Below are 144,179 nucleotides of genomic sequence, written 5' to 3' on the forward strand. Positions count from 1 at the left end.
CTGAGTGGCTCAGACGGCTGAGGCGCTAGCCTTCTGTCCCCAACTTGGCAAATTCGAGCCTAGCTCAGTCCGGTGGTATTTGAAGGTGCTCAAATACGTCAGCCTCGTGTCGGTAGATTTACTGGCACGTAAAAGAACTCCTGCGGGACAAAATTCTGGCACCTCGGCGTCTCCGAAAACTGTAAAAGTAGTTAGGGGACGCAAATCAAATAACATTATTATTATTATTATTATTATTATTATTATTATTATTATTATTATTATTATTAAAAGAGGAAAGAAGGATCACAGGTGCAATAGAAAAAATAGAAAACATCAAGGTACGCATTAGACTCTTAGTTTAATATTCATAACTTTTCAGAATATTAAATAACAATAAATACATAGTTCTCCAACAGTTTAATTTTTCTCGTACGTATATTTAACACGAATAACTTTTTCATTTAATACAGCATAACATTATCTTGTTCCCACTGATATTTTGGATTGCCCTGCAAAAAGTTCACTTCTAATACTGGCTCAAGCATTACAGCAAACATTTTCTCCATTCGAGCTAAAGATTGCACCCTCAGATTATCATAGTCATGGGCACCTTTCACCAGCAATGTGACGTGAAATGTAACATAAAATCCACAAAATTAACAAAGAAGTTTATATTCAATACGGGAGCCAGTTACAACCATGATACCGAAACTAGGTAAGCAGAACGAGTAAGTAATGGTCACTTATTGTAAGCGTATGTATTTTCAGTTTGGCCGCTCTCCTTGTGAACAGCAGACATGGATCTACGAAGTACGATATGGTGATGATAGATGAGATGTGATGCTTCTGGAATTCTAAATGGGCCAGCTGGTGGCTGTGATGTAGTGATTCTCATTCTCCGGTCATCATCTCCATGAACTCTGGAAGCAGAAATAAAGAGATTTCAATGTTATGTTCTACTAAATCACATAAACGGTCATACAAACAGCTCCTTTACAGTTTGAATTTCTATCAGTAAAGTAGATGAGTAATTAAAGACAAACGAAGACATCTGAAATGCATAGAACTTCTACCATTACCAAGCGAGTTGGCCCTGCGGTTAAGGTCTCGTACCTGAGAGCTTGCATTCAGCAGATAGTGGGTTCGAACCTCACTTTTGATAGGCTTAAAGATGGTTTTCAGTGGTTTCCCATTTTCACATAAGGGAAATGCCGGGGCTGAACCTTAATTAAGGCCGCGGCCACTCCCTCCCCACTCCCAGCCCTTTCCTATCCCTTGTCGCCGTAAGACCTATCTGTGTAGGTGTGACGTAAAGCAAAATTGTAATAAAAAACAACCACCATCATAAATTTTGTTATTTTTACCGTATAGTCGTTATTTCATCATCATCATCATTGCATCATCTGTTTAACGTTCAGGGTTGGCTTTCCCCCAGACTCAGCGATGGACCCCACTTTTACCGCCTCAAAGTTAGTGTCCTGGAGCGTAAGACATTTGGTCGTCGAGGAGGATCAATGCCTCGCCCAGGCGGCCTCACCTGCTATCCCAGGGCCTCTCAAACGCCCAAAATCTTACGCGTGCAAATCGAGGCGCAGCGACTCCGTGCACTGTCCATCGGTCCTACTCGGCTCAACCCGGCTTGACTCGGATGGTGTAGTATCGTGAGAGCGACGAAGCGTTTGGTGATAGACGACTTGTTTATCAGTGAATGGATAAGCGCGAGACAACATTATAATCGAGCAACCTGTTTCGAAAAAATAAAAAAAGATTTCGAAAGTCCATTTCAGTCGAACTGGGAACTTCGGTATTTTTGTCAGTCGTGGCGATAAAGCCACATGCTTAATCCGTGGGACAATAATTATGTGATAAGTTAATCAGAAAGATCTATTTTCCAATACAAAGGCTTTTCTCAAATTCTACAAGAATTTGTCGAAGGAAGATTTCCCTAAGCTGCATCAAGAAGCAGCTAAGATTTGTTTTTACGTTTGGTTCCACATGCATATGTGAAAGGTTTTTTTCCTGTTTTGACTTTTACGAAAACTGTATTGCGTGTGAGTAGGCCTATTTCTGATTACAGTTCAAAGAAGGCTCTCAGAATTGCTGTCAGCCGGTCCCTTGTTCCAGGCATAACTGGTATCATTGCAAAGATAAATGAAAAGAAGAGCTACAAAAGATAAATTGTTCGCTCAAACCAAATTGAAAGAAAAGTGTTTTAACACCGGTAACATTGTCCCATACAACAGTGTCACCTCTCACCGCACATAAACATTTCGCAGTGAGATGAGAATCAGCGGGGAAGGTGGAGAAGGCGAAGACAGGCCGAACGGGTGAGACAGGTGTAGCGAAATTGGAGTGGGGGTGTGCACTCTGGTCAACGTAGTGAAGTCACCTCCTGCACCTTGCGCCGTGCAGTGCACGGGCGCATGCACCCTGAGAGGACCTGTAGCTATCCTGAACAGGGGTCTTGTAGGTAATGGGAAGATCAGAGGGGATAGACAATGAAGAGGGAAGGAAGCGGCCGTGACCATTCCGGCATTTGCCTACAGAAGAAGTGGGAAACACGTAAAACAACTTCGAGTATAGCTGATGTGAGAATAGAACCGCCCTCTGCTCAGTTGACCTCCAGAGGCTGAGTGGACCCCGTTTCAGTCCTAGAACCACTTTTTAAATTTCGTGGCAGACCCGGGTATTGAAATCGGGCATCCGGGGATGGCAGCTAATCACACTAACCACTACATCTCAGAGTTGGTATAGTCATTATGCTCGTTATTAAACTTAGCAAGTTGACAGACGCTCAACTGTTGTGCTTAATGCTCTGGTACGGAATCTTAGCACAATAGGTTGGCAATAGTATTTATGTTTTGCTTCGTTCCTTTCTTAGCTATCGGACTACTCGTTTGGGTGTGTGCTTGCTCTCTCTCTCTCTCTCTCTCTCTCTCTCAGTATGCTATATCTTGTCTATCTCATCTCCTTTTTTATTGGCTTTACGTCGCACCGACACAGATAGGTGTTATGGCGACTATTGGACAGGAAGTGCCTAGGAATGGGAAGGAAGCGGTCGTGGCCTTAATTAAGGTATAGTCCCAGCATTTGTCTTGTGTGAAAATCGGAAACAACAGGAAATCATCTTCAGGGCTGCCGACAGTAGGGCTCGAAACCACTATATCCCGGATGCAAGCTCACAGCTGCGCGCCCCTAAACGTCTTTTGCTTTCACTGAGATGGATAGTGTTCTGTGTATTGCGGTGTTCAGGCTGCTTTGTACATGTGACAGATTTGTTTTCTATTAGGCCTGACGTTTGAATGGGTTTCTCATCTGTACCTTCTGAAAGTTTCTCCCTATTTCTAATGATACTGATGTTTTACTACCGTAGATATTTTGAAACTCTTGAGAATAGAGTCTAGTCAGGAGAGATATTAGTGGCTGCCCGGCCGATGCGGTATAGGCGTGGGTTCGATTCCCCATCAGGAAGTCATAAAACTTATGAAACGAGATTTCCAGTTCCGAAAGTGCACATGGCCCTGAGGTACACTCATCCTACACTAAAATGAGTACCAGGTTAATTCTCGGGGGTAAAGTTGGTCGGGCGTAAAGCTCTAAAGCTAACTCTACGCCACCAAATAAAATATTATATGTCTGCATGGCACAAGTAAATGGTTTTATCAGCTCCTGTTACTCTATAATTATCATCTTAACTACGTGCGATGTCAGATCTGTAGAATTCAGCTTAGTGGCGGATTAATTGATTAGAATTCAGGTGATTCCGGCCCTGAAAAGGAGAAGTTTGTCAACCTGAGACAAATGTTTGGTGCATCCCCTCGTTCAAATCTCACCTCCACCAAAGTTTGCAGTTCGCGTAGGAACGCGGCTGTGGAGTCTTCATGATAGAAATCACGGCATGTAACTCAGGTCCAACAAAAGGAATTCGTTCCTACGGCGCGTTACGGGGTTCTCACAGCCTATTGGCATGGCCATCCATGGTTCCTTCCTTCATTCTCCGCGACTATATTGAGCGCTTGAATAAAATAATGCCACAGTGTTGCAATAAATACATTGAAGCATACATGATATGTTTCAGTACGGACATGACTTTGCTTCTGCTTTGCAGGAGAGATATAATCTGCAGAGTGAAAGAAAGTTATAAAGAACCCTAGTAAAGGTCATCCGGCAGTTTGTAATAACTGGAGGTATTGTCTCAAGGAAAATGATTTCCAGTACGTTCCTGAATTGCACTATGAATTCTACTGAGTCTAAACTCCAGAGGAACAAGCTCGTTGTAGAGCTCATTGTAAGTGAGCAAAATCTTAGGAATATTCTATGAAGTATACACCGAGTGGACCGGCCGCGCTACGGCTACGGAGCAAAGATCTGCGTTCAGGAGACGCATGGTTTCGAAATCCACCGTCAGCTGTTCTGAGACTGGTTTTCTGAAGTTTCCTATTTCCACTTCCAGGCAAATGCCGAGATAGTTCCTATTCATAGGCCATAATGGATTCCTTCTACCTCCTCCACATTCGTCATAATTCGATTCAACATCATTAGCTCCTCAACAGTGGTTGGCGTCAGGATGGGCATCCAACCCCGTATCAGGGAATGGGACTATGGAGTGGATTTATATTCTATGAATTATGCTCATCCCGGTGAAAAATCTGTTATTTCTGCTTTTTCTTCATTTTTTCGAAATGATTGCAGTAACCTACTGAGGTCAGTGCCCTCTGCACTTTGACACTAACAAAAGTCACTCCGTCACAATACTGAAAAAAATTGCCTAATTTTACTTCCAAATTATTCAGGAAGTCCGCCTCTGTGGTGTAGTGGTTAGCGTCATTAGCTGCCATCCCCAGAGGCCCGGGTTCGATTACTATCTCTGCCACGAAATTGGAAAGTGGTACGTGGGCTGAAACGGAGTCCACTAAGCCTCGGATGGTCACTGAGCAGAGGTGGATTCGATTCCACACATCAGCCATCCTCGAAGTGGTTTTCCGTGGTTTCCCACTTCTCCTCCAGTCAAATGTGGGGATTGTACCTAACTTAGGGCCACGGCCGCTTCCTTCCCTCTTCCTTGCCTGTCCCTTCCAATCTTCCCATCCCTCCATAAGGCCCCTGTTCAGCATAACAGGTCAGGCCGCCTTGGCGAGGTAATGGTCCTCCTCCCCAGTTCATCCCCGACCCAATGTCTCGCTCTCCAGGACACTGTCCTTGAGGTGGTAGAGGTGGGATCCTCCACTGAGTCCGAAGGAAAAACCGACCCTGGAAGGTAAACAGATTACAAAAGAAAGAAAGAAAGAATTATTCAAGAATACAAAACAATGACCGGTAAGAACCAGATAAGTTCATAATAATGTTATTTGCTTTACGTTCCACTGACTACTTTTACGGTTTTCGGAGACGCCGAGGTACCTGAATTTAGTCCTGCAGGAGTACTTTCACATGCCAGTAAATCTACCGACAGGAGGGTGACGTATTTGAGCACCTTCAAATACTAACGGACGGAGCCAGGGTCGAACCTGCCAAGTTGGGGTCAGAAGACCAGCGCCTTAACCGTCTGAGCCACTCAGCCCGGCCAGATAAGTTCAATCATCTTGTTACTATTCTGAATATTGTTAATAAACGTGGCTTCAACCAGATAACTTGGGTGCAGTACATTTTCTGTTGTTATTGTGGACATACTAACTTATAAATGAATTATTGGTAGTGAACTTAAACAGCTGCCGTTGTTAAAGAGAACTATTAAATCTTACTAGCTAACAATACACAAATGCGATTTATACCACTGGTTTTGACTGGTCCACATCAGTAAATAATGCCTTGTCAATATAGGATAAGTCACTTTCGTTCAACATCCGAAGCAAATACTTCATTAATATTTTGAATTAAACAAAATCAAACCAAAACCATTATTTAAAACGCTCTTTCATACAACGCAGAATGATTTGATAACATTTGGTGAATCGCTGATTTCGTATTATTTGAAAGGTATAAAATGGCAGGGAGGGATTCAGTTAGGTGGAAATGTAGTAAGCAGTCTGGCCTATGCTGACGACTTGGTCTTAATGGCAGATTGTGCCGAAAGCTTGCAGTCTAATATCTTGGAACTTGAAAATAGGTGCAATGAGTATGGTATGAAAATTAGCCTTTCAAAGACTAAATTGATGTCAGTAGGTAAGAAATTAAACATAATTGAATGTCAGATTGGTGATACAAAGCTGGAACAGGTCGATAATTTCAAGTATTTAGGTTGTGTGTTCTCCCAGGATGGTAATATAGTTAGTGAATTGAATCAAGGTGTAGTAAAGCTAATGCAGTGAGCTCACAGTTGCGATCAGCAGTATTCTGTAAGAAGGAAGTCAGCTCCCAGACGAAACTATCTTTACATCGGTCTGTTTTCAGACCAACTTTGCTTTACGGGAGCGAAAGCTGGGTGGACTCAAGATATCTTATGAATGTTAGAAGTAACAGACATGATAGTAGCGAGAATGATTGTTGGTACAAACAGGTGGGAACAATGGAAGCAGGGTACTCGGAATGACGAGACAAAGGCTCATTTAGGAATGAACTCGATGAATGAAGCTGTACCCATAAACCGGCTTCGGTGGTGGGGTCATGTGAGGCGAATGGAGGAGGATAGTTACCTAGGAGAATAATGGACTCTGCTATGGAGGGTAAGAGAAGTAAAGGTAGACCAAGACGGCGATGGTTAGACTCATTTTCTAACGATTTAAGATGTATAGAACTAAATGAGGCCACAGCACTAGTTGCAAATAGAGGATTGTGGCGACGTTTAGTAAATTCACAGAGACTGAACGCTGAAAGGCATAACAGTCTATAATGATAATGTATGTATGTATGTAAAAATAAAAAATGCTTTCCCTGAGAACTTTAATTTTTTTACTTATCTTTTTATTCCATAGGATGAATTAATTATGGGTATAAATGTAAGTGGAGCACTGGTCAGTAAGTTGACCAGGCCGTACTAGCAGGTACTGCATCTTCACTAAACGAATGCCTGTGTGACAGCGAATTATAAACGCAGATTCAATAATACGTTTATAAAACATGCTCAGCTCTGTGTAATCACTTCACGAAAACTACCCTTCAAATTTCCATCCACTGTAGTGTCTGTTAATTACTATTTGTTATTTATATTCCTTAGCGGCTTTATAGTAGAGGGTAAAGTGTCTGCCTCTTACGCAGGGGACCCAGATTTGATTCCTATCTTGTTCATGAATTTTGGATTAGAGACTAAACGTGATTAACTCAGCCTTGTGAGAAAAATCGCCGAGTTGTCTCATGTGAAAGGTGAAAGCGTAGTCAAACACCTGAGGAAGTCGTCACGCAGGGCCCGTGATATTCTACTGTCGGCAGGCCGTCTGGCTAGGCAGCAGTGGTATTGGAAGGATACGTCCCTTAATGGGCAGTTTATACAATAAGTTAAAATGTACATAATCTTAAATTTCTTGTACTCACGTTAACAGGGTTAATTTAATTATTGAACACTCTTACCGTCGAAGTCGACGGTCCCTGAGCCATCAGTGTCGATCTCGGCGATGATGCCATCCAGGTCGTCGGGTCCCAGTTTATCATCGAGAGCTGCCAGAATCTCCCGCAGTGTTGCAGTAGTGATGTAGCCGTTACCTGGCAACAGAATCAGATTAGTCTGACGCTCCACACTGATATACCAATATTCCAACAGAATTAATGCGGCGTATAATAACAATGATTCTGCAGTTACAGCCAGCCTGTGTCTGATCATGTTCGAGAATCATCTTCCCGTAATGTGTGCTACACAGGAGATGAACAAAGAAAGATGAACACTAGATCAGGAAGGAAAAAGAAAATTCCCTCAATTGTCTCTCCTAATTATCTTTAGTCAGTAAGTGAAATTCAACAAGTATAATTCTAACAAGCCTGTATATGGCTACAGTAAAACTTGCTCAAAGCGGAATCGCAAGGGGCCAAAAAAAAATCCCAATTAGACGAGTTTCCGCATTACACAAAACACCGGGGTTTTTTGCCTTAAAACAGTAAACAGTAATTTGAAATATTGCTTATATCTTACCTACATCTGCCTAAACATGACGTGCTGTTATCCATATTGATGTAGGCTACGTAGTACTGCAGTAAACTGATTTGTTAATTATTATAGCATTAAGAATGGCCGACCCCGTGGTGCAGGAGTAGCGTGCCTGCCTCTTACTCGGAGGCCCCGGGTTCGATTCCGGCCACGACAGCGCTTTTTACCTGGATTTGAGGGCTGGTTCGAGGTCCACTCAGCCTTCGTGATTAGAATTGAGGAGCTATCTGACGGTGAGATAGTGGTCGCAGTCTAGAAAGCCAAGAATAACGGCCGAGAGGACTCGACGTGCTGCCCACACGACACCTCGTAATCTGCAGGTCTTCGAGTTGAGCAGCGGTCGCTTAGTAAGCCCTTCAGGGTGTATTGCCGTGGGGGCGGGGTTTTACTGCATACAGAATGATACACAGTATATTATTTTGGCACTATCACAACACTATATTACACTATTTTAGAACACTGGATATACGCTCCTTAAACTTACTTCCATCATAAAACTCTATACAGTACTCCACAACAAGCCTCCGTGGCTCAGATGGCAGCGCGTCGGCCTCTCACCGCTGGATACCGTGGTTCAAATCCCGGTCACTCCATGTGAGATTTGTGCTGGACAAAGCGGAGGCGGGACAGGTTTTTCTCCGGGTACTCCGGTTTTCCCTGTCATCTTTCATTCCAGCAACAATCTCCATTCTCATTTCATGGCATCTATCACTCATTAATGTAAATCACTTTGGGAGTGGCGACCCCATCGTAATAACAGCCTATAGCTGATTCATTCATTACATCCCTGACCCGGTCAAAGACTGGAAAACAGGTTGTAGGTTTTCATTTTCAGTACTCCACAACACCAATCTTTCACAGATCAAACAAAGAAACTTGTTTCCTCTTCTTTCTAGTCGTGTCTTTCTGAATACAGTCCTGAGTTGAGTACATAAGTTCAAGAAGAGTGGAAGAGTTAGATATAATAGCAAATTGCTTTCGTCACAAAATCTCTCTGGGCCTGTTCGTGGGTTCGAATCTTGTTTCGATCTTCATTTTCTTGTTCGTCTTCTTGTACTTCCCTATTCTCACTCTCGGCCTTTCTTGCTGCTAGAAGGGCTGTAGCTGACGCGAAAATGTGGTGTGTCGTAAGTTCTTGCTTGACAGAAGCTGGATATTGCAGATGCGTTTTCAAGCACGTCATTCGCTCCACCCCCCGTAATTTCACTCTCTCCAAATATGTGCGTCAGTTTGTCCAAACAATGACGTTGATCAGGCCATCACCAGAAATGCACAAATATTGTACGTAGGACTACATCAGCTCCTAACATTTTCGGGATTGTACAAGTAGATTTTAAATGATCCTTTCATTTTTTGTTTCCATTTCCGCGTTGAGGGAATTCCGAATTATACAAACGTAAGAACATTATAACACCGTAAGCTTCGCCGGGACCGAGAAAATATTCCGTAGTGGACAGGTTTCCGCTTTATTAAAGTTCCGCTTTGAGCATGATTTACTGTATTTCGCACTACATGGCATTATTTAGAAACAAGGATGATACACAGACTTTTAATATCTAAACTGAAATGTGCACAAAAATTTCCTTAAATATATATAGGTACACCCATATATTGAATTCATTGCCGATATATCGCTAGTTCTCCGTAAGGCTACTTAACTGCTTAAACATTTTCAGGTAGGAAGGTAATATAATCTTTCTTTCTTTCCTAATCTGTTTACCCTCCAGAGTTGGTTTATCCCTCGGACTCAGCGAGGGATCCCACCTCTACCGCCTCAAGGGCAATGTCCCGAAGCGTGAGACGTGGGGTCGAAGGATACAACTGGGGAGGATGAACAGTACCTCGCCCAGGCGGCCTAGGGGCCTTGTGTGGGGATGGGAATATTGTAAGGGATAGGGAAGGAAGAGGCCGTGGCCTTAATTTAGGTACCATCCCGGCATTTGCCTGGAGGAGAAGTGGGAAACCACGGAAAACCACTTCCAGGATTGAGGTGGGAATCCAACCCGCCTCTACTCATTTGACCTCCCGAGGCTGAGTGGATCCCGTTCCAGCCCTCGTACCACTTTTCAAATTTCGTGGCAGAGCCGGGAATTGAACCCGGGCCACCGGGAGTGGCAGCTAATCACGCTTACCACTGCACCACAGAGGCGGACAGGAAGGTAACATAATAATAAATTAGATTGCAATATTTCTGGTCCCAATTGAACTCCTTTTCATATAAGAAGTTAAAGGAAAATTAACCGGAATAATCGGGAATTATTTTGTGTTTCTGATATAATTTGAATTCGAAAGGTCTAATGCACCTTTGCGTGAAATTTCGGATGAATTTTATTTTTTCGTGTTGTTTTGGGCATTTGAATCTGCACGTTGAACACTTCATTGCATCCACTGTGCTAGTTGTACTTTGTTTTACACATTTTCTCACATATAGTTTTTCTCAAATACAATGTACTCTTCCTCTGAAATAATTTGCTCTATTAACTTGGAATTCTTCCTGAATGTATTTTAAACTCAAAAATTTATTGACAGGTTGGGCACCAATCTTTTTTTTTTTTTTTTTTTTTTTTTTTTTTTTTTTTTTTTTTTTTTTTTTTCTGTGGGCCGACACTTCACTTTTACTCTGTACAAGCGGACATCCGTGTCCGCCGTGACCTAGCGAGAAATCCAAAATGTAGTCCAAATGTGGCACTCAATGAAAAATGAATGTAAGTCAAAAAATGATAGATTCTGACTGTTAAAGCAACTTACAAGACAATACATGCAAAGGCCCACGATAGTGGGTTTTCTGGTTGGCTTGAAAAGGTGCACTGTTTTTAGTGAAGTGATAAAATATTTATAACAAATTATTAACAGCAACGTACGATGTTAAACACACTATTTATGCACACCGTTTGAAAGAATTGCTTGTTTAAGTTATATTACAATGTCTGCTTATATTGACTGGTACCTTAATTTTTTATTACCTTTTTAGTAAACATTAGCACTTCTGATTGATATCTGGACCCCCTTAAGGTTAAAAAAACTCACTTAAACTTCACTATACCCGATCAATTGAAGACTTGACATGGAAAATGATGTAAGTGCTAAATTTGTCAAAAATCAGATTTTGCATGGACAACAATCTATGTATCATAGCCAATAGCCTGGGAAGAGATGGAAGTGCCGCGTACCTGCTTTGTAGTTCGTACTGATGCCGTAAGATGGCATCGGATGGAACTCTACGATTATTGGCATGGAGAAGGATGCAAATGTCATGTCGTGTTAGTTGAAGCAACGCTGTTGAACGTTCTTGTGTTACATTCTCTATTTACCTTAATCACCGTGACATTTTCTGTGGCCTTGTGCAGAGTGTCAAATAACACGTATCTGGTGGTTAGAGGATATTATTATTATTATTCCAATGAACTGAAATTTCTGGTCTCCGGACATTCTTATACACCTTGTGATCGGGACTTTGGCGTTATTGAGAAACGAAAACGGGTTTGCAAGGCAATGGTAGCTGAATAAATTCAGAATGTAGTGAGTACAGCACAACTTCAACATCAATTTTGGAAAAATCTGGTTTCTTATATTCTCCAGTGCAGCTGATATATTTATAAACACAACATCATTGCAGATCAGTAACAAATCGTGGATCAAAGTAACAGTGACAGATTTACCAAAAATTATAACAAAGAAATCTTTCAGTGAAATGGAAGAATGGGAGGACCATGCTGTCTTCAAGAAGGAGAAATATGCAGAATTCAGGAACACAGAGGCCTCCAGAAATTATACATAGGTAATAACCGAAAGTGATGGCTAGAAAAAAGACTTACTGGTGATGCTGGATAACATGAATGCACAATATCATCACTTCTCCAAGGAAATCCGTTCTTCCTAATTTTGTATTGTTCAGGGTGATAATTATTCTTCTTATGTTTAATACAGATTATTGATAGTATTATTAGTGATACTAGTTCTAAACACAAAACAAGACTGATTGTGCATGAAAAATACACAAATAAAGCATTTTGAGATCTGAATTACGTTTTTCCTTTCTCCTGAAAATTTACTTTTTAGCGTTTACATCCTTTTCCGTGTCAAGTCTTCAATTCTGAAATTCTTATCGTACCAGACAAAAATAAATGTTAGGTAATTAGACCGAATTTTTATTTTTGTTCATGATTTCTTCTCAATAGAATTTTGATAATCTCGTAGTATATCCGTTATTATTATTATTATTATTATTATTATTATTATTATTATTATTATTATTATTATTATTCATAAGGAAGAGTTTCACTAGAGAAAGATACAGGCTACTAAAATCCTAAGAGAAGGGAGACTAGAATGTTTCTGTTTTAGATGGTAAAACACATTAGATGTCCTATTTTACACAGATTTTTTTAAACATAAATGCCATTCAGCTGCTTGCTTATACAGCCTGGTAAAAGCATTTCCGCGCCTTGCTCTTAGGAGGTGCGATTTGCAAAATAATACTTGAACACTAGAAAACAAGAAACTTTCACTCACAATCGAACTTGGAGCTGCACGTTATTCAGTTTGAATTACAGTCAGTCAGAGGAAAGCACTGATTATATCCCTTCAGGTAAATGCGAGTACAATTAAAACAATTATTAGCGTCATCCCTTATCGCCAATTTTTTCATTATAGTACTATTTTATGAAGATTTGATGATAATGAAGGTGATAAAGACAGCTATAAACTATATATCGTGAATTCTCCTGCTGAATAATTTCAAGCTATTGTAGCTAATTTAAATACTGTCAAAATGTTTACAGTCAAATAACCCAACAGGGACCACAATGCTGAAATAGTCTGAGATAATCTAGTCTTGTAAGATGCCTTAAAATACAGAATCAATCAGTCATTGACACGCATTTATTGCTGCCTCCTACAGTAGGTGACAGATTCCCTATCAGTAGTTTTCCTAATACAGTAAATCGAAGAACTTGCAAATTTAGCGAATGTTTCCCTTGATGAACTATTTCAGTCCCTAATTCCTTTTCCTGTAAATGAATATTTGCCCAATTTATCCTCTTTAATGATTCTCTATCTTCGTAATATGATATTTACTACCTTTAAAAGTGGGTTCGATTCCCCGTCGGGAAGTCAAAAATGTTAAGAAAAAATGTCCACTTCCGGGGGAGCACTGAGGTTCACTCAGCCTACACCAAAAATGAGTATCAGGTTAATTCCTGCGGCCAAATGTGGCCGGGCATAGGGCTATTCTACCGTACTTAGTGCCGGGGTTACGGATAATGGAAGCCTTTACTTTCCACCCTTCCAGGATTCTTCACGGCCAGTGCGGAAATGATTTTGCTTTCCTTTGCTACGTTTAAAAACACTCCTCAAACTTATTCGTCTACTAATATCATTCCAAGCCATTTCCCCATTGACAGCTCAGAACATACCGCTTAGTCGAGCAGCTCCTCTCCTTACTCGCAAATCTTCCCAGCCAAAGTATACAACATTGTAACACTACTCTTTTGTAGGAAATCGCCGAAAACAAATCGACCTGCTTTCCTTCCGATCTTTTCCGGTTTTCGTTTCAAGTAATCCTGGTGTGGGTCCCATACACACGAACCACACTCTAAATGGGCTCTTACATTCATACTGGAACCCTTAGATACACTCCTTTTTCAAACCTTGATTATAATCTGAACTCATATCACTGTCAACATAACACAACTGGTAGGTCCATCGTACCTCAATGGTAAAGCATTGGACGTGAAATATGAAGTTATTTTCCTACCAGTGTCCGATTGCCTATTTTGTTCTGTACTTAATATTTCTTTGGTATGAATCACATGTACTCGATACGACCAGAACTATCACATTTAGTGATTAAATTTAAATTCATCCTCAATTCCGATGTGTAGTTGTGAGTGACCTCAGAGAATATTGTATAAATTAGTCACCTTCTCGGTCATATAAACGGAAAGCTTCTTTCAGCTCCTCCTGCATGGCCTCGGCATCTTCCTCTTCCAGGAAGTGCGCTGCGATGTGGCAGAAACCGTCGAAGTTTACTTTTCCCGTACCTGCAACAGGAAGTAAAGTACGTCAACATTAAAATATACAAAATATTACATCAATATTGTACTAAAACGTATTTATCTGTATGTTGCATGGCATAAGTAAGATGAAATCAAGCTCATACAATACAAGTACTGGAAATCAGCTTTGGTTTTCGTACTGCACATCACTTCATGCTAGTTCTGTTTGGAAACTAAGAAAATATCTGGGAATGATTTTAGTAAACTGACCATTTCCATGTATTCCGAAGATTCATTTGGTTTAAGGTTCCTGCATGTAACTGTAAAAGATATTGTAGTTTTCAGTGTTATAGAACAGTCAGAAGTAATAGTGGGTTTTGGTGGTGAAGAATAAAAGGTAATAAATGTGTCCAGCCATAAAGCTGAGGTCTTTCCATTCCTTCGTATAACACTGAAACATATAGAATGAAAGCCGTAGACTGTGCAAGGAATATCACATTTGAAATGTGGGAATATAGAAAAAGTTTTTTTTTTATTTTCTTGGTGTATAGGTAAATACATAATCAGTTCTTCGTAAACTAAAGGGCCAAAACTGACCAGGATCTCTGTGGTACCATAGAATTCTCCGATTTTATGGACACATAATGAAAGGATCTGATGACAATCTTGAAAACCTGGTTCTTTTTTTACGGAAATATGGAAGGGAAAATATCTAAACGCTGGCTATACATGTCAAGGAATTGATAAGTTTGACGTTAGAGCAGTTTAGTTATTGTTAATACTGAAAGATAGAGAAGATCAGAACAATCGTATTGGACACAGATGTTTCGCAAAGCCGTAAGTGATGAAAGAATATCACGTAAAGAGGTTATAGGTTAGGGAACTATTTTCAAGAAAGGACTTGTAACATACTATAAATTATAAGCTACGGTAATGCAGAAAGGAAAATCAACAGATATGGCCAAACGACAGAAAAAATATCCTGACAAAGACCCAAGAGAGAGGATGAACGAGGAATACGTAAATTGCTCTTCAATATAGGTAGTATCGTGTGGCCATACTTCAACGGTACTCTCGCTTGAGAAGTGCAAGTGCACTGTAAACGAGAAGAGTCACCGGCAACCATCGGGACATCAGGTAACTTTGAGGGCAGCAGCAGTGGTCGCAGTATTACTTTTAACAGAAGGCATATGGGGTGATTTATTTATTTTTTGCTATTTGCTTTACGTCTCACCGACACGAATAGGTCTTATGGCGACGATGGGATAGGAAACACCTAGGAACGGGAAGGAAGCGGCCGTGGCCTTAATTAAGGTACAGCCCCAGCATTTGCCTGATGTGAAAATGGGAAACCATGGAAAACCATCTTCAGGGCTGCCGACAGTGAGATTCGAACCCACTGTCTCCTGGATGTGAGCTCACGGCTGCGCGCCCGTAACCACACGGCCAACTCGTCCGGTAGGGATGAATTTTGGTCCTGGACTAGTGGCTGAGGAGAGATGCAGAAGATCAAAAAAATGTTTTGGAGAGGCTTGTTAGACTAAACAAATGAGAAAACTCATGAAAGAGCGCGTGCAAAGTAAGGCATGGGAAATTCTATGCATAATTCTGGAAAAATAGAAATACTGAATGCCAAAGCAGGTATTAGAGAAAGATTTAACATACGTATAGTGGCAAGAGGATTTGGTTAACAGAAAGCAAGAATGAAATGCATTTTAATATAAGCTGTTACGAGAATAAAAATAAATGTTTAAATGACTCAGGAAATAAAGTGTTGGGTGTAATGGAAAAGATCAAATGAATATAAACAGTGCAGAAACGGGCAATGATGACTTGCACAGTCCAGGGAGAATGAAGGGGTACAGAACTATAACATTAGTGTCAGCTCTGATGGCAAATAATGTTATAAAGAATGCAAATAATTTAAAATAGTAAAATAAATCAATGAAAAGAGACTATCACTAAGCAGATAGCCATACATGTCTATTCAGTAAAGGCTAGGAATGTAGTTGAAATGAATATGACATGTCATATTCTGATAAGTTATTTCTTAATAAGAATTGTGTCAGAGATATTCACTTACCCTCGGCGTCCGTCTCATCGATGAGTGCTTGGAGTTCTCCGTCATCAAACAGCTGGCCCATGGTGTTAAGAATCGTACTGATTTTCAGTGTCTCAATGAACCCTGACTTGGATGTGTCGAACATTTGGAATGCCTTGCGCATGACTGAAAGAAAAGCAAACAAACACAGTTACAATAGCAATTTAAAGGGATACAGGGCTTCCCTGATAATGTTGAAAAATTCTAATGATAATCATCCATACATTAACACGTAATGTTTCCAATATGTACTCATACCACGTAGGTTACAAATATATACTGTAGCACTCATCACGTAAGGCTACACACTAAAACGCAAATATCGCTCATATATGGCTCATCATTGCTGCCAACTTGACTAGTTACATATTCAAATCACGAGACATAACCATCAACAAACTAATATGAATGTAAGTATCAATAACGGAGGGTCCCATACCCAAGATGAATCAAGACATCCGGTTTTCAAGCTTAATGAGGAATTAAGGAAATACACACACTCTCTCTCACCCTCACTCTGTTTCATATATCTCTACCTTTATTTTGATATACGCATTACTAATATCGTTTTCTTCAGTGTTTGTCTTGTGTAAATACGAGGGGCGTTCAACATATAAAACAACACATTTTATGTCTCGGTCTATTTCGGTTTAAAAAATTTGAATTTTGTTTGGTACATTTTTGAATAAACTCGCTTCGTCTCGTAGAGTTTCATTAATTTCCGAGAAGTGGCAGCACTATAACTATCCTTCAAAATGACGTCTCTAATGGAGGTGTGTCCCAAACATAGATCAGTTATTGAGTTTCTTTTGGTGGAAAATCAGGGCATCATAGATATTCATAGGTTATTGCAGAATGTTTACGGAGACCTGGCAGTGGACAAAAGCACGGTGGGCCTTCTCCACGACAAATCAAGGAGTCACACAAGTCTGCACTCCCGACAGGAGCTCACAAAACTTCAGGGGACTTTTCTTCCTCATCCACCCTACAGCCCGGATCTCGCGCGTTCTGACTTCCATCTGTTTGGCCCAATGAAGGATGCACTCCGCGGGAAGCACTACGTGGATGAAGAGCAAGTTATCGATGCAGCACGACGTTGGCTCCAACATCGACTAGTTGAGTGGTACCATGCAGGCATACAGGCCCTCACATTACGGTGGCGTAAGGCCGTATCATTGAACGGAGATTATGTTGAAAAATAGGCTATTGTAGCAAAAGGAGTGGGGAATAACATGGTGTATTGGAATCCTCAATAAAACCAATCTGCTTTTATAAAAAAAAGGGGCTTAATTTTGTATTGAACTCCCTTCGTAATTCAGCTTCCTTCTTGGAAATTGCTATTATTTGTCGTACTGAATAGAAACCACGCTGTAATAATACACACAAGCAAACATATTGCATGTACATATGCCGTAAGTCAATAAGATTTTTTTAAACTAAGTCTGCAAACTGTACCAAGGTCCTGACAAGGTTAGGTTAAGTTAGGTTGATAACGAAATTTCCTTCCATTTGAACTGAACTGATCTTTGTAGAGGAGGTGATGTTGCTTTCCTTTCCGGAGGAGTTCTTGCAGATGATTCTTAGTCATCCTAATCGAATTCTGTAAGTATTGAACGAAATAAGACTGTAATTAATAAAATGCTGCGTTCATCACTTCAGACCAACTACGTAATTAAATGTATTATTTGAACATGCCACAATTCTACTTACCTTGTATTAGCCAAACAGATTTACAATTCCACAGAAAAAGAAAATATACTTTAATTACACCCGCAAATGTAACACTAGTGATTTTAACAATACGACAATGGCACTACGTAACTCTCGCAAATCACGAAATAAACCATGACTTACAGTAACTGTAAGACGTCGTATCGTCAAGTAGGGTCCCTAAACTGTATGGTTAGCGACACTGAATCGCGCCCAACATTTAGAAGATAACTAAAAATAACTACCTACAGCATTAACAGGGAAGAAAGTGTAAGGTTGTAACCTTAGTGTATAGGAGTATAATAGCGGAAAGCAGGATTGAAAATTTGTGACAGCGACTGTGACTTACTCTGCTGGCTCGAAGTGCACACTAAAAACCGGAAATCAACAGCTGTGAAGTAATACAATGTCAAGTGTGAATAATATTTATGTCAATGAAAAATAGCTGGAAGCGGCAGTATTTGCACTATATATGGTTGTAATATTACAGACAGCAAAGTGCGTCAAAGTCTTTTTACAGATTTCCAAAAAATTAAGAAATGTATGTATAAGTGTAAAAATGTAATGATGTGGAGTTAATGAAGTCCTTAATGAGTGAATATGTTAATGTATGTGTGTCAACTGTTATTTCTTGTTGGTCCATAAATACTTTACAGAAAAATATCAAATGTTCACAATACATCTCAACAGTAAAAAAGAAAGATTTTATTTACTTATTATACCTTTCTAGGTGGTGGAGTAGGGGTCTTAGCCCTCCCTTACACTGTAATGTAACATCATTGGGAGCAGAGCTTAAGAGTATATAGTAAATAATAATCCACACAAGAATACATTACACTTTTCTATCTCACAGTCATTCCCTCATCCAGTCATACAAATTATTCAGCTGCAGTCATTAGGCAGTCTCGGCAAGCAGTCTTGAATTTAAGTAATGAGGTGGTATTTCTGACACTATTAATAATAATCGTATTGCCTCAGCTACCGTGTGCAGACATTTCAATTTGACGCCATCTGGCTGTCTGCTCGTCAATGTCGACGTTCCGTTTTACTCTACGCCACCACTAGATGGCAGACCGAATAAACCGAAACTCTCTTGGGCATCTATGGCTGAGATTTAATGAATTTTGTCGGGTAAACACCAAATGTGTCACCAGAGATCTTTTACATGCCGACATCGTACGACATGGAGTGTCGAATTGGACTTTTTTCCGACCTTCAAAAATCCGACTACCTCTGCCGGGTTTGAACCCGCTATCTTGGGAACCGGAGGCCGACACTCTACCAACTGATCCACAGAGGCAGCTATTTCTGACACTGACAGGCAGGGAATTCTAAAGTCTGGAACCCGTCGCAATAAAATAATTTTTATACATAGAGGATCGGTGAACAGGACTAGAAAATTAGGAACCAGAGCGGGTATCACTGCTGTGAAAGAGGACAAATACTTAATCTGGGATGAAATGTATAGTGGTCTGCCTTCAGAGAGCAGTCGGTTTATCTGTATCAGTATGTGATACGTTCGTCGTTTATCAGGTTTTAGCCATGAAATAGTGTGATAGTATGGGGTGACATGTGCATCATAACTCAGACTGTAAATCTAAGGCAACAATTAACTGCTCGTTTAAGTTTCGAAGTCAGCTCTTTTGTTGCGTCTACAAGAATAACATCACAGTAGTCGAGGATGGGAAACACTAGTGTGTGTATGAGTTTGAAATACGTCAAATTACAAAAAAGAAAGAAAAAAAAACATATGTGATTTCATGTTAATGTTATAATATTTATATAATTATAGTATGTACATAGTTTCCACTGTACAGACCTAACATCTATTTACAAAAAATAAATAGAATGAATGTATGTCTAATACGATTGCATAGTGTAAACTGTCACAGTAGTTTTTCATGTCTAAACTTTAATTTGCAGAAAATAACATATATAAAGGAGGCTACGCTATTTTTCAATGTATATATTTGCACTTTTCATGCCTTTTCTGAAAATTGTAAGTGGTTTGATCTACTTAGTTGAACGTAGACTTAAAATGGATGTCACTTGTCATGCATTATCACGCAATTGATAAAATGTTATAATCCCAGATTAAATATTTTTTACTTGAAAACCTATTCCATAATTGATCCAAAACTTAAAAGCAATGTATTTTGGTACAAGCAAAATGTCAATATCTCTGGCTTCAGTTATTATGTCATAGCAGCCAGCAGGAGCAGACGGCAGCAGCAGTAAGTGGTTATAATCTCGAGCAGCTATATAACGTTAGTAGCGCTGTCTCGTCGGAAAGCTATGCATTTTCGAAAGCGTTTGCGCTATTATCTTTGTAACCTACTTACTCATAATTCCTACCGGAATACTCCACGTATAAAAGCACAAACCTTTTACAAGATTTAAATTAAAGAACGTGTATTCTGAAGTACCATCATAAAAGTATTTAAATCTATTTAAATCTTTGTACTGGTATTCATTCCTTGCATTATTAGTAGTGTGTTATAAGAAAAAAATTTAACGATAAATGTGTATCACCAATGGAACGAGCCACATTACACTAACAGCTGAACTGCGTCCATTGCGTTTTAATAATAATAATAATAATAATCATCATCATCATCATCATCATCTGTTTACCCTCCAGGTTCGGCTTTTCCCTCGGACTTAGCGAGGGATCCCACCTCTACCGCCTCAAGGGCAGTGTCCTGGAGCTTCAGACTCTTGGTCGGGGGATACAACTGGGGAGTATGACCAGTACCTCGCCCAGGCGGCCTCACCTGCTATGGTGAACAGGGGCCTTGTAGGGGGATGGGAAGATTGGAAGGGATAGGCAAGGATGAGGGAAGGAAGCGGCCGTGGCCTTAAGTTAGGTACCATCCCGGCATTCGCCTGGAGGTGAAGTGGGAAACCACGGAAAACCACTTCGAGGATGGCTGAGGTGGGAATCGAACCCACCTCTACTCAGTTGACCTCCCGAGGCTGAGTGGACCCCGTTCCAGCCCTCGTACCACTTTTCGAATTTCGTGGCAGAGCCGGGAATCGAACCCGGGCCTCCGGGGGTGGCAGCTAATCACGCTAACCACTACACCACAGAGGCGGACATAATAATAATAATAATAATAATAATAATAATAATAATAATAATAATAATAATAGCTTTACGTCCCACTAACTACTCTGTTACGGTTTTCGGAGACGCCGAGGTGCCGCAATTTAGTCCCGCAGGAGCTCTACCGACACGAGGCTGACGTATTTGAGAACCTTCGAATACCAGCGGACTGAGCCAGGATCGAACCTGCCAAGTTAGGGTCAGAAGGCCAGCGCCTCAACAGTTTGAGCCAGTTATTCCGGCATTGAGTTTTTCCAATTAACGGAAGTGATGACTGAAATTTTGGACTTCTACAATTTAACACTTTTCAAAACTAAATTTCAAGCACAAGCACATAAAATTTGGAGTTGATTAGTTGGTTGCATGGAAAATGCTCCTTGGAGTACAGCTTTCATTTTTGGTGCTATAATTTGACTGACTTGTCAAAATTACTCATACATTTAAGAACAAATCCGGATTTTGCAGTCAGGCATAAACTACTGGAAATATTTATTTCATTATTCACTCAATAGGCAAAAATCTAGTTTCCTGCTATTTCAGGAGTAAAAGATATTAACTTAACATTCAACTGCTAATAAAAGGCAGAACTACTTGTAATGCCTGTACATATTCAAACATTCTCTGAAATTTTCAAGTGAATCCGATAAGAAAGCTGTCGCAAAGAGCATGGCAAAGAGCTGAGAAAGTTTTAAGGTAGATAAAAGCAGTTGAAGGTTTTAAGAAACATGCGTGCTTTATAACTCCCCTAGGCTGGTAATTACTCCTCGCATGTCTTTTCTGTACAAAGCCTCCGCGGCTCAGGCGGCAGCGCGCCGGCCTCTCACAACTGGATACCGTGGTTCAAATCCCGGTCACTCCATGTGAGATTTGTGCTGGACAAAGCGGACGAAGGACAGGTTTTTCTCCGGGTACTTCCGGTTTTACCTGTCATCTTCATTCCAGCAACACTCTCCATTAACATTTGATTTCATCTTTCAGTCGTTTATCATTTACTCAGGAGAGTGCGACAGGCTTCGGCAGCCGGCACATTGCCTATCCTCTCCGCTAGATGGGGCTTCATTCATTCCATTCCTGACCCGGTCAGATGACCGGAAATAGGCTGTGGGTTTTCATTTTTCATGTCTTTTTCCTCTTTCTCACAGCGTAGGCCTACTACAAGGTAAATATATTCCAGCGGGATTGTGTAAATGGTAGTCCGAAAGAACTTTGAAGATGATTATGGTGACAGCGTGAATGAAAGGGGCGTGGGCTTACGCCGAACCGCTACCTTTTAAATTGGGCATTTAGATCTTCAGAAATGGCGTTAGGGAAAAATAAGGGGATTTGAGAGAGGAAAAATTGAGTAAATTTCCAAGGTTAAAATTGCAAATACAATTTTTTGATCAAATGGTAAAAATGGTCAAAGGGTAAAAATATAGATTATGTACTTTAACATTTTGTATTACTTAAAGATTTTTTTTGTTCCTAAGCACATGATATCAGTACCTTTGTACCACGTGGGCCCTACCTTAATTATTTTCACTAATCCAGACAGCGACTCCCAGATAATCCAAAATAATTATACACACTCGACGAAACGTGAGGGTGTTTAATCGCTAAAATGTCGACATTTACGGAATCGTCGAAGGATTATATTAAACATTTTTCAGGCTATATTAAAATACAGTACTGAAAGCTTTTAAACTTAAATTGGCCAGCACAAATACTACTGTATCTTCATACATTAAGACTCAATCTCAATATCTCCTTTTACAAACCAATTATTTTTCTCCGTCAAACTTCTAAGTCCATTGCTATTTTATTTACATTTGTCTCTTTATCCCGTCTTATTTACACAGTCACTTTGTTTTTCCCCTCTTCCTCTCACCCCATGTTTTAGCTCGTAAAATAACACAGCACGCAACTTGAAAACTTTCTCACACAGCGAATCATTTACAAATTGCAAATCCAAGCCACGTAAAGTTTAACAAAAAGAAATTCGAGCAGGTACTGAGTGTCATTCAATCTTTACAATTCAGTCTTCAGTGCAAAAACCGTCCTTTTACAATGATTGCCAAAAGCGCAGTGAGTGATGAGTAACTGACGCGAGCTCTTCTATCTTCAAAAGCTGCTACCTAGAGATACAGTAGGTAGGAATTTTCCTGTACAAGTCACTTGTCACCAGGAACGTTTTTATGTATTATAGTATGCTTTTACAATTTGCTTTACGTCGCACCGAAACATAGGTCTTAGGCGACGATGGGATAGGAATGGCCTGAGAGTGGGAAGGAAACGGTCGTGGCTGGTGTAAAAATGGAAAACCACAGAAAACATATTCAGGGCTGAAGACAGTGGGGTTCGAAACCACTATCTCCCGGATTCGAATGTATTTGTAGCTGGAACTATCACCTATTGCCAACAGCGCCATAACTTATGGAGCTTCCTTTGTTGATCATCCATGTATCCTTACCCCCCCCCCTTTATTTCTCAAAAATTTCCCTCAACGATTCCTCGGGGCTTGATGTTAAAAATTAATTTGGACTATCAGGAAACTATTGAGGCCATAAAAATTACAGGCCATCAACACTCAAAAATAAAGTTCCATCTCACTGATCAAATGCTTTCGCTTATAAACATATGTTATGCTTCTGAGCCTCAATTTCGAGCATTTACCCCACGCCTCCCTTCTCCCACCAGCTCGGACTTCCAAAAGTTTCAAGTTTCCCGACTTCTTTTAGGGATCGTTGGGATGGTACCAAGTTGTTAAGTATTTATTTGGTAGCGGCTTTACGTCGCACCGACATAGATATATCTTATGGTGACAATGGGATAGGAAAGGGCTAGGAGTTGGAAGAAAACCGCCGTGGCCTTAATTAAGGTACAGCCCCACTGCCTGGTATGAAAATGAGAAACCTCGGAAAACCATCTTCAGGGCTGCCGACAGTGTGATTCAAACCCACCATCTCCCGGATGCAAGCTCACAGATTCGCGCTTCTAACCACACGGCCAACTCGCCCGGTTTTATTCTAGGGGAGCCTGGAATAGCCTTACTAATTAATGTTTTATTATGATTATTAATTATTTATTATTTATTAATTATTTATTCATATTCCTTATCTTTTTACAGTTAGTTAGGGTTGGCACTATGTGTTGAATGAGCCTAGTTTGACGGCCGGATGCCTTTCCTTACGTCAATCCCAACGGTAGGCAAATATTACTGTTCTGTAGTGGTTTATAGTGTGATCTGTTGTGAGTAAAATAAGGATATGTATTAAGATGAATACAAACACCCAGTACCCGAGTTAGAAGAATTAACTAGATGTTGTTAAAATCTCCGACTTGGCCGGGAATTGAACCCGGAACCCACTGAACCGAAGAACAACACGCTGACTATTAATCCAAGGAGCCGGACTCTATTACTACATATACCTTTATACATCGCTACACTTAGACCTCCATTTATAATAATTGTACCGGGGTACACCTTCTCCTTCCGGTTGAACTGCACGCCTTCTATAAGGCCATCTGTGCTGTGAATCCTAAACTATACATCTGAAGATACTTGGACCTTTAATCTTTAGATGTCTCTACTATCGGCCTTTTATGTGCTCCCTCTGGCAGGAGGACGGACTATACATTTTTAAGGGAATTTTCAATTTCCAATGTTGGTAAACCTTAAGTGTTTGTAGAGCACTTCTACGGCTTCCTTCTTCCTTAAGTTATTAACCAATCGGTTATCGGTGTATATTTCTCTAGCCAATTAAAATTGGTGGTGTGTACAGGTATTCTGCCTAGCTCAAGAGAGTTCTGGAACCTTCCCCTCTGAGATGCTATAAAAGCATTGCGCTTTAGGGCCGTATTGTCATCTTCATCGCTCCGGTCTAGTGTGTGTACGGCGTTATAGGAGTCAGGGGCAGCTTTGCCGTCGTCGGAAGGCCCAACAACTCAAGGTAATGGCAGACATATCTTAACATCTAATAGCTCCAGGCAGTTAACTTGAGGGGAAGGTTTCAAACGTCTTTCTTAATGTAAAATTCTAAAGTTTAAATGTAAATTTTCGGCAAGTCTGAGGACTTTATTCAGATGCCTGAGGGGAAACATGTAATTTAGGGAAAAAGAGCGTTCACCGTCTGATAATTCCCATTCATTTTTGATATGGGGTGACTAAGATTTTCTAAACCTCTGAATTCTTCACTCTACATTGGTACTTAATACTTCGCATCTAGTCACCCCTTGTAGTATAAGCTTAGCCTCCGCAATTTCGGGCCATAAGCCCATTTAGGATTTTAAAGTGTCTTTCAAAAGTGCAAGTGTAAGTGTTTCGCCTTCTAGCATACTTTTTTCATGGCCGATCATCTTAAACCCTTCATTTTGTACATTAAGGCTATATAGAATAGGCACTCATTGCCCCTGTATAAATTATCAATATTTATAGACGAGTGTGTAACAGACTGTCGGGTAGAAATGACAGTAAACGTGTTATCTGAAGTTTGTCAAGTATGATGGTGTAAGAAACTGGTGCCTCTAAGAGGCTGGATTGTATTAACTTTTGAAGCTCAGACTACTAGACGATGTAAGTGAGTGGAGCAAATATGCTCTTGTAAAACAGTGTACCTTCAGAGCTATTTTGCTTATCCCTTGTAAATTTTCTCTCTTGTACCTGATTTTTTACTTTAAGTCATTTGTTAATGTGTGAGTTGACGAGCTCATCTTATATTATTGTTATTCATCCAAATTTTCTAACTACCAAATTTGAAAATCAAGGAAAAAAGAAAAGAACTAAAGTTTCATAATTTAGTGTTTTAACTTGTGCTCTGATCATTTTACTGTCCACCCATTCACCCCAGCTCCTCCTTACACCTCTGTCCACAGAAACCCCGGTATAATAATAATAATAATAATAATAATAATAATAATAATAATAATAATAATAATAATAATAATAATAATAATCATAATAATAATAATAATAATAATAATAACAATGATAATGCGTCGACCTATGTAGTGGTTAGCGTGGTTAGCTGCCACCCACGGAAGTCCGAGTTCGATTCCCGGCTCTGCCACGAAATTTGAAAAGTGGTACCAGGGCTGGAACGGGGTCCACTCAGCCCCGTGACGTCAATTGAGTAGAGGGGGTGTTTAATTCCCATCTCAGCCATCTTCGAAGTCGTTTTCCGTGGTTCCCACTTCTCCTCCAGGCAAATGCCAGGATGGTACCTAACTTAAGGCCACGGCCGGTTCCTTCCCTCATCCTTGTCTATCCCTTCCAATCTCCCCGGCCCCAACACAAGGTCCACGTTCAGCATAGCGGGTGCGACCACCTGGTTGAGGTACTGGTCCTCCTTCCCAGTTGTATCCCCGACCCAAAGTCTCGCGCTCCAGGACACTGCTCCCTCGCTGAATCCAAGGGAAAATCCAACCCTGGAGGATTAAACAGATTAAGGAATAAATAAATAATAATAATGTTGTTGTTTTTACGTCCCATTAGCTACTCTTTGACGGTTTACGTGGTACCGGAATTTTGCCCCACATGAGTTATTTTATGTGCCAGTAAATCCATCGACACGAGGCTGAACGTATTTGAACAGCACCTTAAAATAACAGCGGACTGAGCCAGGATCGAACCTGCCAAGTTACGGTCAGCGCCTTAACCGTTTGAGCCACTCAGCTCAGCAATAAGTATATATTTGCAGCTTATTTCACATCTCATATAAGCAATCTTGAGATAAAACTTTCAAGAGACCCTGTGAAAATCAGTTTCTCCCGTAGCAAAACAAGTTTCTAGCTTACGAAATCAACAAGAATTGTGAACGTTCTCTGACATTACGTGAATAAAATTCTCGCGGAACACGAGTCAGAATTATTCTCCTTCCACAAGAATGCCTGAGAGCACTTTGAACTAAAATCCCTAACTCATCTTTGTTCTTTCTAAACAATATTTCTGTTCATAAGAAATGTTACAAGTTTTGTTTGTGTTGCAATCGGCTGGTTCGCAGAGAAACTTTTTTGATTTGGCACTTTAAAGCTGCCTTCATCTTCTGAAAGGAGTTATTCCGCGTGACAGCTCCACAACAGACGGGCGATCTAATCTACGACAAGATATTAGATACTTTGAACGAGCTTCCGGAAGAAGAGTACGGGCCTTGATCGACGAGTGGATAGAGGGTATTAGTGGTAGAATACTGTAAAGTCCATTGGCCTATGTGCTCTGGCTATTTACAACATTATTATTATTATTATTATTATTATTATTATTATTATTATTATTATTATTATTAGTAGTAGTAGTAGTAGTAGTAGTAGTAGTATTTTTTCGTTATGTCCATTCAAACGCGCTTTTGAACTTGTTCCTTGGCCTGATGGTTTTCACCTTCTATCCTCCCCAAAACTCTTATTATTATTATTATTATTATTATTATTATTATTATTATTATTATTATTATTATTATTATTATTATTATTATTATTATTATTATTATTATTATTATTATTATTATTATTATTATTATTATTATTTTATCAGGACCATCATGGGGCGTGATTAACTCACTGGCTCAGCTGATGAGTTCCCATCCGGAAAGCTAAGGTTCAAATCCCGGTCGATACTGGGTCGAGATTTTCATCTCAAGAATCACATGATGTCAGGAACGGCCTTAAAACCCCAGCCGAAAACCAAACCGAGGTCGGGTGACTCTAGAGACCCCAGAAATAAGTGGTACAAGCTGAAGAAGGAAATTGAAACCATTATCAGGATAATCATCTGGAAGGTGTGACATATCTATTGACACATGTGTGTGTTAAGGCATCATATGTCGTAATATTATGTGGACCAGGAGGTAGAGTGTCAGCTTAAGATTTCAAACTTGCGGGGTTCAAACCCCGCAAAGATAGTCGGAATTTTGAAAGGCGGAAGTATCCATTCGGTACTCCGTGTCGTAAGGGGTCTGTGACACACTTGGTTCTCACCCAACAAAGTTAATTAAAATTCAAGCACAGATCACCCAACACAGCCATCTAGCAGAGTAAACCAAAAGGTAGAATCCATAGGATGGTGGTCTGAATGTCGTTAAATTATAAAGTCAACTACACTATAGACGAGGCCATACGGTTAATAATTTATTTACTTCTTGACTGTAAATGTTATTCTTTGTTCGGTCCTAAGTTATCATGTGTGGTAGCCTTCTCCAATACCGGAAATTTTAAAAAACACTTAATTTTGAGGGTTGTAAGTAAATTAGTGGCAATATTGATAGAACGCAATATTTAACGAACTAACAAGTACGATTTTATTGGATTACATTCCTTCAGTTTAGTCACCCACAAATCTATTACCTTTTGCAAATGTCGGGAAGCGGCTGGGGAGCGTTGGCTTGGCGTTCTTTGCGCGTAGTGTAGATGCCACGTCAGGAAATCGGCGGTCCCGGAGGGGTTCTTTCAACTTCGGAAACAGGTCCAAGTCACGAGGGCTCATGTCCGGTGAGTACGAAGGGTGTTCCAAGACCTCCCAAAGCCACCGTTGCAATAAGAGCTTGACATTGCTTGCGACATGACAACGTGCGTCTTCACGGAACAAGATGTTTGCACTGCAGAAGATGTCGCTCCAGAAATTGGCAATAGTAGTCACTGCTGGCGGTTTGTCCCTCGGGCACAGCATGCTGTAGTCATATGCCACAATCAGCATAAGCTTCACCCCACTAGGTTCCTATCGACATTTCTGTGGGCGTGGCGGAGCTGAGTGACGCTTTAATTCAAGCTCGTAGGCTCGTGTCCACGTCCCATCAACGATGGGCTGAAACACGACTTCTTCATTGCGGTATCCGTCCAGGTGGATGCCAGCCAATGCTACCGGTGCCGTTTCTGTACGTCGGTGAGTTGATTTAAAACCTAGCGAGACGAAATTGTCCTCATGTTAAGACCTTTCGTCGGTATGTGCCACATCGTATGATGACTGAGACCAACCTGTACGAATCATTCCGAGACAGTCCATCGGTGGTCTACGGAAACGAGGCTATTCACGATGTCAATCTGATGTTGATGAATGGACGGCCATCCTATGGGGTGCAAATGCGCAGTCTCAATCCAAACCACATGAAACGCCTTGACCGATCGTACAACCGTCCTATACGGTAATGCATTCTCGCCACAGGCTTCACGTAATCGTCGATTACATTCTGATGTTCTTTTGCCACGGGCAACCTCGATTTTAATCCACGAACCCTGTGATCACCTTTTGAAAACACGCTTTAGAGCGGTGAATAGACACTTCACTTCAACACCACACAGCAACGCCACTCCAACTGCACACTACACATCGACAACTGCGCCACCTGACCGCTCCCATATCCTGTTTGAGCATGCCCGATCTCCTGAGAGTGTCTGGACTACGTTACCACTACTTTATTTACAGCCCTCGTAGCTGATTTTTTTCTTTAAAACTCTAGAAATCTAATAAACAAATGCATCGTTCTTCTCCTCACGACTGAAGAGGTTGGCAAGTTTATGTGCCTCCAGTCTGAAGATAGTACATTCCGCGCTGTGGAAAGAAATAGAAATAGATGAATTATTGTATCTGTTTCTTTAAGAATAATAATGGTACACACTTCACTTTGTGGAATTCAGTGATATAGTTCTGGCTGGCGACCACGTGTGCGAAGTCTATTCACAGAGTGACTGAGTCAGCAAATATGTGCCGCCTACATAACGAAGATATGAGGACAGGGGAAATCCGGTCTCAGCTATATAAAGACGAAGAGCTGCAATTAGATCAGCCCAAGAAGTTTGGCTAGTAGTTCTTAAGAATGAGAATATTAAAGTCAAGCTGCATTACCGAACTAAATTAGCGGAAGGGAGTACATTAGTGAGATAATAAGGAGGCGAGGTGTTATTTGTTGCAAAGAATATTATTATAATAACACTGCCAACTTAGAAAAAATTGGAATATTAGTTACGCAAACGGCGAGTTCTTAAGAATATGTGAAGAAATATTATCTTTTGAAGTATCAGTTAAATATCAAATAAGTCGAATTAGACGTGTTCTTGTTCGAAGTGCAGTAATCTGCAAGAGTATCCAGGATCGGCGGTGTATGGAAGGGGGGGGGGGGTAAGGTGGGGGGTTTTAATTACAAATTGATGACAGAACACAATGAAGATGAATTCGCACGTGCAAGTCTTGTCATTATAAGGACACTAAAGGTAAGGGTGTATTCTGCCCGAAGGTAGGTTTGAACCTCCGCAGAGGTGTGCCTGAGCCGGAGTTTACGTACGGTAGAGTGGCCAGTTCCTTTCCGCTCCTCCATTGCCTTAACCCTCACCAACAGCGCGTGGCAACCCATCCAAATCTTGACAACGCCCGATGTTGCTTAACTTCGGAGATCTCACGGGATCCAGTGTCTCAACACGGCTACGGCCGTTGGCATAAGGACACTGATATATGTTAATTATGTTGATATTCAGATTGAAGTACACTAACAACTCCTACATTAAAATACAAACCAGAACAATACAATTAAGATCAACAATTTTACAGCGAATTGTATGTTCAGTTTACAATCTAAAATCCAACTTTCGAGGCTTCTTAGAAAACAGATTCAACAGATCTGTTGGTTCTGCAATTATTCCTCTGAATGTTTATTTAGTTTATTGTCAGTTTATGCTTAATTTCTTTTTGTAAAATTTGAATGTGGTGGGGGGGTGTTCTAACCCCCAGTAATTTCTCCCTTGGCTACGCCCTGTCAAAAAGGATACTTTCTATCAACTCACTCCTACAGTAGTTCCACTGAGTAAACTATGTCGTAATCGATATCTACTCGGTTCGTTTAAACACTCTAAACCACGAGCACGAGGGAGCTGGTTACGTGTTTCAGTCCACGTAGCTGTGAGCTTGCATTCCGGAGATGGAGCAGTCGTTAAGATGAATTACCGTGGCTTTCTATTTTCACGTGAGAAAAATGGTGGAGTCACACCTTAATTGAGACCATTCCTGCATCCTTTCCTGTCCTAGGCTTTTCCTACGTCATCATCGCTAAGAGACCTATGTGAATCGGTACGACGTTAAAACACTTACAAGAAAAAATCTAAACCAGCAAAAACCAACGGCAACGCGATGGACGAACCAATCCCCAAAATGCCTTATTTAGTGCTGGCATTCCTACGTTAAACCGTACCTTAGTGATTATTGTAGAGAATGATTTGCAATTCTCTCCTATCCCCTTCTGACGAGGTCACGGTTTTAAGGACTGAATTAGAGTCGTAGGATTTATTTATTTTATTTATTTATTTATTTATTTATTTATTTATTTATTTATTTATTTATTTATTTATTTATTTATTTATTTATTTATTTATTTATTTATTTATTTATTTATTTATTTATTTATTTATTCGTTTAATAGTTGAGAAATGAGGTTCTATAGTCCTCTCTTACACTTAACCACATGACAAATATGTAATAAGAAAAGGAAGGAAAAAAGCAATGTTTAGGATACAGGAGGACTGACCTAAATATGATACAAATATATTATAGAAGAATAACAATAATAAGAACTGATAGCTATAAATCTACCACACTAGCTTAATTTGATAATATTCTACCATAAATCATCAGCCAGAAACACTCAACAACTAATCTCGACATTCAGCCCTAAATGTCAATCTACTTTTTTTTTTTTTTTTTTTTTTTTTGTTATTTGCTTTACGTCGCGCCGACACAGATAGGTCTTATGGCGACGATGAGGCAGGAAGGGGCTAGGAGTGGGAAGGAAGCGGCCGTGGCCTTAATTAAGGTACAGCCCCAGCATTTGCCTGGTGTGAAAATGGGAAACCATGGAAAACCATCTTCAGGGCTGCCGACAGTGGGGCTCGAACCCACGATCTCCCGAATACTGGATACTGTCAATCTACTTAAAGCCTGTGAAATCAGCTGGGACTGACTTCCAAATAGCAGACTTGGTTGCAAATAAAGGAGAGATTAATGGAAATATACTATTAAAATAGTATGAAGTTCTTTCTATTAATCATCAATTCCGTCAAATATCGTCCAAGAGTCTGCTGTCACAGCAATTGAATCCATTTACCCCCTCGCTCCCATTATACTGAATTTTCACTAAATTCATATCCACGTATTCATTCTTCTGCTATTAACATTTCTTTAACGTGCTCACGAAGGCGCTAGCTTTCAACTCACGCTCACCCACAATCACGTGATCAGAGTCGTTCAAGTCAGTAATGAGAGATTGTCTTTAAAGAGAACGGAGTTCCTCTTGCGGTATCAATAGGTCTCTGATGACTCTCTGTCAGGGAACAATATTGTGAAGGCTTCAGCATAAATTCCTCCATTGCTTGCACTGTTCTGCACGAGTACCCGGGTTGGAAATCAGGAGGCGATATGCAACGATATGAAAGGAAATTGGCGTGGTAATAAAAGTAAGTAAAATTCCGGATTTGATTGGTGCTGAAAATCACTTTGAATATCGACGATGATTAGAATTTCAACCCACCTGTATTCAAATGTCCTCTCGAGGCTGAATTAACGTAGTTTCGGCCCTCGCGCCAAATGTTAAATATTAGATGGACAGAATCAGGAATCAGGAAGTCAGTGCCTTCGAAACCAAAGTCTCAATATGTACTCCAGAACTCTGAGGCATTGTTATTATTATTAGTAGTAGTAGTAGCGAATTCTCCCAATATTGGAAGAAGTTCAGCAAATAACTCAATCAGTCTTCTGTGTTGTCTTGTTGTACCAATAGGCTTGCATTCTTTCCGAGAAGGCTTGTTTTCATTCTTCAGATCACTTTGGTCTGTACTGCTTTTGTTGTGGTTGCTCTGATGTAGCTTCTCAATTGTTTCTTAAGACGTCTCTTTCTAGAATGTCTGTCGAACTTACGTTTGCATTTTTTTGGTCCTTTCGAACTTCGTTAAGCCAGAGTCTTGAGTTCTGAAGTGAGGTTGCATAATCCTTTCTGTCAATCGATTTTCTGGTAATCGAGTGAGATGAGCGACGAATTTCATTCGTCTTTTTCTAATGTCAGTTTCGATATTTGAGAACTTTTCTGATGTTTTGATTGTTTGTAACCTGTAACCGTCTTGGGTGTATCTTGATCCTAAGATTTCCTAATGATCTTCCTCTCCTATTTTTTATTTCTTCAAGTTCTTGTTTTCTGTTGAGTGCCAGTATTTCACTTTCGTAAAGGACTGTTGATCTTATGACTGTGTTATAATGCCGAATTTTTGTATGTCTTGCAAGGATTTTTTGTTGTAGATATTTTGCACTAACCCTAATGCTTTTTAATTTTTCGGAGACGGGTTTGTTGTGAGATCTTTTCAAGGCTTGTCGGTTCGATAAATTCTCCGAGGTATTTAAAGTAAGGGACCCTGTCAATTGTACCATATTTAGTTCTCAGGCTCTTAATATCTGTCTTTGAACATAAGAATTTAGTTTTCTCGAACGATATCTGTATTCTCACCTTTTCTGCACTTTCTTTAGGTATCTCGAGCTGTTTAACGTCAGTCTCCTCATCCTCTGTTAGTATCACCAGATCATCTGAAAAAGTGAGATATGGCATGTGGAGGTTACCTTTGGGAAAGCCCAGTCGGACTGGCTCCCAAAACTCACATTTCTTGAATTCTTTCTCCCATTCTTCCATAACCTTGTCTAAGACGACGTTGAACAGAATAGGAGAGAATCCATCACCTAGTCCCACGGCTGTTTGAATGCTGAACGATTCTGAGATTCCACCCCTCACCACCACCCCCCATACACTTTTGATTTCGTGCCAGTCATGGTTTGTTTTTTGAGTTCTCGTGTTTTGGGATCTAGTCCCCTCTCTTCTAGAATTTGGAACAGTGAGGGCCTGTCGATGGAATCTCAAACCTTTTTAAAATCTACAAATGTGCACACGAGGCGATTTTGTCCAAGAGCTCGCATTTTGTGCATGGTGTTGACGTTAAAAATGTGTTCAGGGCATGACCTATTTGGTCTGAATCCTGCTTGATATTCAGCTAATTTGAGTTCTAATTATTTTTTTGTCCTATGCAAGAGACATGCTGATAAAATTTTGTAGGTGACAGATACAAGTGAGATCCCTTTGTAATTATTTTCAACCGATTTTTCACCTTTTTCATGTAGTGGATGGATTATAGCAACCTTCCAGTCATCCGGGAGCTTTTCAGCTTGCTAAATGTTTTGAATTATTTGTGTAATTTATTTGAGTGAATTTGGGCTTACATTTTTCAATAGTTCAGCTACAATTCTGTCCTCCCCTGATACTTTATAGTTTTTTCGTTTCTTGATGTTTGAATAAATGTCTTCTTGTGTTAGTGGTGACGAATTTTCTAGTGTGATTTCTGGCTGTATTTTCTGGAAAATCTCTGTAGGTTTTGGGCAATCTAAAATCTGTGAAAAATACGTGACTAGTTCCTGGAAGTTTTCTTTATTCCTTAAGGCCAGTTTACATCTTGTTTCCGAAAGCAAATTTTCTGTGGAGAAAAACAATTTAATTTGGTTCGCAAAGGTCTTGTAAAAATATGTGTGTGTTGTAATTTTTAAAATCGTCTTCAATTGACTTCAGTTAATCGTTGACATATTTCCGTTTTTTTGCGTTCAATTATTATTATTATTATTATTATTATTATTATTATCACATTCCCAGTGTGGGAGATTGACTTCTTCTTCAGAATAGCAGTACACAATTCCTCTGGACTTCCTGCAATCATGCCCGTGGCAAATTTCTAAGGATGGTATCATTTCACAGACTGTGTATAGAGGGATGTGCCTTCTGGCAGTCAAGAACATCGTGTTTGTTGGTATTCCCGATACTACTTTCCCCTTGCGTCCTGCGAACAGTTTATCTGTCGATTACCTATGATCAACTGAAGGTGAGTTTTCGTCCCTGGAATAGTGGCTTAACCCTCAATTTATTTTGTTAAGTAGTACCAGGACGGTCCGCCTCTGCGGTGTAGTAGTTAGCGTAATTAGCTGCCACCCCCGGACGCTTGGGTTCGATTCCCGGTTCTGCCACGAAATTTGAAAAGTGGTACGAGGAATGGAACGGGGTCAACTTAGCCTCGGGAGGTCAACTGAGTAGAGGTGGGTTCGATTCCCACCTCAGCTATCCTCGAAGTGGTTTTCCGTGGTTTCCCACTTCTCCTCCAGGCAAATGCCGGGATGGTACCTAACTTATGGCCACGGCCGCTCTTCCTTGCATGTCCCTTCCAATCTTCCTGTCCCTCCACAAGGCTCCTGTTCAGCATAGCAGGTGAGGCCGGCTGGGCGAGGTACTGGTCACTCTCCCCAGTTGTATCCCCGAGCAAGAGTCTGAAGCTTCAGGACACTGCGAGAGGTGGGATCTCTCGCTGAGTCCGAGGAAAAAACCGACCCTGGAGTGTAAAGAGATAAAGAAGAAGAAGTAGCAGGTCGGGTGAAACGGAATGGGCTCATAGAGCATATCATTATTTTTAGTATATAATTTTTCTGGGAGCGTAACTAAACTCTATTTCGACTGGGTCATCTAATGAATCCCCAAATAGTTTGACTGTTATCAACATGTCCGCCATGACATATTCGACCGGTGGTACACACGTGTCGCTCATCTAAGGTTCAATATTGTGCGAGTAGTGAAAGTGAAAACCTACAACCTGTTTTCCAGTCTTTGACCGGGTCAGGGATGTAGAGAATGAATCAGATATAGGCTGTTATTACGATGGGGTCGCCACTCCCAAAGTGATTTATATTAATGAGTGATAGATGCTATGAAATGAGTATGGAGAGTGTTGCTGGAATGAAAGATGACAGGGAAAACCGGAGTACCCGGAGAAAAACCTGTCCCGCCTCCGCTTTGTCCAGCACAAATCTCACATGGAGTGACCGGGATTTGAACCACGGTATCCAGCGGTGAGAGGCCGACGCGCTGCCGTCTGAGCCACGGAGGCTTCTTGTGCGAGTAGTGTCAAGGAATATTCTCTCTATCTAGATGATGTATGTGGTGCGGGTCAGTATTTCTCCCAAATATTATAACAAAGGTTTTCGCAGCGGTAACGACGATTCACCCCCGGTAGACACGCTTTCATACAGATTCATAACTCTCTCAGCCTTCTCAGTAGCTTTAGCGGGTAATTCAGTTCTTATACAGTTCCAGAAGAAATCAAGGTGTATGGTGTGACTATTGGTCACACCTGGCAGCAGTACCATGGGGATTACGACGAGAAATAACTCGCACAAGCTTGACGAGTATGCAAAAAATTACAGTCTTACCAACCGTGTTGATGATAATAAATAATAATAATAATAATAATAATAATAATAATAATAATAATAATAATAATAATAATAATAATAATAATAATAATAATAATAATAATCTACGGCCTCAGCTACCGTGTGCAGACATTTCAATTTGACGCCATCTGGCTGTCTTGTCGTCAATTTCGACGTTCCGTTTTACTCTAGGCCCACTAGATGGCAGACCGAGTAAACCGAAACTCTCTTGGACGTCTGTGGCTGAGACTTGATGGATTTTGTCGGGTAAAGACCAAATGTGTCACCAGAGATCTTTTACATGCCGACATCGTACGACATGGAGTGTCCAATGGACTTTTCCCGCCCTTCAAAAATCCGACTATCTCTTCCGGGTTTGAACCCGCTATCTTGGGATTCGGAGGCCGACACTCTACCACTGATCCAGATGAATTAATTCTCCTACAGGGAATTGGACTATCATTCTACATAGCCTTGACGAGAAAGAGAGTCAGATCGCTTGAGTACTACCGGCGATATATGCTCAGCTTTTCTAGGGCCGTCGTATTCCACCCGGTGGTACACGAAAACTTAAGCGGAAAAACACCTAGAATACACTTTCAGTGCTGTTAAAAGGACTTATCATTCTTATATCTGCCACAAAAATACGGAAGACAAAAAAATTCCGCTTAGAGCAGTTGGAGGGAAAGCAATATTGAACTCCATCGCGAATGTGTTTGCTAATGTAAAATTCTCCGCACACTTGAACTTGTAACTTGATAAGAACTTACCTCGAAAGAGTAAGATTGTATTAGCCACTGAATAAAAGAGTACCACAAGGAACCCATTTATCTGTGCCAGATCCATTGCTCCTTTTAAAATTTAAAAAATGAATATGCAGAAAGTGTCGCAGAACAAATCAACAAATCTTGTTAAGAAGCCACCCATGCATAGAAAATTTTGTAGACACTAAGAAGACAAAACAGTATGGGGAAGAGCATCTCACTCTAACCCGCATGCTCGAATGCTGCAAACCATTCAGAGAGAGACTAGAGAATAACGTCATAATCGTCAAGTTCGAACTTCGTTCACTCCACAAACACAAACTAAACTTATTTTTTTACCTGTTCGAAAGAAATTTGGCACATGAGGAGTGATGTTGAAGATAATGACTTCATATTAAAAAGTTTAATAATAATAATAATAATAATAATAATAATAATAATAATAATAATAATAATAATAATAATGTAATTTGCTTTACGTTCCACTAACTACTCTTTTACGGTTTTCGGAGACGCCGAGGTGCCGGAATTTAGTCCCGCAGGAGTTCTTTTACGTGCCAGTAAATCCACCGACACGAGGCTGACGTATTTGTGCACCTTCAAATACCACCGGACTGAGCCAGGATCGAACCTGCCAAGTTGGGGTCAGAAGGCCAGCGCCTCAACCGTCTGAGCCACTCAGCCCGGCATTAAAAAGTTTGTACAGTATACCCGTAAAATTTGTGCACATCCTTCACATGAAGCTCATTCATCATACTGCCATGCTTTGAAAGTAACCTTTCTACACATCTTTTCGGCGCTTTTGTTAACTTAGAAAGTAAATTTTAAATTTTTAACAAGATATCTTCCGTATACCGTGTTTCTTTCAGTTCTCGCTGTTCCTCATTATGGAATAAAACTAACAATACCTAATTAGTGGGGAAGTATTTGTATAATGAATCTGTATGACCAAGTTGTGGCATTGTAATGAGGCCTTCTCTCTTTGCATAGAGTTGACTGCGCTGTACAGAGTGTGTTTTGTGCGGAACTTGGGCTAGACGGGAGCTATGCTCCACGCACAATACATCCAGCCTGATTGATCACGTCTCCACCAGGGTGACTTAAGGCTGTGGATAGCAAATGACGAACGGAGCGTCATTAGGAAGGATGCTTTTATAGAGCTAGGTCGACATTCAGAACGGAGGATGAGGTTGGCGCCTGCGTCGTGTAGCGCCGTTGGGGTTCTAACGGAGATTAAAGCGGAAAGTACAACATGAGTATATTCGCAAGTATTCAGTCACAAGAAAGGCCCGTCTGGTGGGCATGATCGTCAAGGTGTCAAGTCTACTGTATATGGTCTGACACCGCTGTTTGCCGGTTCGAGTCTCGTTGGTCTAAAAAAATTCGTCATCAGAATATTCACTATTAATAGAACTTGCAAGTTCTACATTGATTCGATTCCCACCTCAGTCATACTGGAAGTGGTTTCCGTGGTTCCCGCTTCTCCTCCAGGCAAATGCCGGGATGGTACCTAACTTAAGGCCACGGCCACTTCCTTCCCTCTTCCGTATCTATCCCTTCCAATCTTCCCATCCCCCCGCAAGGCCCCTGTTCAGCATAGCAGGTGAGGCCACCTGGTCTAGGTACTGGTCATTCTCCCCAGTTGTATCCCCCGACCCAAAGTCTCAAGTTCCAGGATACTGCCCTTGAGGCGGTAGACGTGGGATCCCTCGCTGAGTCCGAGGGAAAAGCCAACCCTGGAGGGTAAACAGATTAAGATAGAAAGAAACGTTCTAGCATTTACGAATCCCTTGAGATAAATTTCCTCTCGAATCATTGGGATTTATATCATCACATTCTTCATTTTATATCACTTCGCTAATTCCGTTTTCTCAACAGATAATTTGGGTTGGAAGTTAAATATAAGATATTTGATACCTCACATCAGACTTAATAATTATTCTCATGAAGCAGCCTAGCACTACAGCCATCGAACGGAAGCTTGACTTGTTTCTCATTAAATTTTGTTTCAATAGACTGTTTTCCAATTAAGTACTTATAAAGTTATGAAACTCTGCTGTGAAATATTGCGCTAGCGGACAAGAGAATAGCTTCAAACTCGATTAAAGTTTGACTCGCAGTAAAATGTCAATAATAATGGACTGTTGCAGCGAACTTAATAAGAATTCATTGAAGCTTTCAGAATGTGCTAATCCAATTATGGCTAGGCTGATAAATATTATTTATTGTTTCCACAAACCTTTATTCTACTGTAAAGTTCATAAACTTTCCGGAGAACATGTCATAGAAGTCAGCTACCTCCGGCAGCAATCAATTTGGTTTAACAGCGTCCAAAATATTTCAAATAATATCAGATGTAACAAAATGGAATACTCAAATTTCTAGAGATGGCAGAAACGACCAATACAAATATGTTTCATTAAATAACCACAGGTCGTAAATTCATGATTAAGATACTTTTCGACGTGATCGAGAATAAAACTATTGAATCCCAATTTCATTGTAATCCTTTACAAGAACTGTTCAAAAGTGCGGACTCCTGCTGAAATAAAAGTTCAGCAACTACGTGCATTAGAAAAATCCTAAGCCTGTTTCCAGTCATTCGACCGGATCAGGAATGGAATGAATGAGGCTCCCATCTACCGGCGAGGATAGGAACTGTGCCGGTTGCCGAAACCTGTCGCACTCCTCTGGGGCAATGATTAATGACTGACAGATGAAATAAAATGATACTGCAGAGTGTTGATGGAATAAAAGATGACAAGGAAAACCGGAGTACCCGGAGGTAACCCTGTCCCGCCTCCACTTTGTCCAGCACAAATCTCACATGGAGTGGCCGGGATTTGAACCACGGAACCCAGTGGTGAGAGACCGGCGCGCTGACGCCTCAGTCACGGTAGCTGTGGTGTAGTGGTTAGTGTGATTAGCTGCCACCCCTGGAGGCCCAGGTTCGATTCCCGGCTCTGCCACGAAATTTGAAAAGTGGTACGAGGGCTCAAACTGGGCGCACTCAGCCTCGGGAGGTCAACTGAGTAGACGAGGGTTCGATTCCCACCTCAGCCATCCTGCAAGTGGTTTTCCGTGATTTCCCACTGCTCTCCCAATTTAAGGCCACGGCCGCTTCCTTCCCTATTCCTTGTCTATCCCTTCCAATCCTCCATCAAGGCCCCTGTTGAGCATAGCAGGTGAGGCCGCCTGGGCGAGATACTGGTCATTCTCCCCTGTTGTATCCCCCGACCCAATGTCTCACGCTCCAGGACGCTGCCCTTGAGGCGGTAGAGGTGGGAGCCCTCGCTGTGTCCGAGGGAAAACCAACCCTGGACGGTAAGCAAATTAAGAAAGAAATTAATAATAATAATAATAATAATAATAATAATAATAATAATAATAATAATAATAATAATAAGAGTCCGAATGTTTGGGCATTTACAGGTTAGAACGCAAATTAATTTCCGTAGTAGGAAGTGTCGTCTAGCCCGCCCTTCCATAATGTAGCTGGAGTAACATAAATTCTAGGTGTTCTGATAGGCCAGGTCTCTAACGTTTATGCAAATATCATGGCAGAACTGTTGTCCGGGCTAGAATATACAGTATTTGTTATTCACTTCAGTACGTTCGCATTCTAACATATTAATGCCCAAACAACCGGACTCTAATGAGTAGTAGTAGTAGTAGTAGTAGTAGTAGTAGTAGTAGTAGTAGTAGTAGTAGTAGTAGTAGTAGATCAATTTAGGAAGGCTCGGCTTGTGCCGGTAACATAATGGGCTGACTCAGCCTAAGCAAGGGGTCACCCTCTTGATTATGAAACTATACAGATATCTACAAGTATCCACAACAGAAATAATTACAACATATATATACAATAAATGTGCACATATGATGTCGTTAAACAACTTTTAATCTCCCCGTTTTGGGAATATGTCCTTCAGTATCATCTGAACTGTGGCCTGGAACTTCATGCTGTTTGGTGTAACTCAGAGGGAAAGTTATAGAAACTTTCTCATAATGTGGCAGGTGCTCAGGAGGGTGGCTTTCTGTAGTAGTAGTAGTAGTAGTAGTAGTAGTAGTAGTAGTAGTAGTAATATTGGTCTTACGTCCCATTCACTATATTTTTATAGGTTTCGGAGACGCTGAGGCGGGGAAATGTTGTCCCACAAGGGTTACTTTACGTACCAGTCATCATCATCATCATCATCATCTGTTTACCCTCCAGGCTCGGTTTTTCCCTCGGACTCAGCGAGGGATCCCACCTCTACCGCCTCAAGGGCAGTGTCCTGGAACTTCAGACTCTTGGTCGTGGGGTACAACTGGGGAGAATGACCAGTACCTCGCCCAGGCGGCCTCACCTGCTATGCTGAACAGGGGCCTTGTGGAGGGATGGGAAGATCGGATGGGATAGGCAAGGAAGAGGGAAGGAAGCGGCCGTGGCCTTAAGTTAGGTACCATCCCGGCATTCGCCTGGAGGAGAAGTGGGAAACCACGGAAAACCACTTCGAGGATGGCTGAGGTGGGACTCGAACCCACCTCTACTCAGTTGACCTCCCGAGGCTGAGTGGACCCCGTTCCAGCCCTCGTACCACTTTTCAAATTTCGTGGCAGAGCCGGGAATCGAACCCGGACCTCCGGGGGTGGCAGCTAATCACGCTAACCACTACACCACAGAGGCGGACTTACGTACCAGTACCAGTAAATACATTGACGTGAGTCTAGCGTATTTGAGTACCTTCAAATACAATCGGAGTGAGCTGGCATTGAACCCCCCACAATCGTCTGAGCTGCTCATCCCTCTGGTTTACTACCCTAAATTTGAGATCATAGAATACCGAAAGTATGAATCGTTTTCTAGATCTCCCTCTATTTCTGAATAACTCTCCAACCAAGTTTCAAAGAGAACCTATCGTCATCTATGTTCCCGAAGCACCTAAGCACATTAATTCGCACAGATTTACCCAGTATCTTCGTAACCATGCATTCCGTCACTTCCATTAGGTATATGAATGAAACTTGATGTTTCACAGCTTTCTCTCTCGTACAGGAGAGTTGAACTGAAAACTAAGTGATCAGGGAGCGTTTTCTCCTGCAATCCTTTATACCAATGCCATTACTGTTGTTACGGATAAAAAAAGTGAGATTATCCGACGAAAACATCTCCTTATTACAAACTATAGGAAAAATCATTGAGCAGACGACAATAGAACTGAAACCGTCCTGGGTGGTCTATGGTTGAAATTGTAATTAATTTTGTCAGGCAAACACCAAATATGTCACCAAATATCTCTTACAGTCCGATCTCGTACGACATGGAATGCCAAATGGACTTATTTTCCTCCCTTCATAAATTCGACAGCGTATCTCGAATTTGAACCTGTGATCCGGGGATATGGAGGCTGACACTCTACCACTAATCCACATAAATATCAATCTTAACAATTAATAACTATTAATACTTCTCACGCCCACACGGTTTGATAGAACATCTTAATTGGAGCTTAATGTTGTCGTCAGCTCCCGCTTGGAGCGCTGTGCCAACATACAGCGAGCCACCTGGTGACGAACGAGCGAACCGCTACAGCTCCAACGTTAAAGCATTCTTAAATTCAAACCCTCATTATTGTAGAAGACTTCCTCGTGGACAGTCGAGATTTTCTTCTGAAGACACGGAGCAAAGTTATCTGCGAAACGTCAAGAGATTCACCTTGTTTTCTTGACAAGGCATAAACCTAAAAGCCTATATCATGTCTACAAGTCCGACTCGTTGGCTGAACGGTCAGCGTACTGGCCTTCGGTTCAGACGGTGTATGTGTTGTCTTCATCATCATTTCATCCTCATCATGACGCGCAGGTCGCCTACGGGAGTCAAATAGAAAGGCCTGCACCTGGCGAGCCGAACCCGTTCTGGGATATCCCGACACTAAAAGCCATACGACATTTCATTTCATGTCTACAAGTACGGGCCGTGAAAGCATCAATGTTAAAATTAATTACAAATTAAATTGCAGTATCTGAGCCAAGTGCGGGTACATGAACTAGTACTTACTCGCCATCTTCTGGTCATCGTCATCCTGTAACAGAAGATAGTAAAAAGTTAGTATCAAAGCTATAACATTTTATATCATTGCTAACAGTAAACTTTATATAAATATAATAATAAACTGTAAATATAATAGTTATAACAAGAAAGAATAGGAAGAAGAAGTGTGAAAACTACCGCACCATTAGTTGGGCATCTCACTCTTACAAAATTTGAGAACGTATTATTTACAGAAGAACGGAAAGACAAGTTGAATGTGAGTTGGGAGAAGTTCAATTTGGCTTCAGAAGAAATGCGAGAACATATGGAGCAATCCTAACTTTACGTCTGATCTTGGAGGGTCGAATTAAGAAGACAAGGCCACGTACGTGTCATTCGTAGATGTAAAAAAGGCAATTGATAATGCTGATTGGAGAAAGCTATTTGAGATTATGAAGGTGTTTTCCAGTCAGTGACCGGGTCAGGGATGGAAGGAATGAAGCCCCCATCTTGCGGCGAGGACAGGAATTGTGCCGGCTGCCGAGGTCTGTCACATTCCTCTGGGGCAATGATTATTGACTAACAGATGAAATGAAATGATATTGGAGAGTGTTGCTGGAATGAAAGATGACAGGCAAAACCGGAGTACCTGGAGAAAAACCTGTCCCGCCTCCGTTTTGTCGATCACAAATCTCACATGGAATGACCGGGATTTGAACTACGGAACCCAGCGGTGAGAGGCCGACGCGCTACCACCTGGGCCACGGAGGCTTTCTCAGATATAATCTGCACAAAAATCAGTCTGCAGTGATAAGAATCGAGGGCTATGAAATAGAATCAGAAAGGAGTGAGGCAAGGCTGCTGTTTGTCCCCCTCTCCATTTCAGTGTTTATACAGAACAGGCGGTAAAGGAAAGCAAAGAGGAATTTAGAAAGGGAAGAAGAGAGAAAATCAAAACTCTGAGATTTGCCGATGATGTTGCTGATTGGTACGGACACATTCTTGGAGAAGAATTACAAGATGAAAATAAATCAATCCAAGCGGAGTCCAGTCGAAGTAAGGTGATGCAAGAAATATTAGATTAGGAAATGAAATCTTAAAGGGAAAAAGATATAAAATACACACTGGTACAAGCAAGGAAGGCCTTTCCTAAAAAAAATAATTTTGAACGAATTCATTCTTTGCTTCCTTTTTTATTGTTCGATTCCCGAACTGTTTTCACAGTTCTCTTCCTTTCCTGGCTAGTTGCTGTCCATGTTCCACTTCCGTACATTGATATAGAAATCAGGATGATATTTTTGAAGGCTTTCGTCCGGAGCGTGTCGCTGTGCGAAAGTAAAAAGATTATAACTAGGTCGGGAATAAAGAGAATAGAAGTTTTTGAAATATGGTGTTACAAATATAAAAGTAGATCGAATCACGAATGAAAAGAAATAATCGTATTGGTGGGAAGAGAACGATTTGACTAAATTTGACGACAAGAAGAGACAGAATGATAGGACACATCTTAAAATATCTAAGACTTGTTCAGTTGCTTTTTGAGGGTTGTGTAGGCGGTAAGAATGGTAGAGGTAGACCAAGGTAGCAATATGTATGTGTATGTTCAGTCTTCAGCCCTAAGGCTGGTTGGATCCTCAACAGCTCCGCCATCAGCTGTCATATATGGCCTAGGCATCACTGAAGAGGCGTACTAGGGAAATGAGGAGTGAGGTAGTTTCCCGTTGCTTTCCTCACAGTAAGAATATGAGAAAGAGATTGGAGTACATGTAGGGTGTAGAATTGTTGACGAGAAATGTGGTCAGCAAAGCCTTGAAAGGTTCACTATCTATAACGAGACAGCATTAATAGGGCCGCGATGTTTATGACCTAAAAGGGTTAGAAATATGCAAACGTTTAAGACCTGAAAATGTATTAAAATATGACAATAAATATGGCTTAAAACTGTTTGGTCACGTTTTCGAAATCTTAAAAACCTTGCCGCTGTTTAAATTAAGTTTATATTGATAATATACTGTTAAAGTCTAGAACATTCAATAATAATACATAAGTAAAATATTAATCCCATTATTATATTTCGAATTAATTTAATTACTCCATCCAGAGTCCACAGAATGAAATAGATGTTACATTTTGATGGGCGATCAGAAAGAATTACAACAGCAAATTACATATATTTTAAAGTTTTCTTGTATTTTCATGGAATATTCATTGACTTGTAACGGGAAGAAGACCGCCCAACATCTCAGGATGTTATTGGGTCATATTTGAAATACGTCAAATTATTATAGTTCAATTGTGTCTCACTATTCTGTCGCTTTATACGCATCTGTCTCGTTCTTTACCGCTAACCCTCCTATTTCACATTAATATATATTTGTAAGAAAGATAATTGTAAGAAATTACAGACGACAATTTAGGGGATGCAAAAAATCCGTTTCTGAGAAGACTGAAAGCAGGTATGCGAAGTGGAATAAAAATATTACGACAAAAAACAAAAATTCAGGCGGAAATATGACCATAATATGAAAAATACCGGAGAATGACAATCAACGTTACAAGAGTCAAAATATGACTTTATATGACCAGTGAAAATTGTATAATTTTAGTCACCGTAAATAAATACATCCTTAACTAGTATTTTTCATGTAAATAACATAAAGAGAAGAAATATAACATGTCATAAACATCTGGGCTCTAGTTATTAATGTATTTAATATACAGTACTTTGTCCTCGTGGGCAACCTTCTTGTGGGGAAAGTGTTTATTCTCTGAATAAATTTATATGTATACAAATGAAAATGTTAGTTCAGAATAGGAGAGCTACAACAAACCAGTCTATGGACTGATGTCCCAAACAACAAGAACAAGAACAACAACAAAATAGTAATTTATCCTCCAGATACAACGGCAGAAAGACATAAAGTAGACAACAGTACTAGAAATAGCGACAAGACTAGTCTCGGGTTTCGTGTAGCAAGTTGCTGCCTAGGAAACCTTAATTCCACCCTTGACCCTGTCACGAATTTAAATTTGGTTAAGAATCTTGGAATGGAGTAGCCTATATCCAGTACCGCAGCAGTAGTCGAAACGTCTGGGAGAAGCGAGAGGAGTGGACCACGGCATAATAGCCCGGAAGATTTTTTATTATAGTAGCATAATAGTTCTGTTTATTGTATTAACTATAGCGACCTTACCTTGATTATATTTATTACGGTAAGCAGGAAAATCATAAGCCAATCAACATCTTAATAATAATAATAATAAGAAGAAGAAAAATCCTGAAGCAAACAAAGAAAATATTTCTAAATTACAAAGAGCATACTTGGGAGAGATATAATAAACAATCTATATCCAAAAATGCAAAATTTAAGCATTACAACACTAATCAAGCCTGAAGCAATATATTTATCTGAAACACTAATCATTGGGTGAAGATCATTAATTAAAGATGTAGAAAAGCAAGAAAGAAAAATCTTAAGGAACTTTTTTGGACAAGTCTGTACAGAGGGGATCTGGATGACAAGGAAATCTCATGACTTGTACCAACACTCAGGGAAAATCTCAGACACATTCAGGAAAAGAAGTTTGAAATTTTACGGGCATATTCTCAGAATGAGTAATCAGAGATTGACCAAAAGAATTCTGACCCTTCCCCTATCAAAGAAAGTATAAAGAACTGGCTGCTCGAAGTTGGAAACGATATTCAGGAAATAGGCACAACAGTTGACATTGTGTTCGAAAGATCTAAATTCAGAAAATTAGTTGACAAGCACCGCTTTACACACCATCCAAGCAATAGCACCAAGAAAACCTGGTCATAAGATAGCAATAAAAGCCTCTGCGAGAAGATGAAAAGATTTCGGGAGAAGAAAAAGGCAACGACATCAGACAATAAGTTCAATCACACTCCTTAATTGGGCATAACGAAGAAAGAAGAAGAATACAAATGTCAGAGATCCAACTCCTTCTAGATATACCCCCGTGCCACACACAATCCAGCTTGAGCCTTGGCTTTCCAAAAGGACTGCAGCCTAGTCATATGGTCATTCGCGACTGATCAAGTTCTGTTCATGTGCATTGTTGGAGTCAACATGAAACATAAAAACTAGTGTTAAATAATATATTTTTATAAAGAAATCTTGTGAACTGTAGTTTAATGTTGTGTGTTACAGTGCAGAGTAGTGTAGCGAATATTTTCGCAAAAGTCAGTAGCACTATTCGTATTTGGTTAGTTGAGTCTCAAGTTCTCTGAGACAGACAGTAAAGTGGCGATGAGGTCACTGTTTCCATAGCAACGGGGTTGATGACATTCAGTTGCCTTTCGGACAGAGGCGACGGTCCTATGCCTAATCTTTCGTAAACAGTAGCATAGCGTGGTTACTATGGAAGCTGACCGGCAAGGTAGGAGAGGGGGTGGTATACAATTTCTAATCATTAGATTGCGTTCCAAAATCCTGAATTCAGTGTTCATAGAAGCCCATCTGATGGCCATGATCGTTAAGGCGTTGAAGTCTATATGGTCTGAAACCATGGTTAGCCGGTTAGAGTCCCGTTGGTCAAAAAATGTCACCATCAGAATTTTGACCGGCACGGTAGGGGAGGTGGTGGTATACAATTTTTAAAATCAGATTGTGTGCCAAAAGCACGGATTCGATTCCAAACCTCTCCGGAGTGATCTTATGAGGTGAGGGCAAATTGCACTGCTGATGGTGATTCGACTTTCGCATGGAGACGTTACGACTTGAGTTGGTGTTATTCGACAAGAGTAGTCTACATGCCGATACCGGGCTTCACTTTCACCTTGCCTCTAACATCATCATCATCCATCCATCCACACGCACAGGTCGCCCATGGGTGTTAACTAGAAAACCTGCACCAGACCCCTCCGAAGGCCACACGTCATTATATCCCATCTCTATGAAAGGATTGTATCTAGATACGTCTAATAATTGAAAAAATATGAATAATTCCGCCTGGCTTTTGCTAACCAATCTAAGGCAGACCCTCCAATGAGGACGGTGGCATCTGCCGTGAATGGGAAACTGCTTGTTAGTCTGGTGGGAGATAGTGTTTTAAGTGGTGCATGAGCTTCAGGGATGTTGAGGACAGTAAAATCTCTCAGTCTCCGATTTAAGGGAATTGGACGTTGAAGATTAACACGACCTGGAATTGAAGCCAAGATCCCGAGGACTGAAGGCCAAGATGCTGAACATTCAGCTATGGATCCGGACAATATCTGAAATGGCAAGATGATATGAGATCAATAAATAGCAGTTCGGAAGTAGTTTCGGTACTTTCACATCAAAGGTTTTGTTAGTAAAAGGTCCATTTCTCATGAAGTAGCAAAGTTCTATCAATGTCTAGCTCCTTCGCAAACTTTATATTTCTCGTTAAACTAGCGCGGAAGTAATCGAAACTGTAACGAGGCCATAATTTCTCTCCAGAGGAAGAAATGTTGGCGAGTTGGACATGCACGATACACTGGTGGCCATTAAAAATAAGTCACAGGTATACATATGTTACGGATATTTTGTCTTCATTTACTCGGAGTGAAAGAGGAGGAAGCTAGGTGAACATTATCAACTAGGATAGCTCGTACCTGAGGACCTCTTCCTTAACGTGTTGTGAGTCTGAAAATAAGGATCAAAAAATAAATTGCAATAGAAAATTATCCTTGATAGCCTTTTGACATAAATATGACTTGGGGTAAATTGAAAATTTACGGTTCGGAAGTTAGTGTCCCAAAATGTGTGACAGAAGTGTAATCCTAGCAACCGTGCAGGCTGTTACGGAAGGTATGGATGGATGGCCAGATAATGTTACCTAGAAACCGTGCAAGCTTTGTCGTATGGCTGGTGGTCGTCTGAGATGTTAGCAGCCGTTGATGGACTGCCATGACTGAGAGACATATTTATAATCATTTGGTTCTCGCAAAGAGAAAGATGGTTTCTTTTACAAAGTTTTCTCTGGTGTAGTGTAATAATTCGGTAACATTTTATTTTTTTAACAAGATCACTATCATTTAAGCAATGCATGGTTTACAGACATTAAGTATCTTGGTATTAGCAACACTTAAGTGAAATATACAAAGTGAGCCAGCCGTAATGTTCACCTCAAATAAATTGTAATTGCTGCGGTTGACGGCCGCTACCTTCCCAGTCCTAACCGTCGCCGAAAATCAGTGTGATAGTGCGACGTTGACCCCCTAGCAAAAATTATGTAAAATGTTAAACATATCAAAAAACATGTTTTCATTTGTATTTTGTAGTTGTTTTATGTCGTACCGACATAGTCAGGCCTTACAGCAACGATGGAGTAGGACAGAGCTGCTATTCAATATTTTCATTCCTCCCCTGAAGGCGGAGGCGGGCCTCCTAGACGGTGACACTGTCTAAGAGGCCAGGAGATTTGTATAGGGGAAGGAGAAGTGCTGAGAAGGTGAGGGGGTTGGCGGTCGTGGCCAATAATACGAACTGCCGACGGTGGGGACCAACCTCTCTCCGTCTCTCGAATACAGATTCCACCGCAGAGCCGTAACACCCCTCTTCTGCTCGGTTGGCTGGTTGGAGTGCAGAGCTGTCGGACCAGCCGAAGCCCACTCTGCAACCGCCGACCCAGGACAGCGTTAAGACTGGAAAGGAAGTGGCCGCGTCCCTAGTTAAGTAACCGAGGCATGTTATTGCCGTAATAATCCAAACCCCATCTTACGATGCATTCGTACAATGGACTTAGGAACATCTAAAGACGTGACCATATTTCATTTTTAGCAATGTAATAATAATAATAATAATAATAATAATAATAATAATAATAATAATAATAATAATCTTTCTTAATCTGTTTACCCTCCAGAGTTGTTTTATTTCTTCCGACTCAGCGAGAGATCCCACCTCTACCCGCGGTGATCCGCGGCATTTGGTATAAATACGTCAGATAACTTGTCTTGATATGTACTGTATGTCGTAGTTATATTGTTATGCCTGCCCTTTCCAATGGTCTAATGAACATTTAATAAAGCGCGTTATGGTAGGCCTTAGTTCGTAGTCAGAATTCATCCATTCTGACGTCAACATGCCATCAGTTCGGTAAAATTATATCCACATATTTTCCCTTTCATCCTGCAGTTCTTGACGTAAAGCTTGGTATTATGTCGTAAAAGGCAATGGTAATTTGAGTCGCAGTTCTTTTAATAAAACGGTTACCTTGTGAGCCCATAGGTTAATCTCGAAGGAGCGCTTTTTTCCATGCAGAGAACTTATTTAAGATACATGGCCTTCACTCTTTCAAGTGTACTTAGGTTATCCTTTGATAGGTCTTACCAGAATATGTCTAAGGCGTATGTCATGATGGGGTCTGTTAGGACGTGGATTTTTTTTCTCTTAGCAGCATGCACGATGTAATATAGAAATGTAAGTTATTAGGAATGCTCTGCCATCTGGTGAACATATTTGAAAAATAATAATAATAATAATAATAATAATAATAATAATAATAATAATAATAATCGTATGGCCTCAGCTACCGTGTGCAGACATTTCAATTTGACGCCATCTGGCTGTCTGCTCGTCAATTTCGACGTTCCGTTTTACTCTAGGCCCCCACTAGATGGCAGGCCGAGTAGACCGAAACTCTCTTGGGCGTCTATGGCTGAGATTTAATTAATTTTGTCGGGTAAACACCAAATGTGTCACCAGAGATCTTTTACATGCCGACATCGTACGACATGGAGTGTGGAATGGACTTTTTTCCGCCCTTCAAAAATCCGACTACCTCTGTCGAGTTTGAACCCGCTATCTTGGGATCCGGAGGCCGACACTCTACCGCTGATCCACAGAGGCAGCTATTTGAAAGATGGGAAAGGTTAGTGAATCAAAGAGTATCTAGCAGGGAATAGTATTCTTCCGTGAACAAAGGAAATGTATACTCTCTGGCTTGATGGGTAGTAATCAAACATGGCTGCATGCAATAGCATTACTAAGGACGGAAATCCCACATATCAGAATATTAAAGAAAGTGTTAGTCGCTTAGCAACGTGCTAAGTACAGAATGTATTGCGGGTTAGGGTAACCCTTCGCCTGCTATTATTGGAGTGATCATTTAATGGTTTAATTTTATGATCACTCAAAGTTGGCTGAACATACAGACGTATCAAGGTCATGATTCACCGGCAAATAATTCCAGAGAGAATAAAGCAAAAATAAAACAAATCGGTCCAGTAGAACGGAGGGGCGGATTTATCAAAGCTGTTTTAGTAAACACTTTAATATACAGATAATAATAAAAAATAGAAATAAAAGCCCATGGCACAACAGCCCGTGAAGGGCCTTGGCCTACCAAGCGACCGCTGCTCAGCCCGAAGGCCTGCAGATTACGAGGTGTCGTGTGGTCAGCACGAAGAATCCTCTCGGCCGTTATTCTTGGCTCTCTAGACGGGGACCGCTATCTCACCGTCAGATGGCTCCTCAATTCTAATCACGTAGGCTGAGTGGACCTCGGACCAGCCCTCAGATCCAGGTAAAAGTCCCTGGCCTGGCCGGGAATCGAACCCTGGGCCTCCGGGTAAGAGGCAGACACGCTACCCCTACACCATGGGGTCGGCGATAATAATAAGAAGGCCGGAACGCAAGAAGAAGAAGAAGAAGAAGAATTTAATCGTATGACCTGAGCTAACGAATTGTAGGTATTGTAAGGTGGAGCCATCTAGGTGGCTTGCATACCGATTTCAACATTCCGATTGTGCTGCTGTATAACAACGAAAACATAATTGACCTAGATGGTTCCTACGGCTTTATATTTCTCGTAAAACCTACGCAGAAGTAATCCAGGCTTTAACAAGTCTTTAACTTGTAGTGAGTTGTATTTTCTCATGTACGCAACTGCACTGTACACATTGTCTAGTGAGGCGAAGTAAACACTGGTCACGCGGATCCAGTAACAAGGTGCAATCACCTGCAAATTGGCTAGTGACACGGGCGTATCAGAGTCGAACCTAATTTACATACCAGAGGCGCACGAGGTAATTACCCTTATACATTCCTTTGTCTCGATTACATCCAGTGGTTGGTAGGCAGACAGCAATTAGCTCATCCCCATACTGGGCTTGCCATTTGTACGCCTGTTTTTACACCCGATTACACGATCAACGGAATTCAAGATCTCCCTTCACTGGTTACATACCTACACCTGAAATACAATGAATAAATTTAGTATTTGGTTTACGTCGCACCGACACACGCGGGCATAGACTGGGAGGAAAGTGACCGTGGGCTCAATTAACGTACAGTCCCAGCATTTGCTTGGTATGAAAATAGGGAAACCACGGAGAACAATCTTCAGGCCGCCGACAATGGAGTTCGGGCCGGGTCGGGGATTTAATCGCATCTGATTTATTCTTCTGGCTCAAGGACTGGGTGTTTATGTTTGTACCAACACTCTCCTCTTCATTTTCAGGCAACACACCACACTACCAACCACCACAGAAACAATAGTGATTCCTTCCCTCAGCATAGGGTTAGTGTCAGGAAGAACATTCGGCCGTAGAACAGGGCCCAATCCACATGTGCTACACAGTTCCACCCCCGAGCCCACAGGTGCGGGAAACAGCAGAAGAAGAATAAGAAGAAGGCAGCCATAAGCTTAGTTTGGGACTTGACTGAGTATTTAGAACAATAATTCCTGTTGAAAACCCTACCCGTAGTCACCCGATTCGAACCACTGACAGTTGGATTGAGAACCAAGTTACAAAACCACTTCATCAGCGTGCCTTTCAATCTTCTTCTTTTTCTTCTTCTTCTTCTTCTTCTTATTATGATTATCCTTCTCCTGTTTTATCCCATACATTGGTAGGCTCACAGGTGCGAACTGTATCGCACCTACGGACTTGGCCCAGTTTTCCTCAGGTCAACCCTAAATGAAGGGACGTATTCAACTACTGTGTCTTTTTTTGAGGTGATTGGCAGTGCGGTGTGTTGGGTGTAAATGAAGATTTGTGTAACTTACGATAGTTATTACAATCGCCCTCTCCCCGAGTCACAGTAATTGGCCAAACACGGCTAAATCCTCGGCTTGGCCGTCAGATAAACATGGAACCCTCTGAGCCGAACAGCCACTGACCTAATTCAATGTTGTTGCTTTTATGGCCACTTACAACTTTTACTGTTTTCGGAGACGTGTAAATGACAAAAATTATCAAAATGGAGTTATGTTACTTGCTGGTAAATCTGCCGGCACGGGAATAAGTAGAGCACCTTCAAGAACCATTAGATTGAGTCGAGAGAGAACCCAAGAACTTGAGCTTAGAAATTCAGCGCTCTACCATTTGAGCTACTCAAAATCAGAGCAGGGCCATTGAATTCCCTTGAAGGGCCTAGCAAGTCTACCAAGCGACCGCTGCTCAACCCGAAGGCCTGCAGATTACGAGGTGTCGTGTGGTCGACCGTTATTCTTGGCTTTCTACACCGGGGCCGCTATCTCACCGTCAGATAGCTCCTCAATTTTAATCACGTAGGCTGAGTGGACCTCGAACCAGCCCTTAGGTCCAGGTGAAAATCCCTGACCTGGCCGGGAATCGAACCCGGGGACTCCGCGTAAGAGGCAGGCACGCAACCCCTACACCACGGGGCCGGCTTTTTGTACATCCACGTGTGTGCAAATGGATTGTCATGCTAGCTACGGAATTTAATTTCATGAACTCTAACGTCGCCTCGTGTATAAATGAATTTGTAAGTTTCACATTTCATGTACTTCAATGAACGTATCGCCATCCAGCTTACAGTCATCGGATTAAACCTCCAGAGGAAATCATGCATTTGAAACGTGTGTGAACGCAGTACCAGGCAGTGGTTGTGGGGTTTTGGTGTTTCAGCTGTCATTTTAGCTTCGTAAATGGACTCCCCCCAATGGTGCTATAGCCCTGAAGGGCTCTGGCGTACCAAGCAACCACTGTTCAATCCGCAGGTCTGTAGATTGCGAGATTTCGAGTGGTCAGCGCGACTAATTATCTCGGCTGTTATTCTTGGCTTTCTAGAGCGGGGCAGCTATTTCAATGCCAGATAGCTCCTCAGTTGTTCATAGGTAGACTAAATTGACCACGACCGGGCGAGTTGGCCGTGCGCGTAGAGGCGCGCGTCTGTGAGCTTGCATCCGGGAGATAGTAGGTTCGAATCCCACTATCGGCAGCCCTGAAAATGGTTTTCCGTGGTTTCCCATTTTCACACCAGGCAAATGCTGGGGCTGTACCTTAATTAAGGCCACGGCCGCTTCCTTACAACTCCTAGGCCTTTCCTATCCCATCGTCGCCATAAGACCTATCTGTGTCGGTGCGACGTAAAGCCCATAGCAAAAAAAAAAAAAATTGACCACGGATAAGCCTCAGATTTCTCATTGGGCTGAGTAATTCGATCTGTGTTTCATCTCGGCTCATTACGGTGGCAGCTGAATCAGTGGTAGAGTATCGGTCCCTTGATCCCAAGATCTCGAGTTCAAACCCGGAGAGGTTTTTAAAGTGCAAATAATCATTTAGCTACTCCATGTTGTAGGAAGTCCGTATGTAAACGATCTCTGGTGACACAATTGGTGTATACCCGACAAAATTAATTTAAAAAGTCACAGATCACCCAACAGAGATTCACTCCTCTGCCATCTGGCGGAGAACGTCTAAATGGCATCAAATCAAAATTCCTGCACACTGTAGCCAAGTAAGCGAACTCGTGTCCTCTTATTCCTTGAGGCATTGAACCTAGTGATGAGATAATTGAATACAAAATAATCGCTTATTCGATTATTTCATTTTATTCGACTAATCGATTATATTTCCCATTCGATTATTTTTCCGATTATTCATTCGAAAATCCATTCGAATAAATGAGGCAATCGAATAGTGAATTTTTCCATTCGCTTACTTTTTCTGTTATTCATTCGGAACTGCATTGGAACGAATGAAACAATTGAATACTGAATGCCATCGAAGTAATCGAATCAAAAGTGGTGTTATTAAGACAGGTAATTCACTCATTTAGTTTCAACATTTGGGGATACATTTGGACAAAAGCGTATTTCTATTTTTCATAATAGTTCATGTATTTGCTTATTTCAATCGATTTTATCCATCCAACTCCCTTATATCGAAAAATTGATTAAATATGCATCCGAATATTCTATGCGATTCACTGAATGCTATTTGAAACTCACTCGATTATCTAAATAATCGGATGGAAATTACTCGAATATTAAAAATATACGATAATGCCATCACTACAACTGAAGGATATTTAAAACTCATTCGATATTTTATTCGGTTATTTAAATAATCGGATGGAGATTATTTGATTGTTAAAACCATTCGATTATCCCATCACTACGTTCACCCGCAATGAAGATCTGCAGTGTGTACCTTTCCTAAACCCACACCGGCCCTCTTACCATTCTAAATCTCCGGTAGTATAGGGAATCGAACGGCGCCTCCGAGGGCAGCCAATAGCGCCAACGGTTACGTTATGAAACACGGCAACTAAGTCCAGACCGGTATATACAAACATTTTCATTTCGGAATACATTAAAAACAATTGTATTTTGCATAATTTGCGAGTTTTTGAGAATACACAGTTCAAAAAAGTTAGGGGAACATGTATTGTAACGTCTGGTATGTGAACGTTAATTTGGTAGATGGGATTCCAATGGTCGTTCAGCATACCTTGAGACCTTAGCTACTCAGGGTATGTCAAATCGAAGATATACTCCATCTGTAGGCGTAGCCATGCATTAAACTGTCATGTGACCCCTCAAAACCAGGGCACATGTAGTGCGCATCACCAGAGCTGTCTTGCGAGAACTGAACATTGAAAATGAAATGGCGTATGGCTTTTAGTGCCGGGAGTGTCCGAGGACAAGTTCGGCTCGCCAGGTGGAGATCCTTTTTATTTGATGCCCTTAGGCGACCTGCGCGTCATGATGAGGATGAAATGATGATGAAGACGACACATACACACCCAGCCCCCGTGCCAGCGAAATTAACCAATGATGGTTAAAATTTCGACCCTGCCGGGAATCGAACCCCGGACCCCAGTGACCAAAGGCCAGCACGCTAACCATTTAGCCATGGAGCCGGACAACTGGACCTTAAAGACATGGAATGGCCAGCAGTGAGTCCCGACCTTAATCCCATCGAGCATGTGTGGGATAGGCTTGACAGAAGTGTTTGTGGACGTCCTGCTCCTCCACAGACTCTCCAAGACCTCGAACAGGCTCTCATTGAAGAATGGGACCTAATACCCCAACGTGACCTTCGTGGACTTATACGGAGCATGCCACATAGGTGCCAAGCTGTGATAAATGCTCGTGGAGGACATACACCATACTGAAGCTCTCCAACTGTGGTAAAAATCCACCCTGGAGGACTGTTATCACTTTGTTTTAGCCCCTATTTGGACGTTTCCGTTTGTATTATGAAAATGTACGCGAATCCATCGATGTTCTTTTGCATACTTCAACGGTAAAGAATAAAGGTTTAGTTGGCAATATACCTGGGTGTAAGGTATTGCTTTGTGAAGCATGGCATACGTTCAAAAGCACGTTCCCCTAATTTTTTGAAATGTGTGTTTTATTTTAGTTTACAAGATGTCTATTTTGCCATTTTCACATATTTCATACAAATTTACAATTTAGCTAATTTCTTGAAGCGAGAAAGAAGTTTATGAAAACATGCTCAAGGAATTCATGGATCATGTCAGTTACAATGCATGGCATAATGGAATGCTTTCGTGTTAAACTCCAGAACTGTTTGTCACTCACTGAGCACGGTTTCGGTCACGTAGCTGTCAGCTTGCATTCGGGAGATAGAGGGTTCGAATTTCACTGTCGGCCGCCTTGAGGATGGTTTTCCGTGGTTTCTCATTTTCACTCTAGGAAAATGCTGAGACTGTTAATGAAGGCCACGGTCACTTCCTTCCCACTCCTAGCCCTTTACTGTCCCATCGCCTCCATCAGAACTACGGGTATCTGTGTCGTAGAACATTTTTTTATGTTTGTTACATGGGAGGTGGGTATCTATCATCGGAGATATGGTTTCTGGGAAGCAGGTAGTTTCACATTAGCTTGCCATTCCTATATAAGAAATTGTAAGCTCTTGTGATCTTCGGAAGAAATAATACAGAAGCCTGGTCTACAGGAGAGTCTGGTGCTTATGGCAGCACATTTCTCGTTCCTGCCTCAAGGCACTGATAGGCTACAGATTAGGGGTTTGTCTGCCCTGGATTCCATGGCAGTGATGACAGACGTGGAAGCCACGATAAACGCAGCACCGACTGAAAGATTTCGCGGTAAGTTCAAGAAGGAGCACCAGAAAAATTCAGGGCTGATTTACATACAGAAACTGGCATCTGTACTGAAGGATCAGAGGGACCATGGATTAAATATTGGGAAAGTTTCGAGAGTTTCAATTTTCAAAGTTTCCCCAATTACAAGCTGTGATGCCGAATGTTTCCGATATTTAGCATACAAGCTTGTATTTACTTTAAAGCGGCGTTTATTCACAACCGAAAGCTTGGAAAAATGTTCTTGTGGTATACCGTTACTTAAGCTGGGGCAAAATTCCTTTAAAATATTGTTGTAAATTTAGGATGAAACACGATATTTTTTCACAGTAAAAGTGTGTTTAGAATTATTCGAATATCTCATTTTCTATTTCCTGAGCCTTTGTTCCTATATTACACCGTAATTAATCGTCATCGTTTTAAAGATTCATAAATGCATATCTTAGCTCCATATTGGAAGGTTTTATTGCATATTTTGTACATCATTAGTGAACGTAAATCCCCTGACTACTCATAACACAGCTAAATTCGTGGTACCAAAAAATAGGAATTGAACTCAAGTCAAGCGGGCAAGAAGCTAATATTCTAACCCATAGACCATAAATGTGGTGCTACAAAAAAAAAGGGACAGACTTCTGAGCTGATGGTGTTGCTGATGGTGGTGATTATTGTGTTGTTGCTTTTTTTAAATTGACTTAACGTCGCACCGACACAGATAGGTCTTTGGCAACGATGGGATAGGGAAGGGCTAAAAATGGGAAGGAAGCGGCCGTGGCCGTCATTAAGGTACAGTCCCAGCATTTGTCTGGTGTGAAAACAAGAAACTCCGGAAAACCATATTCAGTATTGGCGACAGTAGGGTTCGAACCCACTATCTCCCGAATGCAAGCTCACAGCTGCGCGCCTCTAACCGCACGGCCCACTCAGTGTTGTTTTAAAAGGAAGTCCAACTAGGTAACCACCCTTCTTAAAATCAGAAGAATAAATAAGGGGCATTGAAAGACTGAAGGTACTGACGAAAGAAAACGAAGGGTCATGAAAGGCTTGAACGCGAAAGAGAGTCTAGATTCCGCAATTACAATGTCGAGGTATGGAGAAAACAAGAATTGACTAAGAAAGGTCAGATAGAAAAGAGCCTGACACAAGAAGTGGAAACCGAGCTCGACAGCTGCAGTCGCTTAAGTGCGGCCAGTATCCAGTATTCGGGAGATAGTAGGTTCGAACCCCACTGTCGGCAGCCCTGAAGATGGTTTTCCGTGGTTTCCCATTTTCACACCAGGCTGTACCTTAATTAAGGCCACGGCCGCTTCCTTCCCACTCCTAGTCCTTTCCTGTCCCATCGTCTCCATAAGACATATCTGTGTCGGTGCGGCGTAAAGCCAATAGCAAAAAAAAAAAGAAGTGGAAACAATAGAAGACTCAGCTGCCAACCTCCTTTCCAAAGACCAATGTGAGGGACGTTTTAGTCAGGTCACCCTGAACGACAGACATGGTAACTTAGATGTAATTCTACAAAGTAACTAGAGGGTTAGAGGATATACTGAATCCCTCATTTCGTTTTATTTGTGCAGACATTTTAATCTGACGCCGTCTACACTGTGTGTGCGTCAATTTCGATGTTCCGTTTTACCCTACCACATGTCGATCTTGGGCGGTTTATGGATTTTTAATTAATTTTGTCGAGTAACCATCACATCTGTCACCAGATCTGTCATACGCCAACTTCACACGACATGGATGTCGACCTGACTTCTTTTCCCACCCTTCAAAAATCCGACAATCTCTGCCGGGTTCGAACCCGTGACTTTCTTCCACTGTCGTAACTTGATCCAGGCTCCCAGCTGGGCCCATTCCAATACATAAAATGTAGATGGTGGATAGAGTTAACAGTTTATATTCCGAGATAATTCGACGTTAAACCACTAACTAAAGCCATATAGTAACGATTTTAAAATTGGTTTTACCTCATACCGACACAGATGGATCTTATGGCAACGATGGGATTAAAATGGTCTAGGAGTTGGAAGGAAGTGGCCGTGGCATGTGCCTGGTGTGAAAATGGGAAACTACAGAAAACCATCTTCAGGCCTGCCGACAGTGCAGTTCGAAACCACTATCTCCCGAATGCAAGCTCACCGCTACGCGCTCCTAACCGCACAGCCAACTCACTCGGTATATAGTAACTCGGTACTAGGCCCCGGATATTTATCACCTAAAATAACTAAACCAAACCCCTTGAAAGGCCTTGGCCTACCAAGTGACCGCTGCTCAGCCCGAAGGCCTGCAGATTACGAGGTGTCGTGTGGTCAGCACGACGAATCCCCTCGGCCGTTATTCTTGGCTTTTTAGACCAGAGCCGCTATCTCACCGTCAGATAGCTGCTCAATTCTAATCACGTAGGCTGAGTGGACCTCGAACCAGCTCTCAGGTACAGGTAAAAATCCCTGACCTGGCCCGGAATCGAACCCGGGGCCTCCAGGTAAGAGTCAAGCAGCTACCCCTACACGACGGAGCGTTTATGATCAAAAATGTTAAAAATATGCAAGCTTTTATGACCTTAAAATATATCACAAAAAAATACGACTTAAAAATGTTTTTGTCCACATTTTCGAAGTCTTCAAAATCTCGCCGCTGTTTAAATTAACATTATATTGCAAATACACTTTTAAAATCTAGAACATTCAATAATAAATAATAATATTAATATTATTATATATTGTGTTTACTTAATTATTCATTCCAGAGGTAACTCTCGACTCTGCACAGAATGAAATAAATGTCACATTTTGATGGGCGATCAGAAGGAATTACAATAGCAAATTACACATATTTTCACGCAACAAAGACTTGTAACGGGAAAAAAGACCGCTCATGATCGCAGGATGTTACTGAGCATATTTGAAATAAGTCAAATCATTAGAGTTCAATTGAGGCTCACTATTCTATCGCTTTAAACGCATCTGTCTCTTTCCATACAGCTTATCCTCCTAATTCACATTAATATATATTTCTATGAAAGATAATTGTGAGAAATTACAGACAACAATTAGAAGATGTGAAAAATCTCGTCTTTGAGACGACTGAAGGCAGGTATGCGAAAATGAAATAAAAATACAGAAATATGACAAAAACATGCAAATTCAGGGGAAAATATGACCATAACATGAAAAATTACCGGAAAATGACAAAACCCGTGAAAACTGCATAATTTAATCACCGTAAATGAAACCATGCTTAACTTGTATTTCCCATGGAAATAATATAAAGAAATATAATATGGCATGTCATAAACATCCGGGACCTACTCGTTATTAATGTTAATATTACTGATTTTACGTCTGATTGTTTTACAGACGCCGAGATGTCGGAATTTGGTCCCAAATGAGTTCTTACATGCCGCATAGTGACACGAGTCTCTCGTATTTCAGCACCTTGAAACAGTGTCGGACTGAATCGGTTTCGAACCCACCAACTTTATCTCAAGAGACCATGCGTGTCTACCGTCTAAGCCACTCAGCCAGGCACAACCACATACCTTTTTCTACAGTGGACAGTTACCCAAGTAGGCAGTACGATCATGTCGGAAGAGTTGTATAAATACTAGGGGACCTACAAGAAAATAATTTTAATAAAAATAAAGGTAAAACATGGCAAGATTAATAGGGAAGACAAGTTCAAATATCTGACAGAATGGATCCAACACAACGGACTGGATAAAAAGGCAAACAAGGCAAGAGACAGAAAATTAGATCTCGTCTACAAGCTAACACAGAACAGGTGTAACAAACGGGCAATATCTTACAAGGACAATCTGACACTATAACTCGGTAATAAAACCAGAAGGATTGTACGCTTCAGAGGAGAGCTGCAAGAATTCGAGAAAAAGGAAAGGAAGATTCTGAGTAAAATTCTGGAAGCGGAGAAGACTACTGATGGGTCTTGGAAGAAAAGGAGGAATGAGGAGCTCTACAAGTACACTGAAAAGATCACGGACACAATGTGTAAACGAAGGCTGAAATTCTACGGACACCTGGTAAGAATGGATGACAAACGGCTGACCAAAAGGATCTTCAGATACATCATGGGATTAAAGGCAACCTCCAAGTGGCTAGAAGAGGTTAAGAGGGATGCAGGAGAAATTGCAATTATAGTAGAGTTGATCCACCATAGAAGGGAGTTTAGAAGAATAATCGACGGCCTAAAAAGGAAATAAGCCATCAGTTATCCACGTGTGACTGACACTGAAAAGAGAGCAAGGCATCAGTTGTCGGTTTCTAACAAGGAGAGGCCAGACCCTGAGTCCAACCGGATCATTTCCGAAGAGGAGAGAAAGATAAGAAGCGAAAGAATGAATAGGTTTCAGGAAGAGAAGAGAAAAAGGCCAAAAATCCTTTCTTATGCGGTCCATACTGGGCCAAATTCTGAAATAATAATAATAATAATAATAATAATAATAATAATAATATTTTTTCTTAATCCATTTACCCTCCAGGTTTGGCTTTTCCTTCGAGTTCAGCGAGGGATTCGACTTCTGCCGCCTGTAGGGCAGCGTCCTGGAGCGTTTGACTATGGATCGGGGGATACAACTAGGGAGGAGGACCAGTACCTCGCCCAGGTGGTCTCAACTGTTATGCTGAACAGGGATAGACAAGGAAGAGGGAAGGAAGCAGCTGTGGACTTACGTTCGGCACCATCCCGACATTTGCCTGGAGGAGAAGTGAGAAACGACGGAAAACCACTCCGAGGATGGCTGAGGCGGGAATCGAACCCCCCCTCTACTCAGTTGACCTACCGAGGCTGAGTGGACTCCGTTCCAGCCCTCGTACGACTTTTCAGATCGGGGATCGAACCCGGGCCTCCGCGGGTGGCAGCTAATCACACTAACCACTGCACCACAGAGACGAACAATAATAATAATAATAATAATAATAATAATAATAATAATAATAATAATAATAATAATAATGTTATTGGTTTTTCGTCCCACTAACTACTTTTACGGTTTTCGGACATATCATTGTGCTGGAATTTTGTCCCGCGGGAATTTATCTACGTTCTGAAAAACTTTTCACAGTATAGTTAAATAAAACTAGAGTGTAACCCATTTCTTCATACAAATCCAGTCTCCAGTTATGAATAATAGCACCGTTCTTCTTTATCCACACAATTGACCCTCTCCATTCTTAATTTTCTTTCCACAGACACGCACTCCGAGTACAGTAAAAGCTGGGCGATGTTTTACTCACCATGATGGCGGCTGGAGATGAGAACACTCACTGACAAGAGCTAAAGAGCGGAGTATCCAGCACCAGGACAGGCGAAGGCTGGCCCTGCCACTTTATACCCCGTGTCTGGCCACGGACTACAAAATGTGTATGATATTAGCTAGATCATCGGCTATGCTGTCGGAGGAGGGACACGGCCTCTCCCCGCCCCCTCCTCGACGGAAATAGAGAACAAGATGTGAGAAGCGAGAGCATAGGGTAACTCGTTACAAGTCCATTACGACAAAAAGAAATTCGCGACACGACACGCGTCACTGTTGCGACCTGACGCACACTGCTGGTATGAAGAGGCAGCACGCGGTTTAAGGAAATAAGCCATCAGTTATCCACGTGTGACTGACACTGAAAAGAGAGCAAGGCATCAGTTTTCGGTTTCTAACAAGGAGAGGCCAGACCCTGAGTCCAACCGATTTAAACGAGCTTCAATGTGCCTGTGGGGGGACACTCAAAAGTAAGTCGTGTATAAAGGTTTAGGACAATACGCCTTCGTTTTCGAAAAAACATTAGGTCAAATGTTATGATGCAGGATCCACTTCGCCCAACGAGGTGACAGAACACATTTTACTTAAACATGTCAGGTCCGCAATCTAAACATTTCCGAAAAATTGATAAATCCCCGATTCCAATACAACGCATATATACTTGGAGAGTGGCCTGGTCGACACCTTACTTGTCTACGAACCTCGAAAACGTGAGTTCCAGTCTCGTCACAGTTATGTTTCTTGTTCACAATAAATTAATATTTGAGCAAACGCGAAGATGAAAATGGGAACAAAAATATTACGCAAATTGCAGTACACTTTATTTTCTAACTGGAATTAATATAGGCCTAAACGTTCTCACAGTTACTGTTGGATCACTCCCCCTATATGTACAGTATATATTAATTTTCTTCTTTCTTTCTTTCTTTCTTTCTTTCTTTCTTTCTTTCTTTCTTTCTTAATTCGTTTACCTTCCAGGGTTGGTTTTTCCCTCGGTCTCAGTGAGGGATCCCACCTCTACCACCTGAAGGATAGTGTCCTGGATCAGTACCTCGTCCAGGCGGTCTCACCTGCTATGCTGAAGAGGGGCATTGTTCGGGGGGGGGGGTGGAAAGACTCGAAGGGATAGGCAAAGAAGAGGAAAGGAAGCGGCCGTGGCCTGAAGTAAGGTACCATCCCAACATTTGCCTGGAGAAGAAGTAGGAAACCACTTCGAGGATGGTTGAGGAGGGAATTGAACCCCTCTGTACTCAGTTGACCTCCCGAGACTGAAAGGACCCCGTTCAAGCATTCGTACCACTTTTCAAAAATTTTGGTAGCAGAGCTGAGAATCGAACCCGGGCAGCTAATCACACTCGCCACTACACCAAAGACATGGATTTCAGTTCTATATTCAGTACCACACTTCTTGTCTGAATACTTCTTAAGGCGTTACATTCAAAAGTACGTAAATGCATGTAGGTACGTTGAAGTATTATTTATTTACCACTAGTTAGAATACAAATATGGAAGGTCTACATTACATACATATACATACATTATCATTATAGACTGTTATGCCTTTCAGCGTTCAATCTGCAAGCTTCTGTGAATTTACTAAACGTCGCCACAATCCTCGATTTGCAACTAGTGTTGTGGCCTCATTTAGTTCTATACCTCTTATCTTTAAATCGTTAGAAACAGAGTCTAACCATCGTCGTCTTGGTCTACCTCTACTTCTCTTACCCTCCATAACAGAGTCCATTATTCTCCTAGGTAACCTATCATCCTCCATTCGCCTCACATGACCCCACCACCGAAGCCGATTTATGCGTACAGCTTCATCCATCGAGTTCATTCCTAAATTAGCCTTTATCTCCTCATTCCGAGTACCCTCCTGCCATTGTTCCCACCTGTTTGTACCAGCAATCATTCTTGCTACTTTCATGTCTGTTACTTCTAACTTATGAATAAGATATCCTGAGTCCACCCAGCTTTCGCTCCCGTAAAGCAAATTTGGTCTGAAAACAGACCGACTGACTTTCTTCTTACAGAATACTGTTAATCGCAACTGCGAGCTCACTGCATTAGCTTTACGACACCTTGATTCAATCTCACTTACTATATTACCATCCTGGGAGAACACACAACCTAAATACTTGAACTTATCGACCTGTTCTAGCATTGTATCACCAATCTGACATTCAATTCTGTTGAATTTCTTACCTACTGACATCAAAATAGCCTTCGAGAGGCTAATTTTCATACCATACTCATTGCACCTATTTTCAAGTTCCAAGATATTAGACTGCAGGCTTTCGGCACAATCTTCCATTAAGACCAAGTCGTCAGCATAGGCCAAACTGCTTACTACATTTCCACCTAACTGAATCCCTCCCTGCCATTTTATACCTTTCAGCAGATGATCCATGTAAACTACGAACAGCAAAGGTGAAAGATTACAGCCTTGTCTAACCCCTGTCAGTACCCTGAACCAAGAACTCATTCTACCATCAATTCTCACTGAAGCCCAGTTGTCAACATAAATGCCTTTGATTGATTTTAATAATCTACCTTTAATTCCATAGTCCCCCAGTAAGGCGAACAACTTTTCCCTCGGTACCCTGTCATATGCTTTCTCTAGATCTACGAAACATAAACACAACTGCCGATTCCTCTCGTAGCATTTTTCAATTACCTGGCACATACTGAAAATCTGATCCTGACAGCCCCTCTGTGGTCTGAAACCACACTGGTTTTCATCCAACTTCCTCTCAACGACTGATCGCACCCTCCCTTCCAAGATACCAGGGAATACTTTGCCTGGTATACTAATCAATGAGATACCTCGATAGTTGTTGCAATCCTTCCTGTCCCCTTGCTTATAGATAGGTGCAATTACTGCTTTTGTCCAATCCGAAGGTACCTTACCAACACTCCATGCTAATTTTACTACTCTATGAAGCCACTTCATCCCTGCCTCACCACTATACTTCACAATTTCAGGTCTAATTTCATCTATTCCTGCTGCTTTATGACAATGGAGTTTATTTACCATCCTTTCCACTTCCTCAAGCGTAATTTCACTAACATCATTTTCCTCCTCCCCATGAGCTTGGCTGTTCGCAGCACCACCAGGAAGATTTCCTTTTTTGTTGAGAAGATATTCAAGATATTCCCTCCACCTCTCCAGTGATTCCCTGGGATCTATTATTAGTTCACCTGAATTACTCAAAACACTGTTCATTTCCTTTTCCCCTCCCTTTCTAAGATTGTTTATTACTGTCCAGAAATGTTTCCCTGCTGCTTGACCTAGCCTTTCCAGGTTATTACCAAAATCTTCCCACGACTTCTTTTTGGATTCAACAACTATTTGTTTCGCTCTGTTTCTTTGATCTACGTACAAATCGCTGTCTGCCTCGGCCCTTATTTGGAGCCATTTCTGATAAGCCTTATTTTTACGTTTACAAGCTGTTCTAACTTCATCATTCCACCAAGATGTTCGCCTTTTCCCCATCTTTACACACAGTTGTTCCCAGGCATTTCCTTGCTGTTTCTACTACAGCATCACTGTATGCCACCCATTCTCTTTCTCTATCCTGAACCTGCTTACTGTCTACTGTTCGAAACTTCTCACTAATCATATCCATGTACTTCTGTTTAATTTCCTCGTCCTGGAGATTTTCTACCCTTATTCGTTTGTAGACAGATTTCACTTGCTCTACCCTAGGCCTAGAGATACTTAGTTCACTACAGATCAGATAGTGGTCTGTATCATCGAAAAATCCCCGGAAAACTCGTACATTCCTAACAGATTTCCTGAATTCGAAGTCGGTTAAGATATAATCTATTATGGATCTGGTACCCCTAGCCTCCCATGTGTAGCGGTGAATAGCCTTATGCTTGAAGAATGTATTCGTAACAGCTAAACCCATATTAGCACAGAAGTTCAGCAAATGCTTCCCATTCCCATTAGCTTCCATATTTTCCCCACATTTACCAATTACCCTTTCGTATCCTTCAGTTCTATTCCCAACTCTCGCATTGAAATCGCCCATTAGCACTATTCTATCCTTGCTGTTGACCCTGACCACGATGTCACGTCATAAAACTTGTCAACTTCATCCTCTATAATCTATCAGCTCGTCGCCGTAAGACCTATCTGTGTCGGTGCGACGTAAAACAACTAGCAAAAAAAAAAATCTATCAGCTTCATTGTCCGTATTGATAATTTAAGAATACAAGTATGAAGGATGAGTTTTCCACCTAATCAATACTTTATTTACAAAATGTTTAAAATTATCTACATTAAAACAGTACCGGTTTCGACCCGTAAGAAGGTCATCATCAGCTGTTGGTGAACCTGCTTAATAGCGATTGTACATAAAACATTACAAAAAACTAATTTAACAAGAATGCCTTATTCTAATATAATACTACTGTTAAGATATATACATATGGTACAATTATAGGGCTTTGACTTGTTGGAGTTCCATTCAAAAACTGTACTATTGCCAACATTACGTCAAACAAGATACATATATACGTATGGTACAATGATGGGCTTTGGCTTGCTGGAGTCCCTTGAATGCCACATATTCCAAAAATTGTTTATTCTATAAGAAAGAGATAATGAATGCTAGACCTATTATTACGCATGTCTCATAAGTTGTAATAATTTTAGGAGAATAATAACGCCAGTCAGTCTTCAGACGTAAACACTGAGACAATACTCATCAAATCAGCTGTGATAAACGCAACTGAAAAATGAAATGGCGTATGGGTGTAGGTCTTTTTGACTCTCGTAGGCGACCTGCGCATCGTGATGAGGATGAAATGATGATGAAGACAACACATACACCCAGCCCCCGTGCCAGGAAAATTAACCAATGATGGTTAAAATTTCCGACCCTGCCGGGAATCAAACCCGGGACCCCTGTGACCAAAGGTCAGCACGCTAACCATTTAGCCATGAAAGCCGGAAAACGCAGCTAATTGTATCAGTCTGCGTATGTTTTGATTCATGTCACTGGTTTTGTCCGAACTTATAACATGTAATTGACTGTTTGAACGAGAGGCTTTTGTTTTATCGTGTCGCTTGTTGTTTTTATAGCCCATGTCTTCTAGACACTTCGTCTTCTGGATGGAAGCCAATAAGTAAAAAGACATCCAGCCACCATATTTACTGTGGTGACACTTCGGTCGTTATAAACTTCAACATCACAAAATTAACCTTGCAACAAGTGAATTATACATTAAAAATATTGTATGAAGTCTAGTCTACATCTTGACAAGGCAGAAGGGAAAGAGAAGAAGAAGAAGAGAAGCCTGAAGAAAATATAGCCTAATGCGATGTTCTACAATTTCTGAAGTCCTTAAAACTGATCACCAATTGCATTACAATAACAGACTATTGTTGGTAATGGGTGTGCGCATTGTCTCTTCTACTGCCATGTATCTTCGCTGGATGGTTTCACTGCCTCAATTATACAAAAGCTAACCTGTCAATGAAAGCCCCGACAGCTGGTTGTTAATAATCTCTGATGAAATGGGTAACTAATTTCTGTTCTTCCTCCTCAAACTTCTTCAAGTTGTACAAACTACTTCGCAGTGATATAAGTATTGGCCCTGCCCTTGTCATTTCTTCTTCTTCTTCTATTCCAGCTCATCTACCCGTTTTAACACCCAAGTCCGGTTTCAGGCTCGGACTTTGCGAGGAATAGTTCCGATATCAAATTCTATTAACAACTAGCTGATGTACCCGTGCTTCGCCACGGAATTCTACATTGTATACAGAATTCTAGGCTAGGTAGTGTACACGTTGTGAGCAAGATTGTATTAAATTGCATAGCTCTTAACGTTACCCTAGAAACGCGACGGGGAAGTCACCAAACGTCTTTTCTCATATGAAGACTGTGTTAGGGAATTTTCATTGTAATGATAGGCCCGCTTGCCTACCATCAGTCACCACCAGGTTGGGGAGTTTTCATTATAATGGCAGACACTCACTCTCCACCAGCCATTTTACATCCTCAGAAAGATTGTCTTAGTGGTTTTTCCAACTGAAATGAACATAGGTCATTGCAATGACGTCAGTAGGAATGGCGTGATTAAAAGCAATACTTTCATATGAAATACTCCAGTTCAGCTTAAGCCACGGTCGAGCGCGAACGTATTGCGCGAAGGGTCACGGGAGTGGGAGTAGGGAGTGAGAGTCTTGGATGCTGGAAGGCAGTGTGGAGTTGTATCGGCAATGATTGGTGTGGAGCAATATAGAGCATCTATAGGAGGATGGCAGGGGAGAAAGAAGAAAGAAGAAGTGAAATCAGGTGGGTGCAAAATGGAAATGGAGATTAAAGAAGAATTACTGCTTTCAGCGGCGGTGGTTATAATATTGCTATGGATTGGGGGGTCGAGCTGAACCCAGGTCCGACATCTAGTAGAAATGAGGAATGGCCAGATTTTGAAGAATTCAGAAGACTAGTAAAAGAAGTGGTTGAAGAAGCCTGCCCCTTTGAGCAGCTTAAAAATATGCTGCAAGAACAGACCTGGGAGTTTGAGAAAATGAAGGGATGATTACGGGAAAGGACTGACGATATAGAATCCCAAGTGAGGAGTAATGCCGAAGAAGTGGCTACACTAAGAAAAAGAATAGGACGATTAGAAGAGGAGACGCAGCAGCTGAAAGCAGAAGTAGAAGCTAACACTTTAAATTGTAGGAAGAAGTGCCTATTTATAAATGGTGTGCCGGAGGAATGGAGAGAAGAAAAAGTGCTCACAACCTATAAAGTAGTGGACTTAATACAGGGGAAATTGAAAGTTAATTTTAGTGAAGTGGACATAGACGATGTGCAGAGAGTGGGAAGAAGGAGGGGCAACAGGCCTATCAAAGTTCAACTGTTCTCTACGCTGATGGCGGATGCTGTGATAGGCAATGCGGGTAATGTGCAGAGGGAGAAAATATGGATCAAGAGAGACTTGGGAAGGGAGGCGATTAGGAATGAAAAAATACTGAGAAAGCACAGAATTTGAGCTATAAATCAGGGGCTAAGAGCAACTATCAAAGGACAAAAACTAGTGGTGTCAGGCAGAAACTGGAAGAGAATCTGGTCTGTAAATAGATTGATGGATTTAGAAAGGAAGATAAAGCAAGACGAAGAAAAAGAGAGAAGTGCTGAGATCAGTGGGGAAAGTAGGCAAATTACCAAAAGTAACAGTGTTCTGTGTGAACAGAGGCAGGTAGAGGGACCAAGTGAAAGTGTGACCAGAAACAGTGAAGAGGAAAGGCAGGAAAGTGAAGGCAAAGAAGTAACGGAAGTGCAGGGTAAGAAGGCAAGGTCAGAGGCAACCTGGGGGAGTCTCGACCTGAGTAGGAGCTTAAGGGACCTGAAAGGAGCTGCTGTTGGTGGCAAAGGAAGTCAACAGAGTGAAGATAGCGATGAAATGACGGCCAAGAGAGGTGATAGAGAAGCAGAAAGGAATAAAAAATTGACAGACATGTGGGGTACGGGTAGAAATGAAGGGGGTGTGATTACTCGAAGTAAAATTAACATTAGAGTATTGAAGAGTGAGGACAGAAGTTGTAATTGGATGTATAATGTGTAGTTGGGGGATGGTGATTTATTGATGAAATATGGGAGTGCTGAGAGGGAGCTGAGTTATGAGGGTGGAGGTTGAAATGTGGTGATGGAGAAGTGATGTTGTAATTGGATGTATAATGCGAGTCGGTGGATGGTTATTTATTGAAAGGGATAGGTATAAATGAAGCGGGTGTGGTTTGATGGAATGGGGTGTTAGAGAAGTATGGTGAAGAGGTGATGTATGTATTGTAATATGTAAATATATTTGTGGTGGAATTGTGGAGTTGGAGAGGTGTATGGTGTATTTATTGCTATAATGTGGTGTTGAAGAAATGATGGTAGAGGTATGTCTTGTAACTATATTATTTACTGTAGTAGTATTATTTATAGTTGTATTATTTTAAAGGCTCGGAGAAGTGTGATACTGATTATTTATTGCTAAATCTTGGAGAATGAGAGGTGGTATATGAGGCGATGTGTTGGTATTGAATGGTAGTTGTAATAGCTTTTGTGTTTGGTATGATGTTTATTTAATGCTAAAATAAGTGAGTGTTGAGAGGGAGCAGAGTTATGATGGTGGAGGTTGAAATATGGTGTTGGTGGAGAGATGGTATATGAGTGTTTGGTATTTTAAGGTGAAGATGGCTTGGTATCTAGACGGATTATTTATGTCGGAATGTAGTGTTGAGAAGTGGTGTCATTTGGTATATTTCGGTTTGGGATATGTTGAAATGTGGTGCTGGAGAAGTATAGAAAATTGGTGGTGTATTTATTGTTGTAATAAATGATTAAAGAGTGAAGTTAAAGTATTGGCTAAGAGGTGATGGTAGAGGTAACAAATATGAAGTGTGTGTAGTATGATGAAATGGGGTGTTAGAGAAGTAGGGTGAAGTGATGGTGTATGTATTGTTGTAATATGTAAATCTATTTATGGCGGAATTGTGGAGATGGAGGGGTGTGTGGTGTATTCATTGCTATAATGTGGAGTTGGAGAAATGATGGTAGAGGTATATCTTTTTACTATATTGTATTTTAGAGAAGTAGTACATAGGGGTCTATATGTATTTGTGAGAGTTGGCAAATTGTGGTTTTGTGGACGAGATGGCAAATGAATGTAGAGTATGGCTTGGTATTGAATTAGATCAAGCATGGTTAAGCAAGGATGAAGCAAGGATGAAATTGCAACAGGAGAGGAATAATGTAAACACAGACACGGCTGGTGATCTAAGGTTGTCTGGACTCAGCAATCCGGAGTAGGTCAAGCAGAAAAACAAGGGCGGTGATGGAATGTGCTGTGTCGACAAGGACAGTTGGGTGCAAGGTGTAGTCTTGCTCCGGGATTGCATAGGTGGTATTCTATGTTTATTTTTAAGTATATATGTCGTTCATTATGTATGTTGAAAGGTGGTGAGAGAGAAGTATGGAGAAATGATGGTGTAGATGGCAAGGAAAGCGGGGAAAGGGTGAGATGGACTCACCCGTAAGAAGTCGGGGTGGGAAGGGCCCAAGACTAATATACTTATGTTGGACATGACATGAAGGCACTGAGGATGGCTACTGGGTGGCCCTATCTGAGGGGGTCACATATCCGGAGTATCCGACGGACTTCATGGCATGTCCAAGGAGTACGATTAGGAGTGGAATGGTGAGAAGGAAAACATTGTCATCTGGTTAGATCTTGGGATCTTCAGGAGGTCTCTACGGGAAGGGCCGGTCGGGTCATTATTGGGAGGGTGGCCTTCTTCTCACCAGGGGTGATGCCTCGGCCGGACGGTAGGTTATTATGTGGTGTTCTTTTCCTTTTGCTTTTGTTTATAAACTGTGGTGTTCTTTTCTTTCTTTTTATGTATATTAACTGTCTGTTTGTTTTAAAGTTAGTAGTAGTTTGTGTGTGTGGCTTAAGATGAACGCTGTTATTTTTCTCATTCAACGGATCGATTGGGTATTTGTTTACTGTGATCTAGAGAAAAATAATAATAAAGAATAAAGAATATGAAATACTCCATCAAATGAAAGACCACACACTTTCTCACTTTTACCGAACAGTACTATGCTGGAATTCCAGAGCTGGAATGACCAAGTCGCAGACAGTTCTGATCCGTGAATACTCTTCGTCTTTTTTCTGTGGTGCGGGGTGGAGTGGGGGGAAGGCGAATAGTGGAGAGTCCCAGGGCAAAAACTATGCCTTTTTACTAATCTGTTTCCGAGTCGGAAAATCTCAATTCACTACAATGGCAACAGAAAAACCTATCTGATTTTGAGGCAATTTTTTCCTCCAAGCCAGAGGAGAAACACCCTCTTCACTGCTAATTTGGAATTAAATGAATGTAAAATTTAATAAAAGTGAAGAGAAAGAAGCTTTTCTTAAGAAACGGCTCTTTTCAGGGTTGACGTTTGAGTTATTTAGTGAATTGTGGTGCTATAATTTGAATTAAATAGTAATTCTAGACCAGGTCATACTACTACTACTACTACTACTACTACTACTACTACTACTACTACTACTACTAAGTGAGCCTCTGCCGTAAGTGTGCATACAGCTCATTCAAAACAGCGCGTCAGAATAGGGATTGAATACCTGGAATACTATGATGAAGCAGTGTGTTACGTACCTGCAGTATCAGAAAATGTATGAACCAGAGGAAAATGAAAATGAAAACCTACAGCCTGTTTTCCAGTCATTGTCCGGGTCAGGGGTGTAATAAATGAAGCATATATATAGGCTGTTAGTACGATGGGGTCGCCACTCCCAGTGATACATTAATGACTGATAGATGCTATGAAATGAGAATGGAGAGTGTTGCTAGAATGAAAGATGACAGGGAAAACCGGAGTACACGGAGAAAAACATGTCCCGCCTCCGCTTTGTCTAGCACAAATCTCATATGGAGTGACCGGGATTTGAACCACGGTTACCAGCGGTGAGAGATCGACGCGCTGCCGTCTGAGCCACGGAGGGTACATCAACCAGAGGAATGGCATGCTAAAGAAGAAAGTTTTCCAACTCCCCAGCAATTTCCCGCTAATGTTCACTCGGGCTGTTATACTCGGTACGCAGTAGTAATCCCATCTATCGGAGTTTAGCGGGACCATAAGAAACGAAGGACATCACAACAAACAATAGTCAATGTACAGTTATTGTTGATCAGTAACAAACAATGGTTAATGTAAAGTTATTGTTGATCAGTGTTATGCGCTTTCGATATTGTAGGCCTTCTGAAATACCACGCTTATCGTAGTCAGTACAGTAAAACTGAATGAAACATAAATGATCGGAAATTGTATTGTATATAACTTTTGTTATGTAGTACTTTTCGATAGCACCAATAACATAGGTACCGGTATTTAAAAATTAAATTTTAGGCGCCTTCCCCTAAACTACCATTTCATCTCGGGCGAATAAAATTATTTACAGCCTAGACTGTAGTTTCTTATTCCCCGACTCTATATAGCGGTTTTCATTGAATTCTGTTAACCCATTTTCTCGTGGCTCGGCGTTGATATGGACTTAGCAACAAAACTACAAATTCATTAATATCTGTTTTATCAGAGCCGGTACGGTAAAAATGTTTAAGACATAACTGATTGGAAATTTAATTCTATATAACTTTAGTTATATAGTATTTATCGATAGGACCGCTCATAATATAAATATTCGAGAATTAAATTTAAGGCCTTCCCCTAAACTACCATTTCACTCGGCGTGAATAAAATTATTTATAGCCTAGATTGTAGCGGATCATCCCCCGACTTTACATTCCGATTTTCATTAAATTCTCTTCAGCCGTTTTCTTGTGGGGCGTGTACATACATACAGACAGACAGACAGACAGACAGACAGACAGACAGACAGACAGAAATTACGGAAAAGTAAAAAGTACATTTTCTTGTTGCTATGGACATGGCCGATACAGAAATACCATTCTTTTCAAATTCTGAGCAATGTACAGACAAAACTCTTATTTTATATATATAGATTATCGCGCCTCCATTGTCAGTATTTTACTTGCTACAGTAAAGTTAGTGTACTCATTGTCTGTGTTTTCCACAGAGAACGTTTCTCCTGTTGCTTTATTCACAGGAGCAATCAATCAGTCACCACTGATCTGCATTTAGGGCAGTTGTTTTTCTAGCCTTTGCTTAAATGATTTCAAGCAATTTATTGGACATCTCCCTTGGTAAGTTATTCCAATCCCTTACTCTTCTTCCTATGAACGAATATTTTCCCCAATTTGTCCTTTAGAATTACAACTTCGCCTTCATCTTTCCTACTTTTAAAGATACCACTCAAACTTATTCGTCTACTAATGTCATTCCATGCCATCTCTCCGTTGCTAGATCGGAACATACCACTTAGTCGAGCAGCTCGTTCCCTTTCTCCACCCTAAATTTTGCAAAAACATTTGTAATGCTACTCTTTTGTCGAAAATCATCCAGAACAAATCGAGCTGCTTCAGTAAAATGAATCGAATATCCCATCACAACTCTTTAGGCCTTTTCAACCATTACGCTACCAGCATTTCGCTCCAGTGTAGCAGTAGACTCTTTTTAAAATTAGCATTCGATGAAGTTAAATTATGGTTTTCTCCTAGGAACTTGATTTTTAATATAAAAGCAAAAGGCAGGCGTTTATCCAAGTGGATGTGATCATACTTCCACTAGTGCACCGTCGCTGCATTGTCCTACCATGGAGGCTTGCACTGGAAGGCCTAAATAGTTTGAATATTGTGAATGTTTTGATTTAAACCATGATTGACTTCGGGTCATAGGATCTCTTGTACTTACAGCCATGTGTACGATCCATAAGCATGCAGGTTCAGAGAATTCTTAGATAAACGAAGTAAAATCGAGTTACGATTCTAAAGAATCCATAATAATCCCGATAATGTCAATAAAGACTTTTGTTAACAGGAAGTATTACTTGGCTGCTGGCCATTAAAGTAAGACATTAATGGTAGTTCTTACAACAACTTTATCCTCTTTTTTTCCATTCATAAGCGATCTCTTCTTTACTGATATTTTCATAGCCTGAAAGTTTAGTTCAGAGACGATTTTCGTGCTATTTGCTTTACGTCGACGTGTATGCCGACGATTGGATTGGACAGGGCTAGGTCTGGGAAGTATTCGGTCATGGCCTTAATTAACGTATATCCCCAACATTTGCCTGGTGTGTAAACGGGAAACTACTGCTGCTTTTCTTTGGATTTTTTCCAGTTATTGAATAGAGAAATCCTGGTGAGGGTCCCATACACTGGAACCAATACTCTAGTTGGGGTCTTTTCAGAAACTTGCGTGCCCTCTGTTTTACATCCTTACTACAATCCCTAAACAACTTTTGATGAGCGAGTGAAAAAATGTTGAATTAACCGTTTCTAATATTAGGCTACTAGTGAGTGAGGGAGAAGAAATAGTGCTTAAACATCGTGATAATCGTGGTGAGTGATAAAATATACCTTGAGTGAAAAGAAAAAGGCATGGTGTTGCAATCATCTTCCTCCAGTCCTCTCCTCCCACGCCCTCAAAAAAAAAAAAAAGAGGGAAGAAAACAGCAAAACGAGACTGGTACAAAGTGTAGCGCGCGCCCGGTTAAGGTTACTTTGCAGTGGATGCTACTAGGAGGAAGGGAGCTGTTAGTTTTCTTCCTCACGGCGTCAGCAAAAACAATAACCTTCTGTCCGCCTTCTCTTCTATCAAAGAGGATCGAAGACATTGTTCATTTAGGTTATCTATAAACTGAGAAGAAAATTTCCCAGAACTCTGCCGTGCGCACACCATCCGCAGATACAGTGAACCGCTCAATATAGAGTCCTCTCATCAGTTATCCCCGTGAAGTATGTTACTGACGGGAGAATGTAGTGCTATGGTATAGTTTCTGTAAAGATATCCTAAATCGCACGCTACAGGATCATCTAGTGTTTTCGAGGAACGTATATCGAAGTATCTCAGACTGACCGTTAAAATTCGCCGAATCGCGAATTGCAATCCTTCATTCCTCACTTCTAAATACTCTCATTGCACATGAGCCAAAGAGATTTTGTTTCGTTTAGTGAAAAATGCTATTGTGAGCATCACGTATCTTGTGCTTATGGGTAGGCATCGTGTGGTCTACGAGAAACTGCGTCCTTGTGATTGTTCGTGCCAAGAATAAGAATCTTCTTCTTCTTCTGCTCCTTACCGAGCTCGATAGCTGTAGTCACTTAAGTGCGGTCAGTAGCCAGTATTCGGGAGATAGTGGGTTCGAACCCACTGGCAGCAGCCCTGACATGGTTCACCGTGGTTTGAAATTTTCACACCAGGCAAATGCTGGGGCAGTACCTTAATCGAGGAGACAGACACGTCCTTCTCACACCTAGCCCTTTCCTGTCCCATCGTCGCCTTAAGACCTGTCTGTGTGGGTGCGACGTAAAGCAACTTGTAAGAAATCGACTTCTTCTTCTTCTTCTTCTTCTTCTTCTTTTTCTTCTTCTTCTTCTTTTGCTTCACCTTCATTATTCCCACGCTAAATGGTGCGAATTAACTTCCGCTAATTGTTCCATTCTGCGACCAGGTTTTCCTGTAGATTCAGTTTTGTCATACTCTCACTTACACAGTCCAATCATCTTTTCTGACCTTCCCTTTCTCCTCTTACTAGGCACAGCCATCCATCTCCATTGTCCTTCTTACTACATAATCTTCCCTCCTCCTCTTAACATGGCCAAACCAACTCAATCTGGCTTCTCTAATTTTTCTTGCTTAAATCCTCCACACCTAATGTTGCTCTGATTGCCTCATTCCTTACTCTATCTCTCCTTGCCATCCCCCTGTGGGTGGGAGCAGTAGAATAACACCCACGGTATCCCTGCCTGTCGTATGAGGCTACTAAAAGGGCCACTAACGTTTCTCAACTTGGGAGCATGGGCTGTCGACCGCGGGGCCCTTGGCTGAGTCCTGGCATTGCTTCCACTTTCTTGTGCCAGGCTCCTCACTCTCATCCTCCCTATCCGACGTTTCTTGGTCAACTCTTGTTCTTTTCCAGCCCCGACGGTATTAGGATTGCGAATCGTAGCGAGTCTTCCATTTTTGACGCTTTTCGTGACCCTTGTCTTTCTTTGACCGAAGTGTCGGATCCCGTCCATTTTTCTCTCTGATTAGTGTTATATAGAGGATGTTTACCTAGTTGTACTTCCTCTAAAAACAATAATCACCACCACCTCCTCGCCAGGTCATACGAATATCACATCACCTTCATCTAGCAACACGTACTATGGTCGTCTGGATTCGGGGTAAGGGGTGCGATGGGTAAAGCATGGCTGACGCGCGTGCGCCTATCTCTAGTCTCAAGACCTGACAATTAACACCGGTTCCGTCCGCGGTGACTAGCACAGAGGTGCTCACGCTGGGCATTTCGTCCCGCGGGTACACAGCACTGTAAGGAGGTGGACAGGTGGGTGATGAGCGTTTGCTATTCAACCACAGTGATGTTGTGGCTACGTCACAGGTCGTGAAGGTTGGGCGAAGTTCTCCCAGTCACTCTGGATCACTGCGGCGATATGCAAGTTTAAAATGGAAGCAGAAAATAATGAAAGAAAGAGGGCAGAAATCCGCATTGTTTTCAATTTACATTGTAAGAAATAAGTCATTTACGTTCATTGCAGTTTATGTAGTTTGACCGGATACAATAAAGAGTTAGGCGTACAACCTCAAATATTTTTGTAATGTACGTAATGAATTACAATTTTCACTATTAAATTTTAGCAGGTGTTTTAGAAACATTTCTAATATAATACGGAGTCAAGGTGGATAATCTGTCGCTTGTGGTTGCTTGCGTTTAAATTATCCGATAAACTCGCCAACAATCCAGTGATGCATACCGCGAATAACGTCGGTTAGGTTATTTATTTGAAGGCATACTGTATATCTATCTGGTAGATATATTTACATTGTTGTACCTTTATCTTGGATAGTAAATATCTATGTCCTCACTCGAAATGAAAGTCCCTCTCGCCATTTAGAGACTAGCTATTATCACCGAACGCCTGTTAAATTTTAAATACTATTTTCATAAGTTCAGTGAACAGAGAAAGTCACACAACACTACAACACTGTGCAAAATGAAGCAGTAAACTTGTTAAATTTTAAATACTATTTTCATAAGTTCAGTGAACAGAGAAAGTCACACAACACTACAACACTGTGCCAAATGAAGCAGTAAACTTGTTAAATTTTAAATACTATTTTCATAAGTTCAGTGAACAGAGAAAGTCACACAACACTACAACACTGTGCAAAATGAAGCAGTAAACTTGTTGAATTTTGTAATTAAATTACGTTTTGCTTAATGAATAATAGGAATTTTACTTCTTTTAATAGAAATACTGTCATGGCCGTCCAAGGAATTGTAAGCCGTAGCTTGTACGCTTAAACACCGTATCTTTGTAGTTCCAACAAACAAATTACAAAGTTTTCTGTGAATGAATAAGTATAAGAAAATAAAATTGACTATTTATATCGAGCGCAGTATAAATCAATCCGGAATATCATGAAAAGGTCAGTTTTATTTTGCGATTATAGCACTTTATTTTAAATACTGCACACCAGTCATCATCTCGCTGAGTAGATGAGGAGAGCTTCATAATCACAACTGAACGTCAATGCTCCCTCCCTTTCCTGCAACATATGCCCGCTCTGTCGCTTCACTGCGACGCAAGCATGTTACGTAAACTGTCCACATTTACGTCACGGCAGCCCGGCCGCACTGAGCTAGCCTCAATGGGCGCCCAGCTGAGCACCTCTGCTCTAGCGAATTAAGATGGTGTCGTGAAGTTTAAAAATGGTAGTGCAATTGTGCTTTAGTTACACATTTGCTATAATTAATAAGTATTGCATAATGAACAGTTCAATAAGAAATACGCATTTATTCAGAGAGCTTGCATTGTCTGTTACGACTAATGTTCGTAGCTAAAAGTGTAGTATCCGTTACTCGTGCCGTACGTACAAGCTGCCGCAACTTCCCGCCAGACGCAGATAGTTTCGTCTGACAGGCCAGGATTCCGCTCCATAGAGTGTTACAGGAGGTCGTTCGGAATCTCCGGTGACGAGTTTGAAGGCCACTGGCGGCGCTGTTATCAAATTGAGCACGTCCAAACGGAGAGTTATTATTCACGTCAGTACTGAGAACGTATGTGTAGAGACTCGTGACATTAGCAGCAACGATGCCGAAGCGAGTTGACCCTTACTGGGAGGGCTACAAAATGCTCCCTTCCGATGCAAAATATAAATATTCTGCAATCCAAGGAGTATGCAAGAAGCGTTATTTCTTGATATCAAAGGCCAATTGGGTTTAATTCTAGAGGGGAAAAAACAGGCAAACCCAAGACCAGCCACCAGCCGTACACCGGAAGTGTTGAGGAAAGTGAAGGCCCTTGTATAAGGTGGTAAACCTGCTCCCCAAAGGACTATCGCACGTAAGTTGGGGATGTCTGTTTCAACAGTTAATACCATAATTAACAAGTATCTGCAATTAAGCGCCGAGTTCACAAGCTGTTGCCTTGTCACATTTCAGAACATCACACTAACGCAAGAAAGCTGTATGAGGGCTATGTGGGAGGGGACGGATGGAAAAATGTGGTGGGCATTAGACGAAGCATATGTGCATCTTAGTGAATGTAACAAACCTCGCTCGATTCACTACAGCCCTAGAGACAAAAAGTTTATCAAACATTGTATAAAGAATGCCAGGAGAGTTTTCCAAGGGGTTTCATGATTATTATTGAATACTGATAAAATGCCAAGTTAACCATTCGTCGTGTCGCTAATAATGTGAAGGTGAACTCTACATATTATCAGCAAGAGGTTTTAACACCGATTTACAACACAGATATCGCAGCACTCTATGGGAGGGCGAAGAATGAGGTATGGGAAAGCATCCAGCTACACCTCTCGTTCGACTCGTGTGTGTAGTGATGGAAACTTGAATCCGAGCAATTCATTTTTCTGACATGAAAGCACCCGATCGGTCACCCATGGTCTTCTGTGCATTTGGACTCCTAAAAAGGGTCATAGGAAATATACGTTCACTCACTAGCAACGGCCTCTGGAAAGCCTGTCAGAAGGAGTGGGATAAGATAGACATGCTATCTCTGCAAAAAGTCTGCTGCAACGGAATTTACGTTGTCGGGCTATAGCTCGAAATGCTGGCTTTCCAATTGAGCATGATCCTTGCTGGAGACATGGCTACCCTTCAAACATCGTCCTCGGAGATCCGGAACGACCTTCTGTAGTCTCACAACTACTGTACCTTGTGTGTTTTACCTTTCAATTTGTCTGAAATCCTATTGTCACACAGCATACTGGAAACCCTCTCCGAGCATTGCACTCGGACTGGATTTCACTTCCGAGATCCACCTCTGCCCATTATGACAGAGCCAAGGTATTTAATAATGTTATATGTTCAACGTATATCTTGAGAGACGCTGTAGTGTAGCAAATTTGCTTTGAAAATGAGTCCTTCAATATGTCAATAAATTTACTCATATGGAAGCAGCCGATCATTTCTAGATTCGCACAAACATAGGAGACCAGTACCTAAAACCTGTGTTACTCTGTCAGTCCTCGGGTCCAGAACTAGAAAGCGTACCCCAAGACATGGCATAAAATGCGTGCGAGAAAAGCAAGATAATATCCACCTAGTGCAAATACGTATGTCTCATATCGTCCCAAATACAGTTTCTTAGTCCCATCAAGGTAGCCTACGACTATAAAGATAAATATCGATCATGGCCTTCAAAGAACACCGACGATCAGATTAGAGACACCCGAAACACAACCCAATGAGATACATGAGGAAAAGAAAACAACATATGAGCCAATCATCCCATTCTATGGATGATATGGAAGTCATAGGAATAATGGTCGACGCTAGAGGAACCATTCCTATATTTTTCGTCCAGTTCTGGAAGTCATCTAACCTCAATCAGGCATTAATAAAAGAAAATGCAGTGACTGCCTAAATATATTATATCCTAATTCTGAAGAACCATATCTCCCAACAACATACGGTATATCAAATGTGCTAACCAACTCACAATTACTTTTAATATTCATCTTGTATTTTTGTATACTTTGTCATACTTCATACTTTAGGGAGTCATACTTTATACTTTATTATTTTTCTCCAGATCTACAGTAATAAATACCCATTTGATCTGTTGAATGAGAAAAATAACAGTTACAGTCTATACTCAAATAAACAGAAATTAACAAAACAAACTAATAACAATAATAATAATAATAATAATAATAATAATAATAATAATCAAACGTACTCCTTGTACATGCCATGAAGTCCGTCGGATACTCCGGAAACGTGACCCCCAAAGTGAGGGTCACCACAGCAGCCATCCTCGGTCCCTTCATGCCACGTCCAACTTCTCCCCTGAATATTTCTATTGTCTTGCAGAATATGCTATTTAAATAAAGAATAGTTAAAAGACATATAAACAAATGGTGCACGGTCAACTCACTTCCGGAGAGCCGTTAGCCCTGGCAAAAGGCAAACACATAATTAAAAATAAAATTAGAAATGTGTATACTTTGTCCTCAGAGGCAATCTACAGTAGGGGAAAGTGGAAATAAATAAATAAATAAATAAATAAATAAATAAATAAATAAATAAATAAATAAATAAATATCCAGTACGTGTTCCGGAAACATTCGCAATATCCTTTGCAACTTATAAGCCGGACTCGATTCCCGCCCACGTCAGGAATGTTTACCTTGAATCTGATGGCTGGTTCGAGGTCCAGTCAGTCCACGTGATTATAAGTGAGTAGCTTTCTGAAGGTAAAATAGCGGCCCCCGTCTAGAAAGCCAAGAATAACGGCCGAGAGGATTCGTCGTGCCGACCATACGACGTCTCATAATATGAAGGCCTCCGGGCTGAGCAGCTGTCGCTTGGCAGGCCATGGACCATCGGGGCTGTTGCGCAATAGGGTTTGGTTTAGTTTGATTTGCTTTTTGCGAATTATAAAGCAATGATAGTCCCCTGGAAAGTGGAAAGTAAAATTTTCCATCATGAATTCTGTGGCTTGGTTCTAAAAGGTTAGTAGTAAACAAACAGTTAACGTTAAATTAAATAAGCCCTTGCCAATAATGTTAGATTGCCAATAAAGATTAGAGACCTGGCAAATTTTTAAAAAATACGATAGAAAAAATTAGCGTTTAATAAGCTGACTTCCACAAAAAAGTATATAGTTATTTAAAGTTAGTTGTTGAAAAAAATAATTGGAAAACTATAAGCAAAACTTCAAATGCTCATAGCTCAAAAACAGTTTTTTTTTTGACATTGGCTCTTTTAGAACCAAGCCACAGAATTAGCTGTTCGTTCCAACTGTCTTTGCTCCAAGCAGTTAACCTGGGACCTATCTCTGGTGTAGGCTATGTCAGCCTTAGGACCAAGTGTTTCCTTGCTGCTGGCTTAACGTCGCACTATCACATCGAAGGTTATCGGCGACGTAAGGGCGGGAAAGTGATGGACTGGGAGGGAAACTACGAAAAACCATCTTAAGCGCTGCCGACGGTGTAATTCGAACCCACTGTCTCCCGAATGCAAGCTCACAGCTGCGCGACCTTAACCTCACGACCAACTCTCTTGATACAGAGCCAAATATCTCTCTACAAATGGAAATCTCGTTCATAAACTTTAGACTTCCTGACGGGAAATCAACGCCATGGCCTTCCGAGTGAACTGAGCACACCTTCAGCACCTCCGCTTTGGATCCCCTTTTAGAAATGTCAGCCCATTGTTAATGAATTTCCCGACAACTGTCGCGAAATATGTTTTTTACTAAACGAGGATAGTCATTTTGAAAAAAGAAAAATATTTTAATTTAGCAAACTATATCCAGCTATCGGTTTTCAGGCTTTGTTTCTAGTATCCGCCCTTTCTCCTTCAACGGAATTGTGAAGAAACAGTATTGATTTCCGATCTTCTCTTCACACTTCATTACCACGGTTATTACGCAGGAGGAAAGATGCCCCGAGCTTCTGAAAGAAGCAATACCGTGAGACCTAGAAAATAAATGTTGAAAATATGATCCACACAACTCAGGTATGAGTGAAGGCCGAAAAAGGTTCTGTTGCTTCTCAATGAAATCTCTCTGTATGTTATACCCTGAAAAGAAAAGAATCCGCATCACCAGACTCTGCTCATTGTTCCACATGAGGAGGGGCATCTGGGCGTAAAACTGAACCAAAACCACATCAAGTGCCAACCCAAACAAATCAGGAAATATTCCAGGTAGGAGAGGAAGATTTTTATTTATTTATTTATTTATTTATTTATTTATTTATTTATTTATTTATTTATTTATTTATTTATTTATTTATTTATTTATTTATTTATTTATTTATTTATTTATTGCTTCATTGAGGCCCATTGAACTACGTGGATCCTAACTCCGGTGAGCTTTCTACTTAGACCAGTAAGGTAGAGGGCCCTTCGTCCCCTTAGCAGATTTGTAGAAATTCAGGAATATTATGGACAATGCTAGAAAATGGTACATATATTACTGAATATATTCTTCACTTACGGGCAAGTTATAACGAAACTGCTATAACATAAGGTAGTCAATATTTGACATAAACATAAACACTGCAAGAACTAAACTACCAAAAATGTGTTCGTAATTTCTTCCCCTAACAAATTTATGTAAAGTACAATTAACTTTAATATATTTGTTCTTTCTAACCTTACCAAACACTTTCCTTATAATGAATTACTTGCAGGCCATTTATGAAAAATGTTTTCTTGGTATTCTTTTTAACATAGTTTTTTAGCGTTGCTCGTGGGATGTTAACCGCTTTACTTGCATGTTTGTAATCCATTATCTTGTCCCTCACTGCCTTAATAGCCTTTTTAATAACCTCCTCGTCCCACTGCTTGCGTTTTTCATCTAAAAATAATATTAAACCTCATAAATCTTCCTTCTTCTTTATCTGTTTACCTTCCAGGGTCGGTTTTTCCCTCGGACTCAGCGAGGGATCCTACCTCTACCGCCTCAAGGGCAGTGTCCTGGAGCTTCAGACTCTGCGTTGGGGGATACCAAGGGGAGGATGACCAGTACCTCAGCCAGGTGGCCTCACCTGCTATGCTGAACAGGGGCTTTGCGGGTGGATGGGAAGACTGGAAGGGATAAACAAGGAAGAGCGAAGGAAGCGGCCGTAGCCTTAAGTTAGGTACCATCCCGGCATTTGCCTGGAGGAGAAGTGGGAAACCACGGAAAACCACTTCCAAGATGGTTGAGGTGGGAATCGAAACCACCTCTACTCATTTTCAAATTTCGTGGCAGAGCCGGGAATCGAACCCGGGTCTCCGTAAGTGGCAGCTAATCACACTAACCACTACACCACAGACGCGGACAACTTAATAAATAACAAATAAAATGAAGGGGGACGAAATTACGAATATTCTCTGAATTATTATAATGGCCGCTACAGTAACTCACGCCAACCACCTCACTGTAGCGATTACACGCCAGGAACTACACCACACGATTGAAATGCAGTCCAGTATTTCATATACATATCAGTGCTCACTCTAGGAATAACAGGCTCCTAATTTGAATACTTCGCTAACTCAGCTCAGCATGAAAAATGAATCCTCCTTAACGTGGTGCACACAACCAACTCTCACAACAAGACAATGAGATGAGGCTTCGTGTGTGCGCACGGCTAAACACTAGGTACCAACCGCGCGAATTGGAAATCCCTAGGGGTACGATATTAGGTGCGGGGATGGAATCCCCCCCCCCCCCTCCCTACCTTATTCCTTCCTCTTTGCGCTGTGGGTTGCTTCCCTTCCCTGAGTCCACTTCCACTCCCATTCCAGAACGCAGTGTTTTAACTGTCAGTGACCGGGCAGTGTCGGATGTTCTGATCAGCATTCTAAATTTATCCCTGTTGAATATATCTTTGGAATCAATTTTTAAAGATTCTAGGGCCTTTCTAACCAGTTTCGTCCATTTAACATTTGTCCCCTTCCCTCTAGAAAGGGTGCTGAAGATTATTTCAGTCTCTTGTTGTTCATTCTGACTCTGTGACCATAGACGATAAGTTTCTTCTTTCTCATGGCTGATGTTATGTTCTCCAAACATTGGTAAAGCTCTTATTATGCCTGATTCTGTATTCACCACCCTCATTAATAGGGCCTATGGCTTTTCTCAGGATCTTTCGCTCTTTCAGTTCCAAATTCCTCAGTTGACCCTTTCTGACCATGTTCAGTCATTCTGAGGCATACAGTACCGAATGTCTAACTACGGTTTCATTGTGTTGAAGTTTGAGATGATGGGAAAGGGATTTAGACTTGTAAACTTTCTTACAGGGATTGAAAGATCTTTCCAGTTTGGTACAGCTGGCTTCCATGGCTAGATCCTCACTAACGTTCGAGGTTACCCATTCTCGGAGATATTTGTAGGAGGTAGTCTTATTTATAACCGCAGTTAGTTAGTTAGTTAGTTAGTTAGTTAGTTAGTTAGTTAGTTAGTTAGTTACAATTGGTTTTACGCCGCACCGACACACAGATAATTCTTATGGTAACGATGGGATAGGAAAGGGCTAGGAGTGCGTAGGAAGCGGCCATGGCCTTAATTAATGTACAGCCTGGTGTGGAAATGGGAAAACCACTGAAAACCATTTTCAGGGCTGCCGACAGTGCGTTTTGCTTCATCATTTAGCTGCGGTTCCTGTATATCTTCCACTCTCGAAGAGGTTGACTTGTGTTCAACACGAAAAGCTATTTTCATTACTAGGACTAGGTCGGCGCTTGCCGCAAGAAGACGACGGAAGACAGGTAGGCGACGAGAGGTGCCTTATCTGCCATCAGTGCCCGCCGCTTGGCACCTTTCGCGGCCAAGACAGAAATACATCTCAAGAATGAAATGTCGCCTCTGGTCGCACCTTGTGTTACCATGTGAAATGCAGCATGAGTCAAAAAGGTTGGCGCTCGTAAATCTGCCTGTCCCATCTAACATTTCTGTGAACTGTAACTGTAACTTTACTTTGAATAATTTTAAGTATTTAGGCTCCCAACAGGACACTTCGGGGAGCAGTCGAGAAGGTCAGCCGCTGTTCTTACCAAACATTGATTGCTTTGAGATCTCCATTTCTTCCCCTCACTAGTCAAGAAATATAACTCCTAAATTTTGAGATCTGTGGCGAGACTGGAAGCGATATATACAGGGTGAAGCGTAATTCGCGCACTCGGGCGTCGCAGCGCGACTCCTCACATGCCAGCAATAAAAAAATGTCTCTTACAAAATTTCGTCTTGCGAGTATATCCGGTAGAAAACGGACGTTAAAGAGTAGCAATCTGGCAACACTGTAACCATATGTAGGGTAATTACCGCTGTCAGCACGTCCCCGTCGTGCTCTACAGTTGGTGCAGTGGGTAGAGTTTTTGATTGGCATGCAGGAGGTCGATGGTTCGATCCTGGGTTGAGGCGCATCTTTTATTTGCTAATTTCCATCTGACATTACCTACTGTGATACAGTAAGACACCGTTTCTAAGGTCACATGTATCCTACATTTACAGCATAATAATAATAATAATAATAATAATACATTGAGATACGTACTAAACAGCATGCGGTTACCAGCCGCAACACGCAATGTTGAAAGGCAGAATTATTGGGACCATGGTGATAACACATACAAATTGTAACCCAGTTTGGGCATTATTCGCAGAGCACGTTGCTAGGCGTACGGTAACGTAAGGCCCTAACGAAATGTAATGGACCTGAACGAGGCAAGAATAATAGTTGGTACTAATCTATGGGACCATTGGATGAGGGTACAAAGAAAACAGGTTTCACATCTAGTAGATGAAGTGGTGCGAATAAATTCACGCCCACGACGTGGAAAAGGCGCCTTTCAAAGCTGACCAATGAAAACGATTGTTCGTCCATTTCTAGGATCGTAGTATGTAAGTGCAAATGGTTTCTAGAGGACCCACTGCAATCGCTGTTGACGATTAAGATGCCAGATACCATACCACCTGGACTACATTTACGAAATAAGAAACATACGCCTCAACCCAGGATCGACCAATCGACCTCCTGCATGCTAACCCAAAACTCTATCCATTGCACCAACTGTCCAATACAAGTTACGCCTGCTGACAGAGGTAGTTACCCTACATGTGGTTACAGTGTTGCCAGATTGCTAATCTTCAACGTCGTTTTTCTGCCGGATATACACGCAAGATGAAATTTTGTAAGAGACATTTTTTTATTGCTGGCATGTGAGGAATCGCGCTGCGACGCCCGAGTGCGCGAATTACGCTTCACCCTGTATATCAGTTCAACATATCGTGTACACGGAGGCCAAATAATGAGACATCAGTTTAGACCGAAAAGTTGTTATTCCAAACAATGTTTATAGCAGTTGCAATAGCATTATCAGGATCTTTAGAAAAGATACCGAAAAACAATATGGAGAAAACAATGGTTATATGAAAGAAACAACTATACTGTGCCCATTCTATCCCATTTTTACACCTGACATCTCAAAGCCCGGTGCACTGTACTGGCCCATTCCCATAGTACCGTCGCGGAAAACCTCTCTGTTAGCACGACATTAAAACAGCTAGAAAATTATCTGTTACGGAATTAGAATATTGCATTGCTATAAACACATATGAAGGATCAGGGGAAGCTCGGGTAAGTCAACTTTTTGCCGTAATCGAGTTAGCGGCGATATACTGGGCATCGGACCAAGCTTAATTCAGTTTACTATATTTCTAACTTTTCATTTGTTAATCTAGTAACGATTTGACACTATTATTTATGTATTTACTTCATTTTAATTCGTTCAACCGCCAGAGTTCGTTTCTCCCCCGAACTTATCGAGAAATCCCACCTCCACCACCTCAAGGGCAGTTTCCCAGAGCGTGAGACATTTAGTCGGGGATACAAGTGGGGAGGAGTACAAGTACGTCACCCAGGTGGCAATGTGGGTGGTGGCAATATTGGAAGGGATGGGAAAGGAAGAGGTAAGGAAGCGACCGTGGCCTTAAGTTATGTACCATCCTTGCATTTGCCTGGTGAAAAAGTGGGAAATCACGAAAAACCACTCTGAGGATGGCTGAGGTGGGAATTGAACCCGCCACTACTCAGTTGACCTCCCAAAGCTGAGTGAGTGGACCCCGTTTCAGTCCTCGAACAACTTGTCAAATTTCGTGGCAGAGCCTGGAATCGAACCCAGGCCTCCGGGAGTGGCACTTAATCACACTAACCACTACACCACAGAGGCGGATGATTTGGCACTAAAATTTTGTTTTTTCTGAGTTCTGAAAAAAGTTGACTTACCTGTCTGCTTCACCTGACCCTTCATGTATGGAATATTGTGGCTAATGTAATAGGTATTTCTCCCGCCGGAGATACTTTCTATCTAAACTTCACCCTACTGTTATTTTTGGATTACAGCTACGAAGGAGAATTTAATTCCAGACTTTACAGAACATAGTAACCGCAGATGTCTGGCTAGTATATTTCTGGCAGCACCGTCACATACAAATACATCCGAAAGCAATGCTTTTACGCGTGAAAGCCAGAGGCACACTTGTCATGAAAACATCTCCAGCATATTTTAATCCATGACTTCCCGTTGACTTTTATTCTCCTTCAGATCACGTGATTTCAAAAGATGAAGAAGTTCCTTACAAAAGTTTCCTCTGTTTAAGTTTCCAAAACAAATGCCTGTGAGTTGAGAATGTTTAAGACATTTCCAGCACTGATGAAAGCACAGTGGAATACGTCATGGGTATTCAGCACATCACTATTTTCTGCGATTGTATTCGTGAAATAGAGACATGGCCAATATTGTGAATTGAAAACAAGAGCAGATCAGGAAGATCTGATAATTAGGTCAACGATTTCGAATTCTTTCCGACAAGCTAAATCCTTCCACCAAGATCTTTGTAGAGTGATTCATTTTCAAATATTGATAGCCCCATGCATACTACTGAACTTGTTTATGAAAGAAAACCATATAACATAATTATACTTAATCAATTAATTATAGTCCGCCTCTATGATGTACGAGGGGTGATCCAAAGTAAGGTTACAAAGCCTGCAGTGAAACGTGTACATTTCATTTCATACAACCAATACAGCCAACAAATAGTAAATATAATAAATTACTTTTCAACATGGTCTCCATATCGGTTTAACCACTTGTCGCTTCGTGGGTTGAGTTTGAATATTCCTTCCTGCTAAAAACCTTTTACTTGCGTGTTCAGCCACGTTGTAGCGAAATGCTTCACCTCCTCGTCTGAAGCGAATCGCTGGCCTCCTAGGTGCTCCTTCAAGTGAGGAAAGAGATAAAAGTCGCTTGAAGCGAGATCCGGGCTGTAGGGAGGGTGGTCGATGATGTCCCAGGGAAACTGCTTCAACAGCGTGGGGGTCTGCTGGGCAGTATGAGGTTACGCCTTGTTGTGAAGGAAGATGACGCCCTCGGTGAGAAGTCCTAGCCTTTTCCTCCCCGTGTACATGTTTCGCACTTTCGATCAGCGGTCACTGTGTGCCCTCATTCCAAAAACTCCACGAGTATGACACCTGTGCTCTCCCAGAACACTGTAGCCATCACTTTCCCGGCAGATTGTGTCACCTTAAACTTCTCTATCTTTGGATAGGAGGTGGTTCTCCACCCCAATGACGACCACTTACTGCTAGAGGTGTAGTGGTGGATCCATGTTTCGTCACCCATGACAATGTGGTAAAGTAAACTGTTCCCTTCCGCAGGGAACTGTTGCAAAAGTTCGAGACTTGTCCCCATGAGATTTTCCTTGTGTTGGTTGGACAGATTTCGTAGAACTCGTCGGGAACAAACTTTCCGATACTGCAGAATATTGCGAACAATGCGACGAACGCTTCCAAACCACATTCTACCGTCATATGCAGTAACGTGGTCCGCCTGTTGTCCTGAATCATCTCATCCACGCGAACTGTGTTCAAATCGGTTGTTGCCGTGCTGGGTCGGCCACTGCGCTCCTCGTTAGTGACCTTTTCTCTACCGGCCACAAACTCTCGACAACAGTCTGCGACATGCTGACGAGACATTACAGCCTCTCCGTAAACCTCTACCAGATTCCGGTGAAGTTCAGCCGCTGTTAAATGTTTCGCCCATAGAAATCGAATAACTGAGTGGACTTATTCGCGAGACCAGTTTTCAAAACGCATCGGCATTTGGGTTTACCTACAACTAGAGTAGAACGCAGCCCGGAAGGCGGTTTGAAGAGGGTTGCGCAGTAACATTCGCGCGCTTTGTAGTATGACGTGTTTTCCGCTGAGCCAATAGAATCATTTCAGTAAGAAGTGCTTGTTTGTGCGGGTCACGAGTGAATGTTTCGAGTTTTATTTGTAAATATCATAATCACCGAATTTAGGGAACTATTTGCGTGTGTACGATAGATCCAGGAAGAGCAAAAAGACAAGTATTCCGTCGACAGGCGAGGAAAATAGTATTTAAAGTGTATTTGTATTTGGTAAGCATGCAGCAGCAGGCGTTCATAGGCGGAGAATGTGAGGAACGCCATGTTGCCACGCTTCAAAAGAAGACAGCACTTGCGTGTGGTATCGGCCTGCAAACAGTACATAGGATAAAACAAGCTTCGAAAATAAAAATAATGCGGTGTTCAGGTCACCAGAGAAGAACCCTTAGAGGAAGAAGCCAGTGACGGTCCTCGATGATTTCATTAAAAATGTTCTGCTTACAACAATATTTGATATGTATAAAAACGGCGAATATAGTACGGCATTGAAACTGGACCGTCTATTTACCTTCCTTAATATCTCGAAAATTTTCCTCAACACTTTCTCGGGATTTGATGTTAAAAATTAATTTGGACTTTCACGAAACTTTTAAGCGCACAAAAAATATAGGTCATCGCTTTGGAATTAAAGATATAACTGGATGAAAAAATGTTTACACATACATGCTGTTATGAGTAGCCACATTGGCATCACCGCACCTCATACTTCTGTCTCTCTCTGCGCAACGAAACCGCCTTCCGGGCTGCGTTCTACTCTAGCGCTGTAGGCGGTGGGCTGTACAGTTGCTAGCCGCATGTATTAGAATTACCGCAAACTACAAATTTCTCTATAACAGACGAAAATCCAGGAATATCGACCGTGTAACCTCAGTTTTTGATCATCCTTTGGAGTTAGTATGATTAGCTGCCAACCCCAAAGGCCTGGGTTCGATTCACAACTCTGCTACGAAATTTAAAAAGTGGTACAAGAACTATAAATAGGTCCACTCAGCCTCGGGAGGACAGTTGAGTGGAGGATAGTTCGATTCCCCCCTCAGCCATCTGCGAATGGTTTTCCGTAGCTCACCACTTCTCCTCCAGGCAAATGCCGGGATGGTACCTAACTTAAGGCCACGGCCATTTCCTTCTCTCTTAATTGCCTACCCCTTCCGATCTTCCCATTTCCCACATAGCATAGCAGGTGAGGCCCCACATAGGGTAGGTACTGGTCCTACTCCCCAGTTGTATCCTCAACCAAATTTCTTACGTTCCAGGACACTGCCCTTGAGGCGGTAGAGGTACTATCCCTCTCTGAATCCGAGGGAAAAACCAACCGTGGATGGAGGGTAAATGGATTTAATAATAATAATAATAATAATAATAATAATAATAATAATAATAATGTATTAATGTATTAAGACTAGCAAATGTACCCATGCTTCGCTACGGTCTTCTACACTGTATACGGATTTCTCCGTAAATTGCTGCAAAGGCAGTGAGTAAGATTATATTAAATTGCATGTCTCTTAGCGCTATCCGAGAAATAAAATAGGGCGTCAACATACGTTGTTTCAGATGTAGGGTGGACACTGGGGAAATTTTGTTGATAATGACAGGCCACATTTCCTAATGCCAATCAATTTCGAGTTCCGGAGTTCCTACTATAACGGCAGGCTCACTTGGCAACTGCTATTTACAGCAGGGATCGAGAGTTTTCATTATAAAGACAGGCCCCTTTGCCTAATGCCAGTCACAATCAAGCTGGAGAGATTTGACTATATTCGGGAAATGCAGCGCTATCTAACGTATCAACAAGCGAGACACGAATATAAGTCACAGGACCAAAGTTGTAGATCTCTCCAAATTGAACGGCGATTGTGCTATCTGTTTTGAGATACGACTTACCGTTTAGCCACCAATTATTCCGAAACGAAGGTCTACACTGTCATTAAAATTACATCCATATTTCGATATTTTCTGGGGCCAAAAGTTATATTGAACAGTTTGGAATTTTTCCTCATTCGGGATTAGCACTCGCGTACATAGGGAGTAATTAAGGAAGAAAGTAATACAGTTAAGGAAATGAAATTAATATACAATAGGCTTATAACTGAAGATAGCCTTTAGAACGTATAAGTAAATACCAAGTGGATGTATTTAAATACCTAGTGGATGTAGGCCTGTTTGAAAATAAAATGCCCCTCAATAAATTGTGATGGTATGCGTTACAGATATAAGAAGGCGGTAACAGAGGAGAAATTTAGGTGCAGGGATTCTAAGGTAAACGGATAAGAAGATGACTTATGGTGTCATTACTTAAGCCTAAAAAGGCAAGGCAGAGGCAAAAAATTAAAGCGAAAAACAGAAGTAAAATAGAAATATAGTAAAAATTATAGCAAATGCCAAAAAACAGCATACGGTGTGAAATAAAGGGCTACATTTCACGGTACTGTTCAAATATTAACAACGTGACTTAGTGCTATTCGAGGACGATTGTAACATCCAACAGTATTCCGCCAATATCCCGCAGAACGGCCGATTGACGTCTCTCTCGCTTTCTACTCAAGGAACAACCACGAGTTTACAGGAATGATGACGAACATTACAATGCTTTACTTCCCTGCTGACAAGCAGTCAATGACGTTGCCATGGTAATCTGCAGGTTCGTTGTCGGTCTGTTGGTCACTCAATGAGACCCGCAGAAATTAGTTATTTTCCCCGTTCTTTCAAGAGTAAGCGAAATTATGTACGTAACAAAAGTTGTTTATACCGGGCGAATTGGCCGTGAGCGTAGAGGCGCGCGGCTGTGAGCTTGCATCCGGGAGATAGTAGGTTCGAATCACACTATCGGCAGCCCTGAAGATGGTTTTCCGTGGTTTCCCATTTTCACACCAGGCAAATGCTGGGGCTGTACCTTAATTAAGGCCACGGCCGCTTCCTTCCAACTCCTAGGCCTTTCCTATCCCATCGTCGCCATAAGACCTATCTGTGTCGGTGCGACGTAAAGCCCCTAGCAAAAAAAAAATTGTTTATAACGAAAGGACGTTTCACATATAGTCCCCGGATTTTTCAGAAAATGAATAGTATAAGAGGAAACAGAAGAAAACTGTTCTGGTTTTCCCATAAACTTACCTTCTATTCAGAGATTTTTACAGCATATGCACATGATAACCTTCCTGGAGATAAGTATACTCTAAATTTGAAGTTTGGTCAAGATCTATGCAGTCGTTTCGCTGTGATGGTGGAACAAACAGACACGAAAAATAAAAACCACTGATACGGTCTCGAGTTGACCTAAAACAGATAACTTGGCAAAACAAACGAAATTACAGATAGCGGACCCCCTACAACTTTACTTATATAGATAATCTGTGTTTATGTGAAAGAAATATATTCTAGTCAGGGAGTAAAAGGAGATAAAAGCAAAATCGTACATCACTGGTGTCCGGTTGGCCATTTTTATTCTGTACCTAACATATGTTCAGTGTGTACTACATGTACTGAACACGACCTAATACGTTGGAAGTTTATTTCGAAAATTAACCTGTTTATTCGAAACTCCAATCAGGACAGCTAAGGACGTGAGAGACACTAGCTTGCATATCAACTTGGCCTGGAAGCAAGAGTGGATTAATAGTTCTGATACTCGGAATTTGCCTCTCAGAACCGTGAACGATGCCGAACAGTATCTATCTATCTATCTATCAATCAATCAATCAATCAATCAATCAATCAATCAATCAATCAATCAATCAATCAATCACTACTTGTTTGCATTTAGAGCAGTCGCCCATGTGGCAGATTCCCTGTCTGTTGTTTTCCTAAACTTTTCTAAAATGATTCCAAAAAAATTAGAAATTGATTGAACAACTTCCTTGGTGAGTTATCCCAATCCTTAACTCCCCTTCCTATAAACGAATATTTACCCCAATTTGCCCCCTTGAATTCCAACTTTATCTTCATATTGTGATCTTTCCTACTTTTAAAGACACCACTCAAACTTATTCGTCTACTGATGTTGTTCACGCCATCTCTCCACTGACAGCTCGGAACATACAACTTAGTCGAGCAGCTCGTCTCCTTTCTCCCAAGTCTTCCCAGCCTTAACTTTGCAACATTTTTTGTAAAGCTACTCTTTCGTCGGAAATCACCCAGAACAAATCGAGCTACTTTTCTTTTGATTTGTTCCATTTCTTGAATCAAGTAATCCTGGTAAGGGTCCCATACACTGGAACCATACTATATTTGGGGTCTTACCAGAGACATGTATGCCCTCACCTTTACATCCTTACTACAACCCCTAAATACTGTCATAACCATGTGCAGAGATCTGTACCCTTTATTTGCAACCCCATTTTGAATAATAATAATAAGAAGAAGAAGAAGAAAGTTGTTGGCTTTACGTCCCACTAACTGCTTTTACGGTTTTCGGAGACGCCAAGGTGCCGGAATTTAGTGCCGCAGGTGTTCCTTTACGTGCCAGTAAATCTGCCGACACGAGGCTGACGTATTTGAGTATCTTCAAATACAACCAGACTGAATCAATCGAACCTGCCAAGTTGGATTCAGAAGGTCAGGGCCTCAACCGTCTAAGCCACTCAGCCCGGCAATACCATTTATGTGATTACCCGAATGAAGATCGAAAGAAATCGTGTTAGATATGCTGACCTGTGGTACAAGAGGGGGAAAGTCCACATGCAGATGTAGATTTCCCAGACAAGCAGTCAAACCAGTAATTACGAGATGCGACCCTTACGGATTTAGTAGTATCTGAATTTATTCCCGCCATAATAATCACCAATCTTCGGGAAAATTGAATGCTTATGATTATCAAAGGAATTTAAATAAAATGATTCTGAAATCGTATGATCGATGAAAAGTTTATTTGGTCTTTCTCAACTGTAGGAGATCGTTTTTTAGAAGACTTGCAAACCTTCGCATCAACAGCTGCGTCATATGGCTTCGCTGTTGATGGCCTCTTTAAGGTGAGTACATCTACAATATTCATCTCTACGGCACCTTCAAGCAGTATTATTTTCATTGGTCCTGGCAATGAATGCACGGGCTACTGAGGAATTAACCATACCATGCTACCAGGACTGCTGAGAATTCAGCCTATTACAGTTGAGTGAATTAATTGAAGAAGTAAATTATAATATTGTTTTGAAGTTCTAAATAAATATAGCATAAGTAGAAGAAGTAACATCCTTTACAAAATATTATTTTGATAATTATTCTCAGAATGCGTAATACATCCAAATTTGCGCTAATCTAGGATAAACACAAACATCCAGCCCCCACCGGAAGATTGAATCAGATGGTATTAAAATCCCCGACGCGGCCGAGAATCCACTCCGCGACGCTCTGAACTGAAGGTCTCGATGCCGATCATTCAGCCAAAGAGTCGGACACTTTCATAAATACAATCAGATCAATTTATAACTTACATATAGAGCAATATAGGCCGTATTCCATACGTTATAAATGCAGTATATTAAATGTATTCTTGTTATTTAAAAACGCCGGCCCCGCGGCGTAGGTGTGGCGTTCCTGCCTCTTACCCAGAGGACCCGGGTTCGATTTCCGACCAGATCAGCGATTTTACGTGAATTTGAGGGATGGTTCGATGTCCACTCAGCCTACGAGATTAAAATATTGAAGAGCTATCTGGTCTAGAAAGCCAAGAATAACGTCCGACAGGATTCGTCGTGCCGTCCACACGACACCTCGCAATCTGCAGGCCTTTGGGCTGAGCAGCAGTCGCTTGGTAGCCTATAGCTCTTAAGGGCTGTAGTGTCATGGGATTTGGTTTGGTTTGGTTTATTAAAAAAATACTCTATGTAATCAAAATATCTCCATGTACCTGTAGATGTATGATACTTCGTAGTTATTTCTCAGCCAACTAGTTAATTAATTAAATAATTCGACGATCTAACGACGAATTTAATACCTTAGACATAAACTAGTTAATGATAAGGAATTTGAAAAGGCCTTGTAATGTTAAATCATTGACAACTTCCTGACGCTGACTTCTTTCCCTTCACAAATGTCTGAAACACATATCTCAGGAGGAACTGTAAATCCAGTGTTTTACTTTTGGACATAACTGAATTTTCTAATGCGTTCGTTACGTCTACTTAAGAGTTCTTAACATTTTTGTACAAAGAAAAATGACTATGCCACGAACTCGTGAACGATATTGAACAATAACATTGATGCATTTCATTCACTCACATATTTTATATTCATCATATAAACGATTATATTCCATCTAACTGCCAGTTACTGTAGAAATCGCTCTAAAAGTACGCAAAAGCTTGTAGCCGTAACTGATTCCCCGTGAATTTTACTTTGTGAAAGGAATTGTTGTTTAAGGAAACAGAAACTTTGCATTTAGTGTAATCCATGGTTGTCAGAGTTCACCGCTCAAACATCATCTAACCAGTGTGAAGCGATTTCATAGAAGTAAGCTCTACCGGCGCCGTTCGATGTCCTCCTGGAATTTCACCGCCATTTGCCATTCGGTTTGGTGTTCACCTGGGATTGGCCTTGCCACCGCTTCCCTTCATGGACACAGTCACCTCCGATACCCATGGTCACTCCTGTATGCTGACAATGTCCTACTGGCTGCTGAGGAGCGTCAACAGATTCAACAGCAGGTTCAGAAGAAGAACGAATGACTGTCAGCACATGGACTTCGACTGAATACCAGGAAAACTGAGTACATAGAGTGCGATCCACAGACGAATCGGCCCTTTCAGATAGACAGCCAAGATCGCAATAAAGTAGAACAGTTTGTGTATCTTGGTTCTTTGGTCAACGCTGAGTGTAACACTATTGCAGACGTCCGTGCACGAGAAATGTGACCTAGATGAAGTGGCGGCAAACTACCGGTGCTCTCTGCGATTGTCGGATACCAGTCCACCTGAAGTCCAAGGTTTACAGGACTGTTGTTCGCCCAGTCGCTCTGTATGTCCCTGAATGTTGGCTATCAACAGTCAAAGCACAAGCAAGCACTCCATGTCATGGAGGTGCACATGCTTCGCTAGTCACTTGGACTGACCCGGCTAGATCATGTCACCAACAAAGAAATCCGGAAAATCATGAGAGTTGCTCCGATAGCAGCCAAGACGCGTGAGACCCGACTGCGGTGGTATGGCCACGTAATGCGTAGAGAAGGCACAAAAAAATAAGAAAATTATTTTACATTGCATAATTGAATTTGCCACAGAATACGGTCGCTGGTTTCATTTCAAATATAAACGGAATTACGTATTCAGGTATAATATAGAATGGCTTTGTGGTCCCCCTTGAGCTGGTAGAACCCCCGTTGGTTACGCCCCTGAATGTGGCAGGGGAATCACAGTCACTAGGTCCCACCACGGGGCTGGGTACCAGTCATCTTGACAGGCTTGACGCTCTTAATTGCCCATGAGTTTGTTTTGTTAACATGTCCAATTTATAAATGACACCTAAGTACTGAAGATTATACGCTACTACTTATGAGAATATCACCACGAAACCCACTAGTGCAAAAGTGAAATGTTATTTCTTTTCACATTGCTTATATTTGTCAATTTGGCTCCATTAAGTATATCTATACACGCTAATCTCTTTACAGAGAAAGGGACAAAGGGAAGAGAGAGCTCAGTGGCTGGGATGACAGCGTTTCTAGCCAATGTCTTTCATTAAAGATCTACAACGATAATGTTGTCTGTCCGGTCATCAGCCCGGAGACTGGTTGGATCCTCAGATAGTATCTTTTTTTTTTGCTATGGGCTTTACGTCGCACCGACACAGAAAGGTCTTATGGCGACGATGGGATAGGAAAGGTCTAGGAGTTGGAAGGAAGCGGCGGTGGCCTTAATTAAGGTACAGCCCCAGCATTTGCCTGGTGTGAAAATGGGAAACCACGGAAAACCATTTTCAGGGCTCCCGATAGTGGGTTTCGAACCTACTATCTCCCGGATGCAAGCTCACAGCCGCGCGCCTCTACGCGCACGGCCAACTCGCCCGGTCAGATAGTATCACCAAACGTTATGTGGTTATAGGGAAACAGCAAAAACCAATGTTTTCCACGTTAAGAAAACAGTATTGCTCTTATGACAACAGGGTTGCCATATCGAACGGCTCCGCTCAGCAGCATCACTGGAAAACCGTGGCATATATTGATGACACTCAGTACTTAAGTTCAAAATAAAGGAAGGAAGAAACTAAGTTGCATGTTTAAATGAAAGGTACAGGGTTTGTAAACGGGGAGCGGGAGGCTTAATTATGTTTTACAGCAACAAGGGTCAACTACTGCACAAACAAAACCTCATTATTGAAGTTCAAGGCAAACTGGGAGAAAATAGACAACGGATAAATTTTATAGACTTCAGTAACAACTGCTGTACAGTACAAGAACATTAGAACACACACACAAATAAACAGTTGACTTCTCTACAACAGTGGTAAGCTGCCGGCGATGCAGTTAATTGAATTTAATACATTTGACGAGGCAACGCCGTGTACTACTGTGCCGTCATATCGCCCCATGAAAAGAATGGTAACTGCGCTTCTGAAAAGGGGGTAAAAATGTGGGGGAAATAAAATGGGTTTGAGAAACAAAGGTTAAATAACAAAACCAAGCACAGATAAAAACCATATCGAATTTCTGGATCAGTACAATTCATCCCGTGATGTATCGCTGCACACCACAGCATCAGAATCTTCAGTAACAACTGCTGTACGGTACAATAATATTAGAACACAGACACAAATAAATGTATGACTTCCTGACAACAGTGGTAAGCTGCCGGCGATAGACAGCGTAACGCATTACGCGTTGCATGTATCAGAGCATCTCAGAAAGAAACTGAAGGAAGGCAACAGAACGATTGCTGTTACCGCCATCGTGCTTCCTGCCTGCGAATATATTAATTATGAAATAGAAAAGCTTCAGTAGTTATTTTAATAACTCATAATACAATGAAATGGCGTATGGCTTTTAGTGCCGGGAGTGTCCTGGGACAAGTTCGGCTCGCCAGGTGCAGGTCTTTTGATGTAACTCGCGTAGGCGACCTGCGCATCGTGATGAGGACGAAATGATCACGAAGACGACACATACACCCAACCAGCTGAATTAACCAATTACGGTTAAAATTACCGACACTGCCGGGAATTGAACCCGGGACCTCTGTGACCAAAGGCCAGTATACCAAACATTTAGCCATGGAGCCGGACTACAGTAAACTCTTGTCCTCATCCCGAGGTGGTGCAGCTCTTTTGAGGCACACCCCCATTGAAGGTGAGCTGCATGTACCATTTCAACCATACACCAGCCCTCATGCCGTTCTTAAATTTCTGGTACCGAGCTCGATAGCTGCAGTCGCTTAAGTGCGGCCAGTATCCAGTATTCGGGAGATAGTAGGTTCGAACCCCACTGTCGGCAGCCCTGAAAATGGTTTTCCGTGGCTTCCCATTTTCAAGCAGGCAAATACTGGGGCTGTACCTTAGTTAAGGCCACGGCCGCTTCCTTCCCACTCCTAGCCCTTTCCTGTCCCAACGTCGCCATAAGACCTATCTGTGTCCGTGCAACGTAAAGCAACTAGCAAAAAAAAATCTGGCAGTACCGGGAATCGATCCCGGACCCCCGAGGATGGTAGCTAATATTGCTAACTGTTACGCTACGGAGGTCGACATAAAGCAATATAAAGTAATTACATTATAATACTCCTTAATCACGAGACATTATGAGTGTGTAAGAGGGAGTGTGTTCACTCCACGTAGGCCCATAAGAGTAATACTGTTTTCGTAACATGGAATGGTTTATAGGCAAGATGAGGAGTGAGGTAGTTTGCCATTCCTTTTCTCACTGGGCCATTGCAGCACAACTGACCCTATGAGCAACACCTTTCACGACACTCAGACACTAGTCGTGCTCTGAATGTCAATACTCAGCACCACCCAGCTTTCATATTGTCACAGCCATGGAAGAGACTGGGACTTCGGTGGAAGCTACACTTTACTCTGGCCTGAACCAATAGACAGATGCTCAAGTACTGCATCCATCAAGAAATGGCAGCAGGTGGTAATGATAATTTCATATAGCACTAACTTATATTACGGTTTTCGGGGATATTCTTTCTTCTTCTATAGAGGCTGATCGGAAATAATGTGAGCCGGGTATATAAGCGTTAGAGAGTAGACCACACTGGTAAATAATTTGAAAAAGAATAAAATTCAATATCTCGCGCTGTTGTGATTATAACAGCTGCTGAAATTAGCCAATCAGATCGCTTCGCTGGCGAATTCAAATGGGCTTTGCGAGCCGGTGTCGCTACTAATCTTGCACGTGGCTTACGGTCAGTTTGAGAACCGTGCCGAGAAGTGAGCATCAAACACAAACACGCCGTGTGTTTCAGCCAGTGTCACCGTAGCTTACTTACTGTGGCGCGATCCTGCAGTGAATGTCCGTATTCAAATCCTTCCCTTGGTGAAGTGGTTTCTGGAATTGGTGCTCTCAAGTCGATTTTACGTCACGTACAAATTTAGCAACACCGCCCCGCAAAAGCCCATTTGAATTCGCCCGCGATGCGATCTGATTCGCTAAACTGACAACGGTGTGAGATATTGAATTACTGTTTTTTTCAGATCATGTATCAGTATGGTCAACCCTCTGATGCTCGTATACCCGTTTCTCGTTGTTTCCGATCACCCTGTATAACGCATCAGCTGAACTGATTCACCTTGAATCATTCAGGAGAAGGTTCACGGAAGTTATTGCAGTCCTCCTCCCAAGTCAATCTTCTCCTAAACAAACAGAAAAATGGCTCTAGATGTATGGCTCAGTCCCAACAGTAGACAATGCACACTTTCATTCATGACACTTTATGTTGTGCATCCTTGGCAGGATCACCTTGCAGTGGTGCAGACAACGACCATTGAACACTGATAGAGTGGTCTGGAACCTCGCCCAGTGGAGTCAAGATAAAAGTAAAAATAACAACACAAACAATTCAGTGGATGGATGAAGCTTTCTCCTTTGAAGCCACAAACGACCCTTGCGTTCATTCATCTCTATCGCAGTCAGATTGTCAGTTGTGCTGAGACGACGGCGTAGCGAATCCATTGAACTCTCGTCTTCACCTGGAAACTAGAATCTCACCTCGATCTTCTCCTATCCTAACCCCCTTAGTTGCACCAGGCACCGAATAAAATAAGACATCATTACAGATAACATTAGCGTCGTGAAGGCTACAATTTCTTTAAAAACCTCTTAAACTTTTCCTTACTTCTTTTTTATTCTAAGAGGTCAAAGTACAACACAATTGGCTTTACGTCACACCGACATAGATAGGTCATATGGCGACGATGGGATAGGAAAGGCCTAGGAATGGCCGTGCCGTTATATAAGGTACAGCCCAAGCATTTGCCTGATGTGAGAATGGGAAACCACGGAAAACCATCTTCAGGGCTGCCAACAGTGGTATTCGAACCTACTACCTCCCAGAAGCAAGCTCACAGCTGCGTACCTAACCGCACGGCCATCTCACCCGATAGAGTTCGAAGTGTTTCCTTATTTTTACATAAAGAGAGCTCTTAGTTTTAGGTCGACTGCCTGTTAAAGATTTTTGGGCATAATCTTCCTGTTCGCAAGTGTAGTGGAACTAAATTCTGGCAAGTGTGTGACGTGTGATACGAGAGTTGATATATTTTGGATCATTTAAAATTGTATTCAATTTTATCATCGAAAATTTGTGGGACACTCTGTACCATACGTGTCAATTTTTCTGGGACTTGCACAAGATACAAGCTTCGAGATGTTTCCTAACAAGGGAGCAATTAAACATTTAAATTTGATTGGTTTAAATAAATTTAAAGGTAACTCCTGTGCTATCATTGGTCATTAATTTTTCTGTTACATTTCCGGTTACACCATCCAGCGCGGGCTACCTTCGGGAAGCGCGTCGCAGGGTGTCTGAATTTTGTCTTCGGCATCATGTAGAGAGGACGTGTTGTCCGGGAGCTCGGAGTTCCATGGGAGATCTACCTTCTTCTGGGGTAAGCAAATCTTAAATTTCCTAATGTAATTTAATTTCATTTTATTTCAGGTTTTAATTTGTCACAGGATCATTTGTAATTTATGATGGTGTAAAGACGCCTTACATCCATCTTCACGTTGACACGAGGCAAGCTTTTTCTAACAGTTCTGTAACTTAAATTAATTTTTCATTAAGCTTCACCTCAGTAATTCTGATTATTTTTTAAATGTTTTCCTATGGCCTGTATTTTATTTCTTTGGTGAAGGTGGTCGCTTCACATTACAAGTATTTTCCATAAAGACTAGTATCGGTAAGATTGTAAGACTGTTGCTTCATTTCATCTGGGTTTGTTTTTCTATTTTGTGTTTATGCTACCAGTATTCCTTATTTCCTTTTATTTAATGTTTTTAAAATAAATACAATTAACTATAAGCAGGTGTCCGCCTCTGTGGTGTAGTGGTTAGCGTGATTAGCTGCCACCCCCGGATGTCCGGGTTCGATTCCGGCTCTGCCACGAAATTTGAAAAGTGGTACGAGGGCTGGAACGGGGTCCACTCAGCCTCGGGAGGTCAACTGAGTAGAGATGGTTTCGATTCCCACCTCAGCCATCCTGGAAGTGGTTTTCCGTGGTTTCCCATTTCTCCTCCAGGCAAATGCCGAGATGGTACCTAACTTAAGGCCACGGCCGCTTCTTTCCCTCTTCCTTGCCTGCCCCATCCAATCTTCCCATCCCTCCACAAGGCCCCTGTTCAGCATAGCAGGTGAGGCCGCCTGGGCGAGGTACTGGTGATTCTTCCCAGTTGTATCCCCCGACCAAGAGTCTGAAGCTCCAGGGCACTGCCCTTCAGGAGGTAGAGGTGTGATCCCTCGCTGAGTCCGAGGGAAAAATCCACCCCTGGAGGGTAAACAGATTAAGAAGAAGAAGAAGAAGAAGTATAAGCAGGTATTAACTAAGTTATTTCGGCCACAAAAGTTCTTCGATTCACAACCTCATAGGTTTCCTTCCGCTGTCCACGTTCTGCCGTGTTTAGTTTTGATTTTATGGTATGGTTTTAACGATTCTAAATTGTATTTAATGTTCTAAAGTTTATTTTTATTTATGTGCGTCAAGCGCTGCTACAAAGTGTGTTGGCTTTTAAGAATGAATTGGCGTATGGCTTTTAGTACCGGGAGTGTCCGAGGACAAGTTCGGCTCGCCAGGTGCAGGTTCTTCTGCTTTAAATCCCGTAGGCGACTTTCACGTCGTGACGAGGATGGAATTATGAAGCCGACACATACACCCGTACAAACAATGATGGTTAAAATTCCCGACCCCGCCGGGAATCGAACCCGGGACCCCTGTGACCAAAGATCAGCACGCTAATCATTTAGCCATGGAGCGGGACGGCATTTAAGAGTGCAGCAACGAATAGCCCCTGTCACTTTACTGGGAAATTAAACATCTCTATAGTTAGTCATTTTCTTCCTTCCTTCCTTCCTTCCTTCCTTCCTTCCTTCCTTCCTTCCTTCTCTTGTTTTAGAAGTCCTCGTGAAGCATTATATGAAAAGGGGTGTTTTCACGGGGCTAGTTTACGAGCTAGCTGCAAGTTCTAGCGTAAACATACTCGCTAGTTTGATTCCAGCTGACCGGGCTAGTGGCAAGCGAAGTTCAACTCCCGGCTACTTTACTTACAGTCCACTTGCCGGTCACGTGACAAGCTTGCAGCAAGTACTTGCCGCATGCAAACACAGAGTTTACTCAGCTACTGGTTAGCGAAGAAACAACCGAGATGTCAACGAAGTGGAATTGTGATGAAATTGTACGGTAAGATTTTTTTATATCTATGAGCAAATATCCTTTGGAACATACGACATTCTGATTATCGAAATGAACATAAACGTGATTCTGCCACGAGTGTATTGGCGAAAGAGAGCTTTTGTACTGATAATATAGAGAACTTACGTTTAAAAAAATTCAAAATAATAAAGAATGTTTATCGCCAAGAATTAACCAGCGCAGCTGGAGTAGATGATATTTATCATCGCAAACTGATGTGGTTTAAGAGAGCAGACGCTTTCCTGAGGAATGTAATGATTACTGACTGCAGAGTTTCTGATAAAATATCTTGATATCGCGCATGGTGGTATTCTAAACAATAATATAAGAGAGGGGAAGCTAACTCCACTGCGAAGATATCGTAGAGTAACGTCAAGCTTGGTTTTTGTTGGAATTGCACATTTCATAATTGTATCCTGTTTAATAATAAACGGTTCGACGATGTGCAGCAACTCCTCAAATTTATCTACTCCCCCTCATCATTTCGAGGCTAGCTATTATTTTCGGATACCTGATAAGTATTAAATACTATTTTCAAATTCGGTTAACAGGGAAATTCAAACAACAAAACAGCACTGTGCAAAATCAAGCAGTAAACTTGTTGAATTATGCAAATATATTACTTTTCGCTTAATGAATAACAGTAATTTTACTTTATAAGAAATGGAAATACTATCATTCCCATCCAAGGAATTGTAAATCGTAGCTTGTACGCTTAAACCATATACGTTTGTAAATTGTAAAACAAAAATTATGTACCCCATTCTGTATTTGTGCGGGTCTTCATTTGATAACTCATGAAGCTCACAGTTCGATACACCATTAGATTCTCTGCGAGCAATCAAATGTCTACATGGCCATCGTTTTCGACACGTTTTTTCACTATTTTTGTAAGTTCTTGACTTAAAACTATTTCATCAGCATAAATAGCTTCATCAATATCACACATTTCCATCGAAACCACAGCAATACCCTTGTATCTACCTCGATCTGGGTGAATGTAGACCAGAGGTGCTCACGCTGGGCATTCCGTCCCGCGGGCGTCCAGCACTGTAAGTGGGCGGGCAGGCAGGCGATGAGCGTATGCCAAGGCCGACGAGAAAGACTCTCACGTCGGCCTCGGCGTATGCTCAGTGACGTTGTGGTTACGTCACAGGCCATGAAGCTTGGGCGAAGTTCTCCCAGTCACTCTCGATCACTGCGGCGGTACATGAGTTTGAAATGGAAACAGAAAATAATAAAAGAAAGAGGGCAGAAATCCACGTCATTTTCAATTTACGTTGTAAGAATAAGTAATTTATGTTTAGTGCAGTTTATGTGTTTTGACCGGATACAAGAAAAAGGCCTGCATTCTCAAATATTTTTGTAATATACGTAATGAATTACAATTTTCAATATTAAATTTTAAGAGGTGCTTTAGAAACATTTCTAATATAATACAGAGTTAAGGTGGATAAGCTGTAGCTTGTGGTTGATTAGGTTTAAATTACCTGATAAACTCACCAACAATCCAAACATGCTTATCGGTAATAACATCAGTTAGGTCAATTATTTAAAGACATACTGCACATTTATTTGGTAGATACGTATATTTACATTGTTGTTGTACTTTCATCTTGGATAGTAAATATATCTGCCCCCACTCGATATAAAACTCCCTTGCTATTTAGAGGCTAGCTATTATTTTCGGACCCCTGATAAGTATTAAATACTATTTTCAAATTCAGTGAACAGGGAAATTCAAACAACACAACAACACAACTTGTTGAATTATGTAAATATATTACTTTTTGCTTAATAATTAACAGGAATTTTACTTTTTAAGAAATGGAAATACTGTCATTCCCACCCAAGGAATTGTAAATCGTAGCTTGTACGCTTGAACCACGTACATCTGTAAATTGTAATACAAAAATTATAACGTGTTAGTTTTCATTAAATGTATAAATATAAGGAAATAAAACTGACTATTTACATCGAACGCAGTATAAACCAAACAATAATATATTGAAAAGGTCGACTTTATTGTGATTATAGCGTTTTCTCTTAAATACTGTACCCCATTCAGCATTTCGCTGAGTAGTGGAGAATAGCTTCGTGACGAAAATCGATCGTCACTGCTCCCTTCCTGCAAAGTGTGTTCGCTCTCTCGCTTCACTGTGACGTATGCTTCCTACGTAAGCTGCCCGCATGTACGTCACGCCAGCCCGGCCGCACTGGGCTAGCCTCAACGAGCGCCCAACAACATGTGATGTAGACAATACAGAACGATGTGTGGGCTGAAATAGCCGCCAAAGTCCAATTACTCTATATAAATACCGACTTGACTGGTAACCTTGACTTGCGGCAAATAGTTACAGCAAGTACAACTAGCTCCGTGAAAACGAGATTTTACTCCCGTTCGCAACACTGATACTGTGTTCGTCCCTGATCCTTATTTATTCACCGTATTTCATTTGCCAATCACTGCGCTACACCAAAGTCTCCTCGTCTGAGAGCGACAGTCAGAGCGCTTCCTGTTCCTCTTCTGATTGCAGTTCAGAGCGAGTGGTAAGACAATACCCACTACCATCAGCACAATTGAATACACCTAATTATGAAAACCTCCTCGGAAATACTACACTCAGGTTAGAAGTGCAACCTTGGACCTTCATACAATGCTGCGTTACACACGTTTTCTCGAGAGGCCGACTTGGTCAAAAGGGACACGTGCACTCTGCTCTAGCCATAGTTACGATAAATCATTGTTAAATACAACTTCAGAATGTGAAAAACAAGCTTACTTATATATTATTACATGTTTCCTTCATCAATTTTTGCATTTTAAACACTATTATGGAAAATCATTATTGTATAGACCTATTATAATAAAACAGCAGTAATGGCATTAATTATAAACACGAGAAATAGTTAATCATAAATGCGAGAAGTGGAAAAAGATCCGACAAAAAAGTAATGTTACGAAAATGTTTCAAACTTTGGGTTGTGAAACTTGGGATGAGATGCTCGACTAAGTGGTAAGTTCCGAGCTGTCAGTAGAGAAATGGCGTAGAATGACATTAGTAGACGAATAAGCTTGAGCAGAGCTTTTAAAAGTAGGAAAGATCACAATATGAAGATAAAGTTTGAATTCACGAAGATAAATTTTGGCAAATATTCATTTATAGGACGAGAAGTAAGGGACTGGAAAGAGAATTAAATGTTTGATAAATTTCCAAGTTATTTGAAAACATTTAAGAAAAGGCTAGGTAAACAATTAATATGGAATCTACCACCTGGACGACAACCCTAAATTCTGATCATTGATGACTGATGATGATGATGATGATGATGATGATGAAAGAGAACGCTGTACTGTACCCGTCCAAATGTTATAAATGAAGATTTGCTTTAATTCGCGTGAATGTTTCATGCATACGCACGGACCAGGCATCAGCTAACAGACAGGCCGTTCCATTGCGGGCCAAGAGCGGTCGAGCGGTCAAGGACACTTGAACTACGTCACAGAGAGCGCTTGTAGTGGAGCGGAAAGTTAGAGAAGGGGTGAGAGAATTCTGGGATAAGAGAGGACGAATCACATTTTAGCATTATTTTCGACCAATAGAAATCATAATCTGTAGATTAGGTCATATTTTACTTGTTCGTTGGTCGAGGGATGAACTTTTTCACAGTGTGTGATAAGGAGTGACGAGTAAGAAAGTCAAGGTCAAGAACAGTCACATATTCTAGTACTTCCTGGAGAAGAAGGTGTCAAGGGACAAACTTGATCTTTTGAGGAAGCGTACGTGATACGACTTCGTCTGAAAGAATATGTCTGGAAACTTCGAGTACATTTATCTAATCTTGTGGTCTTGGCTTGAAAGATATCCTAATGAGTTCGTATTTTGACTTTGAATTCGAGAATTATTCCACGATTTCATGTGAACTAATTCATTCCGAAGTACACTTGGAGCAGTTTAAGCCGTCGAGAAAAGAACATTTTCCCGAGTGAACTTGTGAAGACGTACGACATAGACTGCTACAGGGTGCGAGAATACTACTACTTAGGGATGGGCCACTCGATCGCCTGCTCGAGCAGGCTCGAGTGCTGACGTCACGAACTGGTGTGTCGAGCGTGGTCGAGCCAGATCGAGCAACACGGAATTCCCTCGTGACGTAGGCTTGCATGTGCGCTAAGCAGGAGTGTGTGTTAGGGCTCGAGCCACAATTCCGTCTGCACTCATTCACGTTGATATTCACCATCCGGCACTACGCGTAGAGTAGAAGTAGAGTCATTAGCGATAGCGTCCATTCTACAGAAATACATACGTACCGTAAGTCATAGTGGACGCATCAGTTTATTAAATCCATAAATGCCCAGAATTACTTTTTTTTTTATCAAATGGAAGTGACTGCTCGACATGGCGATGAGCTCTGCATAGTGATAGTATTTGTGTGGTTTTCCTTTCGTTACTTGGCCGCTACTTCCATTCTTGGTTCTTCTGAACATTGTATGTATCATTTTAATAATATATTCTGTTCAGTTTTATTATAATGCTATATTTACTATTTCTCCTACATAATAACAAAATGTGAACCGACCTGAAGTCCTGCGTCCGATATAATATAACTGGGTTTTTTTGCTATTGGTTTTACGTCGCACCGACACAGATAGGTGTTATGGCGACGATGGGATAGGAAAGGTGTTAGGAGTGGGAAGGAAGCGGCCGTAGCCTTAATTAAGCTACAGCCCCAGCATTTGCCTGGTGTGAAAATGGGAAACCACGGAAAACCACTTCGAGGATGGCTGAGGTGGGAATCGAACCCACCTCTACTCAGTTGACCTCCAGAGGCTGAGTGGACCCCGTTCCAGCCCTCGTACCACTTTTCAAATTGCGTGGCAGAGCCGGGAATCGAACCCGGACCTCCGAGGGTGGCGGCTAATGACGCTAACCACTACACCACAGAGGCGGACTTACTTACATATTACGCCGTATCATTTCTCAGGTGATAATATTACTCTAGGATAACAACCATATAATCCATACACTCCTATGTTGTGTAAGGGATTCAATGTATTCCGTTAATAATGTTAAGGCGTTATCATTATAAATATTATTTTCATGGTACGAAATGTAACAAGCTATTTCTGAAATTGCCGGGTGAGGATATAGTTTGTTCAGTTGTCTTCCTGTACACACACTGGTTTCATTTCATTAGTATTAAAAGAGCAAAGAAGATTGCCACTCATCTGATTTAGTACAAGGTAATCACTCATAGATGGCAGGCCATACTCCTGCTCGAGTACTGCTCGAGCTAGATCGAGCAGTGACGTCATCAGCTCGAGCCGCTCGAGCTGCGCTCATGCCCATCCCTACTACTACTACTAAACTTTTTCATTCCTACCCTGAAGGGGGAGGCGGGCCTCTTAGACGGTGACGCCGTCTCTCAGGCCGGGAGATTTGTTGCGGTGAGGGAGATTTGCGGAGAAGGTGAGGGGGTGAGCGGCCGTGGCCTACACTACGAACTATCCCGGCATTCGCGTCAGTGCAGGAGAATGGAAAACCATGGAACACCATTCTCAGGACAGCCGACGGGTGGGGCCAGGCGTGAAGTCCGGCACTGTGCCCCAGACCCGTCTCCCAAATGCAGAGGCGTAAAGCCACGGTAGAGCCATGGCCACCTTTCCTCTGCTCGGTTGGCCGGTCAGAGTACAGAGCTGTTGGACCACGGGCAAGCCGTGGCCTCTTAAGGGACGAAACCAAAGGGCCGAAACCCACTCTGCATCTACCGACCGTGCGAGAATGAGTGACAACTTGAGTAGTTAACGACGTGTTGAGCAATTGTAGAACATCTAATCCAAGGATTAATGCGAAGTAGATGTATGGTACATTATTCTATGGTGCCAAAGAAATAGCACATTGAATGTTGTACATCGTTACATCGAGTGTTAAACAAGTTAAGTATGATAGTGCACAATTTAGTGGAGCAAACCTCTAATTATAATTTTAGTTTCAGCCTGACTACGAAAGCCAGTTCTTCATTTATGGATCAACGAGGAAGGATTTCCACGAGAACTCAAGGAATTATCGCTGCAACTTCATATTGCCTGACTGCGCCGACATCATGGACTTCTAAACTGAAATTGTGTGAGCCAGCACAATGAACATGTACGATCCGCCGTAATCGAGAGGAGACCTGTCTTCATGTCTACATCCCAGATGAATTTGTCTACATCGAAACCATGAATACCATTTAAACTATATTCTTTCTTTCTGTAGATTCTTCGTAAGAGTGTATTCTTGATTGATTGATTGATTGATTGATTAATTAATTTCTGCTATTTGTTAGAGTTGAATTTCTTTGATTATGGTGCTGGTTGAGTGGAGCATGTGTTTAGTTAGTTCATTGATGGTATGTGAGTTATTTAAGATCTTCAAAGATTGTTACTGGTGTATTGAGGTCAAATAATAATAATAATAATAATAATAATAATAATAATAATAATAATAATAATAATAATAATAATAATAATAATAATAATAATAATAATAATAATAATAATAATGAAATATTGAGTTAATAATCAGGATAATAATAACGTGTTAAGCAGCCGAACTTAAAACGATGATCTAAACTAGAGTATTTATAGAAATTGAGATGTTTTCTGATTATTTAAATCTGATCATAAAATGTAGTTCATTCATTTGGCAGCCACGGGATTTATTTCTTCGGAATATTTCATGATCGAGCATAATAATCATGGAAATAAAAGTAAAGGGTAGGACAGAAGAAGCAATAAAGTTGTTGAGATACATTTTGTTGGAAGTGATAATTGGCCTACTGCTGAAGACGCCCTATTTGACTGCGATGATTATGGAATTGAATCCATCCGGCGAATGTGGTGCGTAATGGCTTATTGAAATGAGGAGCGTACTAACCACGTGGTGACCACTAGGGTACACGTTGGTCATAGACATTGATTGATTAGGGATAATAAAAGTTTGATGAAATAACTCAACAACAAAATTTAAAATATGTTGCTGTGATTTAGGATTCCATTCCATGAGATTATGTGTTCTCCGAATTATCTTTTATTGTACGTGGTTGAGATGGTTAAACTTCGCCTGGTCGTGGTCATTTGTCGTCTCATTCTATGTCTGTTCATTGCTATGAGTCGTGTAAGTCATTATTGTAGGGTCATCTATAGAATCCGAGGGCTCGTGAATAATAATAATAATAATAATAATAATAATAATAATAATAATAATAATAATAATAATAATAATAATAATAATTGTACCGGGCGGTACACCTCTACGCCGCATATTTAAATCGTGCGCCAATTAAAACCTCCTCTACAGGAGAAACTCTGAACTTAAAACTAGACCTACTCAAACTTTCACTCAGAAGATGTCACTACCTTAATTTTGTGATTGTGAAGCCTCTGGGACTATGTGAATTTCAACATGTTTTGGTTACCATTTATCAAGAAGTTTGAACTTTCTACAACAGATGTCACTACAAAAACTATGATCATGCACCCTGGTGCGAAGTGAAAGAACCTTTTTGAAGAAATTTTGTATTCATAAGTTTTTTCTTTACTAAATTTCGTTCATTCATTTGTGGGATGGCAATATTTATCTTTTTTCCACCAGTTTTGAATTTAGCCAATTGAGAATTTCTGTAATTAATTTCTAACCAATCATAGGTTTCTTCTTCGATTTGGTGTGTAAATTTAAGGTAGCCAATAAAATTGAGAGGGTGTGGCTTGATTATTCCTGAAAGGTCTCGAACCTTCCCCGAGGGTTTATAAACTGCGGATTTTCACGTCTCTTGGCCATTTGATCAACATCTAACTGAGTGCGTGTATGTGAAATAGGAGGCGGGTGGTGCCTCTTTCATCAGGCAGCCGTCCTTCAGCAAGGTAATGGCCGTTTAACATCTTTATTTCTTGCTAGCTCAGCAGTTTAACCCGCGGGAAAGGTCCGAAACTTTTACCATGTAACCTACTTTTCTAAAAATGTAATTTTCTGCCGGCTTATGTAAAAACATAAAATCTGCAACTGTAATTCGGGGATAGAGAGTGATTTACCCTCTCGAGCTCCCCTTCGTATTGGTTTGAGGTGACTACGTTTTGTAACTGGTTTTCTACCTTTCTGTAATGTCTTAAATTATTCTTATAGAGTCAACTCCATAGTTTGGGAATAGCCCCTGTTTCATCGGCCTAGTGCCTTTTAGGTTTTAAGTATGCATTTTTAGGAGGACAAGTACACGCCTCCATTCAACTTGGTGTTTCGGGCCATTTACTTAACCTGTTCTTTTTCTGCTAAGGCCCAGTAGGTTGGGTACGAGATACCCCCGTTTAATTTGTGTAAGTTGTGCCTTGATGGCAAGTAATTGTAAAGTCTGATATTGCCTTGAATAGGCTTGAAAAACTGAGAGCGTGTCAGCTCTTTTCAAGTGTTGTAAAAGTGCCTCTGGTAGGCCTGATATTGTAATTGCTGGAGCAAGGGTTCCATGTATTAGGGGATTTCTGCCCTTAAGTAAAGTTATGATCTTTGTACATTTGAGCGTGTAGCTCAGGAAATGTAAGCGAGGGGCTTGAAGCCCAGGACTGGTAGAATTCACTACCTTGTATTTTACTTGACTCATTTCTAACTTGCCTATGGGATCTATTATATTGTTATTCGTTGATTTTTTGAAATTCTAAAAAAGAAAAGAAAATATAACCTTCGTTAAAGTTTTAAATTCCATTCTTGACTTTGTAGTTAGACCTGAAAATTCACCCCGGCACCTTCCTTCACCTCTGCGTTCCACAGATAACCCCGGAACAACAACAACAATAATAATAATAATAATAATAATAATAATAATAATAATAATAATTAAAAACCCATACGGAAAGAACAGTTACTTCCGTAATATAGGTGAACTGTATGTTTCATGATGGTGATACTTTTGCATCTGTGTATTTTATTTTCTTGTGAATTTCAGAACTCTATTGCATATTCCCGTCGTAATTGATTCTGATATTGTCAAACTTAGGACATTTGTTTGTGATAGTTACGCTCTAATTTCCAAGCAAAGATTTAATTCTGTAAATGTAAAGGTCATTGGTGATTAGCCAGGGGAATACAATCAAGCGAGATCTGAGGGAGGAGAGAATAAGTCAAAGAATCTGAAAATAATCTGAAAGAAATGTAAAGAATATGGAAAACCTGAAACTTAGAAATTTAAGAGAAACGTAAAAATCTGAAATGTAAGAATTGAAGTAAGCTATTGAGTAACCTGAAATAATTAGTTGTTGATTCGTGAGTGAATTGTGGTGAAGAAATTGAGCTATATGGATAATAATAATAATCCCAGTTAATTTATTGAAATGAATAGGGCAAAGTTCCGTAATAAATTTAAACAATACAAAGAGTGGGATTAAAATGGTAACATAAAATAATAGGAGTAAAAATTGCCCATAATTAGCTAGGAACTAGGAAGGCTAACCTATGACTTAAAAAGAAACATAATTAAGAAGTTTATATAAAGCTTAAGCATTTAAATCATTGCTGATTTTAAATAAATCTTTGTAAAAATGTATAGTATTAGTGTAGGCATGGTTTATAATAGGAATCAAGATAAATTTTAATTAAATAAATAAATTTAAATTAAATAACTAAATTAAATAATGACAATAAGATTGAAATGGAACTACACTTTGTAAAGTGAACCAATATAACAGTAGGATGCTAAATTTCAGGAGTAAGGTGTCATTGGCAACAAATGGATTTGATATGAATACACTATTATTAATCGAGTAATACGCATTTTCACTAATGTCAATTTATTTTTATTTTACAGTCATAGCGATTCAACATCGGTACCAGAAGTGGAGTATTTGAGAATAATAAATGCAAGAATGTTCAAAAATGCAATTCAAAGAAAATCAAGAAGCACATACTGTTAAATAAGTTTGTTTTATTATATTCAGTGGATTGAATTCAGAGGGTTTTCTTATCGATGTCCAGATTGTTTTATTGTTAATAAATGTTCATTGTTGTTTTGTTGAGCTATTTCATTGTGCCAGCTGTCACCTATCCTGTCACCAGTGCCCTGTGAAATATAAATTTAAAGGAGATGTCCCGAAATAGCAACTTCGGCTCTGCGAACGTTCCACCCGTGGGACTCTCGTGCAGCCGACTGAGCAACCCCGGAAAAGGGGACAGTACATAGTTATGTAATACAAGAACTGTAATTTAATAGTTGATACACTTGTGAGAAGTGAAGTTTCTCTTAAAAGGAGTGAAAAAAATAGGATGAAATATGGACAAATATAATTCATATATAAAAAACCGTATTCTACGTATGATGCTTCCATGAAAACTTTTAATTAGAAACCAGTTATTTTAAACTATATAAATAAGAGTTTGTACATTGCTAGGAATTTAAAAAGAATGGCATTTCTGTATGGGTAGTATCCACAGTAACAAGGAAATGCACTTTTTAAGTTTCCGTCATGTCTTTATGTACGTATGTACTGAATGTATTGTACCGGGAAATGATCAGAAATCTGGGCATGAGAATCTACCACTCAAGGGTTGAAGGTTCTTATAGAATAGGTACAGAGAGGCATATGCAGAGCGAAATTATAGTTGTGCTTAAAATTCAATGTGTTCATTACTATGAATTGACGCGTAATGTTTCCTGTTATTCCTGCTCGAAGTATTTGTATCGTAGATAAATTATTAAAGCAAAATATTTCATGAGATGATTGTTTTTCACCTTAATGTTTGGAAACACTTCATTAAAAATTAATGGAAACGAATATCTTTGGTTTAAAATTGTAAATTCAAAATATCAGAGTTATTTCCTATAGTCTTTCTAAATAATTTTAACATAAATATGATTTTCACTTCAAAATAAATATTTCTTCACTTCCAAAGTTTATGAAGATTTTTCCTACAGTCTTTCTAAGTATTACCGAGCTCGATAGCTGCAGTCGCTTAAGTGCGACCAGTATCCAGTTTCAGGAGATAGTGGGTTCGAACCCCACTGTCGGCACCCTAAAGAAGGCTTTTCCGTGATTTCCCACTTTCACTTCAGGAAAATGCTGGGGCTGTACCTTAATTAAGGCCACGGCTGATTCCTTTCGATTCCTAGCCGTTTCCTCTCCTATCGTCGCCATAAGACCTGCATGTGTCGGTGCAGAGTAAAGCCAATTGTAAATTGTTACTAAATACTGAAATTTAACACTTTGAAAATAATGCAAAATCAATCTGGTTTATGTTCTGAATAATGGTTTTAAATGCACATGATATTACCTGCATTCACTGGAACTCAGGACCGGAGTGCAGATAGATGCTGGTCAGCGAACAGCAATTTGATACCATAGGTAGCCGATGTCGTGAAGTCGTCCCCATGGCACCACGTTCCACTTCCCACGTTGAAAACACGTTCCATATCCGCCGTAGACACATCCCACGTCGACTCGAGATAGCAGCAGCTAGATATGAAAATCCAAAGCACGTTTCCAGTCATTCGACCGGGTCAGGGATGGAATGAATGAAGGATAGGAATTGTGCCAGCTGCCAAAAACCGTCGCACTCCCCTGGGGCAATGATTAATGAATGACAGATAAAATGATATGATACTGAAGAGTGTTGCTGGAATGAATTATGACAGGGAAAACCGGAGAACCCGGAGAAAAACCTGTCCCGCCTCCACTTTGTCCAACACAAATCTCACATGGAGTGACCGGAATTTGAACCATAGAATCCAGCGGTGAGTGGCCGGTGCGCTGCCGCCTGAGGCACGGAGGCTTACCAGGAAGATATATATATTTTGTTTTAAATAGGCACTTGTCAGGGTTTCATGTGTCACCGTGTGTTATAGCGAACACGCGAAAGTTCAACTGACTAGAATTGCTTAGCAGTGCCCTATTCAGAATAACTCGTATTTGCATATCATAAAATGGGCACGGTATTTCGTTAAATGCATTTGTTCACTGTTCTTAATACTGGCAGCAAAATTACGAAAGCTCATTTAATTGGATCCATTCTTCATATGGAAAACACAGTTCTAACATAACTACGAGTATTTTACACGAAAAATATTTATTCAATATAGAAAAGTGTTCTAAACCGTGAATGTTTATATGTTCCAATGCTTAGAATGTTATGGAATGTCTAATGCGACACTGTCTTATTCACTCGCGATGAGCGTTTTAATCTTAAAGTTAAATAAACTTTAAATTGAATACGTGTCTTCAAACGCTCTTATGGAGTTATTTGTTTTAATATACTGAATATTTATGTAGTTCACTAGAAAATTGAGTTAATGTGCACACGCTTCATCGATGTTCCAAGTTAAACTAACTCTGATGTGAGTACAAACTCTGACCATTCCCTTCCAATCGAGTTGAAGTTCAAATTATTATTTCATAATGTATGTTAATGTCACATGTCCTCATAACACTCCTAGAATTAACGATAAGACTAAGTTCGTATCTGAATGGTTGAAAAGTTTCTAAGTCCAAGAAATAACATTTTCAAATAAGTCTGTTGATGATAATTACGGTAGAATTCCCGCTAACGAACTTCCTCGCGACGATTAATTTCTAGCCTCGGCGGAGACACTCACGTACGACAGCATGTTCTCCCTTCTGCTGTGAGTTGTGACCTGTCTTTACTTGGCAAATCTTTGTCCTTTTATACGATTCTGCCAGGACTGACTCAACCTCATCGTGGCAGAATTGATTTCCTTTAAGGTCTAATTACTTGCAAATCCCTAGGCCGATTTATTTGAAATTTGAATATGTTCACCTTCAAATGATGGGCCACAATATGACAGATTTCAATATCCGATACTTTATCTGGATCAAAAAAGAGTAAAATATGTTCTAGTCGTTTCCAGGCTATCAAGTGTTGTACACGTGATCGGTGCGTCATAACAGGTCAGCTCCCTCGCGTAGAACTCGTGACGTAGTCACCCCGCTTGCTGAACCCAAGTTCTAGCCATGTCGTGGCAATGCTTCTCCCTTAATTAAATTAGGTTCCACACCGCTGACGGTTCCTGGTATAGTATGTATGTATTGCATCCACCTGATCGATCTCTAACGGGTGCAGTATGTATGTATATGTATCAGGAGAAAATGTCTGAAGAGAATTTAATTAAAATCGGTATGTACAATAAAGTCGAGGAATGAGGCTCTACGATCTAGGCTATAAATAGTTTTATTCACGTTGAGTGAAATGGTAGCTTAGGGGACGGCTTTAAATGTAATTCTCAAACATTGATATTATTAATGGTCCTATCGATAAGTTCTGCATAACTAAAGTTATATAGAATGACATTTCCGATCATTTATATCTTATACATTTTTACCAACGAGTTAATATGTATACTAGGTGAGGTACTCGTCATTGACGGGACAATCATGCAGTATGTACAAAGTTATCTAACTTCCCAGCTACTTTCCACTGTTTTACTCGAGACGCAGCAATGATTCCATCTATCGGAGATGAGTGCCAGCAGAAGAGACAAATCACACTACAACAATGGTCAATATAATGTTATTGTTGATAAGTTTTATGAGATTTCGATATTGTAGGCCTTCATATTTAGTTTTCTTTCGTCTCTGGAATATTACACTATTAATGTAAAAGCAGTCCTTCTTCTTTCATGACTCTCCCTTGTGTCTTATTCTTCAAGCGACCGTTCCTTTACAACATCTTCTCTCATTTTTTAAAATAATCTTCACAATGTTCCTTTTCGATATGGACCGATGGCCACACGGTTTTACACCTGAGGAGAATCATGACCAAAATCATCACCAGTTAACACAAACAATATTTCCATGTTAGCAAGGCTCAGCGTTGATACATACTAAGTAACAAAAGTCTAGTCCGCCCACACGGTGTAGCAGGCAACGCGTCTGCTTGTCACCCGGCGGCCCCGGGTTCGATTACCGGCCGGGTCAGGGGTTTTTACTTTAAATGATTAATATCCCTGGCCTGTGGACTGGGTGTTTGTGCCGTCCTTAACGCTCCTTTCCTCACGTTCAGCACTCTACACTTCCGCAATTCCAATTACACGCAGGTTCATATCATATGGTGCAAGTAAATGCAGGTCGACGCCGCTGACAAATAGCAGAAAAAAGTCTAAATTCACTAATTCTGCTATCGTAGTCAGTATGGTAAAACTGTATAATATGACATAAATGACTGGAACTTGTATTAAGGTTTTCCGTGGTTTCCCACTAGCCACTAGCAAAGATTGGAACTTGTATTCTCTATAACTCTTGTTATGTAATACTTTTCGATAGGACCAATAACATAGGTATTTTTTTTAAATGTTAGGCAACTTCCCCTAGACTATCACTTCATCCAGAGTGAATAACAATTATTTATAGCCTAGTTCCGACTCGTTGGCTGAATGGTCAGCATACTGGCCTTCGGTTCAGAGGGTCCCGGGTTCGATTCCCGGCCGGGTCGGGGATTTTAACCTTCATTGGTTAATTCCATTGGCCCGGGGGCTGGGTGTTTGTGCTGTCCCCAACATCCCTGCAACTCACACACTATCCTCCACCACAATAACACGCAGTTACCTACACATGGTAGATGACGCCCACCCTCATCGGAGGGTCTGTCTTACATGGGCTGCACTCGGCTAGATATAGCCACACGAAATTATTATTATTATTATTATTATTATTATTATTATTATTATTATTATTATTATTATTATTTATAGCCTAGACTGAATTACCTTGTTACCACACTTTACATACCGATTTTCATTAAATTCTTTTCACCCATTTTCTCGTGGTTCAGCGTTGATAAAGACTTAGCGATAAAAATAGAAATTCAAGAATATCTCTGTTATTATAGCCTAACTCAGTTTTATTTTTCAATTTGCTTAGCGTCGCTCCGACACAGCTACATCTTTTGACAACGAGGGGATAGGAAAGGGCTAGCAATGGGAACAAAGCGACCATGACCTTAATTAATATACGGCCCCAACATTTACCTGGTGCGAAAATGTAAAAACGCGGAAAACCATCTTTAGGGCTGCCAGAGAGGAGTTTGATCCCACTATCTCCCAAATGTAAATATAAACTCTAATTAACCATTACGTTTCCAATTTGAAACCAGTTATTTTTAACGTACAGCCAAACTCTAATTACAGTAATCATTACACAAGGAATTCGCATGCTAATTTTAAACAGCCTATTGAAGTTCACATATCTTTCAAACATTGTCAGTGCTCGCTATCCAAACAAGTTTCTTAAAATATTAGAGTAATGCAGCCAAAGATAGAAAGGTTCCCTCACATCGCGCATCTTCACAAACAAGATAAAAATAGCCGCGTTCTGATCATGAATGGAAGGCCTCATATCGCCCACGCTGCCTTTATAATTAGGTTTCGCAAGCTTTGTGCTCCGACAAAAATAGATAACAACACGCCACAACTGGTAAGCGATTAACAACTTCTTGGCTTATCGGGACGTTAAAAGGAGATCCATGAATAACCATGAAGTGACGTAGCTAGAAGTACTTAGGAGCTGACTGAGTGGTAGGCTGGCGTTGTGCATGGACAATGTAATCCACCATTTTAACAGGGAGAGATTGGTACAAACATTTACGTCCACGCGAAGGAAGTAGTTCACCAGTTTAAGACTGAAGATCACGTCGAGAGCACAGCGAATCAAAGACGACTTCTCCGGACTACCGGCCTCTTCTCAGGTGTTTAAATATGTCAGCCTAGTGTCGGTAGATTTATTGGCACGTAAAAGAACTCCTGTGGGACGAAATTCCGGCACCTTGGCGTTTTCGAAAACCGAAAAGATACTGGGTCGTAAAGCCAATATTATTATTATTATTATTATTATTATTATTATTATTATTATTATTATTATTATTATTATTATTATTATTGTTTCGTATAGGCCAGCTAAGGACCACGACATTCAACTATTGCATTTTGGAATGGGCTTTGATGTTTGCCAGTAGTTGCGCATCCTCAGGCTGTGTTGCTCCTTCCTTTCCTTTGTCCAAAGGGCGCAAGTCTTCTTTGTTGGTAGTCTGTCCTGGAACTTCTTATGTTTAAGCATCTTCCTGAGTGCTGTCCGATCCTTTAAGATTCCTTCTGTTATTCCCAGTTCCTGTAGATCTTTATCCACTTCGATCAACCATGGTGACTTGGTTTTCCTATTTTGCCAGTAGCTGAGAATCCGGTTGGTCAACCTGGTAGGATGCATCCTGTAGACGTGCCCATAGAATGCTAGGCGTCTCTTCCTTGCTACATTCGTTATTCTTTCACAGTACTTGTAGAGCTCTTGGTTAGGCCGTCTTTTATAACTGTCCCCCTCCTTGACTGGCCCCAGTATCTTCCTCATCTTTCTTTCCTGGATTTCAAGTTTTTCCATGAGTCCCTTCCTGTTGAATGTTAAACATTCTGAAGCATATAAGGCTTCAGGGCGGATGACTCTCACTGCCCGTGTAACTACTCATGATGTATAGTTTGGATTTATGCCGTGTAATGAACTATATGAACACTCTCAACGCGTTTCAGAATGAATCTTGCCTTTTTTTTTTTTTTTCATCAGGAAACAGCGGAAAAAAGAAACACGACGCATCAATGGTTGCTAAGAGAAAGCAACAAAGAACTTAAAATGGTGCCCTAAGGTGTAATAGGGACGTCATTTTTCCCCATGCTAGGGACAACGAACGGCAACAGTAAAGCATCATTTGCTGATGGTTTTGATCATAGGTAACCGTGATTCACTGAGGTTGTAGCCTGTATCGCGGTTGAAATTATTTGGGTGTTTACGTATTTCAACCGCCTCCCTGATGATTCTGTGGTTATACTGTTTTATACGAGCAAGAACATCCACTCCTTGGAACATGACATCATGACCAGGTGTTAAGGCATGATCAGCAACAGGTGATTTCAGTCGGTAGATGCAGAGTGGGTCTCGGCCCTCAAGTGGCCCCGGCTGGTCCGTGGTGCAACAGCTCTGCACTCTGACCGGCCAACCGAGCAGAGGACGGGTGACCACGGCTCTACCGTGGTTCTACGCTTCTGCATTCGGGAGATGGGACAGGGCTGGACCTCACGGCTGGCCCAACCGTCGGCTGTCCTGAGAATGGTTTTCCGTAGTTTCCCAGTCACCTGAACTAAGGCGAATGCCGGGACAGTTCCTAGTATGGCCCAAGGCCGCCAACCCCCTCATCCTCTCCGAGTATCTCCTTCACCGTCACAAATCTCCCGGCCTGAGCGACGGCGTCACCGTCTAAGAGGCCCGCCTCCCCCTTCAGGGGAGGAATGAAAACATTTTAGAAGTAACAGCTGATTTATCAGGTTGGTTGAGTCTGATACACCTGTTATGTTCCTTAATGGGAGTACATAACGTTCTCGAAGTCTACCCAATATAAAACTTGCTACAAGTACAGGGAACTCTGTAGGTACCAGGTTGTTGTAATTTAGGCAAACTGTCCTTAGTTGGTCGCAGGAGTTGCCTAATCTTAATTGAAGTTCCAAATACAGTTCGTACATTGTACCTGTGTAAGATTTTAGTACATGCTTTAGTGCATGAGTGGCGGTCCCGCGGTGTAGGGGTAGCGTGCCTGCCTCTTACCCTGAGACCCTGGGTTCGATTTCCGACCAGGTCAGGGATTTTTACCTAGATCTAAGGGTTAGATCGAGGTCCACTCAGCCTACGTGATTACAATAGAGGAGCTGTCTGGCGGTGAGATGGTAGCCCCGGTCTAGAAAGCCAAGAATAACGGCCGAGAGGATTCGTCGTGCTGACCACACGACACCTCATAATATGCAGGCCTTCGGGCTGAGCAGCGGTCGATTGGTAGGCCATGGCCCTTCGGGGCTGCTGCGCCATGGGGTTTGATTTTTAGTACACGGGAGAGCCATTTTCCTGGTGTACGGGTAGCGTATTCGCAACATATTTCCTGAAAAACTTCAAAAAATGCTGGTAGAAGTTCTAGTTTTCCCTCATTTCAACTATTGTGATGCGATTTATAGAGACGCTGGGTGCAAGTTAATGAGCAGTACCGCGACCACGAACTCCTTCATGCAACCACCTGTCATGACCCCAACGAGAAATCCGTCGCACTGTACATACCGTATGCCATCAAAGTCCTTCATTCTTCAAAGACATTTAAACGTACTTCATATTTCAAGTACCTCTCATCCTATCACAGTCTTAACACTAGATCTAATAATAATTCATGCCTTTGCTGGCATGGCCTAGAGTTTACAACACACCATGTCTTCTGGTATGGGCTAGATTAAACGTGTTACTTTCATTCACCTGTCTCAGTCTCATCCTTGACTTTGAAAATATTAAAGTGATGGAAGTATGAGCGATGCTAGTAATACCATTCCTTATGCAGCCAGTCCCTATTTTGATTGGTGTGAAAATGTCGCTCATATGGTTGCTTAGTGCGTGCATTTCAGTGGGTTTGTCAGACTGATACGCAATAGCAAGTTCTGGCTCAATGTGGAAAGCAATGGGAAACTACGTCAGTCCTTGTTTCCCCAGTATGCCTTTTTATTGACGCCTAGGCCGTCTACAATAGATATTGGCGGAGATGTTGAGGACCAAACCAGCCTTCTGGCTGAATACCTAACATACATAATAATTCCATCCTTGCTTTACCTACCCGTAGAATTGCCATTTACGATCATTCATTCACAGCAGTTGCCTGCCGTGAGAGGAACCTCCTTCCTGAAAGTACCAGAATGAAGAGTGCTATCCACATTTTCGAATAAGCTCTTTAGAGACATTTTATGCACCAATAAGGATCCTGTAAACTGTATGCTGCTACTCACAGCCGTTCAATTGTCACTGATGCTCTGGTAGAAGATTAAAATTCTTCATAGTTCTTAAATGTTATAAAATATTATTCACTACCTACTTTTTTACATAATTATATGATAGTTTTAAGAGTATTTCCTCTTAGTAACATCATCATAAACTATTTTGGCCAACAATGGACTACGGAAAAACTCTTCGTATTTTCAGTGTTCTTTTGCACCAGTATTCCTTCATTCAGCCGCCCAATGTTGTTTCTTCTTGGTCGCTATTTCTGGCTCTAGGGACCACTCAAATTAGTGTATCTTGTTTCTGAAAGTAGTTCTGTTGTGGATGTCTTTATCCATGATGTTCATTTCTTGCAGATCCTTCTCGGTGTTAAACCATTTCTAATAAGAGTTGTCTTTCCTGCTGGGCTTGTTAAAATGGTTTAAGAAATTCTTAGCACGTCTGTCGTCGGGCATGCTTGAAATCTATCCAAAGAATTTAACCCTTCGTTTGCGTATGGTATCTGAAATTCTGCAGCATGTTTTATATATTTCTCTGTTAATGCGTAATCGGCATGTGTTAGCACATACTTTTGGTCCGTTAAGGACTCGTCGCGGCAGCTTGTAGGTACGGCATGAGTAACGGGTACTACTCTAAGCTACAAACATGTTTTTTTTTTTTTTTTTTTTTTTTTTTTTTTGCTATTTGCTTTTTACGTCGCACCGACACAGATAGGTTTTATGGCGACGAAGGGACGGGAAAGGTCTAGGAATGGGAAGGAAGCGGCCGTGACCTTAATTAAGGTAGAGCCCCAGCATTTGCCTGGTCTGAAAATGGGAAACCACAGGAAACCATCTTCAGGGCTGCCGACAGTGGGGTTCGAACCCACTATCTCCCGAATGCAAGCTCAGAGCTGCGCGCTCCTAACCGCACAGCCAACTCGCCCGGTGCTACAAACATTAGTCATGATAGACTATGCGAGCTCTCTGAAATATATGCATATTATTATTAAACTTTTCATTATGCACTAACTATAGTAAATGTGTAACTAGAACACAATTGCCCTACAACTTTGAAACTTCGCAACAGAACCACAATTCGAAAGAGTCGCCGCGGACGGAACGGATGTTTATTGTCAGGCCGTGAGACTTGAGATTGGCGCATGCGCAGTAGCCATGCTTATCTCTCGCACCCCTTACCCCGCATCCACGTGACTTCTCGTCAGATATAGGCCATAGTGTTGTCATTAAACAAATTGTATTCTTCGGTATATAGGTGCAGCTGTGATTATGTGGCTACGTGCAGATTAGAGGTTGATAAGGATCATCACATTTTTGCCATGTCATTATGATATTACCGTTTGTTATTTAGTATATTGGATAATCTAGTAGATACTCATTATTAAATTATTGCATTTCCTTGTAATATTAATTTAATAACAGTTCTGTGTTTTAATCTTCTGTAACATTAATCTTAATTTGAATATTTAAATTCACTGTCTATTTTATATGAAGAGACAAATAGATTAATTAATTGATTAATTCATACGAATAATATTAAAATCACACACATAATTACTGGAAAATAGAAAGGAATATTATATTACTATATTATGAACAAAAGAAAAAAGTGTGGAAAAATAGAACACGATGGTTCTTTTACATTTCTATGTGGTGAGTAGAAAATAATTACTCAACGGCAGAATATCACAACCAATACTAACACCATGGTGGTATGAAAAGTAGTTGTTAACATAATTTTACATAAAATAATAATGATGTTATAACAAACTGACAAAATATACAATCTGAAACTTAAGTTCTTTCTAAATTCATACTTCCCCATCAGCATTTTTGAAAAGAAATATCTCCGAAATAAAACGCCCTTAACTCCAAAATTTAGCAAGGCTATATCAATGGTATCTACCTATAAAAAGTTATAAAACAAACATTAATTGAGAACATTTTTTCTTTACAAGTTGCTTTACGTCGCACCGACACGGACAGGTTTTATGGCGACGATGAGATAGGAAAGGGCTAAGAATGGCAAGAAACCGACCGTGGCTTTAATTGAGGTTCAGCCCCAGCATTTGCCTGGTATGAAAATGGGAAACAACGGAAACCGATCTTCAGGACTGCCGTCAGTGGAGTTCGAACCCACTTCTCCCGAATGCAAGCTGATAGCTACGTGACCCAAACCGCACATCCACTTGCTTGATAACAATAAACATAAAAAGACAGAAAATTTAAATGTAATATAATTCTTTGCTTGAAAATATGCTGCAGATCTACAAACAGAAGAGTGTACAAGTCATCCCGTCCTGTGTTTCATCGCACCTCTCTATATCGGATCAATTCCAAGGAGAAATGCTGCAACTATTCGAACCGATGCCACTCTTCGAAGATAATTACATTCGGTCCTGAGAGAAGATTATGTCAGCTAGTTTCACCTCCTAATGATAGCGTAGCAACTGAAATCTCGCTTAGACCCGATCTCCTCAATTTAAGAAGAAAATTATGCAATAAAGAAATCAATAGCCCGTCGTGAAGGTGACCGTTATTCTGTTGTATCTTCATTACCTAAAGTAATATTTACAACCTAGAATATTAACTTCGGGTGGCTTTGATTCCTTTGTAATTACCTGGTGTCATGGAAAATAAAGGGGTTATTAGAAAGCACTGAATACGAAATTTATTTATTTATTTATTTATTTATTTATTTATTTATTTATTTATTTATTTATTTATTTATTTATTTATTTATTTACGTGAGCAATTCGTATCAATGAAATTTCATTGTAATTTTTGCCCTAAAGGGAGGATAAAAATTGCTCTCACGCAAATCAACAGTAAAATTAGCGATAAATTTCATGAATACCATTATTACTAGAGAAATATAGAATATGGAGTACAGAATATAGAATATAGAATATAGAAAACTAGACACCTCCTCCTCTGCGAACCATGTGACCTTGCCGCGGTGGGGAGGCTTGCGTGTTCCAATGAAGCAGATAGCCGAGCCGCAGGTAAAACCATATCGGATGCGTATCTGTCGAGAGACCAGACTAAGGAATGGTTCATCGAAACGGGGTAGCAGCCTTTCGGAAGTTGCAACGGTAGCAGTCTAGATAATTAACTGATATGGCCTTGTAATAATACTGAACATGGCTTAGCTGTGTTGATACTGCTACACGGCTGAAAGCAACGGGAAACTACAGCCGTAAGTAACTCCCGAGGACATGCAGCTCTCTCTGTATGAATGATGTGCTGATGATGGCTTCGTCCCGGGTAAAATATTCCGGAGGTAAAATAGTCCCCATTCGGATCTCCGGGTGGGGACTACGCGAGAGGGGGTAACCATAAGGAAGATGGATACTGACATTTTGCGAGTCGGAGCGTGGAATGTTAGAAGTTTGAATCGTTGTGGTAGGTTAGAGAATCTGAAAAGGAAGATGGATAGACTAAAGTTAGATGTAGCTGGTATAAGTGAAGTACGTTGGCAGGAAGAACAATATTTTTTGTCTGGTGACTACTGAATTATCAACACAAAGTCAAACGGGGGAAATGCAGGAATTGGTTTAATAATGAATAAGAGAGTAGGGCAGCGGATAAGCTACTACGACCAGCATAGTGAAGGATTATTGTTGTCAAGATAGATACCAAACCAATGCCCACCACAATAGTGCAGGACTATATGCCTACTAGTTCGGCGATATATGAAGAGATGGAAGATGTGATACAATATTAAAAAGGTGACTAGAATCTAATACTGATGGGAGACTGAAATTCAGTGGTAGGCCAAGGAAGAGAAGGTAATACAGCAGGAGAATTCGGATTGAAACAAAGGAACGAAAGAGGAAATCGGCTGGTTGAATTCTGCACCAATTACAATTTAGTCCTTGCTAATACTTGGTTCAAACACCACAAGCGACTGCTGTATACGTGGATGAGACCTGTAGATACTGGAAGCTATCAAATAGACTTCATTGTGATTAGGTAGAAACCAGGTGTTGAATTGGTAAACTTTCCCAGGAACAGACGTAGACTCGGATCACAACTTGTTGGTCATGAAATGCCATCTGAAATTGAAGAAAATTGAAGAAGGGAAGGAATGCCAGGAGATCATATCTAGACAAGTTGAAAGAAAGGAGTGTGAGGGATTGTTTCAAGGAACACGTTGCATAAGGACTACATGAAAAGGCCGAAGGAAACGCAGTAGAGGAAGAATGGACAGTCATGCAGAATGAGTTCAGTAGGGCTGCTGAAGAAACTCTACGAAGAAAGAAAAGATCACCTAAGAATCAATGGATAACTCAGGATATACTAGACCTGATCGATGAACGACGAAAATACAAGACTGCAAAAAATTATGAGGCATAAAAAATACAGGCGATTATAAAATGAAGTGGATAGAAAGTGCAGGACAGCTAAGGAAGAATGAATGAAGGAGAAGTGCAAGGATGTTGAAGGTTGTATTGTCCTAGGAAAGGTAGATGCTGCATACAGGAAAATCAAGGAACCCTTTGGAGAAAGGAAAACTAGGTGTGTTGCGTCTGGACAAGCAATGTTATTGTGAATCGAGAAATCGGTGAACTTGTACCGGTACGTTAAGTTTTGCAAACGAAGACGAATGTTCCTTGTTGTGCTTTGTGATTGCTGTGAAAGCTCGCTGAATCTCTAAATTTGGGGAAGGAATGCAACGGGTAGTTGCATTGCTGTTGCAATATAAGCTGGTGTGGTATTCCTAGTGACCATGTAGTGGTTCAACTGCTGCAATGTAAATCAAGAGTTTCCCCGCAACTGCTGAAATTATAAGAAAGCTATTGAAAGCTTAAAAAATAAATTCGGTAGGAAGAACTGTTGACCGAGCATTACGTGAGAGAGCTACTAGGACTCGTGATAAAGAATGCAACAGAGATCCAAGCCAGGCTAGAAACAGCTCATCTCTATGATAAGTTAGAAGCACACCTGAGAGCATTGGAATCAATCGGGATGACTTCAGATAAATACGCAGCGATGCTATTTCCACTTGTGGAATCCTGTATTTCAGAAGATATACTTTGTGTGTGGTTGAAGAACCCTGTGGCAGTCGAAAAAGAGAACGAAGAATGTAGAATTTATGAAGACAGATCTAAACATATTTTTTGCATTCTTGCGCTGTGAAAGTGAGGGTGAAGAACGAATAGTACCAGGAAAACCTGGCTTCAAAGTTCGTGGAGACACTAAACAAGAGGAGAACAACGGAGAGCAAGTTGGTGACAAAGATGTTATGATTACTGCAGCAGTACTTATGAAACGTAAAGTGGTGAGAACATGTTTTACTAAAACCTATGACAGTTTTAAACAAGAAATACATCCTGAGAATCCGAATGAGGAAATAGTGAAATTAAACTTTTCTACTTTAGATAGGTTATGTGACGATCTTAATAAACTAGATGATCGAATAGCCACGTTGATGTTAGATGATGTAAATGATGATATAGGGAAAAAAATGGATCGTGTTAAGGTAAAGATGGAAACCTTTGTTACAAAATGCGCTCACGTAGGACTAGTCAATGATGTCCAGTCGATTAGTTCATCCCTAACCTCAAGTAGGAGGAAACTTAAACTTCCTTAAATAGAGCTGAAACGGTTCAGTGGAAATATAAAAACTTTTTGAGTTTTTGGAAGCAGTTTAAAAGAATTGATGAAGACAGGGATATGGAAGATACAGACAAATTTCAGTAAATTCTTAAGGCTACAGTAGAAGGTTCACGGGCTATAGAGAGCCTCATAGAGGAGTTTAAGGAAAACTCCACAACCAATATTAGGCCTGTATTTGATGCGTCTTGCAAAGTAAAAATTGGCTGTTCTTTGAATGACAACCTCTCAAAGGGTCCAAACCTGTTATAATTGATTCCAAATGAAATGATGGACTTCAGATTAAGAAGAATTGGAGTCACCTCCGATATTAAAGAAGCCTTTATGCAAATATCGGTCAATCCAGAGGATAGAGATTTTCTGCGATTTCTCTGGTGGGAGAGACTAAATGAGATCAAAATTTTGAGACATTGTAGAGTACCATTTGGAGTAAACTGCAGTCCAATTCCTTTAGGGACTGTCATTAAACAGAATTTGCATCAATTCAAACCACCGCTGAAAGACATTGCTGAAAAACTGAGACGAACATTTTATGTAGACAACTATGTCACATCTGTTAGTGCAAAAGTAGAGCTATAAGAATTTATTGATAAGGCTACGCAGATAATGGCTGGTGGAAAGTTTGAATTGAGAGGGTAGAAAAATACTTGTTTCAAACATTTGGAAGAAAGTATAACGCCGTCATCTGTGCTCGAACTTTTACGGGATAAAGTGATTCACTGTTTTGTGATGTAAGTGGAATTAACAAGCCTCAAGGTGTAATTACACGAAGAATTTTATTGTCTACTGCGCAACAAGTGTTTGAACCCATAGGTTTTAGCTCGCCACTTACCCTTTGTGCAAAGCTGTTGCTAAAGAAAAGTTGGAAAACCAATTTGGGATGAGACTTTGAGATTCCGGTGGAGTTGCACAGGGAGTTCATCAGTTGGGTTGAAGAGCTGCCAGACTTAACAAAGTTAAGATTGCCTAGATGGATCACTTTTCAAGAACATTATTCGTGCTCGTTACACATATTCTGTGATGCTTCAAAATTTTCGTATGCAGCTGCGGTATTCCTACGGTCTAAAGGTAGTGCCAATGTAATGGTTCAACTGCTACAATGAAAATCAAGAGTTGCCCCTCTGAAGAACACAACAATCCCAAGACAAGAATTTATGGCATGTTGCATTGGAGTACGACTGGCCTTAGAGGCCAATAAGAGTCTCGAATCGTTACATCTGAAGAAGTATTATTGGACGGATTCCACGTCGGTTCCGTACTGGATAAAGAAAAATGAACAGTTGGGGACCTTTGTCAAGAATAGGGTAAAAGAAATTCGTGCCTACTCAGACAGCGCAAATTGGAGACATATTACAGGTCAAGATAACCCAGCTGATCTGCCTTCAAGAGGCTGTAGTGTGAAAAGGTTAATCGAGTCCAGATGGTATGAGGAGCTAAAGTGGTTAAGATACGATGGGAAAGAGTGGCCCACAACTCACTATCACCCGAATGAAGATGAAATAAACCAAGAAAAGAAAAGGGGAACTGTTAGCATGTTGACGTCCGCAACGCCCTCGTCTGAAGAAGAATGGAGCCTTAAATACGTCTTGAGGTATTCAAGAATTGAATAATAAGTGCTCATGTGGAAAACCACATCTCGGAAAAGAATACAATACAGAAAGATGGCTGGAACATATCCAACAGTTGTATCACGGTAAAGACTTACAAGAGAACTGTCCATAGTGTCATATCTACATCGACAATGAAATTTGGTAGAGAGAATGAGAGGTCCATAAGCAAGCAATGTACAAAACGTCATTTCGATCTGTAAGGTCCTAAAATCGATACGGAAATGTCTAATAGAATTGCACGCGTTAGCGTATAGCTCGACGTGGACAGCCCTCGTGACCAGCTGAAGCGACCGGGCTACCTTGAGCTTTTTGCGCTAATCAGTAGACACATGTTCCTTTGAAAAGGCAGTCATGATTCCGGCTAATGCTCTAGATTATCCTTTACATTATTTCAGAGAAAAAAGGTTTCTCCTCTTCCCGTGAAATAACTTCGGAAGAAAGGGAGATGGGTCGACATGTGATCGAACTAATTGAAAATCATCCCATGGGTGCCAGTATCGTCTCGGAGTCGTGTCTGGAAAGAAATAGTGACAGTGAAAGTGATAGTGAAAGCAGCGACACCTCATCTGCATTATCTGAAAGAGAAGGCCGGGAACAAGATGTGTTACGGATCCGATTTTCAGCCCCGAGTCTGATTCCCGTCAATCCAGTGAAGAAACACCGCAGTCGCCTAGCAAATCTACTAGTTCAAGCTATGCTTCCAGTCCACAAAAGAAAGTGGAACAAACTGCAGAGCTTGCGTACAAGAGAAACGCTGTAAATTTATGATCAAATAAGGGGGCAAGAAGCGGCTTTCATTAACCACTGTTCGAAAAAGTTGTCGTAAGGTGACGTCACTACGTCAACTGTACAGATGGAAGAACCAATTAGAATCTACATCAGTAAGCCCCATTGAACACAGGAAATTCATGCATACAAAATTATTTTCTCGCTTTGCGGAGTCAAGAAGACTGAAGCAGAATGTATGCGATGAAGACCTGCACTGTGGGCCTTGGAAATTTCAAGAGAGATTTCAATGGGGTGAACCAATTTCAGCGCATGTGCTAGTTGGGTGAGTCGTTTTAAGAAAAAGTAGGAAAAATTACTAAATTTGTATCTCGTACGTATCTACAAAAAGAAGACGAAAAATACACTGACTGACAGAGCAAATGCAACACCAAGAAGGAGTGATTCGAAAGGGATGAAAGTTGGGGGAAAAACAGAGACGGCACGGACGAATAATTGATGTTTATTTCAAACCGATATGCAGGTTACACAATGCGCACGGCATCGACTCAGTAGGATATAGGACCACCGCGAGCGGCGATGCACGCAGAAACACGTCGAGGTACAGAGTCAATAAGAGTGCGGATAGTGTCTTGAGGGATGGTTCTCCATTCTCTGTCAACCATTTGCCACAGTTGGTCGTCCGTACGAGGCTGGGGCAGAGTTTGCAAACGGCGTCCAATGAGATCCCACACGTGTTCGATTGGTGAGAGATCCGGAGAGTACGCTGGCCACGGAAGCATCTGTACACCTCGTAGAGCCTGTTGGGAGATGCGAGCAGTGTGTGGGCGGGCATTATCCTGCTGAAACAGAGCATTGGGCAGCCCCTGAAGGTACGGGAGTGCCACCGGCCGCAGCACATGCTGCACGTAGCGGTGGGCATTTAACGTGCCTTGAATACGCACTAGAGGTGACGTGGAATCATACGCAATAGCGCCCCAAACCATGATGCCGCGTTGTCTAGCGGTAGGGCGCTCCACAGTTACTGCCGGATTTGACCTTTCTCCACGCCGACGCCACACTCGTCTGCGGTGACTATCACTGACAGAACAGAAGTGTGACTCATCGGAGAACACGACGTTCCGCCATTCCCTCATCCAAGTCGCTCTAGCCCGGCACCATGCCAGGCGTGCACGTCTATGCTGTGGAGTCAATGGTAGTCTTCTGAGCGGACGCCGGGAGTGCAGGCCTCCTTCAACCAATCGACGGGAAATTGTTCTGGTCGATATTGGAACCTCTAGTGCCAGGGTGTCTTGCACATGCTGAAGAATGGCGGTTGACGTGGCGTGCGGGGCTGCCACCGCTTGGCGGCGGATGCGCCGATCCTCGCGTGCTGACGTCACTCGGGCTGCGCCTGGACCCCTCGCACGTGCCACATGTCCCTGCGCCAACCATCTTCGCCACAGGCGCTCCACCGTGGACACATCCCTATGGGTATCGGCTGCGATTTGACGAAGCGACCAACCTGCCCTTCTCAGCCCGATCACCATACCCCTCGTAAAGTCGTCTGTCTGCTGGAAATGCCTCCGTTGACGGCGGCCTGGCATTCTTAGCTATACACGTGTCCTGTGGCACACGACAACACGTTCTACAATGACTGTCGGCTGAGAAATCACGGTACGAAGTGGGCCATTCGCCAACGCCGTGTCCCATTTATCGTTCGCTACGTGCGCAGCACAGCGGCGCATTTCACATCATGAGCATACCTCAGTGACGTCAGTCTACCCTGCAATTGGCATAAAGTTCTGACCACTCCTTCTTGGTGTTGCATTTGCTCTGTCAGTCAGTGTATAAAGTCGTAAAGAAATTTGTGGAAGCAGCTACAGAGCGATGTTTAGACTACACTCCTTCTTCAATACTCGTATATCATACTGATTAGAATGGTTTCGTGCGCGAAATGAAAGCGAAAAGGACTCTATCGTTTGTTGGTGAGAAACATACAGAAACTGTTGCTCAATCAGTTAGTCCTCTCACGCATTCGTACATAATTATGTCTAAAATTAGTATGGCCGGTAGTCTTTTCCCGAAATTATTCATTGTACTAGAGGAGGCAACTGGAATTTTCGGTACGAGAGTTTCCAAAGAAATGTTTCATGCCAGAAATATAATTGTAACAGCCACAAGAAAGGTAAAATGGAGGGGAAAAGGAATTAAAGTATTGGTTTAAAGAATCTAGCAGAATTTAAGATGCCCTGATGAAGGCCAATGCAATTTGACTGAAAGCTCGGCTTCATTATAGATATAGTGGGTTTAATCCAGTATTCATTTATTTATTTATTTATTTACGTTAATTTTTCTTCCCATTTTCGGAAGAGAAGTGTTTGCTACAGCTAGATACCTGGACTACTTATAGTGATAACAGCTGTCTTGAAGACATTCCTCCAGGCAACAGTATAGAAATTATGCAGATTCCTCCCGGCACTACTGGGAAAATATTGCCTTGGACAAGTTTTTCTTCCGGCAGTGGAAGGTTTTTTTATCGCCGCTTAACAGACATTGTGCCGACTTGTGAAGACTTTCAGTTTGATGTTTATCAGAGAAACAGCACACTGCAAATGCAGTCCTTCATTCATTTTCAATTTCCTTCCCACGGTTGAAGGACATGATTAAATATTCATGGTTCGCAACCAACGGAGAGACCTCCCGAGTTCGAAGTGCCTGCGAGATATTGGCTTTAAAAAAGTAAAGTTCACTGTGAAGAACAATGTGGCATCAAAAGTGCATATTCGTTGTGCATGATGCCAAAAATATTTCTGTTTTTATCATGCGATTAACGCACCTCATTTATGTTTCACATTCGTTCCGTAACAATAAAGTGACCTTGGCGCGTGGCAGCCTGCCAGTTCGTTCTCGCTTTCGCTCTCTCTCTCTCTCTCTCTCTCTCTCTCTCTCTCTCCAGCAAAACTGCAACTCCATTCCGCTGTGCGCCGCGCGAGCCAGTAGGAAGCAAGGGTTGTCCAGTAAGCTGCGTTGTCACACGGATTTGTATCAAGATTTCGAAACTTTCCAGTTCGAAATGGCAGCTAAATTTTTGTACATCGCTATTTTATAGGTCTCCTCATGGTGTCTGCGAAATTTCATTGTCGATTTCGATATGACAGTATGCACAGTTCCCTTGTTAGATGATATAGTTATGTAACAAGAAGAGGCTGCTGATGTTGATGAAATGATAAACCCGATTTTGAGGTCAGAATTCGACAGAGCTTTGAGAGATATAAATAGGAACAAGGCACCTGGAATTGATGACATTCCCTCTGAATTACTGACTGCCTTAGGAGAAACCACTATGGTGAGGTTATTCCATTTAGCGTGTAAGATATACGAGACAGGAGAGTGCCATCCGGTTTTCGGCAGCACGTTGTTATACCTATTCCCAAGAAAGCCGGTGCTGACAAGTGTGAAAACTTCCGCACGATTAGTTTAGTACCTCACGCCTGCAAAATGTTTATACGTATTATTTACAGAAGAAATGAAAGACAAGTAGAAACTATGGTGGGAAAAGATCAGTTTGGCTTCAGAAGAAAAATAGGAACACGTGAAGCAATCCTCGCTTTAGGTCTGATCTTAGAGGATCGAATTAAGAAGGACAAGCCCGCGAACATGGCGTTCGTAGATCTAGAAAAGGCATTTGATAATGTTGATTGGACCAAGGTATTAGAGATTCTGAAGATGGTCGGGATCAGATACCTAAAGAAGAATTATCTACAATCTATATAAATATAGTCTGCAGTGATAGGAATCAAGGGCTATGAAAAAGAAGCAACAATCCAGAAAGGAGTGGTGCAAGGCTGTAGTTTGTCCCCCCACCTTTTATATGTTTATGTAGAACAGGCAGTAAAGGAAATCAAAGAGGAATTTGGAAGGGGAATCACAATCCAAGGAGAGGAAATCAAAACCCGGAGATTTGCCGATGATACTGTCATTTTGTCTGAGACTGCAGAAAATTTGGAAAAATTGCTGAATGGTATGGAAAGAGTCTTGGGTGTGGAGTACAAAGTGAAAGTAAGTAAGTCCAAAACAAACGTAATGGAGTGCAGTCGAATGAATTCAGGTGATATTAGATTAGCAAATGAAGTCTTAACGGAAGTAGATAAATATTGTTATTTGGGTAATAACTAAGGATGGTAGAAGTAAGAAGGACATAAAATGCAGGCTAACACAAGCAAGGAAGGCCTGTCTTAAGAAAAGAAATTTGCTCACTTCGAACATTGATATAAGAATTAGAAATATGTTTTGAAGACTTTCGTCTGTAACGTGGCATTGTATTGGACGATAACCATCTCAGAAAGGAAGGGAATGGAAGCTTTTGAAATGCGGTGTTACAGAAGAATGCTGAAGGTGAGGTTGATAGCTCGAATCACGAATTACGATATACGGAATCGAATAGGTAAGAGGAGATCGTTGTGGCTAAATTTGACTAGAAGGAAGAGATAGAATGATAAGACACATCTTAAGGTACCCAGAACTTGTTCAATTGGTCCTGTAGCGAAGTGTAGGGGTTAAGAACGGTAGGGGTGGACCAAGGTATGAATACGACAAGCAGATTAGAGAGATGTAGGATGCAGCAGTAATGAAGAAATGAACACAGGATAGGGTGGCATGGAGCGCTGCGTCAACCCAGTCTATGGACTGATGACTCAAGCAACAACAACAGAAAAACCTATTCAGCCAGTATTTCCAATAGAGATTTACCCTACTGTCACTGCAACCACCTTTCGAAGGGAGCTCCGAGGTGCTATAGGAATCACTGTGTCTACCCAAACTGCTTACAATCGACTCCACAATATACTGCTACATACTCGTAGAGCGAGTGATTATGTGGTTTTGGTCACGTAGCTGTCAGCTTGCATCCGAGAGACAGTGGGTTCGAACCCTGAAGATGACTTTCCGTGGTCTCCCTTTTTCCCACCAGGCAAATACTGGAGCTGTACCTTTTAAGGCTACGATCGATTCCTTCCCGCTCCTAGACCTCGCCTAGCCCAACATCGCCATAAGATCTGTCCGTGTCAGTACGACGTTAAACAAATAGCAAAAATTTGGACATTTTTGCCAATAAAGAAAAATGTTTTCCCTCGGTTGAATCCTACGTTATCTCTAAGATATTTCAGTGTATGTTTTCTTCTTTGTGGCCCCACGGTGTAGAGGAAGCCTACACTTATCCAGAAGCCCGTGGTTCGATACCCAGTCAGGTCAGGGTTAGTTCGAGGTCCACTCACCGAGCAAATGGCCGCATGGGTTATGCCACGTAGCTGTCAGCTTCCATTCGGTAGATATGAGGTTCGAACCCCACTGTCGGCAGGACTGAAGATGGCTTTCCGTAGTTTCACATTTTCACACCAGGTAAAGTGGCTGTACCGCAATTAAGGCGTTGGTCGCTTCCTTCCCGCTCCTAGCCCTTTCCTATCCTATCGTCGCCATAAGACCTATCTGTGTCGGTGCGAAGTAAAGTAAATTGTAAAAAGTAAATAAAAATGAGTCCGCCTCTGTGGTGTAGTGGTTAGCGTGATGAGCTGCCACCCCCGGAGGCCCGAGTTCGATTGTCGGCTCTGCCACAAAATTTGAAAAGTGGTGTGAGGGCTGGAACGGGGTCCACTCAGACTCGGGAGGTCAACTGAGTAGAGGTGGGTTCGATTCCCACCTCAGCCATCCTCGAAGTTGTTTTTCGTGGTTTCCCACTATTTCTCCAGGCAAATGCCGGGATGATACCTAACTTAAGGTCACGGCCGCTTCCTTCCCTCTGCCTTGCCTATCCCTTCTAATCTTCCCATCCCCTCAAAAAAACCTTTTAAGCATAACAGGTGAGGCCGCCTGGGTGAGGTACTGGTCCTCTTTCCCAGTTGTATCCCCCGCTCAAGGACACAGCCCTTGAGGCGGTAGAGGTTGGATCCCTCGCTGATTCCGAGGGAAAAGCCAACCCTGGAGGGTAAACAGATTAAAAAAGAAAGAAAGAAAATAAAAATGAGAGGGCCACTCAACCTACATTATTAAAATTGAGGAGCTATCTGACGGTGAGATGGCGGCCGCGGTCTAGAAAGCCAAGAATAACGGCTGAGAGGATTCGTCGTAACGACCACACACCCCGTAATCTGCAGCCCTGAGCAGCGGTCACTTGGTAGGTCATGGCCCTTCGGGACTGTTGCGCCATGGGATTTGGTTGCTTGTTTGTGTTTTACAATAATTGTATCTCTATCCCTTATTCCTCTTTCTGATACGGTGTCTGGTACGAGGTGGATGACATTACGACTGGATGCCCTTCCATAAATAGTCCGGCTCCTTTGCTGAATAGTCAGCGTACTGGCGTTCGGTGCAGAGGACTCTGGGTTCGATTCCCACTGGGTCGGGAATTTTAACCATTATTATTCTTGTTGTTCTTGTTTCGTATAGGCCGACTAAAGAACACAATATTCAACTATTTTGTTTGGGGTGGGTTTTGATCATTACCCAGTAATTGTGCATCCTCCGGCTGTGTTGTTCCTCCCTCTTCTTTGCCCAGAGCGTACCTGTCTTCCTTCTCGGTGGTTTGTCCTGGAACCTCCTTTGTTTAACTATCCTCCTGAGAGATGTCCGGTCTTTTAAGTCTCTTTCAGTTCCTGCAGATCTTTGTTTAATTCCATCAACCATGGTGACATGGTCTCCCTCTTTCGCCAGTAAACGAGAAGCTGGTTGGTAAATCTAGCATGATGTGTCCACAAAATGCTACGCGTCTCTTCCTGGCCACGTCCGTGATTTTTTCACAGTATTTGTGGATGGTTCGCCTTTTGTATTCATTCCCTTCCTTGACTGGTCCTAATATCTTCCTCAATATTTTTCTCACCTGGATTTCGAGCTTGTGTTTTCGCAAGTGAAATGTGTAGCCCTATCTTTGCTGTTTGTTGTCTGAGAACATTGAGTTGTTTCACTGTGGTTTCTATTGAATTAGACAAAAGTGCCGGGTCGTCGGCGAATGCCTGCAAATCAACATTCAGTCCATTGCGCTTGTGTCCCAGAGATTTTTGTGTGAAAATATATTTGTTATATAGTAGCAACAATAGTGTTTAGTATTTATTGTTAATGAATATAACAGGCGTTCAGCCCAAATACATGTTCACAATGTAATATTAATAATAATAAGAAGAAGAATATATATATATATATATACTAATTTGATACAAATAAGACTAATCTAGCCCCACCCTGTCCTAGTATTCTCCACATATCAGCCACAACAGATTGTCGCTGCAAGAACCGCTGACTTAGCGTTACAACAGACTCAGCTCATGTCCTTTATTACACAGCTGTTTACTTCGCATTCCTTGCTCCCTGACCCACTTTCTCTGGATTCAAGTACACCAAATGACAACAATTGCTTAATTCTAACATACCATATAATTCACCTGATCCAATAACTCGCCAACTCAATGCTCTTTGTTATCACTTGGTCAGAGTTAACCTCCAGGCTCGAATTCTACCTTCTTCACTATGTACACATCAACAGCACTTCACTTACTGATAAATTTACCGACGTTTGGCACTCAATAAACTATTTCTTAACTTACTTATTTCTCTACAATTTCCTAATAAGTGAAAATCGTCGTTCACTGCCCCACAAAGTATACATACTGACTTATCTCTACCTTTTAACCAGCCCTTATTCTTACAATCTCCATCCACTAACTATCATCGTACTGTTAAACAAGACCCCCATAAACATACATAAACACACATCCCCATTCCAAACACATACCCCCTTATTCCCTCTAAGCTATACTTCCTCTTAGAGTTCACTGTACATTCCTCCCTTACACTTAGCACAATCACCCTATGACTCTCCTTCTTTCATCTTTCTCACATAGGAATTTTTTACCGCACACAGATACCTGTTCAATTCTCCTCCGTCTTCCCATTCCTTAACAATCCACCTTATAATACTCTGCTCATCGCTTTTTCCTAATATTTTCCGGTGTTTGGCATTCAATAAACTATTTCTAATCTTACTTGTTTCTCCGCAATTACCTAATAAGTGAAAATCATCGTTCTCTGCCCCACAAAGTATACATACTGACTTATCTCTACCTTTTAACCAGCCCTTATTCTTATGTAGTCCCATCAGCCACCATACCAACCCTCCCCTGTTTAACCTATCAACGTATCTAATATTTATTCCCGTTACTTCCTCTACTTTATTAAAAACACTAAGAGAACTTCTTAATCTACCAATAATTTCTGCCTATGCATAGCTCGTATCCTCCTCGAAAGCACCTTCAGCCCTCTAGCTTCTGTCTTCGTCCAAGCCTCTTCTCACATGTACCCAAAGCCTATCTTCTCCAAGTATCCCTTAATTTTTTCTAGCCAGCATCCCTTATACATGCTCTTCCGTTGTTGTTCGTACGCGGCTTGTAATACCCTCCCAACTTCCTGTCTTTTCAAAGTCATCCAATATCTAACTATTCTTTTCACACACTCAAATTCCAAATCTTCCCCACACATTAATTCCACCCCTGCATTACCTGTGCACCGCGCGAGCCTCATCACCAACTTACCGAAATTACTAATAATTCATCTTAATTCCACTCTTTTCTCATCCAGCCCCAATACTTCAGCTCCATACAATACCCTACCGAAAATCACCTGTCTTAAAACTAACCTCAAGGTTTTATAACTGATACCCGGAAATTTAGCTAGCAAGTTTTTGACTGAGGCTAGGGTGGCCAAACCTTTGCTTCTCGCCCCACTAATATGATCGTTCCAAGTTCCTTTACTGTTAATAATGACTCCTAAATATTCCAACTTACTTATTTGCTCCAACCTTTCTCCCTGCATGACCCATTTCTCGTCCTCCTTTCTTCCTTTGTGTACCTGGGCGACTAGCCTGAAGTTAGAGTCATCAATATCACATCATCAGCAAAAATCAATCCCGGGACCTCCAACCCATTAATTACCGGCACGGCCCATGCCCATCCAAGATATCGTTAATAAATAAAAACAATATTGGCGATAATTTACACCCTTGCTTTAAACCCACCTTAGACTCTAAGGGTCTGCTCAACCTATCGCCTCCCAATTTTACACAGCATCTGACCACCCTATATATCCCCTCCACTGCCCTCATCATCTTTTCCGAAACCCCAACCTACCCAATTTCTCCAATATAGCCCCTCTATTCACCTTATCGAACGCCTTTTCAAAGTCAATTGCCGCCACAAACACCTTACTTCTTGACAGGCTCCTATACTTCTCCAAAACTGTCATCAGTATATTATCCACTATTCTTTAATTTTTTTCTAAATCCCCCTTGGTAATCTGTCAATACTTCATTTATTTCTGCCTATTCACTTAACCTGTTCGCCAACACCCCCGTGTAAATTTTACTTAAGGAACCTAACAGAGATATTCCTTTATAATTATTCATACTGTTTATGCTACCCTTTCCCTTATATATCAGACATACAATTCATGTTTCCCGTTCCTTCGGGCACTTCCCCTCATCAAAAATCTTATTAAATAGTTCAACTATGCTCCCTATCATTGTCACATTTTTGCTAATTTCTTTCCAAAACTTACTATTGATCCCATTACAATCCCCCGCCGGCCTGGCCCTGATTATTCTTATCACTCCCAAGGTTTCTTCCCTTGTAATTTCCTTGTCCAGTTCGTAAATTGCCACTCTTCTATCCCTCCAAATTACTTCTTCCCCCGTCTCTCTCAACCATTCTTCCCCCTTGCCCCCGAGTGATTCACCAAAGTAGCTCACCCACTGTGCATCCTCAGTGCTCGTTATGTCTAGACTCCTTCCACCCCTAATTATTCTGTTAATCCTTTCCCAAACTTTTTCAATGCTGTTCGACTTACATTATTTATGGCTTCAGTTTGTTCCTCTAACCACGCCTTCTTTACCTCACAAATTTTCTTTCTATACTTTTCCCTCAACTTACAGAAGACCTCCCTTTCTGCACTCCCACCTTTTTTCTATGGTCTCCTAACGCACCCAGCACCCTCTTCCGCATTCCTTCACACTCTCTATTAAACCATTCTTCATCCTCTTTCCTTTTTCTCTTTCTACATTTTACCTTCTGTGCTATCATCTTTATTGAATGCTGCAGCAATTCCAAGGCTTAATCAGTATTATTATCCTTTAACGCTCCTTCCCATCCATATTTCAGAAATTGTAATTCCTCTTTTGCTACCCTATCCCAGTCCCGTTCCACTTTCTCTGACCATTTGTACTTATTATATCCACTCCCTAGTTCATCCTTCATCTTAACTTCTTTCCTTATACGTTTCTCCTCCCCCTTTTTAACAGAACCCACACTGGGAAATGATGTGATTCAATCCAGTCTCCTACTTCCATCCTTACAATATCCTCCAACACTCCTTCCGAGCTTAAAACTATATCTATCACACTACCGCCCTTCTCTGTAACATAGGTCAATTTCCCCGTACTGTCACCCTCCTTCCATCCATTCAGAATATACAAATATCCCGCAGCACATATCTCTAAGAGCTTCTCTCCATAACTGTTTATAATTTTATCCTCACTTCTACTTTTCAACATACACCTCCCATCTTCCCTACTATATACTGGGCTCTCCAAATAGCAACATGTCCTCTTCTTCTGCAAACTTCTCTCTTATCATACTAATATCCACCAATAGCTCTTCAAAGAGATGCTTATTTGTATATGCGGAACTACTAGGATGACAATATACGAACGCTAGATTTATTTTCTTCATCCTTCCCTCTACCCACCCCTAATTAAATCTCATCCATATGGTTTCTTTCATATCTCTCTCGATATCCTCTACTAGTTCACTTATTTCTTCCCTAATTAATACTACCATTCCTCCTGGGGCGCGTCCCTTAGTCCTCTCCTTTCTTCTATATTTATATTTAATCACAAACCCCTTCCATGAAATCTCTTTCCCTGTTTCCAGCCACGTCTCCAAGAGTGCTACAACGTCGAAACTTTCTACTACTTCCCTAACCTTTTTATTTCATAGTTTGCTTATTAGTCCCTCAATGTTCACACATCCTATTTTCCAATAGAGTTATAACTTTTCTTACTCCTTGCAGTTCTCACCCCCTCATCCCCTAACTCCATTCCTCCTTTTTCCATCCTTTGCCATTCCATGCCCTCCGTATCGTCCAATCCCTTACATACTTTACCCCACAAGCCTTTTAGACTCTTACTTCTTCCTCTTCTCATAACAGCTTTACCCTCCTGTCGATCACTCTTCTCATGTCCTTTCTTGCTCACTAAACCACTGCACTCTGCTCCCGCCGGTTCTTGCTGCTCACCCTCACTCACCCCTTCACTGCTCTGATCTTCTGTATCCACACGGCATTGTCCATTTCCACCTGGGTTGATCTCCTCTCCTTCCTCCACTCCACCCCTAGTTGTTTCTTCTTCCTTCCTTCCTTCCTTCCTTCCTTCCTTCCTTCCTTCCTTCCTTCCTTCCTTCTTTCCTTCCTTCCTTCCATCTTGCACTGCCATCACTCCCCCCTCGGAACTAACGTGTTCGTCCATCTCTTTCAGCTTCACCACTGAGTGCTCTCTAACCCATCTTCCATTGGTCACCACTAGCCTCTGACCTCTTATTTTGGCCTTTAGGCCCTGCTGTCTCGCTCTCCACTGATGCCTCTTCAGAATCTTCATAATTTCACCGCCTTCTTTTCCCATGTCTCTTTTCACCCCTACTTTCTGGCCCTGTAAATTGTTGCCGTTTCTTATCACAATTTCTGCCATTAGGGTAGAGAAAATTTTTACCCTAATTGGTCTCCGTCCTTTTGTTTTACCCACTCTCTCCACATCGTCTATGTCCACTTCACTGAAATTTATCTTCATCCTATCCCGCATGACCTCTACCACCTTAGAGATTAGATCAATCTTGCCTTCCCTCTCACCTTCTTCCACGCCATATATAAGTATGGCTTTCTTCATCTTCTCCTGCCTGTACCCCTCTGCTTCTGTCATCATCATCATCATCATCTCCTCTTCTAGATTTTGACTTTCTCTCTTAATAACTTTATTTCCTTCTCATTTTTGCCCGCTCTCCTGTTCGATTCCTCAGTCTTCATTTCTAACCATTTCTTCATGTTCCCTATCTCTTTTCTCTGCTCTTCCATCATGTCCTTTATTCCTTGCACCTTATCCCATTGACAATTTTCTTGTATTACTTCGCTCACTACCACCTTGAGTGCTGCCAAGTCCTCCATGCTGAATTTTCCGCTGGTATTTGGGCCTGGGTTCAATTCTACCCCCACCCCCCAATAAGCAGTAGCACAGCTATCAGTGTCGCTACCAGCACCGCTTCACCCAGTTTTACCTCTTCTTTTCTTATCACCAGCCCATTCTTGGCCTCCTTCCTCTACAATTGCCATTTCCCAATCGCGGCCCGGTACTGCTCAATACCGACCATGTTCACGGCACGCACTGCACCACGCGACTTCACTCCTCGGTTGTCAAGCTAGACTCTAGCAACAATAGTGATGAAGATATAATAGGGGATGGACAAAGACGTAAAAGAACTTTCAGAAGTAGGGTTAACATGGTTTTCACAAGCTTTTATGAATACAATGAAAGATTTAGAAAGAGTTCAGTAAAACTGGAGACACTCCTATAAGATATAGGTAATCAACTTCAGCATGCAACTAACAAAAACTGTGCTCTTTCCCAAAAATAGGAAATGGAGGGCAATATCATGCAGTAGGTGATATGCATGGTGTATCAAAATCTAGTGTGTGCATAGCAGTTCATTCAGCTGTAAATGCAGTGAATATTGTCAAGTTTCCCACAGTTGTTGACTGGCCAGAGGAAACTGGCCACATAGTTCGAGAGTTCCATGCTATTGCTCGTATGTCTCAAGTATGTGGATGTATTGATGGAACACTAATAAACATTGATGTTCCTGTGGTAGTGCATGAGAGTGGCTTTACTGATAAGCATGGGAACCATTCCATAAATTGTATGGTAGTGTGTGGACCATATCTTAAGTTTTACTATGCAAGTGCTAACTGGCCTGGAAGTGTGCTTACCTAAAATATCAAGTGAAATAATGTCTTATAAAGGTAAAATATATAATAAAATAATGTGATATAAAGGGCAGCTATTTACACAAACACCTTTAACGTTTAATATACAGGAGAAAATAATAAAATAT

General features: G+C 41.2%; 1 protein-coding gene across 1 annotated transcript; it reads right to left on the minus strand.

Moving 5' to 3' along the window:
• Window positions 1-321: 321 nt before the first annotated feature.
• Window positions 322-62,729, minus strand: TpnC25D (Troponin C at 25D). Its single transcript, XM_067136310.2, has 6 exons — window positions 62,531-62,729; window positions 43,003-43,027; window positions 16,136-16,279; window positions 13,978-14,097; window positions 7,486-7,617; window positions 322-902 (listed from the first exon to the last, which is right to left on the minus strand). The coding sequence occupies exons 1-6, from the start codon at window positions 62,531-62,533 to the stop codon at window positions 874-876; spliced, it is 453 nt and encodes a 150-aa protein (XP_066992411.1). The 5' UTR covers window positions 62,534-62,729; the 3' UTR covers window positions 322-873.
• Window positions 62,730-144,179: the final 81,450 nt, after the last annotated feature.

This window comes from Anabrus simplex, chromosome 1 (genome assembly GCF_040414725.1).
Source record: "Anabrus simplex isolate iqAnaSimp1 chromosome 1, ASM4041472v1, whole genome shotgun sequence".
NCBI lineage: Eukaryota > Metazoa > Arthropoda > Insecta > Orthoptera > Tettigoniidae > Anabrus > Anabrus simplex.

Coding starts and splice junctions, on each gene's coding strand:
- TpnC25D (XM_067136310.2), bottom strand. Junction 14,098..16,135: donor CGATGAGACGGACGCCGAGG/GTAAGTGAATAT, acceptor TTCCTGTTGCAG/GTACGGGAAAAGTAAACTTC. Junction 903..7,485: donor AGGGACCGTCGACTTCGACG/GTAAGAGTGTTC, acceptor TTCTGCTTCCAG/AGTTCATGGAGATGATGACC.